Here is a 140,711-nt window from a genome sequence, read left to right on the forward strand (position 1 = left end):
CATCCATCAGGTTGTGTAACAAGTTGTCTTGTGGCATAATGTGTTTTAAATCGGGGTTAGATAGCGGAGGAGGGACCACTGTTATCTTACTATCGTGACATTGGTCACTCTTCCAGACAAAACACCGTTGCCCGTTGGGAAGTGGGGACAGTTCTCCCTTAAATACAAGGTCATACTGTTTGGGTGTGGGGGGAGCAGTGGGGGCGGGGCAGGGGGATTTTCATCTTCGTCCAAAGCACTCAACGCTGGATCTCTTCCAAGAGAGGAAACGAGACTAAATAGATCATTTGTTTTATTCTGTTTGGGCATTTCGTGCGTTTCTCTCCACTGTGGCTTATGGACACAAAGCCAAACTCCGGGACTGGCTGGAGCTGGCTAAAGTCCAGGTCACTTTTTGAAAATCTTTTTAAGGGAATACACAATCCGCGGATCCTATCCTCAGACAGGATGAAGGCGAGCCATGCCGTCTGAGGGGCAGGATGAAGTTCTGCGGTGCGTGTGAGCCTGAAGGAAGAGGCAGGTAGGAGGGTCATCGGGAATTCTCAAATAAGACCCAGGCGGAGACAGGAAGGAAATACACTTTCCAGGCACGCGTGTATGAGAAAGACCCTTCAAAGAGGGTCAGATGTGAGAAGCATGGCGGGGCATGGGCACCAACGGAGGTGGGGCTGGGCTGCTTGGGGCAGCCCCTGACGATGGGTGTCAAAGTGCCTGGTCACTTGAATGTCACGGAAAGCTTAGGCCATTGCTTCTGTACCCGCCGGCTGGCCCCGGGAAGGCCCGCCGAGCCCGGCCGCGCACACGCTGCAACGGGCGTAGTTGGTATTCCCCGCGTAGCCTCGCGGCAGAATGGGTCTTTGTCTTGACTCACTTCCCTTTGGGACACACTCATTGGCAGTCCCATCCGATGGCCGTGGGGAGAGAAAGGCACAGTCGCGGTTGGGCTTAGTTGGGCAGATTAGTTGACACCGCATCCTGTCTGATTGCAGAACAGACAAGTCACGTACAGTATTGCTGAGAACGTTCCCTCGACGGTACTGGGTAGAACGGGGGGTGCACGGCAGTCGTGAAAACGTAAACAAAAGAGGTTAAGTCCCAAAGACGTCTGACTATCCTTTATAGCTGAAGAATCCGGACCCTAATTACGCCCTAATTGGGAAAATAAAACATGTGCCCCCTAAAAATAAATTAAATAAATAAAAGTGTTGGGTCCGTGAAAACAAGAGACCGGAATCCTTTAAAATAGCAGTGGTGCATCCCTTCAAGATCCTAGAGCAACGTCACTCAAAATTTTAAACTGCAAAAAATTAACCAAAGGGTTTGAGATTCACCTCAATATATCAATGTCAACCTTCCGGTTGGGATATCATGTAATAGTTTTTGCAAGACGTTACTATTAGGGAAAACTGGCCAAAGTACACCAGGAGCCTCTCTGTGTTATTTCTTACAACCGCCTGAGAACCTACAACTATCCCAATAAGATTTTCAGTTAAAAAAAATTGATTCAGGTGGAAATGGGTGCAGGGAACCAGGCAGGCTTTCCTAACCCGGTTCTACCCACACTTTCTGGTTCTCATTTCTCTCTCCATCCACTAGTTCCCTGAACGACTCCCTTGTATCTGGAAGAGGCTCCTCCTCCCAGCATCTCAGACACCTCTGGGTTTTGGGGCTTTGGCTTCCCCCTCCACTTCATTCCTGCCAGGTCCAGCCGCACACACACACACACACACACACACACACACACACACACACCCCAGGCTAGAGGAAACCCTAACACTGTCCCCACAGCAACACTTACCATGTCAAGAGTCACCCGGCCCTTGTTCACCCACCAGTCAACAAAGATTTATGGAGCAACTACTGTGTGCCCTGTTGGCTCTCAGCACTAGGGACGGAGTGAGTTGAAAACCAAGGTGAACCGGTTTCTCTTCCCCGTTTTCTGCAAGTGCATTTTCTAAATGAGGAAGGGTGGAAGAGAATAAAAAAAGAAAAAAATCCAACTGATGAAGAAAGCCGTAAGTTGGAGAAAGTTGGATGTGACTTCCGCTCAAGTGGTCAGGGAAGGTTTCCTAGAGAAGCTGATGTTGCAGCTGTGCCCTCCCTGACTGCAGGGAGGAGTCTTAGGATGTGGGGGGCGCGGGGTAAGGAGGGGAGCACCGGGTAAGGAGGGGAGCACCTTAGGCAGCGTGAACAGCAAGGAAGAAGCATTTATATCCTGCCCTGTGATGAAAAATGAATATTAGGCACGAGTGTAAAATAACGAAATAGGTTTTCTTCTTTGCAGACCGTGCTTCCCTTTTATTTGAAGAGCGACCCTCCAGAGCAGGCTTCCCCACAGGAGAGGCTGTGAATACCCTCCCGCTGGCCCAGATTTTACACTTTTCAAAGCGACTCCTTCACCCCAACACACGCGCTCCCGGTCTAGCACGGCCGCCTACACACCAGCTGCAGGTCAGCCGAGGTGCTCTAGGCCCGGATGCCACTATCTTCACCTGCTGCTGGCAGGTGGGCGCGGGCCTGCTGCAGGGGGCTCTGGCCCGGGGCACCCTCAGAGGTCGTTAAAGTCGCGCCCCACACACCCAAGTGGACCAAGGGGGGGCTGCCCAGAGGAGATGGGGTGACGGAGCCCAGAGCCCCAGGGTGACACTGCCCGCCCCGGGTCTGCGCCTCCCGCGCCCAAGGTCCCAGCAGCTGCAGGAACCCACGGTAGGGCGGTGGCGGTGTTCTCAGGACCCTGCGGGTGCCGCGCTGTCACCGCAGCCACCAACCCAGATTTCTAGATTCCCTACGGCGACCCGCCAACCCTATGAAGCGTCTCCAGGGGTGCGGTCGCCCCTCCCCGGCCACCACCCGCGCCGTTATCCCCTCCCCCGGGCCGCTGGGGCGCCTCCCCGGGCCCCCCTCCCCCCGCATCTCCCCCGGGGGGCAGCCAGGACCACCGGGCAGCATCCCAAGGCCGCGCCGCGAGCCCCGGGGTCCCTCCCGGCTGGGTTCCTCCTGGGGGCGGGGTCCCTGGGGGGGTCCTCCAGGCTGGGTGCCCACCCCGCGGCGCGGTCCCTCCCGCTGGGTCCCCTCCTCCCGGGGGTGGTGTCCCTCCAGGCTGGGTCCCTCCAGGCTGGGTGCCCCCCTCCCCAGGGGGGTCCCTCCAGGCTGGATCTCCCCCCACTGGGTCCCCCTTCACGGGGTCCCTCAGGCTGGGTCCCCCCCTCCAGGGTGGGTCCCCCCACAGGGTCCCCCCAGGCTGGGTCCCCCCCTCTCCTAGGGGGGTCTCTCCAGGCTGGGGTCCCCCCCTCCCAGGGGGTCCCCAGGCTGGGGTCCCTCTCCCGGTGGGGTCCCTCCAGGCGGGGTTCCCCCTCCCCAGTGGGGTCCCTCCAGGCTGGATCTTCCCCAGCTGGGTCCCCCCGCTACGGGGTCCCTCCAGGCTGGGTCCGCCCCCCTCCCCCCGCGGGGTCCCTCCAGGCCCTCCCACACCCGGACCCTTGGGGGGTCCTTCCATGCTGGGTTCCCCCCCTCCGCGGGGTCCGTCCAAGCTGGGTCCCTCCCCCCCACCCCCGGGGTCCCTCCAGGCTGGGTCCCTTCCCCCCCCTGCGGGGTCTGTCCAGGCTGGGTCCCTCCCGCCACGGCGGGGTTCCTCCAGGCTGGATCCCCCCCTCCGTGGGGTCCCTCCAGGCTGGGTTCCCCCCGGCGGTGTCCATCCAGGCTGGGTCCCTCTCCCTATCCGGTGGGGTCCCTCCAGGCGGGGTCTCCCCCCCTCCCCTGCAGGGTCCATCCAGGCTGGGTCCCCCTCCCTCCCAGGGGGGTCCTCCCAGGCCGAGTCCCCTGCCTCCTTCCCAGGGGGGTCCCCCCAGGCCGGTCTCCCCCCCTAGGGGTCCCCCCAGGCCGGGTCCCTCCTCCTTCCCAGGGAGGTCCCCCCAGTCCGGTCTCCACCCCCCCCTCCCAGGGGGTCCCTCCAGGCCGGGTCCCTCCCCCCCTCCCAGGGGGTCCCCCAGGCCCCGACCCCCGCGGCCACGTGCGTCTCGGCCCGTCCGCCCGCGCGTCCCCGGCGCCCCCCGCGGCGCGGAGTCCCTGGGGGCGGGAGGGGGCGGGAGGGGGCGCGGGGCGCGGGGCGCGGGGCGGCGGCGGGCGCAGCCACACAAAGGAGGCGGCGGGAAGGCGGGGCGGGGCGGGCCGGGCCGGGGGCGGGGCGGCGGGCGGCGATAAAGCCCCGGCGCGGCGGCCCTGCTGGCGCTGAGGACGGCGGCTGCTCGGCGGCTCGGCTGCTCGGCTGCGCGGCCAGTGCGGGCGCCGCCGCCCCCCGCTCCCGCCCCCGCCCCCGCCCCGACCTGCCGCCGCCGCCGCCGCCGCGGGATCCAGCCGGGCTGGTGAGCGGGGACCCGGGGGCGGGAGGGCGCGGCCGCGGGGCTCCGCGCTCCGGGCGACCTTGGGCTGCGGGTGCGGGTGCGGGTGCGGGTGCGGGTGCGGGTGCGGGCCCGGGCGGCCACGTCGAGGCGGAGCAACTTTCTGAGCCCTCGGGCCGCCCTGCTGGGGCCGGAGCTCGGGGCCGGGGAGCGCGAGCGGGGACCGGGGCCGCCCGGGAGGTGCGCCCCAGGGCACGCGGGAGCCGCGGGGGATGCTCGGGCGCCCGACCTGGGTGCGCGCCGCCGCCGGGGACCCCGCGGTCCGCACCTGGCGGGCCGGGGCCGCAGGGAGGGCACGAGGACCCCGGTGGCGGCTGCGTGAGGCTCCGCGCTCCAGCCCGGGCTGTGCGGGACGCGCCGAGGTCTCGGTGCCTTCAGCGAAGGAAAAACGATCTTCCCGCGAGTCTCCGGAGAGATGGCACCGGCTGCCGCGCCTTGCGCTGGCCCCTTTGCAGGGGACCCTCGTGCCCGAGCCTGCACCTAGGACGAGGGCAGGCTGGCGGCCCCTTTGAAGCCAGGAGGCAGCGCGCCCCTCCGAGCCCTTCAGGGGCGGTTGACCTGATGATTCTGCACTTCGCAGATTTTAGACCCAAAGTTGAACGGAGATGACCTGGAGAGGCGTGGGCATTGCCACTTTGCCCACCTGGAGCGCGCTTCAGAGACCCAGGACACTTCCAGCGCTGCCTGCACGTCCACACCAGTCATTATCGCTGTTTGCAGCATTTCAGCAAAAATCCTCTCCAGCTATGCAGATGAAGGTGCAGCCTAAACAATCCAGGGACCTTTTCAACCACCCCCCCCACCCACCACCATGCAATTTTGATTTTAGACCAAAATGGTGTTGGGAAACCTGGTAGTGTATGGCAGTGACTGAAAGTCGTAAAGGTGTCATCCGTCCCTTGATTCTAAACAAAAATGAATCTATGCAGAAAATCCCGGCCCCCTATGAACTTCACATATTTTAGTGTGATTTTATTTTATTTATTTATTTTTTTTTTTTTATTTATGATAGTCACAGAGAGATAGAGAGAGGCAGAGACACAGGCAGAGGGAGAAGCAGGCTCCATGCACCGGGAGCCCGATGTGGGATTCGATCCCGGGTCTCCAGGATCGCGCCCTGGGCCAAAGGCAGGCGCCAAACCGCTGCGCCACCCAGGGATCCCTTTACTGTGATTTTAAAAGAACAAAAATGACTCAGTCTCCAAAGGACATCAGTTCTTAAGTTCTGCACACGGGTACAGACTAGATACCAGGGAGACATGGAGGTACTAGGGTTGGAAATGGGCCACGTCCCACCGACCCCTCCGCACGGCCATCCTCTGCCAGCCAGTCATTCTCCTTCAGGGACTCTGGCTCCTGGGCTTTTGCTCCCCGCTCTGGTCCCGAAGGCCACATGGGGGTCTATTCCCATTTCCTTGACCATCTCAAATCCAGTGACCTCCACCCACTCCAGCAACCAAGTCCCCTAACTCCATGCAGGTCTTGCCCTGGCTCAGAGAGGCTCATCTTCTGAAATCAGAAACGCCAGCGTCTCGGCCACCAGCTCCTGCCTTCCAGGCTGCAAACTGGTGCTCCCCCTGCAGCTCTTCCTCAGCGCGGGAGACCTCTTCCCCGCCCTCCTTCCTGTTTGACAGGTGACTTCAAGGCCCACTCCACTTGGACAGGAGGGACCACTGAGTTGAAGTCTTTCCAGGTCCTCCCCTGTTTCCCTCCTACAGACTTTTCCAAATTTACCCCCTCCTCCCAGACCCCTTCTTCAGCACCTACCGTGTCCAGGCGCTTTGAGTGGCCCCGAAGTGTAGTAAGTATAGCAGATCCTTGCTATCTTGGAACTGTCGTTCTTGTGGGAGGACACAGGCAAACAGCAAAACATAATTGTGCCATGGTAACATGAATAGGGTAGAATGATAGGAGAAAAATCAAACTGGGGCAGGGAACTTAGGGAAGATTAGAAAGAAGACCTCCCTTTGGCACTGCCTAGTGTCTCCCCGAGAACGCTTCCCTAATTTAACTCTTTTTAGAATGCCCTAATCTCCCTTTCCCCTGCATCCCCACCTCCTTTTCGGTGACCACCGTGTCTCTATGGGCTTCTCAAATGAGTTAACATTTCCCCTCGTTCTCTGCTGTCTTCTCCGCTCCCCGTGAGCTGGCCAGAGGCTCCCCAAAGTAGAAGGCCCCACAATTCCTGCACAGTGATCCTGCAGATTCTCTCTAGACTTCCCTGTGGCGCTGGGCATTTCCTTCCTTTCTGATCCTTTCTCCCTCTTTCCTAGCTGCCATGTCCCCCTGGTTTTCCCTCTGCCCCCATTGCCTCTCCAGTACCCCCGGGGGCTACCCAGGGTTCTGGCCTGATCCCCGTTCTGCTCTGTGAAGAGTCACTGGGTGAAGCACATTCCCCAAGCCTCAACTGCCCCCAGTACAAGGTGAGTCCCAGATTGGTGGCTCCAAGCGAGTACCTACAGTCTAGGGGGCTTATCCATCCATGCCTTGTAGGTGGAAAACCTGCAGGGAGGCCAGGACTGACTGGTTTGAGTTCTCACCGTCCACCCCATACCCATTTCATCATTGGCCAGGGTTGGCCGCTCTCTTTGTTTGTTTTCTTTGGTGGCGGCTCTACCAGTCGTGAGGGTGTTAGAGAGCAGAAAGCCTCCCGTGAGGCTCGACCCTCCAGGCCTCCCCGCACGCAGCCCCAAGTCCTGCTGCCTCCACAGGCTGTGAAATCACGGCCCCCTGCCGCAGTCACTGCGGCCCTGCCCTGCCTCAGAGGCCGGGACCAGCCAAGTGGTAGCCAGTGTGCCATTTCCGGTTGACGGATGTGTTGTTGGCCTGAAAAAGTATGCAAAAGTGAATACTAGAAATATCAAAATATCGCTTGGATTTATAACTTCTCTTAAAAATCAGGAGACCTGGAAGATGATGGCCCCGTTCCCACGTGGCAGCACGTGGCTGGTGTGGAGTTTCCAGCGCCCAGGGTGCTGGCTTCCTGCTTCTCCCTGGACCTGTGGTCCTGTTTCCAGAAGCTTCTCGGCCCTCATGGGCTTCTGAGTTAGCACCCCTGGGCCGGGGGGCCATCAGAGGCCCGTGAATCCCTGGTGCCTGCCTGGCCTTGCAGCCCTCTCGGCCGTCTCCCCAGGGGTACGGGGACCTTCCTCGGGGGGCAGATCCACGTCAGCTCCTGTCTCTCCGCCTCCCTCTTGCCTCTGGGGCAAACCCTTAGGAGTGTGTGCCCAGGGCCTCAGCGTGCTCTGACCTGCGAGGACAGCGGTGGTCGCATAGTCCCCGGGTGACCTCCGCCTGTGTGGAGCAGTGTCTGCCGCTCGCCACATCTCCGCAGACCTCCCCAGCCTCCAGGGTGGAGTCCACGGTAGGGAGGCCACAGCTGCCGAGGCTGGGTCGCTCCTCAGGTCACTGTGTGGATCCCCAGGTTACTGTGTGGACCCCAGGGTCACTGTGTGGACCCCCAGGTCACTGTGTGGACCTCCAGGTCACTGGGCGGACCCCCAGGTCACTGTGTGGACACCCAGGTCACTGTGTGGACCTCCAGGTCACTAGGCGGACCCCCAGGTCACTGTGTGGACCCCAGGTCACTGGGCGGACCCCAGGGTCACTGGGCAGACCCCCAGGTCACTGTGTGGACCCCAGGTCACTGGGAGGACCCCCAGGTCACTGTGTGGACCCCAGGATCACTGTGTGGACCCCAAGTCGCTGTGCGGACCCCCAGGTCACTATGTGGATCCCAGGGTCACTGTGGGCCCCAGGTCACTGTGTGGACCTCCAGGTCACCGGGTGGATCCCCAGGTCACTGTGGACCCCTAGGTCACTGGGAGGACCCCAAGGTCACTGTGTGGACCCCCAGATCACTGGGCAGACCCCAAGGTCACCAGGTGGACCCCCAGGTCACTGCGGACGCGGGAGGGCGGGCGTCCTCCACGTTCAGCCGGGCACCTTGCGGCAGTGGTGCGGCTCGTGGGCCAGCGGCCCGGCGTCCTGCCCGCACAGTCCACCGCCCTGCGCCCCTGCCCGCCTCCTGCCCCGGCCGCGGTGCCGGGCCCCTGCCTAGAACTCTTCCTCTGTCACTGCCCCGTGTCTGGCTGGCGTCGCCCCCCTGCAAGGCTCGGGTCCAGCGTCGTCCGTCGCGAAGGTTCCCCGAGGTCCCGAGCCGTGCCCCACGTGGGCTCGCGTGCACACCTGTGGTGCATCACCCGAGGCGTTTCATGGGTATCTGAATGGAACCACCGCACTTATGGTTTTTTTAAGTTTATCACACACTTGATGAAAGTGTGCTTGACCTGTGGGCTTGGAGGCTTGGAGGGGAGCTTCCCACCCCCAGGACCGCCACTCCTGTTCTGGTACTTCTAAGCAGATATCTATCTTCACGGTAAAAAAATAAATAAAATTAAATTAAAAAGTAAAAATATTTTGGATCAGTCATGCCTTTTGAGATAGAACGTTACTTAGAAAAAAGCCAAAGTCTGACCCAGAAGTACTCCTGTCCCTATGTTCTTCGTTAGCCTCATCTGAACCTCTTTTGGCTTGGTTCTGTCTTCCCTAGATCCACTGGCTGGGCCAGACTCCGTACGCTGTGCCTTTGTCAAGGTAGGAGAGCTCTCTCTGGCTTACTTCTGTGAACCTTTCCAGTGATAGTGATATGTACCCTCTTGCTGGCTTTTAAAAATAATTTTTTTAAATTTATTTTTTGCCTTGGTCGTTTTTTAACTAATATCTTTAGTCAAATTTGATGGAAAGAGCCCTAGGATGGACGAGAGTCTGGGCTGATTTGTATAGTTAATCATCTAGAACTTATTTTTTTTTTTTGTCTGCACAATGGGTCTGATGAAATCAATGATGTCATTAAAAAAAAAAAAAAAAAAACGCGACCTGAGATACCTGGGTGACTCCGTTGGTTAAGCGTCTGACTCTTGATTGCAGCTCAGGTCCTGATCTCAGGGTTGTGAGATCGAACCCCGTGTTGGGCTCTGCGCGCGGTGAGGAGTCTGCTTGTCCTTCTCTCTTTCCTTCTCTCTCTCTCTCATAAATTAATTAATTAATTAATTAATTAATAAAAATTTAAGCAAAACAAAATAACCTATAACATCTTGACTTATTTTCCTTCTTGGTCCAGCTTTCTCATAAAGATCAGATCTAGATGAAATTTTTTCTTAAATGCATTATTTATCTACATGAAACCCTTAATCCCTCCCTTCGTCTCTCCTTTAAATCTATGAAATCATCCAGCTTGGCTCTTTAGTTCTCAGAAATAGCATTGAGGGCCAACATGAAGATTTAGTCTGTATCCCCACTTAAAGGCATTTATAAAAATGTTAAAGACATCGGGTCCCCTGTATTTGACCCTCTTTGTAAATGACCATCTCCGCCTATGAATGTGCCTGTCTTCTCTTTCCCAAACCATCGTTCCTCACAAGCGGATTGCATGTCTGATCTGAAAATCAATGTTGGGTTAAAGAAAAAAAATATCCTTAGATGTGGAGTAGAGTCAAATAAACTACATTTTTAGGTTAGTTTTTTATCTGTAAGTTCACAGTTTATCCCAGAACGCTGAAAGAGTAGTATGATTTAATTTCTCTTTTGAGAAATGCTGCCTCTCACCCAACAGGGCAAGTCTGTTTACACAATGATTCTCCCCTTCTTCTGCTGTTAGGTTTCTAGGTCTGGATGTAAGCCCAGTCCAGAGAAGTTGGCGTTCTTTCTGGGGCTCTTTTTTGTGCACGGGGACGTACACCGAGTCTAAGCAGTTCTCTCTGCAACTCCATCCCTGCATTTTGACAAACATGTCCCCTGTTTCATCCTTGAATTCCTTCAGAGGTTGGGGTGGATGCCCCAGTTCAAGATCAGCCCAAGAACACCGCACACTCTTGCTTCAGGTTGGCCTCAGACTTTGCCCTTTGCTTCGGGAGGGATAATTCAAGAGCTGGAACCCACCATGCCTTTCTATTTTTATTAGTTAATTCTCGGGAGAAAGATAATGTGAAGGAGATTTTAATATAAAAGGGGGAAAAATCCTATGAAGAGGCAGAAAGGATTTCTTGTTGCAATGGCAAATCTTGGTAAATGTACTTTGTTTTATTTTTGTAATGCCCTCCCCCACTTGCTGCAGTGAGACTCTGGTAACCTGGGGAATTTCTCCTAAGAGCATACCAAAAATAGTATCAGCGCTTTCTCCCCCCCTCCCCACTTTTCCTTTCTATTTAGTGCCAACTAATATAGCTACAGAGAAAATAACCACTTGTTTCTGCCTGAGTTTTCATGGACCAAATCTTGAAAGTGGGTGTGGGTATATGAGAGCGTTTAACACCAAATATGAAGCCCACTTGGAAGTGACTAAGGTGACTGCGAATGAAAATAGACTTTTCTTCCTTTCTTTTGAGAAAATGCTATTTAAATAATGGCCGAGCTTGCTGCTTCTACTAAATTTATTTTTCATTCTTGAAATGAGGAATCCACTTGGGAAGAAACCATCTTGAGGATTTGGTCACTGTTCAGATTACATGAGCTATTAACTGGTGCCTCATCTTCCGTTTACAAGGGCAGAAAACCCAAATCACGGTTGAGTGACGCAAAAAGATGGGGTGCCAGGGGGAACCTCGTGACGTGCACTGCAGACCCTGAGATGGTGGGATTGCCTCTGGCCCTGGAGGGGGCTGAAACCAGAGACTTGGGCCTGTAGGGCCCGCATCTCTTTGCAGGTGGTCTCCATCCTCTCAGGGGCCAGGCCGCAGGTAGCTTCAGGCTTACCTCCCAATGACCCAAGAGCAAGGAGGAACTGGCTTCCTGCCAGTTCCAGTTGGAAAAGTCCTAGGATGGGACTCAGACTGGTGCATTTTTGTGTCATGTGCTCTTCCCTGGACCAGTGGCTGTGGTGAGGGGAATGGGATACTGTGATTGGCCGGAGGCCGAGTCACATGTCCAAACCTGTGGTCTGGTGGGGCGGGGAAAGAGTACTGAGAGGGGCCTGCTGGACAGGTTACCCCAACTGCCCGTGTTTTCAGTTGCTTTCAGTTGCCAGCAGCTCTCTGTTGTCCCCTGGAGCCTTCTCCCCGCGTGTAGGACAGATGGTCATACCATCCACCCGCTCAGTTGGGAAAGAGGAGCGCACAGCCGCCGAAGCTTCTGTGGTCATACAGACCACCTGGATGTGTCAGTGCCAGAGCCTGAAGCCAGGTGTGTAAATGCGCAGACTGTGAGCTGGTACCGTGAATTTTCAGAGATTTATATCTCATCAATATTCATGACTTTCCAAAAAATAAGTTCTTGTCAAACCACGTGCCTCCTTCCCAAAGACCACCTCCTCACTCGGCGGCTCAATATCCTTCAGTAACAACAAAGCTCACGAGGTGGAAGGAGGCTAATATTTTTGCATTCTTTTGGAGGGAATATTTTTAAGCCTGTTGCTCCCCAAGCCCAACACTCCCTGCCCAGTTTATTCTTTAGACACTTGTTTTTGTTCTGTTTTTTTTTTTTTCTTCTTTCTGGGACTCAAACTCTAAAATCAGTACTGACCTTTGGGTTGAAAAGGTAGGGTGCGGGATCCCTGGGTGGTGCAGCGGTTTGGCGCCTGCCTTTGGCCCAGGGCGTGATCCTGGAGACCCGGGATCGAATCCCACGTCGGGCTCCCGGTGCATGGAGCCTGCTTCTCCCTCTGCCTGTGTCTCTGCCTCTCTCTCTCTCTGTGTGTGACTCTCGTAAATAAATAAAAATTAAAAAAAAAATTAAAAAAAAAAGTAGGGTGCATTTACCCAGAGTTGGAGGGAATAACTAACTAACTTAACTAACTAACTTAGGCCGAGCTGGACACAAGTCAGCATAACCAAACAACAAGTGTGACGTGACTTTGAAAAGATGAGTAATTGAGGGGACACCCGGGAGGCTGAGTTGGTTGAGTGACGACTCCTGATTTCAGCTGGGGTCATGGTCTTGGGGTCCTGGGATCAAGCCCCACATGGGGCTCTGTGCACGGTGTAGAGTCTGCCTGAGGATGCTCTCTCCCTCCCCGCGGCCCCCACCTGTTTTCTCTCTCTCTCTCTCTCTCAAATAAATAAATAAATCTTTGAAAAAAATACCAAAGCAAACTTCACAAATGTGTGGAGACTTAGAACACTGTTTGAGATTTAACTTTTGCTTTAATAGTTTTTATTTTTTGAGAGGAAGAGCATGTGCCCAGGGCTGCTCCATCCCCAGCACGTTAGGCTCGATCTCATGACCCTGAGATCGTGACCTGAGCTGAAATCAAGAATCGGGCACTTAACCAATGGAGCCTCCCAGGGACCCCTTATAGCTCTTTTTTTTTTTTAATAGTTGCCTTTTTTCAAAATTTGTCCTGTCTAAATGGTGTGCACCCCCCTCCCGCCCCCCCTTGCACGGTGAGGTTCTCAGAGTAGCCCTGGACGCCGACGGACTGCTCGGCGAGCTGCTGCCGGCCGCGGCTCGAGGGCCGGAGGTTACTAGACTTCTCGGAGCCTCGGCTTCTTTCCTCGTGGGTTGGGCGGGAAGGGAACCGGGTCTTTTGCTTGGGAGGATGAGGCGGAGTGTACACTTGAGGTGCTGAGCCAGGGGCTAGAGTGGGGCCGAGTCCGGGCCGACGTGACCGCGGGGTTCTGCTTGTCGCTGTCCTCGGGACTCGTGATTGCGTTTGTGTCTTTGTTGTGGTAAATAAGTGACTTGCTCTGCGTGTTCGCGGGCCTGGTTCCACTGTAGCGCTGTCGGCGGGCAGGACGCCTGTCCCTTCCGCGGGCTTCCAGGCCCCCCGGGGCGGCTCGGAGCGAAGGGTGGCCGGTGCGCGGAATAAGCTCCCGTCTCCGCTGTGTGACCAGGCGGCCTTTCTCGGGCAGCTGATTTATTTATTTTTTTAAAGATTTTATGCATTTATTCACGAGAGACCCAGAGAGAGAGGCAGAGACCCAGGCAGAGGGAGAAGCGGGCTCCCTGCGGGGACCCGATGCGGGACTCGATCCCAGGACCCCGGGGTCACGCCCTGAGCCTAAGGCAGGTGCCTCAACCGCTGAGCCCCCCAGGCGTCCCGGGTGGTTTTTTATGTGTTAGTTTTGAAGAATTAATAAATGTCTCTGCAGCAGAAAAAAAATCTATTTGGTTTAATATTTTGGTCTTTGCGAGTGTGGTCGCCAGAGTCTCCTCATCTTGTTCTGGCTTTTGGGGCTGTGAGAATGTCCCGTGTCCCATGAGGGCCGTTAATATCCAAGCACGCAGAAATAATCATTTCAGACACACACGACTCTGCTGTCAACAGACGGTCGAGTAATGATGATTTGGGCCCCTCGGTACACGGCAGAGTTCCCCACCTGCTGGCGCAGCCTCGGCGGACTTCCCCAGATAGGAAGCGGTGTTTTCTGCCGCCATTAATAGGAGGTTTTAGGATTTTACTGGCAAGCAGGTGTTTGGGGTTTTATTGAGCTCTCCGCGTGTGCCCGCACTGGCCCTGTGGCCGGACGGCGGGCGAGGGGCCGCCAGGGACACTGACCTGTGCGATGACGCGATGACCAGAGGAGCTTCCTCTCCCTAAAGGTGGGGATTGTCACCCTTTGAAACTAATGTACTGATAGACTCATATCATCTTACGCCAAACATGTGTTCATCTCTTGATGACAGTTAATTAAAATAGCAATTTGGAGGACTGGCCAGCGGTGCCGGGTGTTCACAGCCTTCCTGTCCTCGTGCAGCGCGGTGGTGACTCAGGAATGTAACGGGGAATGGATTCAGCAAGTCCTGGACGCAGAGTTGTTGCTATGCGTGTGGGTTACTCAGTAGCTTTAAAATTTCTTTTGGGTCAGAGAAGCATTTATTTTTTTACACGTACAATGGCAAAAATCTTGCTTCTTATCTTACTCTCTACCTTGTGTTGTCATTCCGGGTGTCTCGTCTGCCCCGTCAGGAACCCTCGAGGATTGTGTGTGTGTGCGTGTGTGCATGCGTGTACGCGCATCTTACCCTCCTGGGTCCTTTCCACGGTACCTGATGCAAAGGAGCCCGAAAAGAAGAAAGGAAATGAAAGAGCGTGGATCACCAGTATGTCGAGGAGTGTCAGGCACATTTTATTCATCACCTTATTGAATCTCAGCCATCCTGGGAAGGTAGAGATTGGTGCTAGCTGGCAGGCGAGGAAGCGGAGGCCAGGCTGTGCAGAGCACCCTGCGGGGGCCCCCACCCCGGGGAAGCCCCTCCAGGTCTGTGTGCCTCCGCCGCCACCTCGCTCATTCGGAAACACGGCCTGCGTGGGGCGGCGGGTGGAGCAGCAGGGCAGGGCCGCGCTGCGGGGCGCGGAGAACTGGGGACTCCGAGAACCCTGGGCTTAAACCCCAGCTCTCCAGTTAGTACTTTTATGCCCACAAAAGACTTTCCTCTCTGGGCTTCATTTCCGAAGCTGGAGAATGGAGCTGATGAGGATGCTGCGTTCCCCGTAGACACAGCAGCATCGGCCCCGTGGCGCAGCAGGGAGAAGGCCAGTAGTGACTTAAATCACGTGGCAGGGTCAGGGCTGAGGCAGGTTGGGAAGTCGGGTCACTGCTCCTGTTACTTGTCACCTCTCCCATCGCTGAGTCCAGACACAGCCGCCAGAACTGCCATCACCTGTCACCCACCCTTGATTAGCCCCCAGAGCGCCCCGCTGACGTGGGGACTGTCACCATCCATCCCCGCCGAGCCATTGATTCGTTCTCCTTTTCTCTGTGCTGTTCATTTCCTTCTTCTTGAAAAGAGTTACTCCCAGAGAGCAAGGACATTCCCCAAGATGTACCTCTCACCACACCTGCGCCCACACGGGACTTCAGAGTGGCAGCCCTCTTGTGTCTGGGTGCATTTGGCTTACGAGCTACTTTTTCCACCAGGTGCTCAGAGGCACACGGCGGTATCCACAAAATAAGCTGCCTTGGAGGATCTTCTGTATTTCCACCGAAAGGGCGAATCTGTGATTCTTTAACAGTTCCAGATGGGCACTATCCCGAATCTGTGACACTTTAATGGTTCAAGAACCCTGGGACACTGTCGTGGGCAGAAGCAGTAAGGGGGTACATTTTCTATAGAGGATTTCAATGCAATAGTCAGATGCCTCCCAGTCGCTTAGCCTGTTATTACCATCACATACCATGGTGATAAGCTCTTCTTCCCCTGGAGCAGCTCCATCATCCTGACTGACCCCAGAACTGCACTGAGCCCGTCAGAGTCCACCACCCAAGCGAGTGCTTTGAACGAGATGTCCCAGAGGCCAGACTGGAGGGGTTAGTGTGGATGGAATCGCCGCGAAGGCTGCACAGAAGCCCTCTCCCCTCCCTCTTTCTGGGAAGGGCTCCAGGAGAGCAGTGTGTGCCCCTGACCCCAAAAGCAGCCACGGTGCCAGCGGTCGTGGGCTGTGGAAGCCCTTGACATGCATTGCCCCTCCTTCCCTGCATCCTCTTGATAGCCTTGAAAGGCTGGCGGCTTACGGTCATTCTGTGGATGAGGGCAAGTGATGGATAGTCTCCAGGTCTCACTGTCCTTCTGCATGAAATAAAGGTGGGGATGCCCAGCTTTCCAGGAGGCTAGGAGGCTCAGCGGTGCTGATGCCAAAGCCCTTTACATATGGAAGTTTCTTAAATATCAGCTACCCCTGATGGTTGTGTGTGGGAGAGCTAAGTCTGTGCACGTTGTGCAACGTCAAGTCACTAATAAACACAAATGTCTTGATGACCCTCGTGGGTGAGGCAGTCCTTTTTTTTTTTTTTTTCCTTTGGCGCATTACTCTCCACAAAACCCTTTGGCTCTAAATTTTGTAGATTGCTACAAAATCTACAGGGTTTAGGGTTTGTAGTAGTGACGATAAGAGTTAGCCCTGTAGTCTCTCAGGTGCTCTCCGTGGGTAAATACAAGGAGGCAAGTCCTTCATGGAGGGGACAGCAATTCTCTTAAAAAAAAAGAAAAAGAAAAAGCTTTTAGTGGGCAACTTTGAAAAGATGTAAGACACTACAACTTGTCCTTTCATTGAACGCTCACGAGTACAAGAACACAAAACTGCATGAAGGCTTGATCTCTTCTGGGACAGGCGTGCAAGGCAAAAATGGTTGCCAAAGTGATGCCTTAATAAGTCATTAATAGGCACCAAAATGTATAATTTTTCTCTGTGCAAAAAAAAACACCTTTTTAAAAAGATTTTATTTATTTATTCATGCGAGACACAGAGAGAGGCAGAGACCCAGGCAGAGGGAGAAGCAGGCTCCATGCAGGGAGCCCGATGCGGGACTCGATCCCAGGACCCCGGGGTCATGCCCTGGGGCTGAAGGCAGATGCTCAACTGCTGGGCCCCCCAGGCTTCCCAAAAAAAATGTTTTCTAATTTGAAAACTGTGTATGGGAATGCAAAATGAAAAATTTCCCCAGAATTGTTCCTCAGGGAGATTGGGGATCCTATATATCAGGGTCTTTTCAAAGTCTTCCATTTACAGAGGTCATGATAAGTTCATTAGTCAGAGTTCGCCAAAACCCCTCGTTGGATGAAACTCATGAGTGAGTCTTGAGAACGAAGAGAGAGAGAAGGGCGCGCAAGCCTGCCCTCCCCTTAATCGAGGTTTATTCTGAATGTTCGCTGAGGTTGCACCATACGAAAGGGCTTACAAAAAAAGGGGGGCACAGAATTGGAATACGGATTTAGTAATTATTCCTGAGGTCATGACTTCAGAATTTCCCAATTTTGAATGCCGTGCTCTTTAAGGTAATACTGATCACTGTAATAAATAAGCCCGAATGTGAACCATGGCACGAACTTCCACTTGAATAATACCCAAAAATGGGCACGAATGTCCCACATCTGGTGATTCAGGGAACCGGCCTCTTTCCATCTTTTGGCTCCGCTAATTTAGCAGGCAGCCCCCAAGGCCACGGTGCGTGTCAGCGTCAAGCTAGCGGACGCAGAAGGGTGACGGAGGATTGCGTACGGCGGCTCCTGATGGGCCAGGTCCGAGGGGGCGTACGTCGCTCCTGTCCCCATTTCACCGAGTACGTTCCCGGGTCATGGACGCTCTGCTGTCCGCGTACCGCAGCGGCTCAGAAGTGTAGCCCCAACTCGTGTTTGGAGAGGAGAGGACGGGTTTGCCGAGGAGGCAGCTACTCTCCATCGGGCGAAGTTTTGCAGAGACTATTGAGGCTCACATTAAGAAGCCAAGCATCAGGGGTACCCCGGGGCCATCGTGAAGGGCAAGGCCGCTGTCCCGGTGGCCCGTGAAGGGCTTCTCGGGGCCTAGGACAGATTTTTCAGTGACAGTGCGGCACACGGATTTGCAAAGTGCCGTATCGCAGGCAACTTGGGTGGAAAGGAGATGATGTGCTTGATGTGCTCGGCGAAGCCGTTGGACACCTCAGAGCGATGACAGGCCCCGAGACGATGTCGGGAAACCTCCGAGTTAAAGTGCTTCATGGGAGGGGAGGACAGAAAGGAAAGTGACCCCTTCTGAGTCACAGCGTATGCTGCTTCCCAGGCTCGTGGAGGGCAGGAATGGGACGTGCCGCGCATCTTCCCGCTGCGGAGGGGGCTGCCGTCAAGGGGAGGTGGCCATCGACGAGCACACGGGCGAAGTGGGACCCGATCAATGAAAGACTTTCACCCTGCAAGACGGGGCGGCGGGGGGGGCTTTGTGGGGCGAGAGAGGATCATCGGGGACCCCGGGAACGGCACGTGGGAACGAGAGAGAAGGCGGGAGCTGGGGAATGGGGTCCGTGTCGACGCTGAGCTCTGACTGAGGAAACCAGGGGACCCAGGCGCCCTGGGTGGAGAGGCCTCTGGCCGCGGTGGCCTGCAGGCCTCGCCGTGTGGTGGGGCGGATGGCTCGGTCCCCTGCACCTCTGTTCCCGCAGCTGCATCCAGAGGCGCTCGCGTGACCCCCGGTGAGCCGACGTGCTCACCGGCTGGGGACGCGGGGGGCGCTCTCCGGACGGCCGTCCCGCAGCCCGTCTCCAGCGGGTGCTGTCAGCGCGCGGCTGGTGGCGCCAGGCCTGGGGCACGTGCCCTTCTGGAACGCGACCTCTCCCCGGAGCGGGCTCACCCCGCAGCCCGAGCTCGCCCGTCGGCACCTCAGAGCGCAGGCCACACGCAGGTAAGGGGGACTCTGGTCACGTCATGGATTTTAGTCCTGGTTCCTCTGCGCTGGACGCCGGCAAGTGAAAGGCTGGTCTTGGGAGGAAGCGCTGCGTGGTGCGTGCAGCTCGTCGCGTCGGGGCCGGGGACCAGGTCTCCTGTCATCCTCCCGGGGACCTCCTGAGGGGTGGGGGGGGAGAGGAGGGTCGCCCTTGATTTTACAGCTGAAGAGACCGAGTCGAGGGCACTTGTGCTCCTTTGCCCGGGCCTGCGCCGCAGTTGTGTTGACGGGGGCGCAGGTTCCTTCTGTGACCAGCCGAGCCCCGGGAGCCGCTGGCGGGGAGCGCGGCAGGAGAAGTAGAGGCTAAGGCAAGGACCTCGGTGCCCCGGAGCAGAGGCCGCGTCCGAGCCCTGCGTCCGTCCGAGCCATCGCTCCGGCCCGTCTCTGAGCTTGGCAGAACTTCGCCTGCCAGACACGCGGGGCGGTATAGACGCGTCGTCCCTCCGAGTACTCCTTGGGGGCTTTGTGTGTTTACCTGTGTCTGCCCCGAGACGTGGGCCGTGGGCCGGCAGCAGGCAGCGCAGGAACGGCCTGTCCTAAAGGCGTCAACTATTTCCTCTTACCCTCCCGCCTCTGTTCCCTCTTCCTCCCCGGGAAGCGTTTCTAGATCCTGTGCCGATAGATACGCGTGTATTTGTTTCGGAAGACGCCCGCCTCCTGTGATTTCCCCCCAGAAGTTAAAATGAGGGGACCAGGGACCACTTGCTCCAACACCCATTCCCGGCCTCTTGTGTGTGACCGTTTCACTTGCTGTAATAAACGCAGAAAACCCGGATGGGGTGGGCCTCATGGGCCTCTGCAGAGGCCACGCCTGGGGACGCCCGCGTGGGGGCCCTACACGCGCTCCCCTCCGTCTGCACGCGGCTCGCTGCCGCCCCGGGGCGTTTCGTCCGGGCTGCAGGGGCTCGAACCAGTCGGCCTAAGAGCGTTTGTTTTCTCGGGGTAACACAGCCCTGCTAGAGGCACCGGGTGAAAAGTCGCTCAGAGCGTTAAAGCCCTCAGTCATCAATCCGTGGCCGGAAAATTTCGAAGTGGCTGGGGCTTGAGCGAAGCAAAGTGGCTTGAATGTGTAGGCGCTTTAAGACAGCACTTGATTGCACGTTTTAAAATAGGGAATGCAAATTGAAATTCCTCCCGGGTGCTTTAAATCATGCATTATATGTGCAGTATTTTCAATTAGCCGCAGAAAAAATATGTTCCGTGTGGCTCTATTTTTACAGCTGGGAATTGCTCTGAGAACACAATTGACTATTTCATACATGTGAGATTTATTTAAATGACTCACGGGGCATTTGCAGTTTAACCAATAATTGAAAATATTGTTGCAGTGTGGCAGGTAGAACTAGGATGTCATTTCGCATGCCCGAAGAGGCGCCCCAAGCTCGGCGGCGTTCCATGCGTCAGAGGGCCGGGCAGTGGACAGGCAGCGAGCGCCGTACCGAGACTCAGTCCTTCCCTTTGCATTCCTGGGCTACACCCCCCCCCCGGAAAGACTGAGGATGCTTGGCCGACTGGGGGCTCTCTGGGCGGTGCTCCCACGAGAGACCCCCAACGTGAAGATGTGGTCTTGTTTCTCTCGTTTCTCTCTCCTAGTCTCACGCACTGGACATGACAAAAGATCAGGTCAGGTGTGGGGAAGCGCGTCCTACCCCAGCTCTTCTCTTGCCTCCCCGCCCCCTTTGCCGGCCATTTCACAGCAGACATCACCTCAAGTACTGATGCAGGAAGCTGGGGTGGCTCTCGGGATGGACCAACCGGCCTCTCCGCGGCCGTTCATGACTGTTACTGGGAAGTTGGAATGTGCGCTCCACCGTGATGACGTTGTAGATGGCGGTGAGGTGATTACTGAAATGCGTTACTGCTCAGTGCGACTCAGACAGAGGGTGGGTTAATTAGGTATTTTGTGGACAGCATTAAAGTCCTAACCACCAATTTCTAATTTTTCTCTGCATCAGTGGTTCTCAGCCAGAGTGGTCCTTCCTCCTACCCCAGGGACGTTGGTTAAGGTCTCTGGATATTTGTCAACGTCTCCAGACATTTGGTTGTTGCAATTGGTGGTTGGGTGGGGGGGCGGGTGCTACTAGCATCTAGTGGGTAGAGGCCAGCGGTGCTGCTACACGTCCTACAATACACAGGATAGTCCCTCCAACAAGGAATTATCCAGCAAAAAATGTCTGTAGTGCCCACGTTATGAAGCCTCGCTCTAGAATTTCTTTAAAAAAAAAAAAAAGACTTCCCCAAATATTTTAGAATACAACCTGCCTTAACATCTTGTGAGCCACCTCAGTGTCCCATGTGCCATGTTGGATGCACGGGAAGAGTGGCAAACAGGGCACACAGGGGCCTCCCCTCACTCACAGGCATGAAGAGAGGGGGAGAGGCAGGTGTTCCAGGCAGGGGGCCGTGGGCATGGAGGCCCAAGGCTGGAAAGAACCTGGCCTCTCCTGTGACCTGCCAGGAGACACGTGTGTCTCTGGAAGGAAGCCAAGTCCAGACAAAGCAGGTCAACTCACGGGATGTGGGAGGGAATTTTATTTCATTGTAAGAGTCAGGGACACCTGGTCTTGGTGCCAAGGGTCATGGTCAGCCTTCCTGGTCAGCAGGGTCACTGGGACAGTGCACACAATGGATCGGGTGTCAGACACGTTCTACTCCAGAAATGCTGGTGACTTGACTCTGAGGACAAAGGAGAGACAGAGTAGACTGTCCAGGAACTGTGTCAGAGGGAGAATGGTGGCAGCATTGTTGGTGGTTCGGGTGAGGTCCCCCCTGGGAAGGGGGACCCGCCATACTTTCAGCTTAGATTTCTGGATGGTTGGGGTACACCACCTGGGCTGTAGAACCTGGAAGAATGGCAGGTTTAGGGATGAATATGTCCTTTTTCCTCGCATCTTAGAATTTCTATGAAGATGGCTGAAGGGACTCCTATATATCTTACTCCTTAATTTTTCTTTTTTTAGAGGAAACTGTTTGAGTCAGCTCTGCTTGCTGAAATGTAAGGTATTTCTCCTCTATTACCTCTGCTCTCGGCTTGCCACCATAATAGGCTTTCTGCTATAGCTCAGAATTATTTCTAAATGGCTTCTTTGGGAAATCATCAAGCATTTTCTGTATTAGATATATTTTTTAATCTAAGCAAGTAAAACAGAGATGAGAGTCGGCTCACAGTCAGACTTGCACCATTGAGGCCCTCAACCACTAGGGCAGGTCTCATCTGGCTTCACTGCACTAAAATTTTTAAAAATGGTTTTAATCTAATCCCACCCTATTTCATGTTTAGCTGGGAGGAAAACACTTTTTCTTATTCATGAGCCTGGCAGTCTTGGAAAGAGCACAAGGAAAGTCACCAGAGTCTGAGCCCATTTACAAAGTCACCCAGTGACCATCCATCATTTCCTGACCCCATCACCAGGGCCGTTTTTGGAGGCTGCATGGACCCTGGCTGCTGCCCCCTAGAGCATGAGGCCACCTTCCCTGAGGACTTGTGACCAGCTGTCAAGCCCTGATAAAGTCACATACTAGACCTTTGAATTCCTCCTACAGCAAAGAAATGAAGGAAATGGCCCGTGACTGAAAAAAAAGACAAGTAAATAGAAAAGTCAGTTTTTAAAATTCGTCTTGATTTTTAGAAATTGGAATTTGGGGGTATTTTGCAATTGAGGGAACTATGAAGATAGGTTGGTGTGTGGGCCTTGAGATGCTGAGGAGAGATCCAAGGACTCCTGAGCCACCATGACGATGGTAGTAAGTGGCAGTAATGGCAGAACTGGCTTTGGTCGAGCTCTTAGTATCTTCAAGAACTGTCCAAAGAGCCTGAGATGTGTTACCCATTGTTATTCTTCACAACAGCCCATAAGACAAGACTGCTATTATATGTACCCATTTCGCAGATGAAGAAACTGAGGCACCATGCTGCGAAGTCCTTGTCAAAAGTCATATAGTAATGGAGCTGGGCTTTGAACTTGGTTGGTTTGTCTCAGGAGCCTGCAGAGGCCAAGAAGACTAATCAGGGAGTTATGAAAAGGCATAAGTATGCAAAAACATATTTTCAGTATCCTTTTTTAGAATATTGAGGGTTTTTTTTAGCATGCTTGCAGGATCGGGAACAATTAAAGTAAATTTTAAAAAGATCTGTCTTTAGGTGCATTTGTTTGACAGAAATTTTTAATTAAGGATTTGAGTCTTACTTTTTTTTTTCTACTTTGTATTTTGAGATAGTTGTAGATTCGTATGCAATTATAAAAAAAACGATGCAGTGGGATCCCATGCACCCTTTCCCTATTTCTCCTACTAGTAACACGTGCATAACTATACACGACGATGAATACCGCAGCTGGGAAGTTGACATTGGTACAAGTCCTCCATCTTACTCAGGTTCCTACAGGCACTCACTGGTGCGTGTGCATTTACTTGTCTGCAGTCTTAGCGTGTGCAGATTTGTGTGCCCCCCACCACAGGGGAGGTAGCATCAAGAGAACCTGCTCCATCATAAGGACCCCGTGTGTCTCCCACCCTCCCTGGCGCCTGGTAACCACTAATAATGTGGTTTATAATTTTATAGACCTTTGTAATTTTGTCATTTTAAGAATATTTTGTAAATGGAATCCTATGGCATGTAACCTTTGGGAATCGACTTTTTTCACTTAGCCTAATTCCCCTGAGATCCATCCAAATTGCTGAGTGTACCAGTAGTTCATTCCTCGTAACCGCTGAGTGGTGTCCCATGGCGTGGTTGTGCGGTTGTGCTGCAGTTTCTTAACCATCCACATGGGCTGTTTCCGGTTTGCGGCTATTACAAATAAGGCTGCTATGAACATTGGTGTAGAGGATTTTGTGTGAACACGAGTTTTCATAAATGTGCAGGATTGCTGGATTATATGATTGAATGCACGTTAGCTTTGTGAGAAACTGCCAAACCACTTTCCAGAGTTGGCTGTGTCGTTTTACATACCCACCAGGGTGAGTTAGCCTGTCTCTCTGCCTCTTCTCCAGCACGTGGCGTGATCACTAGCTTTTATGTTGGCCCTTCTGATAGCTGTGTAGTGATGGTCCGTTGTGGTTTTAATCTGCATTTCCCTAGTGGCAAATGACGTTGAACACCTTTTCGGGAGATTGCTTGCCAACTGTAGATTCTTTTCAATGAAATGTTTGTCAGTGTCTTCGTCCATTTTCTGATGGGAGCGTTTGATTTTTCTTTTAATGTATTATCTGAGTTCTTTATATATCATAGATACTAGTCCTTGGTCAGATATGCAGTTTGCAAATACTTTCTCCCAGGGTGTTGCTTGTCCTTTCGTCCTCTTTGCAGAGCAGATATTTTTTAATTTTGATGAGGTCTGGTTTATCAGTTTTTCCTTTTCTGAGTCTTGCTTTTAGTATCAAGTCTAAGAACAAAGAAGGTTTTGACTCCTGCCTCTGCTGATGCAGCAGCCTGATTGTTGAAAAGAAGGCAGTGGGACAGGGTGGACATCAGTTCTCCCAGCTCCCGTCTGCTTTGGCCTCTGGCGGCTGTCATGTGAGCTGGTTGTCACAGGGTAGATGTTGTCTTGGAAACACCATAAGATGATGATGGTGTGAAAAGAACAGTATTCCCAGAATCTCAGTTTCCAGAACCATTTACGACACCTCCTAACACAAGATGTTTTTGCACATGAGGTCTTCCGTCTGGAGTAGTCCTTCCCGCCCCCTCTCTGTCCCCCTTTGTCCCATCATATCCAGCTCGGCCTCAGTGTTCTCCCCCCACCCCCGCTGCAGCCCCCCTCGGAGCTGTGCCTCAGCCCTGCTGATGCTTGGAGCCGACAGCCCCTTGCTGTTGCACAGGCCTCTCCTGGGCCCTCGAGGGTGTTGAGCAGGGTTTCTGGCCTCTGCCTTCTAGAAGCCAGTAGAGCCCCCCACACCCTGTGGTGACAGCCAAAAATGTCTGCAGATGTTCCCTGGGGGACACACCTGCCCAGGTGGGGCCCCTTGGCTCCAGGCCCTCAGCTCTGGGAGAGTAGGTGCTGAGTGTGTCTTGCCCGTGCGTCGGGTCTGACCTCGGCACTGTGCCCGTCACGCTGGTGTCCGTTAACGTTTGTGAAAAGCAAGTGGACAAATGGCAGCTGCCGTCAGTCCTTCACGAGGCGGCCGGGGGACTCCCACCCTGACATCGAAGAGCCGAGCTGTGGGTTCTGCGCCCTGGAACCTGGAGTCGTGTCTCTGCAGGCGGCTCCGGGCTGCCTGTCCTCCCCGGCTAAGCCCAGGGTGCCCGAGTCCTCCGGGCCTGTCCCATTGAAGCCCACGTCCCCTGGCGGCCAGCGTGGGGCCCTGCAGCCACCGGCTCCCGGCCTCCTCCGGAGAGAAAGGGGGTCCTGCGGGGGCGCTGGGGGGCGGTGCGGGGCCTGCTGGACACCCGAGTCCGCCTTCCCCCGCTGGGTCCCTCTCCCTCGGGCTGGGCCCTGGTCCCTTTCCCCGGGGAAGGGAGGGAAACAGGATTTGGGCTCAATTTTGCTGAGCAAAGCTCATAACCAGATGCAGTTAGTTCAGCAAGTTCCCAGGGGGCGAGCCCAGCGGCCACAGGAGGATCGAGGGGGTGAGTGTTGGCGCCGTGTCTCTGACCTGGTAGGCCTGTCCCCCGAGTCTGAATGCTGGAGCCTGCCCGGGCCTAGCGAACAAGGCTGCAGTGGGGGCGGGGGAAGCCAGGCAGCAGTTGGGGTGACAGGGCCTGCTCCCCGCTGCCACCGCCTCCAGGGAGGCTGGGGCTCCTCCTCTCCCTCCTCTCCCTGTGGGCATCGGGGCCTGGTGGAAGGTCCTTCCCGGGGCTCCTGGCTGCAGCTCGGTGTAACCCCGGCGCCCCACTCCCCGGCCGCAGAACTTCTCTACCACAGGCTGGAGGTGAACGGGATTCCACGAGGGGGGCTGACAGCCCAAAGCTTTCCTTACTGGTGACACGCCTCCCCGCTGAGATTCCGGAAGGGAAGCTGCGGATTCCCTCTTCTCCCACATGGAAAAGGCTTGGATCGAGAACCCTAGGGAGAGCCACCATGGTGTCAGGGCCGGAAACAGTCTTGGACTTCAGACTGAAGCCTGGATTCTAAATGAAGGAGAGTCAGGGTGTCCCGGAGCCAGCCAGCGTGGGGGAGAGTGGGAAGGTGCGCTTCCTTGTGCTCAGGCAAGGCTCTCGCCCTTGTGTGGGGCGTTGTCTTGCTCATGTAGGATATTTAGCAACATCCTTGACCTCAACCCACAGGATGCCGGTAGCACCTCCTCCCAGTTATGACCACCCAGAGTGTCTCCAGACATTGCCAAATGTCCCCTGGGGGGCAGTGTCACCGCCCTCCCCGCTGAAAACCACTGCATTGAGGTAACAGATATTCTGTGCAACTCTTGTGCCTCATAAAGCTGTGGACACTTGTTTACTCCTAGTACTTGCTAATTGAGGCACAGGACAGAGAGGTAGAAGGAAGGTGGTGTTTCTTCCCCTTTTCCTCGGTTGACCCTTTAAACCCCATCACAGGAAGCAGCATGACATATTGGCCAAGAGTGTCAGTTTTCAGACGTGTCTTCACTGCGTACGACCTGTGCAGGCTCTTTAATTTTGGGGGGCTCTGGTCTTTTCCCCTGGAAAGTGTAAATACTAACGCCTCCTTAAGTTGAAGAGTCAGCGAGACGTTGAGGGCACAAAACTCTAGGTACGGTGTCTGGCGTGTAGTAGGCATTCAACGAAGGATGATGCTTTTTCTTGAGTACCTGAGGATGTACTCCACGAGTTCGTCTTCTTGTTGTTGTTGTTGTCATTGTTGTTGTTTTAGAGAGGGAGGGAGCGGGGGAGAGGAGGTCAGAGGATGAGGGAGAGAGACAAGATTGACCAGGCCTCGCCGTCCAGTGTGGAACATGACTCAGGGCTCGGTCTCATGACCCATGACCCTTAAGATCCTGACGGAGCTGAAATCAAGAGCTGGACGCTTAACTGGCTGAGCCACCCGGGCGCCCCTGTATCCACAAGTTTTAAGCAAATTGGAATTTTTTTTTTTTTTAATTAACACTAACAGGGACGCCTGAGAGGCTCAGTCGGTTAACTGTCTGCCTTCGGCTCAGGCCATGACCCCAGGGTCTTGTGCTTCTCTCTCTCCCTCTGCCCCTCCCCCACTACCCCTTCTCTTTCATACAAATAAATGAAATCTCTTAAAAAAAATTAAAAAATAAATCAGCACCAGCAGTTGCTGCTGCTACTTGAAATAGTGATCAGAACAGTTAATAACCATTGAAATACAATGTGTTTCATCCAGACTGAGTTCCTGGTATATGCCAGGGACTATGGTAAATGCAGGGAATAAAAAAAATTTGTAAACCATAATCCCTGCCTTTAAATATCTAATAGGTAGATTTAGCCATATAAGTGTGCCGAATCATGTTCATTGAAATAAAGCCATCAGTTATGAAAAAACTCGCCATGAAATGGTCTGTGGGTTGGAATGGGGTGTGACATGCATCTGCGGGTGTATAAATGGGTCCCACTACAAACCACGAGAGACTCCCAACTCTGGGAAACACACAAAGGGCTGCAGTAGGGGAGGTGGGTGGGGAGATGGGGTGACTGGGTGACGGGCACTGAGGAGGGCACGTGATGGGATGAACACTGGGTGTTATGCTATATGTCGGCAAATTGAATTTAAATTTTTAAAAAATTGTTGAATCCTGCAAAGTAAATAAATAAATAAAGGGATCCCACTCTATCTCTCAACTCTTTCTCCTTCTCCAACAACTACCATTTTTGTACTCAGGCTTGTACGACCCTGTGATTTAACCACTGTTCTTGTGCTCGGGAGTCTTTTCTGCCCCCCCCCCCCCCCATGATACATCTCACCTGACCTAAGTTCCAGCTGATGTTGTTTTATAAATGAAAAGGGACACTCGTTTTAAAGCGATGTGTTCACTGTAGAAATTTTGAAAAATATAGAATAGTATAAAGAATGATAAACTCCTCTCTTTCCCCATCAGAATGATTACATAGATAATCTCTGGATATCCATCATCTTTTTTTCTGTGCTGTGTATTATTTTCACACGGTTGATTATACCGTAGTTTTCCTTTTTCAATTAGGATATGTCCAGAATATGTTACCATATCTTTACATTTTCTTCCAATAGAGTTTCTCAGCAGCTGGATGATGCCATGTGGGGTGGATGTCGTGAACTGACCCTTCTACTCTCCTAGACTTAGTCCCCGAGCCAAGGAGAAAGTGTGAATGATTCACCGAGGAAGCGCTCTGGGGTGAAGCAGGGACTTGAGTGGTGGAAGTGGGGGTTAGAAAGGAAGCAGCCAGTTAGGGAGCGATACCAGTGAGGTCCCGCAGCCCAGTCCCATGGGGAGCCCTGGGGAGTTGACTCCTCCTTCAAGTGGTCTCTGCCACCGAAGGCAAAGGAACTGAGCTCTGCCACTCTTAGACCAGGAGTTAGTGGCTGTCGGCCTCCAGAGGGACAAAGGACGCTGTATGTGAGCTCCCAGCCACGTAAGGCCCACTAAGAAAATGGGCTCCAACTCCCAGCAGGGTTGGGAAGGTAACAGGCACACATATTAGCAAGAAGATACACAAAGCTGGTAAAATGACCCCTTCATTGGAAATTTAGGTTTGCAGTGATCATCGTTACTGCAATCATTTACGGCAAAGAATATCGCGACAATTCTGCTATTAGAAATAACTCCACAGGGATCCCTGGGTGGCGCAGCGGTTTGGCGCCTGCCTTTGGCCCAGGGCGCAATCCTGGAGACCCGGGATCGAATCCCACGGCGGGCTACCGGTGCATGGAGCCTGCTTCTCCCTCTGCCTGTGTCTCTGCCTCTCTCTCTCTCTGTGACTATCATAAATAAATAAAAAAATTAAAAAAAAAAAAAAAAAAAAGAAATAACTCCACAGTGAACGTTTTAGGCCCAAATCTGTTTATTACCTTAGGATTGATTAATAGAGAGGGGGTAACCGTTCTGACAGGTATATACATGTTTAAGGTTAGGCGTACCCCAAATCGCCTTTCAGAAAGCTGTTTTGTTTTATCAATTTACTCTTCCAACATGTACTGGTCATTTTTGACCAGCAACAACCTAGGGAGAGCATCGATTTCTCACTTACGAAATGAGGACCTGTGAACAACATTGGAATTATTCTAAGGGGTCAGAAAAGTCATGTTCATGGTCCAGCTCTGAGAACAGACTGAATAAGTAATACCTCACAATATGATTTTTTTAAATGTATCCAGATGTTATTACAGATAAAAAAAAAGATTTTACACTTTATTGAACTGTTTACGAATTCATAGTAGCTTTTTTTTTTCATAGTAGCTTTTGTCACATATCTTTACAAGTATTTTTTTTTTTATCTTTACAAGTATTAAAAGCATATTTAGTTGGGAAGTATCTGTAACGTTTACGTCTAAAGGAGGTGCTACCTTGTTTTAAAGCTCGAGAGCCACTGGTCACCAGCACTGTAACATCTTAGGTCATCTCTTGGCTGCCACTGAGGGTGTCACCCATTTGAGCTATTGCGTCTTAAAAATTTCTCAGTAAGAAATTTCTACCAAACTCGATCCCACAAATAAAACAGATTTAGTGACTTAAGGCAGCAGACAGAAAAACGTTAGACATTTCTTTGGAACACACCCCCTTCAACTATCACCGGGGAAGCCCTCCATTCTCTTACAGAGACATGGAATACACTAGCATTGTCTTACTGCGCCTTAAAATAACCTGAGGAGGTTGTCAGGATACAGACAGGGCTAAATCACGGTGGAAATACTGTGTTTGACCCATTTTCTTAGCTTGATCGTTGAGACTTTTTAAATAGCTGTTGAAAGAAAAATCAGCCTATTTCAGGTCTTGCACATTGAGGAAGACAAGGGGAGGGGAGCTAACATTCGTTGGGTACTGCTCTGAGCTGGGTGCTGTGCTAGTTACCGTCTTTCTCTCGTGCTTATGGAAATCCCATCACCGGTATTGGAATTTGATTTCAACTAGAGCGTAGATGAGAAAGCGGAGGTTGGTAAAAAGATCGTAACTTGCCTTGGATCTCTTGGCTAGTGAGATGGTAAAATTGGAATTTGAACCTTAGATGAATTCCCCCTGACACTGAGAGGAAAATAGAATAAATGTCCCATAATCCTATATTCTAAAAGACAGACAACTAACAAAGCCCCAGTTGTCTTCTTCCTCCTGGCCTTCCCCTTTTACAGAGATTTCGGAACGAATGATGTGTGGATGAAAGGCCCTTGGCTGTCAGAGTGTACTTGACCAAATGTCTCTTCAAAGGAACCGTTTAAATATCTTCCCATGTATTTCAGTGGCTGAAAATTTCGTGCCTGTTTTTAGGTTCCTTTTGGTTAAATTAATGCATGTCATAGATCAATCATGTACTTTGAAGTCTGATAAAAATTTAAGAGGAAAAAAAAAAATCCAAGAGGTCTCTCACCCTCTCTCAGTAACCTGAAAAAACATTTTAAAACCACCAGGCTACGGTCACTTTGATCAGCTGGCATTTCCTGTTTCTTCTATTAAGTTGTAAAGATGCTGACTCATTCTGCCACCACTCTGCAGGCTTCCCAGGGGTATCAGGATGCACTTCGGTTTTGCTTGTTCATCTAATTTTCCATCTTAAGAGCACATGTTAGATATTAGGAAAATGAAGACAGGTTTCGGTGGACTCCATTTCAGTAACGTCCGCAGAGATACCAGAGTCGTCTCTGCATTTATAGGACCATGTGTGAGGCTTAATGTCAATTATTTGTGCATAACCAGCACCGTCACTTTGCAGATACAGTCTTCATCACCGTGGATCAACTCCTGACGTCTCTAGAATGCCTCTTGCCAAACATCCTTAAGTGTCCGACCTTGGCCTGTTGGCAGTGTCGGAGGGCGGTATTTGGGCCTGACTGCTGGGCGACGGCCACCTGAACGGCTCTCCCTGGCAGCCCAGCACTTTCCCTTCATGCTTGTTTCTCTGGGGAAAACGGGCAGAAGAGGCCGCGATTCCATATAATCCCATGTGCGGAGTTTCCCTCCGCCTCCTGTAGCTGCTGTGGAAGTAATGTTCAGTCTAAAGGCAGAGCAATATGGGGCCGAGTCTACAGACACAGAGACCAGGAGGGTATCTGCACTTTCCCGGTTCTAGAAAAATGTGTGAGCTTTCACTGAGGCGAGGGGCTGGTTGTCACCCCTTCCCACCTGTGATAAACCTGGGACCCTGCCTTGCCATGCTGGATTCACTCTAGGTGCTCTCATTATTTGGTTCTCACAAGCCTTCAGGATGGGTTTGATCCGGGAGACTAACCACCTTCGCATGAGGATGATCCATTTTGATTATCCCAGGCAGCTCTGAATGCCCAGCTGCTCCCCCCATCTTTTCCTCGCGCGGCGTCCCGCCTTGGGCTCTGTGTCCAGGTAAGCAGTCTCTCTTCCACAGTTTGAACTTTAACATTTGGATGTCAGTGTGGTCGGTGGACTTTGGATTTTTGATTTTCCACATTGCTCAGGACTCCCACAGTTAATTCGGAGTTTACTGGGTGAGGATACTCTGGTTGTCTCTAAATAAGGTCTCCCACGAAGAAGAACCAGAGCTCCTTAGGGAAGTGGCCGATTCTAGCTCGGGCCAGAAGGGTGCAGAATGAGCCCGGAATATCTTATCAAAGCAGAAGACAAGGAAGCTGTTGAGACTACGAGGTCATATGAGAGCTCAACCTGAAGAGGCTCGTTTTGAGCATCAGAAAAAAATAATGAAATTTCTGCAGATCGATACCATTAAAATGTGTTGGAAAACATAAGTTCATAATTATACTAAATGAACAAACACACGAAACCTCTCTGGTCAGCTCTGAGATGCGGGGTAACCAACTCATCATTTTAAGAACAATCTTAGGTACCGAATCAAGCATTCATCCTGCCTTTTGCTGTACAAGCTGAACTTCAGGATAACGGAATTAGTTGGTTATGGAAAATGTCTTTTTATGGAAGTGTTCCAGCTAGTAAAGTTAGAATGACAATAGCATCCTCTGGCAACCCTAATAAAACAATGCGCTTAGGCAGTGATCATGAACAGCCTCTCACATCACAAAAAAGAGACACATACGGCCACTTTCTCCCACTTCCAGCACCTGCTACAACACCTCTATAAGACATTCCTTAAAAAAAAAAAAAAAAAAAGAGAGAGAGAGAGAGAGAGAGAGAAATCTAAATCTGATCGGGCTCTAGAGCAGTAGAGGCAAACCTTCCGTAAAGAGCCAGGTAGTGAGTAGATGTGTCTGGCTTTGCTGGCCACGCAGCCTCTGTTGCAACAGCTTGCTCTGGGGGCTCAGTGCAATCGTAGCCAAGACCAAAGTGTGGCCAGATCGGGCCCGGGGGTTTGCAGACCCCTGCTCTAGGTTTGACCTCGAGCTCACGGCAAGTACAGAAGACAGAGGAGTCTGTTGAGCAGCAGTTAGCAAAATCCAGACCGTGGGACGCTCCACAAGGCAACCTGGTTTCTCCAACAACAACAACAACAACAACAACAACAAAAACTCGAAGGAAAAAGTCACAAAGAAAGCAAGACTTTTTAAAAGGCAAGAGACTTATCAGCCAATTGCAATATGTATGTGGAGCTTTTTTATTTTTTAAGATCCTGATTCAAATAAACTATTAACAATTTTTGAACCCTGACAATTAACAATTAACAATTTTTGAAGCCAATTGCAATATGTATGTGGAGCTTTTTTATTTTTTAAGATCCTGATTCAAATAAACTATTAACAATTTTTGAACCCTGGCTAGATATTAACATAGTAGAGTTACTAATTCTTGAGTGGGATAATGATACTGCGTGTGTGTGTGTGTGTGTGTATTCACACATACACATATATTCTTGAGTATATGCTGAAGATATTTTGAATTATATGATGTCTCCAGTTTGCTGCAAGACAGTTGCTGATTTTAAAAGAAATAAAACAAGCCAGGAGTTGATCACTACCTTATAAAGGATGTTAGGTCCTGGGGATTTGTTATTTTTCATACATTGGAAATCTTCCGTGACATTAAGATTTTGACACACACATTTTTACGAAATATGTCACTTGACACGTATTTCAAAGAATGAGAATAGACACTCCTGGGTCCTCCTAAAACAGATGTGAATCATCTGGCTCAGAGTTAGAGCCAGAAGAGTCTTCCAGTGTTTCCCCAAAACTGTTTACGTACATCTTATTTGTTATGCTAAATAGAACTGACAGAGATATCCTGTTATTTATCATTTGAGCTGACAGATATGATTTCATTTATCTTTTGCTCACGTATTGTATGTAAAATGTATTTCATAGAAAATTAAAAAAAAACACTATTAAGCTTCATCTTTTCATGAAAGCATCTTTTCATGAAAATAAGCTTCATCTTTTGTGACCCACAAGCGCTTTCACAGCCTGGGGGGTGATGTAAGTGGAGCCACGAGGCAGCGGGGGCGGGGGCGGGGGGGGTGCCCAGCCCCCCCGTGGTGGTTGCCCGGCAAGCTGTGTGCCCTAGGAATGAGGACCCAGGGCTACCAGGGTCGTTTGTCCTGAGAATAACTCTAAATCTAGATTGCATGTGACATCTTCTAACTTGGAGTTGCTTAAAATACTTTTAGGGCTGCCTTTTATTCCAAACCGAGCCCTTAAGCAGCCGGGTGAGCCCCGTGAGTCAGCCTCTGATTTGGTGACTCCCAGTGACCCGGCCCTAAATAAGACCCCAGGGCCCACTCGGGTTCTAAAGTCCCGTGGCCCTGCTCTCCATGAGCTTCCAGAAACAGACTGGAAAAGCTAAATGAAATGTAAAGAGAGGAAATGCTGTGGAAATTCAGAGAAGGGGGTAAGAAGACCCAGCTGGGACAACACAGGCCGTGCATGGAGTGGGGGGAGCACTGCTGTCGCCAGGGGGGTAAGGGAGAGAAGCGAGGACATAAGCACAGGGAAGACCAGGGCCTAGACCCTTTAGGAGGAAAGTCGGCAGATTCACAAACCGCCGGCCCCTTCCACGAGCCGCCCTCGGAGGACTTCTCAGGCCGATGTAGTGTTCTGAACAGTCGGGGCAACATAGGCAGCAAACGGGGAAGAACGACACGGAAGTTCAGCAGAGGGTTTGAGACCGTGAGCCACGGGTCCGAGCACGACCTGTGTGGATGTGGTGGTTGGAGGGATGGCCCCCGTGGGTGGCGTGTTTCTGTAACGTCCAAAGCCGGGAAGGGAGGTGTTGCTAAGTGTAAGGCTGCGCTCCCCGTCTGGCCTTGGTAAAACCCCCAGCTCGTTCTTTTCCTTCACCCCACTGAATCTCATTTGAAGCTCAGCGCAGTACACACTTACTTCCAGACACCCGCACACGGGGAAGGAGCGGTTTTGGGGTACGAGACACCAGAAGTATGTGGGGAAAGAGAATCCCACACTTGGAAGTTAGGCCTGTGGTCATGGCTTTATTTATAGGTTTGCAGTCTCCCTCCAGTGATGGCCTAACCCAGACTCTTCTTGGTTTGTGTGTGTGTGTGTTTACTGTTATGAAAAGATTATTCAAGAAATGGAGCCATTTAAACAGATTTACGATCTTCCGTACAGGCGGTGCAATACATTTGGGCAATAGCTTTATTCCTTCTCTCTTATGTGAAAGTTCCAAGTGTAATTTCTCCTAAAAATAAACAGGAGGTTACTATGTTCTTCCCCTAACGAGAATCTGCTTGTTGTCGAGAGTAAGCATTTTCGGGCCTGATTAACTCCAGCAGTTATTTCATGTAAAAGACTGTCTACTTGGACATGAATATGTATCAGTGAGGAATTTTATAAGCCAGAGTAATTTATGGATCAGCACCCGCTCTCCTGGCTCCTGAACTCTGGAGAGGAGTGAAAGCTCAGCCGCAGACGCGTACATAAGCCAGGTGAGCTTGAACGAGGGAGCGTTTCGCCTCGGACCGTGGGGCCAAGAAGAAGTCATGCCCAGAACATCAATCAAAAATAGCTCCGGTTCCAAGCCCTGCACAGCTCCGACACCGTCCCAACATGCTGTTACGAAACTGCGCATAGGCACCTCTCAGAAATGTCCCAAATGCACGAAACCAAGAAAAACACCCATGGCAGCCTTCCGCCTGCTTCATAATGAAACTGTTCTTTTAGCAAAAAAAAAAAGCCATAACCAAGCAAAACCCTGCTAAACAAGATGGTTATTTATTTGGGAGGGCTGTGTCTGCTGACTCCGAAACATCGGAGCGGAGAGATTTTTCTCTTACTGATCCTTCCTACCTGTTTTACCGTTGTCTCCGTGAATCTGTATAGCATTGGGCCGAGTCATCTTTAAGCTATCAGAGACAGAACCCATTTGATGTCCTGTGTGAATGTGCGGGTTCAAATATTTCTTCAAACCGTTAGTAATCCAGGAGGATCTCTTTGGGAGGCTTGGGGAGTAGAGATTAGGTGTCCTGGAGGTGGTGTCAGAACAGGCTCCCACGCGGGAGTCGACGATCCAGGCTGATGAGGTTGGTGCAAGTGACCAGATTCAACCGTTGGTAGAAAAGATCGTACAGCTGGGTTTATACTTGTAATATGCTTGGGGGTATATTAAGTCCCAAAGAGATTTATTTCTAGAGAGAAGGGACGGAGGGAGGACAGGGGGACACAGCGTCTTAATTTTTAGATGAAATGAGTAAGGCCTCCGTAGTCAGCTTTGGGAAGCTCTCCAGCGTCCAACAGGCTGAACGAAACTCAGGGGATTGCCATGGTATGAGAGCCAGTCCAGGGTGCCAAAGCCGAAACAGGCCACGCTGGCCATAGGAAAGCCCCAAGTAGGAGCGTATGTAGGTCACTTACATGTTTTGAATTTAGACAGGCTGTCGTAACACAATTATTTTACAGTTAAGCCTCGGAGAAGCTCTGTGTGTTCTAAATTCTTAAAAATGCAATTGTTTCACCATATAGGAGACGATTGCAACATCCCCTTGAATGATGGGCATTAGTGCTCACCTTGTGGCCTGAGGGGCGGGGAGCGGGGGTGCAGGTGGGGCACTTTGATGACCGTCCTCTCCCCAGCCCAGCGAATCTCACTCCCTTTGGAAAGTGTCTGGAGCTCACCACAAGGCTCAGAACCAAACACAATCACTTTTTTTTTTTTTTAAGATTTTATTTATTTATTCATGAGAGACACACACACACAGAGAGAGAGAGAGAGAGAGGCAGAGACACAGGCAGAGGGAGAAGCAGGCCCCATGCAGGGACCCCAGGATCATGCCCCAGGCCAAAGGCAGACACTCAACCGCTGAGCCACCCTGGCATCCCCACAATCACTTTTTTAAAGTCACACTCAACAAACATTATTTTGATGCAGGAAAAAAAATAATCGGCAAAAACAGTGTATTAGGCATCAGGTCTAATCCCACCTGTATTTACTCAACATCTATCATGACCCGGAGCGGGAAGCGGAGCGGGATGCATCGAAGGGGAGGCAAGGAAAACCCCAAACACCCGATTTTGCCTAATTTCTCTAGAACGCATAGACCTCCTTTCCCTGCACTCCAGCTCCCCCGTTTCCTAAAAGGCTCCCCTCTTTCTCATTCCTTGCAGACATTCCCAATCTCCCACATGTTCAGGGCACGTGACAGGAGGACAGATGGGCCCCTCTGGACACTAGTGCTTAGCAGAGGTTTGCGTCCGCAGGGGAGGAGCCAAGTTAGCCACATGCCCAACTCGGCTCTTGTTTTCCCACCTGCCTCTTTCAAGTTCTTACTTAAAGGAAATATTTGCTTTTCCGTAAGTGCACGTGACTTTCCCACCTCTTCCTTGTCACAGCCAAAGGAAGCTCAGTAAGGGGGAATCAGGAAAGAAAGCGGACTTCAGACAAATCACTGTGATCGAGAATATCCGTGCAAACGGTGCCGTTCTCACAATGGACAAACCTGCCCATCGTTCTGCCCTATTGTAGATGTGGGGGTATCATTTATTTTAATCAACAGTCCCCTTAATTAAGAAAGTAATATGCGTGTGTGTGGTCAAAAAAATAACAGTTGAGGACCTGTGGTTATAAGGTAATCCTAGCGACCCGACGGATTCGCTTTCTTTTTTTCTTTTTTTTTCTTTAAAGCCCTCCTGTCGTTTCTTGGGACCCCTAGAAGGAAACCCAGGAGCCGTACATACGGGGGTCTCTGGGCCTCAGGGACCTGGGCCTTCCTCCTCTCGCGTCCTCTCCCAACTCCCATCTCGGGGGCCACGTACCATGCGGGGGTGCAGGGTGCACGGAGCAGGGCTTCGCTCTCATTCGGGACGTGTTGCACGTGTTCTCCAGCCAGAGGTGTCTTCCCTGACCTGACCCCCCCCCCGCGGTGTCCCTGCCTCAGCCCCGCTCACAGGCACAGGGCCCTGACCCCTCTCTGAGGTTACTGTATTGCCTGCTGGCTTACTTGGGGGAATGTAAGGTCCAGGGAGGCAGGGGGCTTGTGCAGCCATCCCTAGTGCGATGCCCAGCATGTCCACGAGGGCCCAGCACCCACCAGCTCCCGGGCAGTAATCGCTTCGGTTAAGTGAAGGGCAGTTAAAAGATTGAATGGTGCCTGGCACCGAGTTGGGAGCCTACCAGTCGGAGGCTCCCGTCCTCCCCCTCCGCCCAGCCCCCTGACAAAAAATGGCGAAAAATGGATTTAACCCAGACTGTTCCATCTTAAATAAATTAACGAGGTGCTCAGTTATACGGGGTGCAATAACCCATACCTACTTGACTATAATGTAGTTCCCTCCAAAAGTGTTCATCTAAGAATCCACATGTATATATTTTTTTTAATTTTCCAGGTTGTCCTTGCCGAAAGGAACCATGAATTGGCATTTCTCCTTCTTCCTCGTGGCCACAGTGACCTTGCCCTCCGTGTGCTCCCAGTTCAACCCGCTGTCCCTGGAGGAGCTAGGCTCCAACACAGGAATCCAGGTTTTCAACCAGATTGTCCGATCCCGGCCTCATGACAACGTGGTGGTGTCCCCCCATGGGATCGCGTCCGTCCTGGGGATGCTCCAGCTGGGAGCCGACGGCAGGACCAAGAAGCAGCTCACCACGGTGATGAGATACGGCGTGAACGGTGCGTGTCCTCTGAGCTCCGGCTGGTGGGGCGGCGAGGGGGCCTGCACCTGTGGGGTTCGGGGGTACCACCCTGGCAGCTAGGGTCTCCTCCCCAGGACCCTGTGACGCTTCTGGAAGCTTCTGTCCTGTCGCCACGGGACTTCGGTCACTTGACCTCCCCACCCTCCCCTGGTTACTCATCTCTAAAGAGAAAGCTTCCCGCCTGCCCCACGTCCCTGGTGCGTCATGGTTGTGAATGTCCTTTGAGAGCCCGTGAGCCGGGTGAGCTGGGCAGGTGGCTGGGTGTGGCCAGGGAGGGCAGCGTGGGGAGCCTTGTTGGGATGGCACCGTCCCGTGTCCTGACTGTGCTGGTGACCTCATGAATCTATGTGGGTGAGAAAAATCAGAGGGCTCTGAGGGGCTCAGCGGTGGAGCATCGGCCTTCAGCTCAGGGCGTGACCCTGGGGTCCAGGGATCGAGTCCCGCATCGGGCTCCCCACAGGGAGCCTGCTTCTCCCTCTGCCTGGGTCTCTGCCTCTCTCTGTGTGTCTCAGGAATAAATAAATAAGATCTTTAAAAATAAAAAAGAAAAGAAAACTCACACACACACGCATGCACACACACACACACACACACACACACCTGTAAACCCGGGCAGTGTGCATGAGCTCTGCGACCTGACCCAGGGGCAATCTCCAGGCTGTGACACTGAGCTGCAGTCCTACAAGGTATTACCACTGGGGGGAAACCGAGTGAAAGGCACATGGAACCACCCTGGATATTGTTTTGCAACTTCTTGTGAATCTATCACTATATCAGAATAAAAAACTAAAAAAGTATTTTTTTTTTGAAGTAAGGCCCAATGGAAAAGATTTGAATCATTTCAGATTATCTATGGAAACTTTTTTTTTCTAAGCTTTAAAAAAAAAAAAAAGATGTTAGTTATTGCTTTGAGAGAGAGAGGGAGAGACAGCAGGAGCAGGAGGAGAGGGAGCAGCAGACTCCCCACTGAGTGGGGATCCGGACCTGGGGCTCGACCCGAGGACCCCGGGATCATGACCTGAGCCCAAGGCAGCCGCTTCAGCACCCGAGCGCGTGCAGGCGCCCCATTGGCACGGCCCGCAGGGTGTCTGTCTGCAGGCACAGGTGCCTCGGGCTGCGGTCGGACACCCCCCTCCGCCCCCAGGCCCACTGACCTCATGCGCAGGCACCGTGTGAGGGAGCAGAGCGGCCCTCACTGTCCTCGGTGCCACCGCCGCGCCTGCGCTGGGAGCAAGTCACTGTGTCCAATGTTGGCCGCCGTGGTGGCGAACCAGGGAGGCGCCCTCCCCGTGCCCTCGCGCACCTGTTGGCCTCACAAAGTCCTGGGTGTCCTGACTGCAGGATGCCTTCGGCTGCGAGGGGGCGGCCAGGCAGGGGTCCCGGTCGCCCGGGCCTGGTGCTGTGCCCTCGCCGGCTGCATCGAGTGCGGCCCCTGGGCTGCCCCCCCACCCCGGGACCCAGAGCACCCTGCCGGTAACTCGGCCTGCAGGTTTGCACGTCCGCGGTCGGCCCCTGCGCAGCCCTGGGAGCGCGCCACCCTGTCCGGGCACCAACACCTGCAAACACCCTGGGGAGCTGCGGCTTCTGGACAAATCGCTGCCGGAGCCTCCCGCCTGTCACAGGGCGCCGACCCCCCGCCACCCCGACCCTGCCGGTGGGTGTGGCCCGAGTGGCCACTGCTGTGGCCCTGGTCCTGAGCCACACTCTCTTTAAGCTGCCCTCCTGCGGGGCTGACCCTGATGCTCCTGCTGGCTCCCCCACCTTCCTTCTCCTGCAGCACCAGCAGGGATGTTCTAGAAGGGGCTCCAGTCAGGGGACAGACCCCTGCAGAGCTGCCTGCAGGCTCCTCCAGGCCCTAGCTCCGCCTAGGCCTCAGAGCTCTGGTTAGGAACACGCTCACGAGGACAGAGGCCAAGTGCTCAGGTCAGGGACGCGCTCATGAGGACAGAGGCCAAGTGCTCAGGGTAGAGACGTGCTCACGAGGACAGAGGCCAAGTGCTCAGGATAGAGACGTGCTCACGAGGACAGAAGCCAAGTGCTCAGGTCAGGGACGCGCTCACGAGGGCAGAGACCGATCGCTCAGGTCAGGGATGTGCTCACGAGGACAGAAGCCAAGTGCTCAGGTCAGGGACGCGCTCACGAGGGCAGAGACTGATCGCTCAGGTCAGGGATGTGCTCACGAGGACAGAAGCCAAGTGCTCAGGTCAGGGACATGCTCACAAGGATGGAGACAGAGTGCTCAGGGTAGAGACGTGCTCATGAGGACAGAGGCCAAGTGCTCAGGTTAGGGACGCGCTCACGAGGGCAGAGGCCAAGTACTCAGGTCAGGGACGTGCTCACAAGGATGGAGGCAGAGTGCTCAGGTCAGGGATGTGCTCACGAGGACAGAGGCCGATCGCTCAGGTCAGGGATGTGCTCACGAGGACAGAGGCCGATCGCTCAGGTCGGGGATGTGCTCACAAGGACAGAGGCCAATCGCTCAGGTCAGGGATGTGCTCACGAGGACAGAGGCCAAGTGCTCAGGTCAGGGATGTGCTCACAAGGATGGAGGCAAAGCACTCAGGGTAGAGACGTGCTCACAAGGACAGAGGCCAAGTGCTCAGGGTAGAGACATGCTCACAAGGACAGAGACCGAGTGCTCAGGTCAGGGACGCGCTCACGAGGGCAGAGGCCCGGCGGTGCTGGACCAGTGAGGAGGGTCTGCACCCGCTTTCCTGGTGGGGGACCAGCCGTGTGGCCAGAAGCCTCACATGCTGGCTTTTGTCCTCCACCCTGCACTTGCCCACCTGGGCCTGCTCCCGGAACAGCACCACAGGTAGGCGGTACGAGGGCCCCTCCTCCAGCCCCGGCCCTCACCCTGGCCCTATTCAGTGGGTCTGCAGACAGTGGGGGACAGGTCAGCTCTCTGGAGCTGTCGCGGCGGCACTGCAGGCTGTTAGGACAGTGTCCTTTTCAAAGGACCCCAAGAGTCTGTTGCTCGAGCTCCCTGTAGAAACACGTTTCATTCTTGTAATTCATTTTCCTCTTTTCCATATTCTGAAAGCAAACAGAGCGTGTACGAATGGCTCCCATAAAATAAAGCTTACATTGCCATAAAATTAATCCCCGTGCTTTTCGAGCTTGATATTAGGTAAGAATCACACTGTCCCTGGATGGTGGCACGTAGCAATGTTTTATGGTCTTTTAAATGTCTATTTTATCCATTTTTTTTTTCCGAAATAGAAGAAAAAGAAATCACATTGTTAAATCTTTGGCAGGAAAAGAGCGCTAAAGATCATTAAGAGAGAAAAAGAGAACAAATTAGGAGGATTCCTTGGATTGATTCCCCATGGCTACGTAAGGAAGAGCTGGCCAGTCTCCCTGGAGATCTCCCAGAGGATGAGGCCTATGTGGGGAAGGTGCTGAGGTGCCTCGAATATGCAGTTAGGGTGCCAGAAGCGCCACTGATTTTCAAGAACTATTAATAATTTGACTTGATTTGGGGGACGCCTGGGGGGCTCAGCGGCTGAGCATCTGCCTTGGGCTCAGGGTGTGATCCTGGAGACCCGGATTCGAGTCCTGCATCGGGCTCCTTGCAGGGAGCCTGCTTCTCTCTCTGCCTGTATCTCTTTGCCTCTCTGTGTCTCTAATAAATAAATAAATAAAATCTTAAAAAAAAAAAAAACAATAATAATTTCACTTACTATTACCACCCCCACCTTTTTCTTGACACCAGGCCACTGAGGAAGCAGAAGACGTGGTCTCTCGCTACTCAGGCCTATCTTGTTTGTACTGTTATTATTTGCCATACTGAGGAAAGAGGATTAAAAAAAAACAAAAAAAAGGGCTTTTCTGAATTGCTGCATTTTTCCATTTCTCCTGTAGGAGTCGGTAAGGTGTTAAAGAAGATCAACAAGGCCATCGGCTCCAAGAAGAATAAAGACCTTGTGACCGTGGCCAACGCGGTGTTCGTGAAGAACGGCTTTAAGATGGAAGTGCCTTTCGTTACCAGGAACAAAGACGTGTTCCAGTGTGAAGTCCAGAACGTGAGCTTCGAGGATCCGGCCTCTGCCTGCGACTCCATCAACGTGTGGGTCAGGAACGAAACCAGGGGTGAGTGGCCCTGTTCCCCGGAGCGGTCCGCGGACCCACTGGCCGCTCTGCCTTCCCCCTCGGCAGGATCCGTGACTCAGTCTCCCTTCTGTCCCCGTGGCACGGGCAGCGGAGCGGAGCACAGCCCCCGCCCCCCACCCCCGCTCGTCCCCGCAGCCCCTGCCCGTCCTGAAGGTGCAGCCGCTGGGCATCGGTGCGTGTCCCTCCCTGCCTGCGCCACGCGGGATTGAGCCCTCTCCTTGCTTTGCATCCGTCTTGCTGTCACCTCGGGGGCCTCCTCTGTGGCCACGACTGGCGTGCAGTCGGCCTTCCGCTGCCCCTTCCGTCCGGCGCCTGCTCGCACTTCTCCTCTCATCAGACGGAGGGACGGCCGAGGGGGGTTGTGAACCGGAGGGCTGGGCTGGGAATGCGCCGCAGTAGCGATGGGTCCAGAACATTAGAGGGGCGTTAAGGCTGCAGCTAGAGACGGGGGGACCTTTTCTCATGGGAGGTAGAGTCAAGGCCACAGGAAGGGACCCAGAGACTCAACTGGGACCCAAGGATAGAATGCAAGGAAACCGGCTCTTCGGGTCGTTTCTCAAAGCCCGGTTCCGCGGGCGCCTGCATCAGAATTACCCAGGGCGTTTGTTTCTGGTGCCGGTCACCGGCCCCCGACCTCCTGCATCAGAACCCGTGAGCGAGGGGCCTAGCATTCTGCATTAAAACGAGTGTGCCCCCAAGCTGCCTCCACCGTCAGACTTGCATGCCCAAGCGTCCGAGAGCATATGACAGACCAGGGAGGCCCCGGGCCAGGAGTGCTCCGGAGGGCGGAGGAGAGCCAGAGTGGTTTTGGGGAATCCACGGCGCTCCTGCTCCCCGGGATCCTGGACGCTGCAGCCCAGGCTCCCTTCCCCAAACCACAGGGGGATCAGGAGACCTGCAGATGTGAGGGGCGGCGTGGCTCTTCCCGGGCCTAGAGGCCTAAGGACCACGGGCCGCCGGACTCAGAGCTGGAGGGCTGCATGGCTGTGGCGGTCAGTGCCCCCGCCAGCCGTCCTGCCGCGCCGGCTGGGGAGAGCAGGCCACACCGGAGCGCCACTTGACACTGTTCAAACCATGTGGACACACATTGACTCAATTGCTCACCGAACTTGGGGAGGGGAGTGTGGCTAAGCCCGGGCAGTGCTTCTCAGCCCTGCAGACCCCTCCCTCCTTATAAACAAAGATTTTTACTATTCACTCTACCATTCTGGAATGAAACTCACAGCTCACGTAACCTTACGTGCAAGTACACAACATTTTCATTCTTATTGTTTTTTAATTTTTTAATGTTTAAAGGTTATTTGAGATTGAGAGAGAGAGAAAGAGAGAGAGAGAGAGAGAGCATGAACTGGAGGAGGGGCAAAGACACAAGCAGACTCCCTGCCGAGTTGGGGACACCAACCCAGGGCTCGACCCCAGGCCTTTAGATCATGACCTGACCTAAAGGCAGACGCTTAATCGACTGAGCCCCCCAGGCGCCCCACAAATACACAGCATTTAAAAAAATTAATTAATGAAATGCTGAAGTGTAATACAAGGAAAAACAAAGCTAATTTACGAATGTGGTTCCGTGGGTAAACCCTTGGGTACAGCGGCGCCTGAGTACGTGACAAAACAGTCATATTCCTAGAATAATTGTGAATTGACAGCTACGACAACAGGCTGAACAGGCATGCCCTGCCAGTGACGTGAAAACCACAAGCTGCCTTCCTGTCCTTCTGAAGCAGTTTTCTCTAAAACGGTGCAAAATACTTGGCAAATCCAGGAACAAAGTTAAGAGGAGTCTCCACTCAGTTTGCATGGCAGTCGCATGTGTAGAAGATTCCGTGTACATTAAGAACACGCCCCCGAACACATAACTTGGTGTTTCCATGGGAAAAAAGGCTGAGGTTCTGGGCGCAGAGGATGATGAGCTGCTTCTGGCTGGTGCGAATATCCAGTGGGGCGTGGGAAGCGTCTGCAGCCCGCAGGACGGGTCCTTAGTACGTGGGACTGTTTGGAACGTGGTGAGACAAGGGGCATCTCTGGCCACCTGCCACTCAACTAAACCCTCTTACCTGTTTTCACATCACCCCCGGGGGTGAGAAGCCCTTCCCCACCTGGTAGGGCCCAGGAGGACCCTGGTGATCCAGCAGTCCGCATCTGGAAGATGGCCCAGCCCGTCCCGGGGAGATGACCACTCCTTCCCAGCTGTGCAAGCGGGGCAAGTTCTTAACCTCCCTGTGCCCCAGAGTCCTCCTCTGTAAAAATGCAGATGCGATGGTGATGCCTACTAAGATGGTTTGAACGACATTAAGGTTTGGGGGCCCCCCGGGGGCTCAGCTGTTGAGCGTCTGCCTTCGGCTCAGGTCGTGATCCCAGGGTCCTGGGATCGAGTCCCGCATCGGGCTCCCTGCATGGAGCCTGCTTCTCCTTCTGCCCGTGTCTCTGCCTCTCTCTGTGTCTCTCATGGATAAATAAATACAATCTTTAAAAAAAAAAAAAAATTAAGCTTTTAATGGGGAGGTAACTGATGTGCATAAAGCATTCAGCCAAGTGCCTCGCACTTACCGAATATTCAACAGGCACCAGCTGTTTTTATACCTGTGAGTCCACAGTGATGCTTCAGAGAACCCCTCCCTGACCCATGAACCAGATCAGATCCCCCCCTCAATGGCCCTCACATCTTTGAGAACTTCTGCTTCGAGGTATTTATCACTATTACATACGGTTTCCCGCGTCCTCGTGCCGGTCTCCAGCTCTCTGGACTCCATGGCTTTCTGAGGGGAGGCTTCATTTTTTATTTGTTCGTTTTCTCACCTAGAAGATGGTCATTGGCACATGATAGGTAGGTACCCAAGATGGGTGGTGGCTAGTGGATGGGTGGGTGGATGCGTGGGCGAGTGGCTGGGTGGATGAGGGGGTGGCTGAACGGCTGGGTGGATGCATGTTGACTTGCATGCGTGTTCTTGGCGGCGGGTCCTCCGCGTGCCTCCTTGCTTCTCAACCATCCATTCCTTACCTTTTCACCGTTTCTTGTTATTTCTTCATGCCCCCTAATTGTACCTTAGTCCTACCCATGTCAGTCAGAGGCTTTAGTTAGCACAACAAAGAAAGGGCTGGAGAGATTTCTTTAGACACTTATTGAGCACCAACTGTGTGCTGAACATAGAGATAGGCTTGATTTTTAGAAAAGCGAACAGCAGGGTCTTGGCCCTTGTGCGGTTCGTGGTCCAGCTGCGGGGAGAGAGACACGTCAGACTCGGCTAGAACAAAATACCGCGGGCAAATGGTGGTGCTGAGTGTTGAGCTTCATGGAAAGTCCTGGGAGTTTGGGAGGAGGTGTCTTTTATAGGTAGAGAGCGGAGCTATGCCGTACAGGCGCATGGGGGTTGGACTGGGTGATGCTCCCAGCAAAGGCCGGGCACAACCTTCAGTGCGGGGAGCCAACCCTAAGGAGTTTGCTCCGGCGGGAGCACCGAGTTCTAACTTCCCTCCCGCAGGACAGAGGCTGCCCTTGCATGGAAGGGTGGCCTCTCGTAGCTTGGGGTATTTGCCTTCAGATGCTGACTGTGGTGGGATCGATGCCCCTTGTGCAAGTAAGGAGCGGTGAGGAAGCTTTTACAGAGGGCCCCCACCTCTGGGTGCGCCCCCCACCACGACTTATGCAAACATTTGTTTATCGGACATCCGAATCTTCTTGAACTTACCGAATATTCAACAGGCATGAGCCAGTTTTTGTTTTTTTTGTTTTTTTTTGTGAAATGTAATTTTATTAATTAATAGAAGGGCATGTCTTACCAGACACATTGTCCCCAAATCATCTAAGAGGACTTTAGGGCTCTCCCAGCTGAATTGGATAATCTTGCTTCTTCCAGAAACAATATTGAGTTTACTCTGACCATTTAAAGAATTACAATCTGCATTTGAATTACGACTCTACATGGTGTTTTGTTGTCTTTTTTTTTTCTTTTTCTTTTTCTTTTTCTTTTTTTTTTTTTTTTAATGCTGAGGCCAAAAGCTACAGGAAACTAATTTTTAGTTTTAAACTGATTTTAAATTAATTAGTAAGCTAATTTTAAATTGCTTTGGGTGTTAGTGATCCTTCATAAACACACACACACACACACACACACACGCAGCCGAATCTTCAAAGACCGAGCAAAAGGAGCCTTACGGAAAACCCGAACCCTCAAGCACAGATAGCGTTGGAGGAAGATCGCCGTGGCCCCAAAGAACGTTCTGAGACTAGAACAGTTGTTAGCTCCTTCCCTCCTGGCACAAACAAGATGGAGCGTCCTTGACATTCTGTGGAGCAAATTTTCCTTCAACATCAGGAGGCCTTCAAGGACAGACTCCGTTTTTTTTTAATCTCTATAATGTCACCACCTAGCTCAGCACCTGACCCATAAACGTAGACACTAATTTTGAATTCCAGCCCCCTCTTAGGTAGCTGTGGGGCCTCGTGGTCCCAGGGGTTCCAGGCGAGTGCCCAACACCTCTATCTATCTGTGTCTATTTATCTGTGATAAAATTGCACAGGCCGAAGGGCTTCATTTTTGGCTGGGATTAAAGCCACCCAGGGGTTGAAACAACAACTGCATATCTTGTTTTCTGATGGCAAATTCTCCTTGGCAGTTGCACGTGTCAGTTATTAGCAAAGATAGGAAAATCCATCATTAATTAAATGTAGCTTCTTTAGATGAGTAAAATTTTCTAAGACATGGGGTTCATAGGGAATTAGTCATAAAAGAATTGCTTTTTAAAAAAAAAATTATTTGAGGGGATCCCCGGGTGGCGCAGCGGTTCGGCGCCTGCCTTTGGCCCAGGGCGCGATCCTGGAGACCCGGGATCGAATCCCACGTCAGGCTCCCGGTGCATGGAGCCTGCTTCTCCCTCTGCCTGTGTCTCTGCCTCTCTCTCTCTCTCTCTGTGACTATCATAAATTAAAAATAAAAATAAAAATAAAAATAAAAATAAATTATTTGAGAGAGCAAGCACAAGCCTGTGGGGGGTGCGGGATAGAGGCAGAGGGAGAAGCAGACCCGCCACTGAGCAGGGAGCCCCATGCGGGACTTGATCCCAGGACCCGGGATCATGACCTGAGCCGAAGGGGGACGCTCAACTGACTGCGCCACCCGGGAGCCCCAGTTATAAAAGAATTCCTTGATGAAAATTGTGGTAACCCCCAAACAGAGGATCTCTAAGCTCTTTTCAGATTCTCTGATTTTAGCTTCAATTTTTTAGCTTTCATTTTTTAGTGAGGTAGGGGGAGGACTGAGAAAGTTCCAGAAGGGTAAACAGTTCCTTTTTAAAGGCTTTTTAAAAATTCCGTTAATTTGTGACTGTCCGTGCTCCATCACTGCCCTTTTTGCCCTCAAACAGACCGCCGATCCTGAGCTCTCCTTGCTTGTTCTGTGACTTCCCAGGCATGATCGACAACCTGCTGTCCCCAAATCTCATCGATGGTGCGCTCACCAGACTGGTCCTGGTCAATGCCGTGTATTTTAAGGGATTGTGGAAATCACGGTTCCAACCTGAGAACACAAAGAAACGCACGTTTGTGGCAGCCGACGGGAAATCCTACCAGGTGCCCATGCTAGCTCAGCTCTCTGTGTTCCGCTGCGGTAAGTGTTCGCTTGGCGATGCCCCAGATCGCTTGGTCCAAGAGCAGATCTGACTTTTATATTTTAAAAAGGGCAGGGGACAGGCGGGCAGGATCTTTTTTTTTTTTTTTTTTTTTTTTAAGTTCATGGTAAAGTTTCTTACCACTTACCAAGGTAATGTATTAATACATGACATACGGGCTTTTAGGTTGGAAATTCAAAGATAGAGGACAGTTCACAAGATACGAAGTGTAAGCAGGCACTCGGCACATAGTGTATCGTCACGTCACCTTGGCTTCCTTACTTTACCAAATTGAAAAATACAAGTAAAAATTAGATTTATTTTCCACTTGCCAGTCTCACAGATACTAGATTGGCAAAGCCCAGTCGTGGCTCTGGGGGTTGGGGGGGCACATGGGTGCCCCGATCACCGCAGGTAGAAGTTGCTGCGGGACGGGGGGCTTCCTGGAGCCTCGACGGCAATCCCACACCAGGGAACCTAAACCCTGAAGATCATCTTACCCCAGCAAGTAAGCAAAAGCCAGAAACTCACATATAGTGGAACGTATGTGATAAAGAGACTTAGATTCAAGTCAGTAGGAATATACTGTCAGTGACACAATATACGGTTGATTCCAGAAAACAAGTGGTAGGACAGCAGGTGCCGATTCATCTCGTTCACGTAAAACACGTGCTACACACTCATCTGTCTGTAGAGACGTGTCCTGGAGGATGTTCAGTGAAACGTGAACGCTGGTGGCATCCATCTCAAATGATTATTTTTCTCTAATTTGAATCTGCAAATTTTTAAAACAAAGCACGAGTCAGTTTTACGACCGAGGAAACAGTGACCGACCCCTGCTGTCATCGCCACAGCACTGACGAACGGAGTCTGACGATTATTTTTCGAGCCTAGTTTCGTTGAAGCACTTGCTGTCCAACCTAAGTTGATCTTTTCCCTCTGAAAGTTAGCGGTTGTGTCTCCAGTCTGAGCCTGAACACGTGGGACCCGAGTATCACCTCTGCACGGTCGGTCTGTGCGTCCAGCCCTGCGCCGTGTTTTGCCGGCCGCGTGATTCTCTAAGTTAAGGGATGGCTCGGGTGAGGGGTGCCCCAGACAAAGCCACTGTCCTTCTTGCTTACCATTCACCAGGCTGCTAGGTAAAATTTTGTCATTCACTCAAATGTTTTGTTTTGAAGAGAATACGTATTTGAAAGCCCTGCGGAAAGACAGTGTGCTCAGCAACTGACAATAATAAAAGGCTCTTTTTGCCCCAAAGTCATTCCCTCTTTCCAGAGGTGGGCCGAGCCTCCGCTCCCAGCTGGCATTGCCAGGAAGACTTCGCTGGGACGCTGGCACGGCCACCAGCTCCTAGGTGAAGCAAAGCCATTTATTTCAGGCCAATCTTCATACACATTCTCTGTTCTAATTAAAAAAAAAAAGAAAAGAAAAAAGAATCCACACACAAAACACCTAAAAGTGAAGGGCCTCAATTTTATGTTTCTCTTGCTGAAAAATGAATGTCAGGAGTTAAAGATACAGACGCCAGGATCCCGTAGACCTTCCTGTGAGACCTCACTGTTTGTTTTCACGGGAAAGGAACAGGTTTCCTTGACTACGTGGCTCGTTCCTGGGGAGGGAGCTGCCTCCCTGGGTATCTCTCCGTCAGGACCGCCCGTCCCCGCGTGTGCCTTACGGTCACGGCTGTGCCTTCTTGCTCGGGGACCTTGCTACCAGCGGCAGCAGGCTGGGTGTCCTCCCCTCACCCCGTGGCCTCCGCCCTCTGCTCCCGGCGCGAGCCCCCCGAGGCTGCATCGGGGCTCCCGTGGCCGTGGGGTGAGCTGGCCGGTGACCGGGATGCGGGGGGACCGGGTGTGGGACGCGGCCTCCGGGTCCCTGCAGGAAGGTGTCCGCTGGCTGGGTCAGCAGGTGCGCCACGAGCGCTCGCTGTCGGCTCCCAGCCCGCGTCGGGTGACATCTGTCGCCCAGGGTGCTGCAGTCCGTCCTCAGGGGCCTCTGCTCTCCCGCTCTGGAAGCACGCCCGTCGTGACGCTCCTTTTCCGTGAGCCGCTCCGTGTCCCGTGTCTTCCTGCGGCCCGACTGGCCTGCCCTGAATTCAGCCCTCGGCCCTCCCCGTCCCCGTGGGCCGTGGGGCTCCCTGTGCCGCCTCTGCAGCCCCCGTCCCCGCGTCCTGGGCCTCACCACGTGCCCTGTCCCTGCGGAAACTCGGCTGCCATCCCACATGTCGGTCCCCTGACCATCCCCCCAAGATGCTGCCGAGATCTCGGAACAGCAGTAGGAAGAGAGGGTGGAAGGCGGAACAAGGGGGGAGCCCTTCCAACTGCCATAAGGTAGAAGCACTTTGAGGAAAGATGTTCTTCTAATTTAAAAAAAAAAAAAAAAGGCCCTTGAAATCTTTATTTTTTTTTAAAGATTTATTTATTTATTCATGATAGTCACACAGAGAGAGAGAGAGGCAGAGACACAGGCAGAGGGAGAAGCAGGCTCCATGCCAGGAGCCCGACGCGGGACTCGATCCCGGGTCTCCAGGATCGCGCCCTGGGCCAAAGGCAGGCGCCAAACTGCTGAACCACCCAGGGATCCCCTCTTGAAATCTTTATATTATTTTTGTAAAGATTTATTTGAGAGAGAGCGAGAGAGCGTGAGCGGGAGCGTGAGCAGGGAGTCAGGGGCAGAGGGAGAGGGAGAGGCCTGACGCAGGGCTCGATCCCAGGACCCCGGAATCCTGACCTGAGCCAAAGGCAGATGCTGAACTGACTGAGCCCCCCCCCCCCAGGTGCCCCTGAAATCTTTTTTGCAGACGTATATCCCGGGCTCATTGCAAAATCTACAAATAAGCCATCGTAATGAGGCAGAAAGTAAATGTTGTCCTGTGCTCCCGTTTCCCGGGGTAAGAACCCTTACTTAGCAGCAGGTCTCTTCCCGGAGACCTGTCGTGTGGACACACAAAATACGGCTCTGGGGCCTTTGTGCACACGCAGGGTCACGCTGTGACCGCCCTTCCTTAACGTGCTTTATGCATTAGACAGCCCGTCGTGGAAAACTTCCTGTCGATTCACGTGGATTTACTTGATCCCTTCATCTCTGTAATATTCCATGGTCCAAATGTAGTCAAGTATCCTGTGGATATTGTCATATTATTATGTAATATATGTAATCATATATAATAAAATACATAATATAAATATAAAACATAAATAATGAAACAAAAATATATAAGAACATATGTAATATGCTATTATTAATATTATTACATATTTTTTAAGATTTTTATTTATTTATTAATGAGAGACAGAGAGAGAGGCAGAGGGAGAAGCAGGCTCCATGCAGGGAGCCTGACGGACTCGATCCCGGGTCTCCAGGATCAGGCCCTGGGCCGAAGGTGGCGCTAAACCGCGGAGCCACCCGGGCGTCCCGATAATATTATATTATTATACATATCATTACCTTTCTCACGCCGTGAGCACTTCGTGAGCACTCTTGTATGTAAATCTGTAGAAACTGAGTCAGAATTTATAAAGGCACCTCCCTTGGATAGGAGTGGCTGAGTCAAAAACCGTTACAATTTTTTTTTTTTATGTTTATGGCCATGAATTCAGACATTAAAGACTTTGCTTTGAAAAAAGACCACAGAGAATCCCAAGCATACATACGCGCGTGTGTGTACCTATGTAAATAGATACACGAATATCCTGCATTTTTCCGGCCTCCACTCCCCCGGGTGCTACTCCTGCCTCCCCACGTCACCTGCCTGCGTGGCTGTCCCTGAAGTCTTAGTTCCGCAGACGAAATGTATTCCCGTCCTCACGCATCTGGTTCTCCCGCCACGTTCCGTGTCCCCAGCGGCGGCCCCTCTGCTCGCCCAGCTGATTCCCCCGCACCTTCCCCCCATCAGCTGTCCCCAAGCCCGCTGTGCCCCAGCTGGAATGCGGACCCGTCACGACGCGGCGCGGTAGGTCTGCTGCTTGTTTCCAGGCCCCATTCCAGTCCCTTCCAAAGTACAACCGAAAACAGTTCCCCGAGAGCTCAGGAAACCCCTAGAGCCACCTGTAGTAGAGGGTAACTGGAGGGATCCTCACCTGTAGGGTTTTCCCGATATTCAACGTTTAAAATACTCTCTCGGTGCACGAGGCCAAGAGGGGTCGTTAACATTCAGGGAGTCTCGCTACCTCCTCCCCCGCGGGACTTAGGAAGGATCCGAGTACCCTGGGGGCCTTCCAGAACACCTGGGGCATCCCCCAAGTACCGCTTACAGCAGGTGCTAAATCTTCTCCATGTTTTTGGCACTTGGTTCTTTGCCTGTTCTCAGTAAAGTTTTGTTGATCCCCCTTCGTCTAAGAGGAGACCCTTCTCCTCCGCGTCCCCCTCTCTCGCGTGAGTGAACCTGCTCCCTTCACATCTTTCTCTGCTCCAGCATCAATGAAGAGCCCTTGGGTGGCTTCCCAGGTGCTGACACGTGGAGAGCCTGGCGGGACGTGGTGAGGGAAAGGCAGGCTCCCTGCCCCGACCCGAGGCTCCGAGTCCCCCGGCCGGCTTGAGCCCTTCCGCCCGGGAGCCGGGCCCGCTGCAGCAGGCGGGCTTCCTCTCGCTGGACTGAGGCTGCGTCTCACCTGCCCGAGCCCCGAGCTGAGTGACCGAGCGCCCCAGGAGACAAGTATCTTACGAAGCTCCTTCCATCCGTAGAGGGACGCCCTTCCTATGTTCAAGCCCCCGTGCTGAGCACTGTGCTGCACGTCCGGTCCCCTTGAATCTCCAGGGAAGCCCTCCGGGCCACGCACCACCAGCCCATCTTGCAGATAAAGGAAACCAAGCCTTGGAGTCCAGCAACTTGCCCAGTACCTGGAACCGGTGGGTCAGAAGAGGCGGGATTTGAACCCAGATCCTAGAACTCCAGATCCCATGTGTTTACCCTCGGCCCTGGTCCTCTGTGAGATGGTGCTGAGACATCTCGCCCTTTAGCGATCAGGTCCGGAGAGGAGGGCGGTTGTTTGGTCCCTCGCTCCCAGGCAGCCGGCACAGATAAGCACGGACAGAGTCTGCACACAGGTGTCCCGGCCCACGTTTGCCATCAGCCCCTGTGATCAGAAGTGGGAGCACCTGGGTGGCTCAGTCGGGTCAGCGTCTGGCTCTTGGTTTTGGCTCAGGTCATGGTCTTATGGTTGTGGGATCGAGCCCCACGTTGGGCTCTGGGCTTGGCACAGAGTCTCCGTGAGATTTTCTCTCTCCCTCTCTCTCTCTCTCTCAAGTAAATAAAATCTTTAAAAAAGGAAAAAGCACAAATGGGGCCACGGAAAAACGCATCATTGAGTAAATGTGAGTGACTGGGTGCAAAATAGTGGTTATTCGTGTTACTGGTCAGCTAATGGTGTCACCAGTGGAGGCCAGACTCTCCGCAGGAGCCGGATGCTGCCCCCCCCCCAGCCCCCGTGGAAGACACACCCGGCTCCTATGTTCTCATTATCCACGACCCCAGTTCTTCCAGAAGTGGCCAACGGCTGCCGCCCCCCGGTCCTTATTCCACGGCCCGAAGCAATCCGTAAGCCACCACTTCCCAAACCGCGCTGCCCGAGTGGGGGCCCCCGGGAGACGGAAGGGCTCAGCCGCAAGGGGTGTTTCTCTGACTCCCCCACTGATTTCCCAGGTTCTGCTGATACCGTCGTGTCCCACAAAGTAGACGGAAGCTTCCCGGGTCCCGTCCTTGCTTCTTAGGCAGCCCCCAGCCAGAACCGGCCTTGAGCAGCAGGGCCGGGCCGGGCCGTGTGGGGTGGCCGCGTGGGGTGGCCACGTGGGGTGGCCGCGGGTAGTCGCAGCCCACGGCCTTCCCGAAGGACGGCCTCCCACGTCAGCCGCGGCTCACAGGCCCGAGCGGCCTGGCTACTCTGTATCATATTTGCTCGCTGCTGACAAAGGCGGGAGCTCGGGGGAGCCTCGGGGTCCCCCCCCAGAGCCGGCTCACTGAAGTGCCCGGGTCACCACGGTGACTGGCCGGCGCCTTCCCCCAAGAAGACACGGGAACCGTGAGAGAAGCTCGCCCTCCCCTCTTGAGCGTGGTCCCCTAGGTCTGGGGCGGGGCAGCCGAGGGGGGCCCTGCAGGCACCTGCCCTGCCTCTGCCCCGATGCCCCCGATGCCCCCGATGCCCCCGGGGCCGCCGCCCAGGGCCTGCGCCTCCATCCTCCAGCGGGCGGGAGGTCAAGCGCGGGTCGCTGGCTGCGGCATCCTGCGGCGTCCCCGGATGGTGCTCCCTCCGCACTGATGGCCGGCTGGTGTCGGGCCTGCCGTGAGGGTCGCGGGCCAACTCCCCGGGCGCCCCCCCCTGCACCAGGGCGCGCGCCCCAACTCCCCCCAGCCCGGCCTGCGTGGAGTGGGGCTGCGGATACCGGGCGGGGTAGGACAGTCCCGTCCAGTCGCCGGCAAGGGGGACAGCGGGCGCTCAGCCTTGGCGCTGGTGCGGGTTAGGGACTTGCGGGGAGCCTGCCTCCACGTGTCACGCCGCCCTGTCTTCTCTGGATGACCCACGTTTTGAGAAGTGCTGGGTCTAAATTGTCCCCAGGTTGCTATTAGCAAGTGCCAATAGCAGGAGGTCTCCAGAAGCCACGGGGACAGTTACCAGATTGGGCAAGGAGAGTGGGACTGGGCCGGTGGAGGGCGGGGGGCTCGGTGCGTGCAGACACCCGAGTCGGCCCAGGGCCTCCCGGCTCAGCCCCCCGCGCGCCTTGGCAAGTCCACGTCTCTAACTGGGGCCTCCCGGCCGGAGACGGAACGGCTTGTGCCACCTCATGGGGCCCGGCGGCTCGCGGGGCCCTAAACCCCAAGACTGCCCCCCTCCCTGCGCGGGCTGAGCGCACCCCGGCGGGGGCAGTGGTGCCCCTTCCTGGGCCCCCAGGGTCAGGCTCAGCGTCTGCGGGATTCTGCTCCGCGAGGTCAGGTCATTTTAGTGGCACCCGAGGGCGTTTTGCGAAGGCGGGTGTCAGTGGAAGGGAGAGGACGCTCCACCAAGGAAGGACGCGGCGTCTTTATCTCTGTCCTTCCAAGGAAACTATTCGGAAAAGGGAGTCGCCCTCTGCCCCGGAAGCTGCCCCCGTGCCCAGAGACACTCGGGCCGCTTCCAGAATCGCCAGGGACACCCTGAACCTGCCTCTGATCTCTCTAGGGTCCACGAGCACCCCCAACGATCTCTGGTACAACTTCATTGAGCTCCCCTACCACGGCGAGAGCATCAGCATGCTGATCGCGCTGCCCACCGAGAGCTCCACCCCGCTGTCGGCCCTCATCCCGCACATCAGCACCAAGACCATAGACAGCTGGATGAGCGCCATGGTGCCCAAGAGGGTGCAGGTCATCTTGCCCAAGTAAGTGCTCCCCGCCCCTGACGGGAAAACCACGGGAGTGCTCAGCGCCCGGTAACGGACAACGTGAGGCTAAGGAATGGCACATCCTAGCTCCCAAAGCCTGATCGACTTTGCAGAAATTGTGCAGTGGGAATACAAGGTTCTGCCTTTGTAGAAGCTTCCTCCCCGCCCCCCCCATGCATCTCATGTGCAGCGTTAAGGATAATGGGAGAGGAGGGACGCAGGCAGCCTGACCTCTGAGTCTCCAAGACCTCAAGGTCCTTGTACCATTTTGAGGGATTTTCACACATCTGGTTTTGTTCAAAAGACTGAAAAACGCACATATAACGACACAGTACAGGTTAGGAGTGTTTCCAGTGGTTTGATTAGGAGAGTCATGTCCGTCTTCTTAAGTATTAGCTGGAAGTTCCTGAAGACCAAGGTCCAAAATCTACATAGTAAGGAAATACTTGAAACCATCTAGGCAGAGGTCTTACACTAGCGTCATACTATGGCAGTTCTTTATTACACCCTAAATGTGCAATATTGGTGGAATTTGAACTGTTATGACTCGAAACCAAGGGGCAGGGACACCTGGGGGGCTCAGTGGCTGAGCATCTGCCTTCAGCCCAGGGCGTGGCCCCGGGGTCCTGGGATCGAGTCCCACATCGGGCTCCCTGCATGGAGCCTGCTTCTCCCTCTGCCTGTGTGTCTGCCTCTCTGTCTCTGTGTTTCTCGTGAATAAATAAATAAGATCTTTAAAAACAAACAAACAAACAAACAAACAAACAAAAAACAAAGGGCAAGTAATCCCAGATTCTGCTTGAATTCCTAAATTTCTGAATACTTTACCCAGATCTGTGAAATGGGCAGTGAACATCCCCTGTCTGTGATCATGCTACCCAATGCCCAGAGCTTTCAACCAGCCACGTCTTGGGGGCGGGGGTGGGGGGGGGAGATACCTTCCAGTTCTAATAGCTTTCAATTCTCCAGTCGCTGAATATAATCAGAGGAGTGCACACACACATAACAAGGATTAGGAATCCTCCCAAGACTTTCTTTCATTGTGGAAATGAGCCTTCACGTAGGCAGCACATGATATAAATGAGTAACGTGGTAGGTGTGCAGATAGGAGGACATGACAGGTAAAGCACAATTATAATGGTAAATGATCATTAGAGCCCATCTGCGATGGAAATCTGCTCACCTACCCTTAATGCTCTTCCGCCAAATGGGAGAAAACCTGGTGAAACATCCTCTGACGATAAGTTCGACGGCTGGCATTTACGTCAGTAGGGCCGTCAGGCCAGATCACAGGAATCCAAGAAACTCTCGTGACCCCCAAATAGAATGCACTGTCACCGATGCCTGAGGTTTGTTCCTATCTTGATAGTAAAATGCTTTAAAAATCCCGACGAGAATGAGCAGGAATGTGTCTCCTCCCTTGACCATCCCTGATACCAACAAGGATCATTTTTACGGCAGCCATGATGACAGCCATTTGGTTGGAAATGGGGGAAATCTGTAGACATCCCACTCAATATTCCAGGTATTGCCCCCTCAGCGTAAAGGAAAGTGCTCCTGCAGATCTCCCTGAGAACTGGAATGGGGGAGGGAGGGTGGTTGCACCTGAGGGTCAGGCTACCCTTGTTCAGGGTTGCTGGGTTCCTGCTCATTTTGCCAGCTAAGTGTCTGAGAGATGTGTTGCTCTCTACTTAGATCTTGGAACTACAGCTTAGGATATCATTTAGATTGGTATTCAGAGCGCACTTAAAAAAGAAATCGGTTTATCAACATTCCCCCACCCGGGCTGATTATATCATTTTACATCTTTTATGGTACAATTATTTCCCCCCTTATTTTCTCCTTTCCTGCCAGGTTCACAGCCGTAGCACAAACAGACCTGAAGGAGCCACTGAAAGCTCTCGGCATCACAGAGATGTTTGATCCATCAAAAGCAAATTTTGCAAAAATAACAAGTAGGTTCAATTTAAAACTCATTCTTTAACTTGAGGACTGTGTTGCAAGCTGGGTCTCTGATTTTTTTTTTTTTTCAGAAAGCAAAGGTCAGGGGCGCCTGGGTGGCTCAGTCCATTAAGCATCCAACTCTTGATTTTTGGCTCAGGTCATGAACTCAGAGTTGTGAGATCGAGCCCCGTGTTGGGCTCCAGGCCGGTGCAGAGTCTAAGGATTCTCTCTCCCTTTCCTCCTCCCCCTGCGCAAATTCTCTCTCTCTCTCTCTCTTTCTAAAATAAATAAATCAAAATAAATAAATAAATAAATAAATAAATAAATAAATAAATAAATCTTTAAAATTTAAGAAAAAGAAAGAAAAGATCCAAATTAGGAGTATGCTGCCCTAAAACTCTCCAAGATTTAATCTGATTTATCACCAAATGCTGCTGTTCATCGTCAGTCCTTTAAATCAGCAGAAATCATTCATCCCTACGTTTCACACGCACGTTTCACATGAGGCCCAAGTGACTCTACAGATAAAGACCTTCGTGTATCGTCTTTATTACCTAAAAATTTAGCTCTTACTTAGATGTCAGTCTTTCTTTATCAGACACAAATTATTCCCCTGTTTGAAAAAAATCAAGATTTTTAAACTCTCAGACACTTGCTTCCATCAAACCGTAACAGGCAAGCAGTATGTCCGGATACGTGTTTCGGCGTTTAATGCCCATTATCCCTAAATAATATAAATTCATAGGGGTCTGATTAGAACCGTTCTTTGCCAAAGCATCTAAGACGAAGCTAGCATCGTATCGCTTCGTTTGCCAACATATGTACCTTCCCCTGGAGTGATGTTCAATCGTCAGTTCTTGGTCCTTCTCGGTTGGAGCACGGCAGCCTCCTTCCAGAGAAAAGTTATGGCTTAGACGTTATTTGTGCTCCTTTTGTGTTCCTCCCCTCGGGAAGTTCATCACTAACCTGGGAGGCCTGCAGGTGAGCACTTGTGCACCCATCCCAGGGCCACACCTGACCTCCCTGGCGGACGTGCAGCTGAAGGGATGTTCTGACGCTCTTTGGTCCTTGGACGACCAAACTCATCCCCATGCCAGCAACGTGAGCATCCCCTGGGGGCTTGTTTGAAGGGGACAGTCTTGAGTGTCACCCAGACAGACCAAATCGGAATCGCGTTAGCAGGACTCCTCAGCTCAGGGAAGTTGAAGAGCATCGTTTCAACCTGCGCTTTCCCCTCCTGGGTTCTCTTCTGTGGCCCGTGTTCCGCACAGTGGCTCTGGGGAGTTTGCAGGTGCTTGGGCGGGCGACCAGGTGCCTGAGATTCTCCTGGGGTCTGATGTTTAACCTGCCGGTACCTACGGCCTGCAGACATCCCCCTCGTTCCCCATCGTCCGAGCTGGAGCCCCGCGCCGGTGCAGACAGTTGAAAACCAAGTGACAAGGAAGGCGCTTTTTCCCTCTTCCTCCAGATCTTCGTCCCATCAAGGCCAACGTTAACTTCCGTTTGCATTTTCCTCTAATGCTATAGCCAGTGAGAATTGCTGGGGTGAGAAGGCTGTGCTGGGGAGGAAAGGGAGTTCACTAGAAGGTTCCTGAGGCACAATTGCCGTTCTGAGTCTGGTTCTGAACCTTCCTCACACTCCTCTCACTAATCCAGCCACGTGCCGAGTAGCTTTTGTTGTGAGGAGCCAGCACGTCCTCTCCCAATAACCAGCCACATGATCTGAGGGCGGATTTCTTAACACTCCGGCCCTCAGCTTACCCGTCCACAGGTGCCATCTGAAATCCTCTCCGGACGTGACGTTCTGTGAGTGACAAATAATATTGTCTCTTGCTGCTTCTTGGAAAACAGGCTTCCTTTTTAAAGCTCTGCTCTTCTTATTTCTCTATGCAATTCTCAGGGGTCAGAGTTGAATTGCTAGAGGCCCAAACGCTTTCAGGGCGGGTGTTGCCCTCCTCGGAAGTGGTATCACAGTTCGCTTAGCAGAGACTGAAATTCACGGCAGGTGACAGTCACCCTCCAGCCTTCAATCACCAGACTGTAAGAGGTCGCTTCTCCTGACACCTTTCAAGAACCGGAAATTGCCATGGATTGGAAGTTACCTTCCTTCCCCAGCCCAACAGATGGCCCGCCTATCACATAAATGCTGTGTCTGGTTTCTTTTCTGGAAACAGGGTCAGAAAACCTGCACGTGTCTCACATCTTGCAGAAAGCAAAAATCGAAGTCAGCGAAGACGGAACCAAAGCTTCAGCAGCAACAAGTAAGATCGGACTTGGGAGTCAGGGGCAGGGACAGGGGCTGGGGCAGGGGCCAGAGGCTGACAGGGGCCAGGGGGCTGGGGCAGGGGACAGGGGGCAGGGACAGGGGCTGGAGCAGGGGCCAGGGGCTGACAGGGGCCAGGGGGCTGGGGCAGGGGCCAGGGGTGAGGCTCTCCCATCCCTCAGCAAATGTAATGAACCACCACCCCCCACCCCGGGCATGTGGGCTCCCCCCCAGGTGATGGTGGAGGTGAATGTAGACAGTGAGGACCCACCTCCTGGAGGCTCTGACTGTTTCCTTCAGTAGAGCCCTCAGTGTGTGCCTTTCCCCAGGACGTTCCCCCAGACAAGAGTGGACAGTGTTTTCCTATAAAGCGCTAAGCCCATGGGCATGGCTGCGTCCCAGGAAAGCTTTATTTCTTTTTTCTTTTTTTTTTTTTAAAGATTTTATTTGTTTATTCATGAGAGACACAGAGAGAGAGGCAAAGACACAGGCAGAGGGAGAAGCAGGCTCCCTGCAGGGAGCCCAATGGGGGACTCAATCCCCAGACCCCAGGGTCAGGCCCTGGGCAGAAGGCAGATGCTCAACCCCTGAGCCCCCGGGGCCCTGAGAAGCTTTATTTCTAAAAGTGGGATCTGACCATCAGACCAGCCCCGGGGACACTGGTGGCTGAGCCCTACTCTGGAAGCTTCGAGCCCGCTCTAGAGTTGAAGCGGGCAGCGGGTGTAGCCGCCGGGGGTGGACAGCACGGGCCCTGCAGCTCCCTGGGTGAGCAGAACACCCCGTCTGCTCTCTCCTGTGCTTTACATAAGGGAGGAGAAAACAGACCTGGGTGTAGGCTGCCGCCTGCGCCCCTAATTGCCCACCTGACGCCGGGGGAGGAGGTCCGGCGGCCCAGCCGGGGTTGTAAGCGGGTCACATATTTCTGGTCATTAAGGGGCACCGCTTCTGCTCCAAATAGACACTTTATTGCCTTTCTAGAATAAACATTTAATTTGTAACGCTTTAAAATAGCGCTACACACAAAGGCCTCCACTAAGAGTCCTTAGGATTTTTAAGACGCCTTTCGTCTTCTTTCTGGGTAATTCTAAGTCAGAGCCGAATTTCCAGTTACTGACCTATTTTGCCCATCGGGGTAACTACGGGGCCTGGTGCAGTTGGCGGGGCGCTCAGGGGACACTTAGCGAGAACGTGAAGACGGTGGCCCCAAGCCCAGTGGGCTTCTCCCGAGCGTGACCGCTGGGTCACGGGCAGGGCTCTGCGGGGGGCGGGCGGGCCCGAGCTGCAGGAGTCCCCTCTGGGATGGAGGGCGCCCCCCCAGCCCTCCCCACGGCCCCCGAGGTCGCCCTGCCTGTGTGCTCGCCGCTGTGTGCCCGGCTGCCCCGTCTTGGGGACCCTCGGGCCCTCGAGCAGACTTAAGTATCTTGGGGCTTGGGGTGTCAGTGCAGGGCCCTCGGGGCACAGTCCCGCCGAGGCCCACCGACCTAATGGGGTTTCAGCTCGGCCGGGGAGCCTCACCGCAGCACAGGGCCCTGTCCCAGGCTCGGGAAGGGGGACCGCCTGGCCGAGCGGAGGAAGCGTGTTGGGCCCCGGGGCCCTCGGAACTCTGCGTGGGGCCGTCTGCACACAGGCTGGAACAGCGGCCCGGGCCCGAGACCCAGGGGAAGAGGCCTCCGGGCGCAGAGGCACAGGGGAGGCGGTTGACAGGCGGGCGCAGGACGGATGTGGCGAGGCCCGCGGGCCGGGCCCCAGCACGGTGGGTGGTGAGCGTGCAGCACAGCTTCAGGGGCGCCCCGGGGCTCAGCGGCCGAGCAGGGCCCTCGGCCCAGGGCGGGACCCCGGGTCCGGATCGAGTCCCGCGTGGGGTCCTGCAGGGAGCCTGCCTCTCCCTCGGCCTGGGTCTCTGCCTCTCCCTGGGTGTCTCATGGATAAATACATGAAATCTTAAAAAAAAAAAAAAAAAAAGAACAGCAAATAGTAACAGTGAGCGTGCAGCGGGTGTTCCAGTGACAAGCACCTTTCCAGGAGAATGTAATAGGCTTCCTGTCCTTTAACGGCCATAAACCCCTCCGAGCGAGGACACTCATTAGAGAGGTTGGTGGCCGCGTGGACCGGGCGGGAGCAGCCCCACGCCGGCCGGCCGCGGCCTCCACCGGGTGTACAACACGTTTTCTTTCCCCCGTAGCCGCGATTCTCATCGCAAGGTCGTCACCTCCCTGGTTCATAGTGGACCGGCCTTTCCTGTTTTTCATCCGACACAATCCCACAGGTAAGGGTCCCTCCCTCCCGGTGTTCGCAGGCCCAGGCCGTGGAGCCAGGCTGTGGACCCAAGCCAGCCCCAGCCCCGCTTCTCTTCCCTCAACGGTCGCCAACACTGAGGAATAGAAGCCCCCCCCCCCCCCCCCCCGAGGAGAGAAGAAGAAGCCCGCAGCTCTGTTTCTGGAGTGTAATAGAATCTTCTAAACACTGATTTTAGGTTTATTGGTCCTGTTGGGTTTTGGCGTAGATAGCAAGCTCCGCAGCCCTGGTGGGGATTTTTGACAGCTACTGATTTTTTTGTCCACATTTTTGTAAATGCAGCAGTTAAATTTTATAAGAAGCTACATGTCCTCAACCTCCGTAAGCCCCCGCTATTGTCACGGCCCGAGAACTGTTAATTCGATGGGTCTTGGCTCTGTAAGTCATAGGTTTGAGGTTGGCTCTGCCCTTTTAGCTTCATCTCTAAAACGCAAATAACAGTAGTTTCTAGCTCGTGGCCCAATCCTGGGGAGTAAGGAAGGTTGTCCTTGTGGAAGGAGGTTGGCTTCACGTTGGTCCAGAGTAGAGACTCCCACATTTCAGCATCTACCCTTTTTTAAATCAGTAGCACAACCTGGTTCGTCATCCTTTTGTCCCGTGGCATCTGTGACGTCGCCGCAGTCCAGTTCAGGAGCCTCAGGCCACATGTGGCTATTTGACTGTAACTCTTAATTAATGAAAAATGAAATATAATTTGAAATTCAGTTTCTTAGGCCATGTTTTTGGGGCTCAAGGGCCATGTGGGGGTAGTGGCTACTGTGTCAGACAATGGGAATACGGACCATTTCCATCACTGCAGAAGGTTTTCTTGGACCGCGGTGCTTGAGAACAGTAGGTTGGTTCATCGCAGCCCAGGGACTGTCCCTGAAACACGCCTTCTAGCTTATTCTAGGAATGTTTTTCATGGAGTTATGCCTTGCTTTAACCCTGCAGGTGCCGTCTTGTTCATGGGGCAGATCTACAAACCCTGAAGAGTGTGAGAGAGAAACCAGGCAGAGCAAAGGCTCCTTTGGGGCGAAAACAAGACTCTTTTCCTGCATCTTTCACAGTTCAGTTAAATATTTTTGTACATTACTCTCTTTTTTCAGAACTAGTTCTTAGGAACAGAGACTGAGTGACGCAGGCATTTCGGTTCTGGGAGATTTATCAAAGGGAAAAAGGGGCGGCCGGCTGGAGCACTGTACTGACAAATGAAAAGAAAGGCTTCAAAAAGGTCTAAAAAAAATCCTTTAAACTACTGAGCTAACCCTCTTGAGTATTTACTGTCCAGTTCAGGAGTTTTGTTTTGTTTTGTTTACATGTGTGGCATTTCAGAAGAGATTTAATCAGTGTGATAGGAGGGGGAAAAATGAAAAAAAAAAAAAAACCCACCTGCAACAACACATTTTATGGTAGCTTCTACTTTTTTATGAAAAGAATATTATTGGCCGTTTTAATTCTTTCGTTTTGGTCCCATCCAAAGTCTTGATAGTAAGCATTATTTTGGGGGTAGAAATAGTGAAATCTCTAGCCTCTTTGTGTGTTTTTGTTGTTGTTGTTTTATATAATGCATGTATTCACTAAAATAAAGTTTAAAAAACTAATGTCTTGCTAGACAAGGTTTGCTGTTGTGCAGTGTGCCTGTCACTACTGGTCTGTACTCTTTGGATTTGCATTTTTGTATTTTGTACAAAGTAAAAATAAAGTGTTATGAGTAGTAAAAAAAAAAAAAAAATCCTTTCCCTGTGATTGAAAATACGACGGAAGAAACGGAGCCCTTTAGAAATACTGAAACTTCGGGATGCCTGGGAGGCTCAGTGGTTGAGCATCTGCCTTTGGCCCAGGTCATGATCCCGGGGTCCTGGGATCGAGTCCCACGTCGGGCTCCCTGCATGGAGCCTGCTTCTCCCTCTACCTGTGTCTCTGCCTCTCTCTGTGTCTCTCATGAATAAATACATCTTTAAAAATAAATAACTAAAAAATAAATAAAAATACTGAAACTTCTACTAACCTTTGCACGTGGGCAAGTCAACCCAAAGGCCCTGGCCTCTCCCTGTCATGCAGGCCACCCAGCTCGTCCCCTGCTGCAGCCCCAGCTTGCAGGCCACCCAGCTCGTCCCCTGCTGCAGCCCCAGCTTGCAGGCCACCACCCAGGCGCAGAGGTGTAGCTACCGTGCAGTCCCAGCCACGTCCCGGCAGTGGCTCCCCCAGGCCAGGGCTCTGGGTGTTCCCAGCAAAGAGCAGGGTTTTCAGCAAAATGAGGGCACTGGGTCCTGAGACACTTTGAACACAGAGTGACCAGTGCATGTTTCGCTCTTGGTGATCGGCTGGAGTGTCTGTTTCCTGATAGGACAAGATTTTTCGTTTTGTTTTTGGAGAACTCCTCACGATTTTAAGGTCACCATTTTTTATTTGCCCGATTTGTGGTCATCGCTTCTGCTTTACTCATTTCCTAAAGGTCTGAGTCATCTTAATCAGAATGGTTTAAAATATGTATCAAAACTTGGGGCGCCCGGGCAGCCCAGTCGGTGAAGCATCTGCCCTCCCACGGGGTCCTGGGGTCAGCCCCGCATCAGGCTCCCTGCTTCTCCATCTCCCTCTGCCTGCCGCTCCCCCTGCCTGTGCTCTTCCACTCTCTCTGCCAAATAAATCTTTTTTAAAAAGTATCAGAACTTGGGGGATCCCTTGGTGGTTCAGCAGTTGAGCATCTGCCTTCTGCCCAGGGCGAGACCCCGGGGTCCTGGGATCGAGTCTCACATTGGGCTCCCTGCATGGAGCCTGCTTCTCCCTCTGCCTATGTCTCTGCCTCTCTCTCTCTCTCTCTCTCTCTGTGTGTGTCTCTCATGGATAAATAAAATCTTTTAAAAATAAAGTATCAGAATTTAAAAACTTCTTTTAAAGACCTATGAGCTCTACTCATTCATCACTCTTTATACATTAACATTAAAACTTCACACTCAACACTCCAACAATTTGTCATTTGTGATTCTTATCTGTCAAGCGGGCTGTGCTTTGCTGTTCCAACTGTTCAAGGATGGGTACTTTGGTTAGCCAGGAGAGAAAGGAAAGTGGTGTGAGGGGCCTGGGGGCGGTAATCGCTTTCCTTAATTAAGAGTAAGTGCCAAAGTGTATTTTGAAGGGTTGACACAGACTACTTGTGCTCTAGCAAACATGCTGGTGTAGTCATTAAGGCCTTCTACAGCCAGCGTCGCTCATTTTCTGGTTTTCTGGTCCGATTCTATTTGGTCGCTCTGAACAGTCTTAGAAATAGTGTTAGCAGTGATCCAAGAATTATACACTCTGTTTCTTCATCTGGGTACCTCCTGGGTACTGAGCACTAGGGGGTATGGAGATAAATGTGTCCTTTCCCCCAAATAAGGTAATCATGGAAGGGAAACAGTGAATCCCAGTTTGGCCAAATACCTGCCTGGTATAAGTGTACCTCCGAGGTGGGCGAGCAGGACCAAGAGGGAAGCCTAGAGTGGCTACAGCCCTGAGACTAGACCCCTGAGCTCTTGGCTCCAGCAGTTCCCATTCCAGAAAGGACCAGGACAGTTTGCTTTGCTTTCTTTTTTTTTTTTTTCCAAGTAGGTTCCATGCCCAACGTGGAGCCCAGCGCAGCGCTCCTCCCTCTGCTTTCACTTGATCTTCCCAGCTCATCTTTAGCCCAGAAAGGGTAAGGGGTAAGGGTAAGAAATACCGGGCAGCACCCAGATCCTGACCCGGCCCTGTTGGCCTCCAGAACTTGTTTATAATCAATCTCTGGACCAGGGGAAAGTTCTTTCCAAAGTATTACCTTTATATAATTCAACTTTTATTTTTTGATACACTTCAGTCGATGAGTCTATAGACCTTGTCCTCCAAAAGATGAAATTTAGAAAAACTCCTTTACTTGAGGGAAACAAATTTAAGATATGGAGACACCCACAAAAAATTGCAGACCTGTCATAAAAGATCACATTTGCTGTGGTATTGTGATTTTTTTTAAAAAAAGATTTTATTTGAGAAAGACAGAGAGAGTATGGGGGTGGGAGGACGCAGAGGGAAAGGGACAAGCAGACTCTCCACACGGGCTGGGGGGCTCCATCCCAAGACCTTGAGACTGTGACCTGAGCCGAAGTCGGACGCTCAAACGACTGAGCCACCCAGGCACCCGGAGGTTGTGATCTATAATAAGAGATACGTACGTATTTGGTTTTCCTCCCCATCTCTGGCACAGAGCTCCCCAAACCCTAGAGATCTAGGAAGGGATGGTCAGCTCTAGAGGTCTCTTCTGTTATGTTAATGATGAGACTTTTTGGCCAAACTAGGCAGGCCTCGGAGGAGGCTGGGGGAGACTGGGTGAGGCTGGGTCTGAGGAGCTCTTGAAGTTAGGAGGCATCTACCCAATTCCAAGCCCTACACAAACGCGCCTATTTCCCCAGGAGGCCCCCCCAGGATCTGGACCGCAGCCAGGGCTGGATCTGGGGCCGCCGCCCGCATCTTCCAGTGAGAGACACCTGGGGCTCCTGATTGCTACGGAAGGGAGGCTGGTTGCTAGGAGACCCAACTGTGTGCTTTGGAAGCTGGAACTTTCAGCTCCACCCCGCTGACCTCTGGGCAGGGGAGAAGGCGGAGGTTAAATCAAGGCAGCGTGTGGCCAAATGATTTAATCAACTGCGTCGTGGTCGTAATGACGCCTCCATAGGAACCCGAAGGACAGGTTCCAGAGCTTCTGGGCGAGCATCTGGGCGAGCGAGCACCCGGGCCGGTGTGAGTGCTGCAGGAGGGAGGGCATGGAGCTCCTCAGCCTCTCCGGGACCTTGCCCTCCGCCTCTCCTACACCTGGCTGGTCCCCGACTTACGTGCTCTTATAAACCAGCCACGTAGCGGATAAGATGTTCCTCCGAGTTCTGTGAGTCCCTCTAGCAAGTTAATAGAACCCAAGGACGGGTCGTGGGAACCTCTGGGTTACGGCCAAGGGATCAGAAGCACAGGTGACACCCCGGGTGCCCAGTGGCATGTGAAGTGGCAGAGGAGGAGCCTGTGGGCCTGAGCACTTACCCCGCGAGAGGTGATCCCCCTCTTAGTAGATGGTGTTGGCGTCGACTGTAGGGTGTCCAGCTGGTGCCCGAGTATTGGTGAGGGGGCGGGGGCTCCACACACCGAAACTGGGCGTCAGAGTCTGTATGTGCGGTGTAGGCGGACATTCGAGCAATGTATCATATAGATCAGATGTCACGTTGGGTTTGGGTGGGAAACAGGCTGCAGTTTTCCTAAAGTAACGAAATGGTGGACCCATGGAGCTGAGGCCCACGGGCAGCGGAGTCACCCCCCTGACACTCAGTGAGGACTTTCCGTTGTGCCCGAGACTCGATGGGAAAACAGAGGAGGCCCTGACCCAGATAACTCGAAAGCTCTATGTCTTGTTGGTCTGTGAGGCTTTGTCACAAAAGGGAGATGACAAGTAACTGGGAAAAAATGCCAGTCCCCAGACACAGGGAGTGACTTTTGTACCAGGAACCGGTTTTCTCAGAGTGAGAGCCCGAAGGCGCCCCGAGCTCCGCGAAGAGGTCTGGAGACCGAGCGGCCGAGCAGGGAGGGCCGGCTCTGGGCCCGCGGGGAGCAGGCCCCCTCCTGGGGCTGGCCCGGCCCGAGAGGCGCGGCCCGATTGCCCAAGCGGCGACGACGTCGTGTCCACGGCCTCTCCTGGCCGGACAGACCCCGCGTCCTACCTACCGTCCTCAGGCCCCGAGAGCGGGCGGCAGCACTGCCTCTAACCCCACCTCTCCCGAGCCGCCTGCCCCCTGGCCTCTCCCAGACCTTGGGGAAGAAAGGCTGCGGGTGCGAGTCCCGCGGAGCCGCGCTCGGCCCCACCGTCGGGCTCGCTCCTGCAGCCCCTGAACACGCGCACCCGGTGGAAGCCCGTTTTCCAGCCCCTGCGAGCCGGGCCTCCCTCGCCGCGGGGCCGGGTAGCCGAGGATGATGAGCTGATTTTATTTTCCTGTGTTTGTCTTGTTAACCGATCGCCCACCGACGACTACCTCTGGCCTGACTGACCCGGCGCCCTGCTGCGTAGACGCCGAGCGATGACCTACACAGAGAACGTGTCTGCACAAAGCCAGGCCACCGCTCTGCTTAGAAATATTCTTCTCCAGCGTTCGGTGACCTCGTTACTCATCTCCTCTGCAAAACCCATTTGAACACACTCACTAGCTCATTTGATGATTTTAATACAGGATGGACAAATAAGGGAGTTCTTCCTCGTTTGAAGGGGGAACACGTTAATGTTTTTAATTTCCTTAATTGCTTTTCTCCCAGAAACTTTTCTGGGGACTGTTAGTCTTCCGTTGCCAGTGGGCACCAACAGGCAGCCAGACGCCTGACCGAGGACGAGTGTTAGTGGAAAGCAGCCACTACCAACGCCGAACCTGTGTCCTTTTTCAGGAGCCTGTGTGCTTGGGGTCACCATTTGGGACTGTGTCAGTTTTCTCCTGGGGGAAGAAAAACTTGTTAGTTTGCAAGATGAGATTTAATCTAATAGTCATTCCTGGTATTCTAGAGAAAACCGTGGCTTCCGAGGGCCCTGACAGCCAGCCAAAGTTGAAAGCCTCAGCTCTGGGTCCTAGGAGACGATGTGGAGGGGATTTACAAAATGAGGTTTCGAGAGATGACATGGGTCAACTGAAGAGAGGAGAACACCAAGTGGGCTTAGGGACGCAGATGTTACCTGCATGCTGCCAGCTGGGCCTCCTCTGCGGGCACCCCCCAGCTGTGAGCTGGTTCCCCCAAGTGGGAAAAATGTCCACATCTTATGCATCAAGATGCGTCAAGATGCATAGTAAGATTCCCTTGACTCTGCAGGGCATCTGTTCCCGTCACAGAAAAGGGGAAGAAAAGAGCAGCAAGAAGAGGCCAATTAGGGACGCCCGGGTAGCTCAGCAGTTGAGCATCTGCCTCCGGCTCAGGGCGTGATCCCAGGGTCCTGAGATCGAGTCCTGCATTGGGCTCCTCACACAAGAGCCTGCTTCTCCTCTGCCTGTGTCTCTGTGTCTCTCAGGAATCGATAAATACAATCTTCAAAAAGAAAAAAGAATGTGAAAAGTTAGACATGACTTTAAATCATCATCAGACCTTTAACCTTACAAAAACAAAACAAAACTGAGTTTCAAACGGATGGCACGGGGACACCTAGGAGGCTCAGTGGTTTAGTGCCTGTGTTGTGTTGTGACCCCGGGGTCCTGGGATCAAGTTCCCCATCGGGCTCCCTCTGCCTGTGTCTCTGCCTCTCTGGTTTCCCATGAATAAGTAAACTTTTTTTTTTTAATTTTTTTTATTATTATTTATTTATGATAGTTACAGAGAGAGAGAGAGAGAGAGGCAGAGACACAGGCAGAGGGAGAAGCAGGCTCCATGCCCCGGGAGCCCGATGTGGGATTTGATCCCGGGTCTCCAGGATCGCGCCCTGGGCCAAAGGCAGGCGCCGAACCGCTGCACCACCCAGGGATCCCTTTTTTTTTTTTTTTTTTTTAATTTTAACTTTTTTTAAAAGAGGGGAGCAATAGAAGTCTTTAAATGCTTTATCTATGGCAATGCTACAACTGTCCCCCTTTTCAGTAAATCTAAAGAGCTCAAGCATCCATACGTTGGCATCATAGGTGAACTGTTCACGGGTCAAACCCTTCACGTCCTAAGGGACAAGGTGAGCTAGCTTCTGTGACCACGTTCATAGGCTACCAGAGCTCTCAGAGGCCTCATAAAGTCGGTTTTCACTGCAATCTTTTGCCTTATACGTCTCCTCCCCATATAGGGAGAACCCATGTTCCCACAAAGGCACTTGGCTCCCTACTTACCTAGGGAGCGGGATTACCACACCACCTGCTGGCCAGGATCTAGAACATGTGAACATCCACAGAAAACAGCCCTGATCTGTTCCATTCTTACTTGGGAGCGTCTAGTAAGGGTTCCCTTCCTCGTAACCACGTAAAACACTTTGAGAATACGGCCCCCTGCTTTATATACGCATTTCGTGAAAATGGTATGGACTGAAAAGAAAGGGCCCGTGTAACAGAGTCATGCATTTCCAGCTCGATTTTATACTTTGGGCCCAGGGAACGAGCGAGTGGGAAGTGGTGGGAAAGGATGTCAGAATGTCAAAGCAATGACTTTAAGGCCAGCTGTGGTGCCAGGCCAAGCTCAAGTACTCGCGCTACTGGATTCTCCAACTTCCTTATGGTCATAACGACCGTCTTCTCTATGTCAGCCAGACATTAGTCAAAAAGACTGTCCTCCACAGGGTCACTGGATGCTCTTGGTCACATGCTACTTTGACAACGTCCTCACACCCACGTTCCTCTTGCCCATGCACTGAACGTACACGGTATTTATTGGCCCTTATGTGGCAAATTAAAATTATCTAGAGGTTGGCTCCAACTTTCAAGCAATTTCATATGGAACTGCAGAAGTTTGTGTTTTATTTTCTACGTTCCAGCCCATCATAGTTTAGTGAGTGTTTTTTTAAGATTTCATTTATTTATTCATGAGAGACAGACAGAGAGAGAGAGAGAGAGAGAGAGAGAGAGAGAGAGAGGCAGAGACACAGGCAGAGGGAGAAGCAGGCTCCATGCAGGGAGCCCGACGCAGGACCTGATCCCGGGACTCGAGGATCAGGATCACCCCATGAGCCAGAGGCAGACACTCAACCAGTGAGTCACGCAGGCCCCTAGTGGGTGCTTTTTAAAAGTACAACTTAAATTCAGAGACTTTCCTTAGAAATGTATTGAAATCACATTCTTCATAAAGGATCCAGATCTACTTGCAAAGTAGCTTTTATGAACTTCAGCTAGATTTGTCACACACGTAAGTCTAGAAGCATTCATGGTTCCGAAGCTTGAAAACTGAAGGGCAAGGATGATTCCCCTCCAGCCTTGTAGGATAAGGTCCTGCAAAATGCCCTGAACAGGAGAAATTTGGGATCACGTTATCAGCACTACTTGTAGAGGAAAGGAAGGACTGAGTTTGCAACTGAATTTTCCAAAGATCTTTTGTTTTGTTTTGTTTTATTTTTTTTATTGGAGTTCAATTTGCCAACATATAGCATAACACCCAGTGCTCATCCCGCCAAGTGCCCCCCTCAGTGCCCATCACCCAGTCACCCCAACCCCCCCACCTACCTCCCCTTCCACTACCTCCTGTTTGCCAGAGTTAGGAGTCTCTCATGTTCTGTCTCCCTCACTGATATTTTCACTCATTTTCTCTCCTTTCCCTTTATTCCCTTTCACTAATTTTTATATTCCCCAAATGAATGAGACCATATAATGTTTGTCCTTTTCCGATTGACTTATTTCACTCAGCATAATACCTCCCAGGTCCATCCACGTTGAAGCAAATGGTGGGTATTTGTCATTTCTAATGGCTGAGGAATATAGACCACAGCTTCTTTATCCATCATCTTTCGATGGACACCGAGGCTCCTTCCACAGTTTGGCTACTGTGGACATTGCTGCTAGAAACATCGGGGTGCAGGTGTCCCGGCGTTTGACTGCATCTGTATCTTTGGGGTCAATCCCCAGCAGTGCAATTGCTGGGTCGTAGGGCAGGTCTATTTTTAACTCTTTGAGGAACCTCCACACAGTTTTCCAGAGTGGCTGCACCAGTTCACATTCCCACCAACAGTGCAGGAGGGTTCCCTTTTCTCCGCATCCTCTCCAACATTTGTGGTTTCCTGCCTTGATAATTTTCCCCATTCTCACTGGTGTGAGGTGGGATCTCATTGTGGTTTTGATTTGTATTTCCCTGATGGCAAGTGATGCGGAGCATTTTCTCATGTGCATGTTGGCCATGTCTATGTCTTCCTCTGTGGGATTTCTGTTCATGTCTTTTGCCCATTTCGTGATTGGATTGTTTTCCAAAGACCTTTTGGAAAAAAAAAAAATGTTTACCTAAAATAAAATTAGAATAATACTTCTCTAGTTAAACCTGACATTTTACATGTAGTGGATGAGTAAGTGGTTGGAGGACATTTACTATCTTGTGCTTCTCAGAAATTTCCCACGATCTCTCTTCTCTGGCATCCAGGAGAGGCTTACAAAGCATAAAGCATGTTCACTTGTGGATGACACACCCAAGGATGGCGTTTTTTACTACTGGGTTTGGCCCTCTATCCCCATGTTCGAGTGTTAGGAGTTAACTTTCAAAACAAAGGTGAAATCATTTAACCCACCCCACCAATCCGGCCAATTAGGTAGTCCTCAAACCTCCCCCTCTAAATTCAGACTCTGCTTTACCTGTAGATAGTTCAAAGCCCCCTTACATAGGACACAACATTCACTCCCCTGAGCAGCCTCACGGAAGGGGATCCAAAGGCCCTTCATCTTCCTTTTAGAAGATTTTATGGCAAGCTTTTTGCCTCCTTGCAGCCGAGAAAGCAAGACAGGTCACCAGCAGCTCTATGGGAGCCAAGAGAACTCACCCAGGGAGTCCTATTCATGCCACACCTGCTCAAACGGGGATGGCCTGATCCAGAAACGCGGCCTCAGTGTGTGCCACCAGGATCTCCATCAGTAAAAGGATGCAGGCTTCAGTAAGTTGGATTAAGTGTACCTCCCTGAATGGGTCATCCAAGATGCCTACCTTAATGCCAGCTCTTTGAACATAAAAATATTTCAATTTTTAAAAAGGGAGGGGTGGCACCGCGGTGGCTCAGTGGTTGAGCGTCTGTCTTCAGCTCAGGTTGTGATCCCAGGATCCTGGGATAGAGCCCGCATCAGGCTCCCCCCACCCCCTAGGGAGCCTGCTTCTCCCTCTGCCTGTGTCTCTGCTTTCCTGTGTCTCTCATGAATAAATAAATTGAAAGATTTTTATGGGGGATCCCTGGGTGGCTCAGCGGTTTAGCGCCTGCCTTTGGCCCGGGGCGCGATCCTAGAGTCCTGGGATCGAGTCCCACGTCGGGCTCCCTGCATGGAGCCTGCTTCTCCCTCCTCCTGTGTCTCTGTCTCTGTCTCTCTCTAATGAATGAATAAATAAATAAATAAATAAATACATAAATAAATAAATCAATCTTAAAAAAAAAAAAGATTTTTATGGCAAAAGTGTTGTCAGTTTTAATATTTCTATTCTCAATTACCAAGTCCCATTTTTCTTGTTAACTCCTGGGAGTGACTACTGACAAACTGAAACTAAAGATTATTACTCTTGCCCAAAAATGAAAAAGCAAGGAAGGAATTTGCAGTTGGAGGATTACTGAACTCAACCAAGACATGCTCTTAAGATTTGTCCTCTAGAAACACAATGTGTCTTAGTAAAATACTTAGTGTGTGGTACACAGTAGCTATGATTATGATTATGGAATACTAAATTGATAAATACATACTTTATTTTTCCATTAACATTGATGAATGTAAACTTTTTCAGTTAGCTGCTTCTCCCTTGGTTTTTTTTTAAAGTATAAAGTTCACCTTGTATCTGTTTTACAGAAACTGAGTAACAGTGAGATGAACTGGTACACAGACTTTTAAACCTAGACAGAATTTAGGGATCATTTAAATACCTGCCTGTGATAAACTGTACTTTTACATTTCTAAAGGTGAAGTTATTATTTTAGCTAAAAATCATATTAGAGACAAAGTTCACCAACCCGAGTATGTCAAGTTAAACTACAATGAAATCTACAGTGAAAGAGGGACTTCTGGGCAGCCTGGGTGGCTCAGCGGTTTAGCGCCACCTTCAGCCCAGGGCGTGATCCCGGAGACCCGGGATCGAGTCCCGCGTCGGGCTCCCTGAATGGAGCCTGCTTCTCCCTCTGCCTGTGTCTCTGCCTCTCTCTCTCTCTGTGTCTCTCATGAATAAATAAATAAAAATCTTTTTTAAAAAAGTGACTTTTTAATTGGTATTAAAGTTCACATAAAATATATATTTGAATTATGGTGATACCTCAAAGCTAGCTAGGAATAAAACTGTACAGGTTATATAAAATAATAAAATCAAGGACCTTATAAAAAATTTACTGGAAAAACATCAAAAAGACTTTGACAAGACAAAAATGAAAAAAAATCAATCATGTGATAAATATTTGTTTAATTTTAGGAACTCATTACTAGAAATAAGACATTTCTTTACAATATGAAAAATGCCAAACTTTGAACATCTTTGACATTTATCTCATTCTCTGGCTCACGAATTTCGGGTTCCCACAATTTTGGCAGGTTAGCTGGCAGTGATAGTCTTTTCAGCTCTTAAATTCTCTTTGGGCTTGGAATAGTCCCAGGGCCGTCTATTTTCAGTGAATCCATAGAGTTTCCTAAGTGCCACTCGAGCTGCTTCCTCTTCTGCAACAAGGACCGTTTCCCCAGGTCCTTCTGCAATCAACTTTTTATCACTAGAAAAAAAAAAAACAAGAGTAGTCTAAAATTACCCGTGATCATAAGACACAGTCCACAAATCAGTTATGGTTTTTAAAACTTATTTTGGCAATAACATCTACCAGAAGTAACACAAGAGCTTTGGATATAGTATCTTTTTAATATTAACCAGTTTTGTTGCAAATTCATTACATACAGTAGTTAGAAAAGAAGTATTGACATTTCCATAGAGATATAAACTCCCTAGGTCCAGTATTTTTCAAATCAAAAACTCAAGGCACATCTAAGTAACTATGGGTTTTTTGTATTGTGCTATTGGTGAAAATTTAAAGAATATACAAAAATCTTGCTATAAAAAACTTGAAACTATTATAAATATTCATGAAAAATATAGCTACAGTATTTTTAATTCATTTGAATCTGTGATGTGAGGGAAAATTTTATGGAAAAAAATTGTGCCTTTCTGGTTTCTCATCTAAACTTTAAAACAAATGAGAAATCAGTTCTATATTTTAAATTAAGAGCTTTAGATCTGTAAAACTTGGTAAGATTTAAGACATTATTTTATACACTATAATCCACTCTAATTTAGTCCCAAAAGATACTGAGGTAGCACAGTGAACACTTAAAGAAAAATGAGCAAAACTACACAGGTAGAGAAAAACAACGTGGAAGGAATTTGCTAAGAAACATTTGCTATGGCAGTAATTTGAAATGAAACAAAGAGGGATTCCTGGGTGGCTCAGCGGTTTTACCGCCTGCCTTCGGCCCAGAGCGTGGTCTTGGGAGTCCCAGTCCCTGCATGGAGCCTGCTTCTCCCTCTGCCTGTGTCTCTCATGAATAAATAAATAAAATCTTAAAAAGAAAAAAAAAGATCATATAGATTAAACTTTACAACAATAATTATACACATACATATTTGTAATAGTACGGAATAGAGAAAATCATCTAAGTGAATTTCAAGAACAAAATGTTGATCATTTAAAAATTGATCATTTTTAAAAATACTTTTAGGCAAAATCTAGGAAAAACCTAAATAACCCTGCTAGCCAAAGACAACCACTGATAGGAATAGGGCAAACTCTGTCGTTTAAAAATAAGAGATCATTCTTCAAAATTTCCATGTGTCACTAAAAACCCTTTAAACACATCACCTGTCCTAGCTGTACTATATTCTATCATGGGCATTTATCATTTTTTTCTTACTGGATACCAAAGTTATCTCTAATTTTTTGTCTATTTTAAAAAACGCTATTAGTTCAACAACTGTTTATTGACTACCATGTCCTAATAACTGTTCTAGGTATGGAGTATAAAGAGTGACAACAAATGAACATCTTTGTTTACACATTGTGATGCATCCTGGAGAGACACACCTGAAGTGCGAATACCAATCAAAGGACACGAAAAATTCAAAGACTTGGCGTTCTGTCCAAATTACTGACATAAATACTGTACCACTCTTCTTCTACTAGGAGTATATGAACTGCTAATAAAGGATGGTTTAAGACTTACAAAGCTGGTAAGCAAAAGAGGAACTCATCACTTTGCTTTGCATTTCAATTAAAACTAAGGTTTAAACTTTTTACAACACTGTCCATTTTCTCCATTGTGATGTCTTCCATAAAATCCTACATCATATAAGGATCAGAAAACTACTTACCTAAATTTTAATCTAGGTCTCTTAATATTCAGTCAGGCAAGCCAACTGTTTACTAACAAAACTAAAACATTCTCAACATGGGCTGATTTATGTATTTTGATGGACAACTAAGCCCTTCCTTTTCCAGTCCTAGGCTCAGCTGAAGCTATTACAGGTGTGGAGTGGGGTAAATCTCTAACACTTATGAATCACAACTTTTATTTTTCTACAGAAATATTTAGATTAACATGAAATTCTTATTTTGTTGAAATGAATGAAATTCTACAATGCAGAGTTGGTCAACAGCTACTATGAGCAAACCACAGATTACTTACTTTCCCCTAAGACTGACCAACAGGAAAGGAAGTGGTAAATAGATAATCAGAGGACTGAGTTTAAATCTGTTAATACAATTAGAGCTAATATTAAGCAACTGTGAAAAGTCAGTTTTTAAGGCTTCCAATCAATGTTATGAAGTTAAGATTACAATTTTACTAACCAGTATAAGCCAACAAAAAACACAGGCAGAGCTGTGGTGCTTCCAGACTGCCTGGTAAGTCTAGATTCCGGAGCTGAAATATTCCTTTTCTTCAGTTCTTCTACCAGTAGCCCCATGGGATTTATTACCTTCCAAATCTCAAAGAGTTCTTTTCCAGTCATCTGAGTAATTAAGAAGTCCTGCATATAAAATACAATTTATACTTTAAAAGCAATATAAAGAAAAAAAGGACCATAAATGTACGCTTTTAACAGAATTGTAAGACTTATTGGGAACTGAAAAAGACAAAACGTACTGTTCTTTTTTATGTCCATATAGTTTTCCATGGAAGTTTTATTACAAAAATCATAGTTGTCGCAGACAACACGACACTCTGACCAGAGTACTCAAAAGACTCTACCAAAAAACTGCTAGAACTGATACACGAATTCAGTAAGGTCTCAGGATATGAAATCCATGTCCAGAAATCTGCTGCTGCATTGTTACGCACCCATAATGAAGCAGTAAGCGAAATCAAGGAATAGATCCCATTTACAACTGCACCAAAACCCTAAGATATCTAGAAATAAACTGAGCCACAGAGGTAATAAAGATCTGTACTCTGAAAAATATGCAACACTTACAATGACAAAAAGAGATGGGAAAACAATCTATGTTCATGGTATGGAAGAACAAGTATTGTTAAGATGTCCATACTACCCAAAGCAATCTACACACTCAGTGCAATCCCCATCAAAATACCAGCAGCATTTTTCAGAGTTAGAACAAACAATCTTAGCCAAAGCAGTTTTGAAAAAGAAAAGCAAAGCTGGAGACGTCACAATTCTGGGCTTCAAGTTATGTCACGAAGCTGCAGTGATCAAGACCGTATGGGACGGGGGACCTGGCTGGCAGGGTCAGTTAGGCATCCAACTCTTCATTTCAGCTCAGGTCATGACCTCAGGGTGTTAAGATCAACCCCAGCGTCAGGCTCTGTGGTGGGGATGGAGCCTGCTTCCTCTTCCTCTCTTTCTGCCCCTCCCCACACCTCAAAATGAAATAAAGATAAAATAATTTGAAAAATAATAATAAATAGGCCCTCAACTCTATGGCCAACTAATACTCGACAAAGCAAGAAAGAATATCCAATGGAAGAAAAGACCATTTCTTCAACAAATGGTGTTGGGAAAATTGGACAGCAACATATGAAAGAATGAAACTCTACCCTTTCTTACACCATACGCAAAAATAAATTCAAAATGGATGAAAGACTTAAACGTGAGATTGGAAACCATCAAAACCTTAGAGGAGAACACAGGCAGCCACCTCTGTGACCTCGGCCACAGCTGGTAATAAAAAATATTTATCATCTGAAACCAACATAACGATATACGTTAATTACACTGGAAACAAAAAAATCTTAATTTACAAGTTCTCAGTAGGGGATTTTGAATCTTTTAATGCACAGATACAGAGTTACCTTACGAGAGACATACGGTTACTTACATCTATGTATAAATCCCTGGCTTATTTGCAATACAGAATAACCAACTGTAAGGTGAAGGAAAAACAATCTGAATGCCTAAGATGTTAGTAGGAACACAAAAAGAAATCTAGGGCAGCCCCAGTGGCCCAGCAGTTTAGCGCCGCCTTCAGCCCAGGGTGTGATACTGGGGACCGGGGATCGAGTCCCGTATCGGGCTCCCCCCATGGAGCCTGCTTCTCCCTCTGCCTGTGTCTGTGTCTCTGCCTCTCTCTCTCCCGCTCTCTCATGAATAAATAAATCTTTAAAAAAAAAAAAAAAAGTCTGGATTTTTCTGGCCATCACCTATGCCTCCTATTTGTTCCCTACAGGTTTCTGGTCTTACTAGTACATTATTAGAACTTTCAGTAGGATTGTAGGTTGAATATTCTAATCCTATTTCCCTAGAAAAGGAGATAGCGTAAAGAAATGATGTTTCTAAAACGCACATGACGGACACCTGGGTGGCTCAGGAGTTGAGCCCCTGCCTTGGCTCAGGTCGTGATCCTGGAGACCTGGGATTAAGTCTCATATTGGGCTCCCCACAGGGAGCCTGCATCTCCCTCTGCCGGTGTCTCTGTCTCTCTCTGTGTCTCCCACGAATAAATACATAAAATCTTTAAAAAAATAAAAATTAAAAATAAATAAAAAATAAAATGCAAGTGAGGTGATGCAGTTGGTTAGGACTGACTCTTGGTTTCGGCTCAGTCGTAATCTCATGGTGGTGAGATCGAGCTCCACACCGCGCTTCAGGTTCAGTACAGAATCTGTGTAGGGCTCCCTCCTTCTTCCTCTGCCCACCCCCCAGCATGCATGTGTGCACGCTCTAATAAATCTTTAAAAAAAAAAAAAAACACCTTTAGGTCTTTCTCAGAATTTGGTAGGAAGAAAAGCCCACATGTCACCTTCTAAGATCACATTAACAAAGAAACAGCAAAACTTTTCCTTCTGCTCATCTAATGCATTGTAAGCATTACCTACCCTGATGAAAAGAGCAGTCCTCTCAGGGCCACTGCTCTGCAGCAGGGCTCCAATTACTGCAAAGAAAGTCTGCTGTAAAACAGGCGGGGGAACTGGAAATTCTGCACTCAGGGTCAACTGCTCCACAGCCAAGTTTCTGGCCACATGACACACTACTTCCTCACCGGTGAGAAAGTCAACAAGACTTTTAATGCCTTCAGTGGGTAAGTCTGGGTACGCATCCTCAAGAAACTGTGTGAGGCAAGTTTTCGAAAAAGATGTCCCTTGTTCAGAGAGTTCTTGATTATCTTTAAGATTCAGAAGGACAGCTTCTTTTTCTATCCCAAGGTTTTGGCGCTTGGCCTCCTCGCTTTTAATATAGCAGCTATTAACAAATGCAGTTTTGAGAAGATCTAAGGAAAAGGTTTCCTGTAACCGAGGTCCAAATGCTTGTATTTCAGCATGGTAATCCCAGTTGGGCTTCTCTGAACTGAAAAGTAAAACAGAAGACAGTGAGAGATGGTAAAGAAAACAAGATGTTACAATGACGCAAAACCTTTGTGTTGCAATTTTACTGATTAAGGAAATTAAAACGACGGAGTTTCATTTTAACACCACGCTTTGATTTTCTGAAAGTTAAAATTCAAGTCAGATGATTCCTTGTGGTTCTTTGCTATATTACATGGATTCATTTTCCCCTTGGGCCAACGGCCACATTAAAGAAGTTCTTCAACATCAGAAACTAAGCCGTTAGTTACCCTACCTTTCAGATTCTTTATTTCTGCTATTACCATGGAATTATGCTTTATACCTAGGTATGAAATAGGAGTTATAATTTCACAGGTTCACACTATTAACCAAAGTATTCTACAGTTATCTCTTAAGTATTAAAAAAATATTTAGGGATCCCTGGGTGGCGCAGCGGTTTAGCGCCTGCCTTTGGCCCAGGGCGCGATCCTGGAGACCCGGGATCAAATCCCACGTCGGGCTCCCGGTGCATGGAGCCTGCTTCTCCCTCTGCCTGTGTCTCTGCCTCTCTCTCTCTCTCTCTCTCTCTGTGACTATCGTAAAATAAAAAATAAATAAAAATTTAAAAAAATGTTTAAAAAAAAATATTTAAAAGATTCTACTTATTCACAAGAGACCCAGAGAGAGGGGCAGAGACACAGGCAGGCAAGAAGCAGGCTCCCTGCAGAGCCCCAGGCAGGACTCAATCCCAGGACCCCAGGATCATGACCTGAGCTGAAAGCAGATGCTTAGCCACCCAGGTGCCCCTAAAAACACTCATTTAAATCAGTGTCTAGGGATCCCTGAGTGATGCAGCGGTTTGGCACCTGCCTTTGGCCCAGGGCCTGATCCTGGAGACCCGGGATCGAATCCCACGTCGGGCTCCCTGCATGGAGCCTGCTTCTCTGTCTCTCTCTCTCTCTCTCTGTGACTATCATAAATAAATTAAAAAAAAAGAAATTAAAAAAAAAAATCAGTGTCTAGGGCAGCCCTGGTGGCTCAGCGGTTTAGTGGCACCTGCAGCCCGGGGCATGATCCTGGAGACCCTGGATCGAGTCCTGCGTGGGGCTCCCTGCACGGAGCCTGCTTCTCCCTCTGCCTGTGTCTCTGCCTCTATGAATAAATAAATAAAATCTTAAATAAATAAATAAATAAATCAGTGCCTAAATAATCTAGAAGCATTGCAAGTACGTTAAAAGTGCATAATCATTCCCCAATAATGCCTAAAGGTTTTTAAAAAAAAAAAAAAAACAATAAAATCCGAATAAAACGTTCAGGTAAAAACGGACAGTAAAACACGGAGACCTCGGTCGGGAGCCATAGGACGCATATGTGAGCCGTACGGATCCTTAAGCTTTTTTGCGACCATAAAGGCCTTAACACGACCCACCGCACAAGGATCCAAGAAATGTGAACACAGACACAGCCTCGTGCCTATTAGGACGACTTCGCGTTGCTTCGAAGGGCTCAGAACTCGAGCAGGCGAGTATACTCCCTCCTGATAAACGCACCCACGGGTTCGACTCCTGCGGGGGCGGGGCGGGGCATCGAGGCGGCCACCAGGACCTCAGGCTGCGACTCCCCAGGGGCGCGGACTTCACAGCTGGTCGCTGCTCACCGGCTGCAGCCGCAGGAGCAGGGACGCCGGGACCCCACGCCCGGAGGCGGCGCGGGAAGGCCCCGAGGTCGGAGGTCGGAGGTCGGAGGTCGGCGGGAGCCGGCAGGGGCCTTCCCCTCGGCGCCCGGGGGCTCCTGGGTAAGCGCCCGCCTGCGGCCCGGGGCGTGACCCGGTCCCGGGGGCGGGGAGCCTGCTGCTCCCCCTCATGGGGACAGAAATAAACTCTTTAAAAAATAAAATAAAATAAAATAAGGATGTTTTTCTCTGCGGGAGTCCTGGAACAGGATTAAGCAGAAACACGCTTGTTTACGCCGCCGCCCCCCCCCCCCCCCCCCCGGCTCCTACCGGCGCGCGGGCGGCGGCGGGCTCCGGAGCAGGCGCCAGCGCTCTAACTCCTTCTGGAAGCGGAAGGCGGCGCGGAAGCCCTTCTTCACGCCCCGAACCGGCGGGACGAGCGTGGGGGCGGCCGGGGCCAGGAGGCAGCGAGGCCCCCGTACCAGCAGCCTCCCCAGGCCGGAGGCCATCGCAGGGCTCCGTTAAAAATAAAAGGAAGTTTTTAAAAAGGGCAATGGAGGGCGGAAGGAAAGCAGCCGGAGCGGTGTCGCGGGAGCACACGTCCCCCTCCCCCCCCCCGGAACTGGGCGGGGCCAGCGCGAAGGACGGGGAGGGGCCAGCGCGAAGGGCGGGGCGGGGCCAGCGCGAAGGGCGGGGCGGGGCCAGCGCGAAGGGCGGGGCGGGGCCAGCGCGAAGGGCGGGGCGGGGCCAGCGCGAAGGGCGGGGAGGGGCCAGCGCGAAGGGCGGGGAGGGGCCAGCGCGAAGGGCGGGGCGGGGCCAGCGCGAAGGGCGGGGAGGGGCCAGCGCGAAGGGCGGGGCGGGGCCAGCGCGAAGGGCGGGGCGGGGCCAGCGCGAAGGGGCGGGGCGGGGCCAGCGCGAAGGGCGGGGCGGGGCCAGCGCGAAGGGCGGGGCGGGGCCAACACGAAGGGGCGGGGCGGGGCCAGCGCGAAGGGCGGGGCGGCCGTTGGGCCTGACTGCGCAGGTGCGAGCTCTGCGCCCCGGCCACCGAGGCTCCGCCCCGGGGCGAGCCCTGCGGGGGAGCTCGGCGCGCAGTGCGCGCGGGGTGTTGCTTGGACCTTTCCTTCCTCATTAGCACAGAAACCTGTTTCACTCTCGATTTTAAGAAAACAAAGGCTCAAAATAAAAAAATAATAAAAAAGGAAAACACTGTTTGTGGACATATAGTTTCAAGTGCCGCAGACGCTGCAGGAGCAGGTACCCAGCGGGTCTCCAGGAGCCACAGACCCAGGGCTGCTGGTTTAACCGAGGTGCAAACTCCTGACAGCACAAACTTTAAAGCACGCAGAAAGAGGACTGGGAAACAATACACCAAAATGAGAACAGTGGAATAAGCCCTTTTCCCCCCCTTTATCTTGCACTCTTGATGGAGACTTTCTTACCAAACTGCTGATGTAAATGTCTCCATCTAATACTCACAAGGGGAGGCCCGCCCTGAGTGGCACGACCACCTGGGCTCCAGGCGGCACCTGGCTGGGCCCCTGTGCTTGGAGGCATCGCTGCCCCCACTCACCCAGGTTGGGCTCCTGGCTAGAATCTCTAATGTGAGGGGCACTTGGGTGGCTCAGGGCATGATCCCAGGGTCCTAGGATGGAGCCCAGTATCCGGCTCCCTGCTCAGCAGGAAGTCTCCTTCTCCTGCTGCTGCCGCTGCTTGTACTCTCTTGCTCTCTCTGTCAAATAAATAAAATCTTAAAAAAGAAAAGAAAAAAAAATCGCTAATGTTAGGCTCTAACAAAGATTCTCCCCTTGATCAAACTTGAATCAGGCTCCCAATTCAGTCCAGAAAGGATTCCCCTACCCTCAGTATCTGATTACCCTTAATCTCCAATCAAATTCATCACCAACCACCATCCCCAGGTATTAGGTGATCATTCCGGCCTGCCTCCTGGAAAATCCTGTCAAGTTGGTTTAGCTAGAATCCTGCCCCCTACCTTACCTTTGATGTTTCTACTTAGTTCAAGGTTCATTGACAACTCCCAGCCCCCATGGCTATAAATTTCCCCTGGTCCATGCTGTATTTGGAATTGAGCTCAGTTGTATACAGAGGTCTCTTTTCCCTTATTGCAATAGTTCCTGAATAAAATGTTTTTTTAAATTATTTTTAAAAGATTTTGTGTATTTATTTTTGAGAGAGAGAGAGAGCAGCATGGCGGGATGGGGGGGGGGCGTAGGGGGGGTGCAGAGGGAGAAGTAGACTCCCTACTCTCCACTGAGCAGGGAGCCTGAAGCAAGACTCCATCCCCTGACTCTGGGATCATGACCTGAGCCCAAGGCAGACACTTAATGCTTAATGGCCCGAGCCACCCAGGTGCCCTGAAATCTGTTTTTAACTATTGTGTAGCTCTTGTTTTTCTTTGATAGATGATACAACTCAATTTAAGTCTCATAGCTTAACCTTTCAAAAGGGAAAATCTGAGTGGTTCACCCTAGCCTATAAAAGGCTTCTCCCTTTGGGGAGGAAGAGAGGAAATAGGGGGTTGGCACACAACATAAAACAAGCTGATGGATTTCTGGGTGAAGCAAATTCTCTAAGAAGGTACAAGAGAAGATCATGATTAGTATTTGTGTTTCAATGATCTATACTACATGTGAAAAAAAGAATATCCATTGAACATTAATCAAATAAATAGAAGAAAGCACAGGGGACTGTTATTTCTGTAATAGTCCATTTATTGGGGGAAATAACCTAATAACGTAGTTGAAGCAAATAATGTTATGTTAAAATGAGGTGTCTCTGTATTGAGAGTTTCTCAGTAAATACAACAATGAGAACATTGTCTACGAAACCAAAAATGTAGGGTCTCAGGGAGTTTTTACCACTAACTAACTCACAAAGCTGAGGAATTAACCAGTTTTTAAAATTAGTTCATGAATTTGTTTATTTATTCAGTAAACCAGGTGCTAAGGGGATTTCTCAGTTCTATGACCCAGGCCCAGAAAACAGGGTCTGGGTCATTTACATCCCCTTGTTTATGTCCCTTCCGATCCGGAGCTTCTGTGCTCAGTATAGGCCTCTCTGCTCCTCAGTTGTGCATACAAAACTCCCGCACCTCATTGTCTGCTAATACCTCCACCTGGACATCTGCCGCACGTCGAGCTTCATACCTCCAAAAGTGAACTGCCTGTCTTCTTGCCCAAACATCTCCCCCCGTTTGGTAAAAGGGCCACTCCATTCCTCCAGTTGGTCATCCCACAGATCCCGACTCCTCTTTCTTTCATACCCCATATCCAATAAAGCTCATTGGCTCCACCATCCAGAAATGTCTCTAGACTCTGCTGCCCTCACACCACCTGCACTCTGTGCTAAGCCATCATCACCTCTCAACTGCTTTATCTTATTAGCCTTCCAACTGACACCCATGACTTAAGACTGAAGGCAGATTAAAGCAGTTTCCTGTACTCAAAGTCCTCCACTGGCTTCCCGTGTCACTTAAAGTAAAAGCCAAAGTCATTACCGTGGCCTCAGGACTCAACATGTCCTGTCTGGTGACCCTTCTTCCTCATCTCTCTGTACTCTTCACTCACTCTGCTCCAGCTACACCGGCTGCCCTGCCTTCCCTAGACAGCCCCGGGCAGGTTCTCACCTCAGGGCTTTAGCACTTGCTGTTTCCTTCTCCAGGAGAGGACGTCTTCCATATTTCTACGGGGTTTATTCCCTATTCTCCCTGTTGGCTCAAATGTCAGCTTCCCCATGAGGCCTTCCCTCAGGCTGCATCCTCTGGAAGCAGATGCTGAGGCAGAGGTTGGCGTGCTGAATAGTTATTATGGATTCACAGCTGTGAAGAGAGGCAGATGTAACAGGATTAGGCAGGAGAAGTCAGCTGCAATACAGGCCCCACAAGGCGTCATCCAACCTGGCAGAGAGCTCTGTCAGCGGGTCCTGCGCTATAGGGACGTGGCCAGGCTTCTGTATCCTGCTCTCATGTAGTTACGGAATTTGGGTGCCCCATGCAGGGCGTGGCTGAGCCATGGTGGCTCTCAGCCTTGAAGGGGTCTGCAAGCTCTAGACTGTGTGCTGACCACCTCCCTTCCTTTTTTTTTTTTTTTTTAAAGATTTTATTTATTTATTCATGAGATACACAGAGAGAGGGAGAGAGAGACAGATACACAGGCAGAGAGAAAAGCAGGCTCCATGCAGGGAGCCCGACGTGGGACTTGATCCCGGGACTCCAGAATCATGTCCTGAGCTGAAGGCAGGCGCCAAACCGCTGAGCCACCTGGGGGTCCCAAGACCACCTCCCTTCTATGAAGGCGAAATTGTACGGTGTATCTTGGAATCTTCCATGTCGCCCCATTTAAAGTTGCAATGCCCTCTATCATCTCTATCACCCTCCACAGTTTTATTTTTTTCGCTGCACTTAACACCTTCTAATATACGATGTAATTTAGTTATTTATTTTATTACGTGGTTCTTTCATTGGAATATACATTCTAATGGTAGCGCAATTTTTGTGTCTTTGGAGCACAGCTGCATTTAGAATGGTGCCCGGCTCATAGCAGGCACTCAATGAATTTTGTTACTTGAAATATTTGTTACGTGAAAGCAGCCGTTCAGTAGCCTGTCTAGTCATCACATGTGAAAGCCTTGCAAGAGCCCTGTCTTATTCGTCTTGTCAGCATATGGTGCTTAGTAGGTGTGCAACACGTTTAATAAGTGAATACATCTATGAACGACAGTTACATGAAACACAGATGTAATCTAAAATCCATTAGCTATATTAGACAATAATGAGAAACAGGTAACATTAATTCTTAAAATATCTAACACAATATATCTAAATTCTATCATTTCAACATGTAATCGATATGACAATTATTATTGAAATATCTTATTTTAAAAAAAATTTTGTTTTGCACTGAGTCTTTAAAATTCAGTGTGTATTTTGCACTTATACCGTAACTCAGTTTTGGATTGGTCACGTTTTAAGTTCTGGATAACGGGATCCCTGGGTGGTGCAGTGGTTTGGCGCCTGCCTTTGGCCCAGGGTCTGAACCTGGAGACCCGGGATCGAATCCCACGTTGGGCTCCCGGTTCATGGAGCTGCTTCTCCCTTTGCGTGTGTCTCTGCCCCTCTCTCTCTCTGTCTCTGTGTGAGTATCATAAATGAATAAAAATTTTAAAAAAAAGTTCTGGATAGCCCCCTCTGCAGCATAGCTGTACTGGAATCCTGCGATTCGCAAGGCAGAATAATACAGTATGTGGAAGGGGGGTGTGGGTTGGAGAGGGGAGGTCTCCGACGTCAGTGATTTTCTGGGCCCTCATCATGACCCTTCAACTTAGTAGCTTTGGATGCTCTGTGGCCCCAGAGGCACCAGCCACAGCCACAGATGAGCATGTTGGGTCGGTTGCTCATCAGCAGGAGGAGGCCTATCGCGGGATGCGTGGGGCGTTGGTGGTCGGAAGGACTTGTTGTGGGGTTTGGGTTGGTATTAGATGATTTCAGAGACAGTTGAAGGAAGGCCTCTGCTCTGGACTGGACTGGAAGCTGTCAGGAGACGGGATCATTCATTTTGTCCGGAGGGAGAAAGATTGGGCAGAGGGTCCGGGTGTCATTGGCCAGGAGGCAGGGGTCACTCTTGTCAGCTCTTGGTCGTGTTTGTGGCTTGAGCAAGTCCGTGTTTCGGGGGTTCACGTGGGGCCGCGGGGGGCGCCGTGGGAGGCCTCCGGGCTGCAGAGGCCCGGCCCGGGCAGCTCCCGGGGCACCGGGGCACCGGCGCCGCTTTCCTTCCTCTAGCGGCTGCTCCGCCTTAACCAAGCAAGTGCTGTGACCTCGCCTCCCTCGGGGGGATCCGGGAGCGCTGGTCTCTCCCTCTCCAAAGCCGTCGTCGGCAGCAAGGAAGGCAACCGCGGGAGGGATGGAGCCAGGCCGCCTCCGGGCTGCACCACGCGGTGCTCCCTCCTCCGACCAGGGGCCGCACCTGCCGAGCAGCGGCCCCGCCGGCTCCCGAAGGCTCCCGAAGGCTCCCGAAGGCTCCCGAAGGCTCCCGAAGGCTCCCGAAGGCTCCGGCCGGCCGGGCCGACTCCCCGAGGCTCCCCCGGCTCGTCCCGCCCCGAGCCGGCGCCGTCAGCCCCGCCCCTGGGGCCCTCCCGCCCCGCCCCGCCCCGCCCCTGGGGCCCTCCCGCCCGCCCCGCCCCCGCGGGATTTTGGCTGCGCCGCTTCTCCGGGCAATACGGGCGCGGGCGGCAGCGCTCGGGGAACTACGGCGGCGCCCCCGCGGCCCGGCCCCGCGGCCCCGGCGCGTCCCCGCCCGCCCGCCGTCAGCTGATGGGCCCCGCGGGAGGCCGCCGCCGCCGCCGCCGCGAACATGGCGGCCGAGATCCACTCCAGGCCGCAGAGCAGCCGCCCCGCGCTGCTGAGCAAGATCGAGGGGCACCAGGACGCCGTCACGGCCGCGCTGCTCATCCCCAAGGAGGACGGCGTCATCACCGCCAGCGAGGACAGGTGGGGCCGGCGGGGAGGGGGCGGGGAGGGGGGAGGGGGGAGGGTGAAGGGGGGAGGGATCACGGCCCGGGATCCCTGCCCCTGCCAGCCGGGACCCCCCCCCCCCATCCCGGATCCCTGCCCCTGCCAGCCCGGACCCCCCCATCCCGGGATCCCTGCCCCTGCCAGCCCGGACCCCCCCATCCCGGGATCCCTGCCCCTGCCAGCCCGGACCCCCCCATCCCGGGATCCCTGCCCCTGCCAGCCCGGACCCCCCCCCCACCCATCCCGGGATCCCTGCCCCTGCCAGCTGGGACCCCTCCCCAGCCCGGATCCCTGCCCCTGCCAGCCCGGACCCCCCCCCAGCCCGGATCCCTGCCCCTGCCAGCCCAGACCCCCCCCCAGCCCGGGATCCCTGCCCCTGCCAGCCCGGACCCCCCCCCCACCCATCCCGGGATCCCTGCCCCTGCCAGCCCGGACCCCCCCCCCACCCATCCCGGGATCCCTGCCCCTGCCAGCCCGGACCCCCCCATCCCGGGATCCCTGCCCCTGCCAGCCCGGACCCCCCCATCCCGGGATCCCTGCCCCTGCCAGCCCGGACCCCCCCCCACCCATCCCGGGATCCCTGCCCCTGCCAGCTGGGACCCCTCCCCAGCCCGGATCCCTGCCCCTGCCAGCCCGGACCCCCCCCCAGCCCGGATCCCTGCCCCTGCCAGCCCAGACCCCCCCCCAGCCCGGGATCCCTGCCCCTGCCAGCCCGGACCCCCCCCCACCCATCCCGGGATCCCTGCCCCTGCCAGCCCGGACCCCCCCCCACCCATCCCGGGATCCCTGCCCCTGCCAGCCCGGACCCCCCCCCAGCCCGGATCCCTGCCCCTGCCAGCCCGGACCCCCCCCCAGCCCGGGATCCCTGCCCCTGCCAGCCCGGACCCCCCCCCACCCATCCCGGGATCCCTGCCCCTGCCAGCCCGGACCCCCCCATCCCGGGATCCCTGCCCTTGCCAGCCCGGACCCCCCCCCCCACCCATCCCGGGATCCCTGCCCCTGCCAGCTGGGACCCCTCCCCAGCCCGGATCCCTGCCCCTGCCAGCCCGGACCCCCCCCCAGCCCGGATCCCTGCCCCTGCCAGCCCAGACCCCCCCCCAGCCCGGGATCCCTGCCCCTGCCAGCCCGGACCCCCCCCCCACCCATCCCGGGATCCCTGCCCCTGCCAGCCCGGACCCCCCCCCACCCATCCCGGGATCCCTGCCCTTGCCAGCCCGGACCCCCCCCCCACCCATCCCGGGATCCCTGCCCCTGCCAGCTGGGACCCCCCCCCAGCCCGGATCCCTGCCCCTGCCAGCCCGGACCCCCCCCCAGCCCGGATCCCTGCCCCTGCCAGCCCAGACCCCCCCCCAGCCCGGGATCCCTGCCCCTGCCAGCCCGGACCCCCCCCCACCCATCCCGGGATCCCTGCCCCTGCCAGCCCGGACCCCCCCCCACCCATCCCGGGATCCCTGCCCTTGCCAGCCCGGACCCCCCCCCACCCATCCCGGGATCCCTGCCCCTGCCAGCTGGGACCCCCCCCCAGCCCGGATCCCTGCCCCTGCCAGCCCGGACCCCCCCCCAGCCCGGATCCCTGCCCCTGCCAGCCCAGACCCCCCCCCAGCCCGGGATCCCTGCCCCTGCCAGCCGGGACCCCCCCACCCAGCCCGGGATCTCTGCCCCTGCCAGCCGGGACCCCCCACCCATCCCGGATCCCTGCCCCTTCCATCCGGGAGCCCTGCCCAGCGCCTCTGCAGCCAGTAACCAGCCGCCCCCAGCCTGGGATCCTGGAGGCCCCCCCATTCCAGCGGGGACTCCCTCTGCCGGCCGCCCCCGGGGGGGGGGGGGTGCGTCCCCTTGAGCCCCTCCAGGCAGTGCCCCCCACAGCCCGGCCTAGCCTGGGATCCCTGTCCTGCCCTCCTTTGTGGGGCTCTGCTTGCTCCTCGAAAGCTTTGCGACCTCTGGGGCGGGAGGAGGGCTTCAGGGCCCTTGGCTGTGGTCGGTTCCAAGCCTCGGAGCCTGGAGCCAGGAGCCTGGTGGCAGGTCGCCGCCGCGGGTCGGGTGCCAGGGATTCCCTTGTCTCCGCAGACCTCCAGGAGCTTCCATCCCTTTCTTCTGCTTTATGCTGCCTTGACAACTCTTTTTGCACAACACGGGGTCCCTAGATCAGTTTTTTTTTTCTTTACAGCTGCAAGAACCACCTGAACTCTTACTTATCACATAGTTGTTGTTTTCCTAAAGGGGACTTATGTTTTATAAGGTTTGCTTTTTCTTTGAAAGAAAACATTATTTTCCACCATTAATGGAAAACCAGTATCACTTGCCCCAAAGAATTCAACTCAGCTAAAGCACATAGCTGTGCGCCTAAAGTCATCTCCTTCTTGTGCTAAGACAACTTGCCCACCACACTTTGGGAATCACTGATCTGATCCGATTCTCTCACTTCATCCAAGAGGAAGGACACGGAGGCCCTTGGAGAGTCACAGAGATGCTGGTGAAGCCGGAACGCAACCCAGGCTCCAGCTCTTTGGTCTGCCCAGGGCTGTGTGATTGGATTGAAGAGAAATTATTTGCTTTAAAACTTTGGTGTTTTTAAAGCCCTGAATGTTTAAAAGGTTTGTGGCTTTACGGTGGGAATTTGGAGGAAATGACTGATGTTTGCCAGTGAAATTGGGTTTCCTCCCACAATGAGTGCTCTTAAACGGTGAACTCCAAAAGTCCTAAGGCCTTCTGGAAGGCGGCAGGTACTTGCCGTGTCCCCTTAGAGCGGACGGCACTGTCCCGCCGTTTGTAGGCATAGAGCTTCTGAAGTACCGTTGAGGGCCTGTCCTGATTGGGAACCGAGAACCTGAAGCCCCCGGTGCCTCGTCAACTTTGTGTTTTGCTTTTTGAGTCCATTGTTTTATGAGCAGGCAGTGGCCTCTCCAGCTCATTTGCAGGGAGCTGACCTCAAAGGAGGAAAGGAGCTATTGCGAGGACCTAGCTGCTGCTTTGCAGAAGCAGCAAGGAAAAGAGACAAGAAGGGAAGGTGGAAAAAAGGCAAAAGGGCGAAGGACACCATAATGATATTTGCACATCATGAACTTGGATGCAGACAGCATTTTATAAAACTTAGCTATCTCATGCAGCAAAATATCGTATTCCTGACTCACGATGTCGGGTGAATTGCCGAATGTTTGCGATTACTGGCCAGGAGCAGTGCTGATAAATGTTTTATGGAAAGTGATTACTTAGCTGCTCGGGGACTGGAATGTTCCGGGGGAGCCTCAGATCAGCCTAGTTTTCCCCGGAGCCCAGCAGGGCCCTTGCCGATGACGGGACCAGGTGAGGGGTGAAGCCTTGTGTTTGTAATTTGTGTTTCACGCCCCTGGAGCTTCCTTGAAGGCAGGATGCTTTTTAGCAGGTGCCTTAGTTCATGAGATTTATGGAAGCCCGTGGCTATGGGTTTTTTGTCGTTGGATATGGTGGTGTATCTTTAACATTGTCATGAATATGTGCCGTACTCTTTAGTCATTCATTCATTCATTCATACCTTCATGCACTCATTCATTCATATATTTAGAGATACTGTACCTATTGAGTGCCAGGCTTAGGGAATACAACAGGGATCAAAAGTTATAGCACTTGCCCTCCTGACTTCTGATTCATAGATATTTATGGCTCTTGACCTGATGGAACCAGCATATTAAGGAAGCAGAACTCTGACCACCCTTATTCATCAGACAGGCATTTATTAGACACTGTGTGCTGGACCTGTGGGGTAGAAAGACAAGTGATGCCAAAATCTGTTTCCGAAGGGCTGGACAGACTGGTGACATGATGGCTCTGTGCTGTCAGCTTCCAGGGCGTTGGGGAGACACAGAGGGGAGCATGTCCTTGAGGGCCAGGGTTTAAGGACAGCCCCAGGAGATGTCCCTGGACAGAGCAGTGGGCTGTGGGAAGGAGAGGGGCACATCCCTGTCCCAGGCAGGTGGAGAGAGCAAGGGGCAGTAAGGGAGCACGGTTACTTGTAGGTGACCAGAGCAAAGGGTATCTGAGTGGCCGCAGCAGGACAGAGTCCTGAGAGCTGGAAGGCCTCGTCTGGTTGTGGAAGGGCCTTCCTCGTACGCCAGTGTGGGCTGTTTGACTTCAGTAAGAAACCATCAGAGATTTCAAAGCAAGTGACAGGACCCGAGTTTGTACTTTGGAAATAACAGTGGCTAAACCTTTTAAAAGTCCCTTCTCTCAAAAAATAAAAATAAATGAATTAATGAAATAAAATAAAAGTCCGTGCTCCCTACTGGTGCAGAGTTGGACCTCTGTATGGGGCTGCATCCCTCTCACGTTCCCCGCGAGGTGGGGAGTACAGGCACCTCCCTTGTCGTAGCTCCAAGATTCAGTGTGTTGTAAAAGCCGAAGGTGGGCTTGTTCTGCTGGTTGATTCGTAAACTGGGCCTGAAAACTCCTTGGTGGTAAAACCTGACCTGAAGAGATGGGACCGTGTGTAGTCTTTATCCCGTGCGGTGTGTCTGTCCGTCTTCCCGCAGAAGCAGCTCTCCTGGGCCCCCAGAGTGTTACGGGACAGACGGTGGGTGTGTGCCTCCCTCCGATGGCAGTGGGCCTTTGACAGTCTAGGAGACCAAGGCACAAAGATGCTGAAGTCACTGCCCAAGGCCTAGTAGCTAGTAAGTGATTGGGTTGAGATTTGAACCCAGGTGCGACTAGGGGGCCCTATTGCGCATTTGGAGAAACTGAATCCAGTCGGTATCCATCAGCGATTGACTGTTCTGGCAGCGGGTGTGACGTGCTAGGATTCCACCTTTGGCTATAATGCAGCGATCCTTCCTTCCTTTTAGGTTTTTGGTTTTTTTGTTTTTGAAGTTTGTACCTTTTCTAATATAACTTGTGCTGTAATGCTCAGAACGGCAACTTTTAAATTTAAAGTAGGCTCCTGCTAAAGTTAATTCACTTGGTAAAAGTTAAAAGCAGTGAGAACTGGCGTGAGAGCATTTTGAGAGGAAAAGTGAGATGTGAGGGTTGCCTAAAGTTATTGCCCATTTTTCTAAACTAGGCCTGTGGTTCTCAACAAGGGGTGATTTTGCCCCCACAGCGAGATGTGGCAGTCTCTGGGGACATTCTGGTTGGCAGGACTATAGGGGGGATTGCTGGCATCTAGAGGGTGGAGGCCAGAGATGCTGCCCAGCATCATGTAAGGTACGGGACAGGACCTCACAACCACAACTAGCAGCTCCAGATGTCAGTAGCACCGTGGTTGAGACAGCCGGGGTTAGGCTCAGTGTACTTACTTCTCTGGTCTCCCCAGACAGCGGTTCTCAAACCTGAGCATGTATGAGAATCAGATGGAGATTGTGATTGAGCGAGGCTGGGATGGGACCCCAGCGTTTGCATGTCTTCCAGGTTCCCAGTGATGTCGATGTTGATGCTGCTGGTTCAAAGTGACCCCACTTTGAGAACCGCTCTTCTACACGAGTGTTGTGGGCCCGGTGTTTGCCTTGCAGGCCCACGAGGAGCAAATACTTTGTCCTCTGTCCTCTTCTGTGTCCTTTTCCGGGATATATTTGCCTGGAGTCAGTTACCTGTACCCGTCTATTTCCCATTAAAACCAAACCGTGTGGGACACGTCTGAATACACACCGTCCCCTCGGGGAGTGTTAACCCGCTGCAGAATGCCCAGCCTAAGCCCCTCGCACCAGGAGTCACTAGTAATGCTTTGGGTGCCGAGCTTTGGGGTCTGAGCAGAAACCGTCGGAGTTCCTGCCCCGGAGGGGTCAGCAGAAGGTGGCACTGCTCCCCTGTGTGCCTGCCTGTCCATTCTGTTAAGGGCCTCATTACCGCACTCTTGTTACCCTACACCTGAATGTGTGTTTTTAACTTAAGTTTGCAGTTGCCTGAACTTGGGAACTGGCATTTTTGAACATGCCAAGTATGCTGCATTTGTAAAGCTTAAGAAAAAAATATTCTCTCCAGTCAGGACGCCTGGGGGGCTCAGCGGTGGAGCCTCTGCCTTCCGCTCAGGGCGTGACCTGGGGGGTCCAGGGATGGAGCTCTGCATCGGGCTCCCTGCAGGGAGCCTGCTTCTCCCTCTGCCTCTGGCTCCGTGCCTCTCATGAATAAATAAATAAATCTTTAAAAAAATATCGTCGAATCAATAAAGTAGGACTCTCTCTAGCCAGGAAACTGTAAAAAGAAAAGTACCAAACCTGGGTGGTAAGTTGTAGAATTTGAACTACAGTAACCATTTTCCTGATAGAGGAAACAGAAAGTGAGACTCAGCTTTCTGAACAGAAGTGAAATGTGCTGAGACCTTGAGAACCCATTCCCAGGACACATTGCCCTTTGATTTTTTTTTTTTTTTTTTTTTTTTTGCTGTGGACTGCACCATACTTTTAGAATCAGTTGAAGCATAGAATTTTTAAAAGAAAAAACGTCATGATAAAGCCACTGCGTGTTACACTATATGCTGGCAAATTGAATTTAAATAAAAGATTAATTAAGTTATTTATAATTTTTTAAAAAATATTTTATTTATTTATTCATGAGAGACCTAGAGAGAGAGAGAGAGAGAGAGAGGCAGAGACACAGGCAGAGGGAGAAGCAGGCTCCATGCAGGGAGCCCGACGTGGGACTCGATCCGGATCTCCAGGATCACGCCCTGGGCCGAAGGCAGCGCTGAGCCACGTGGGCTGCCCAAAATAAAATATTTAAATAAGAAAAAAGAAATAAGGCTCCATCCTGCCATCTTCATTTTTGGCAAACAGTTTGAGGATGAGCGTGCTTATGCTTTTGCCCTGATGCAAAACTGGAGGCCACCATTGATTTCCGCCAGAAACTCACTTGTCTGGCCTAAGTCAAACAAAGGCAGATCTCATGTGTTTTGAAATATTGTAGGATGTTGCACTTAGGCTGGTAAACAGTAGCAGTCATAGAAATCCAACTTTTAAAGTGTGGCATCTGCTTTTCTTGCCGTTGTTATAAACCAGCTTTTTATCCTGATACACTTGTTTCCTTTCAGATGTTTCTAAGCACATTAAGGTAGTTTGAGGGAAAAATTATATATTTTTAGCTGCTCACGCGGAAGTCATTTTGAATAAACAACCTGAGTTTTTAAAGTGTTACGCTTAGGAGAAAACCTGGCATAGCTGGAAGTTGTTGGCTTACACATTAAACTGGGGTGTTCACTGCCGTGTTTTTGTCATCACGCGGTGCTGAAAAGTGGACTCTGTTAGAAAACAAAACGGAGAAAGGAGAAGGAGGAAGGATTTTTTTCCTCTTGTTAGAGTGGCCCTTCGTCGTGAGGATCGTTTTCTTTTTATGGCACGGTCGAGAGCCAGTTCTGGATCCAGAAGGCCCGAGTTTGAGTCCCAGCCGTGTGACCTCAGGAAAGGTTGCTTGGTCTTTCTGTGCCATAGCTTTCTTATCTGTGACATGGGGACAGTGCCTACATCAGGGTTTTGTGAGAATTAGGATAATTAATATGCAAAGTGCACTGAACAGTGCCCAGCACAGGGAAAGCAGTTTGCACGTGTTGTCTGTTATTATTTCCTATGTAATTATTTTAATCTCATCAAAAGCTAAAGATGTTTGCTTGCTCTGTGTGCATGTGGAAATAAAAAAAAATTTTTTTCTGTATGAAGTAGGACAGTAACCATTTGGGGATCACTTAGAAACCTAAGTTCTGGTAACTGTCTTTGAGTCGTGCCTTCTCATCATTTCTGTATCGGTCACTTACAAGTCACATCAGTCGTGGGTTTTCCCTCATAACACCTGTGCCCTGCTGTGTTCAGGCCACCCCTCGGCCCACGGATTCCCTAGGAGCACCGCTGACGTTAGCTCATGCTCGTGGCCACGATTTATTGCAGTGAAAGGATACAAACAGCATTGGTGGAAGGAAAGGCACAGAGGCCGCAGGAGATCAGCGTGAGCTCCTGTGCATCTTTGCCCCGTGGAGAGACCCACAGGAGGGGCTCCATCCCTCCGCATTGAGTTATGCCCCCTCGGGTACAGCTCTGTCGACCAGGAGGCTCAGTAGAGACTCTGTACCCACCGCTTTTATTGGGGGCTGGCCGGGTAGGTGCCCTCTGCCTGGCGCTTGCCGAAATTCCAGACTCCCAGAAGGAAGCAGATGTGCGCTGGTCTCAATGTTGCTAGCTTGGGTGAATCAACAGACAGACCTGGAAGGAAGAAAGAAGTGTGGAACAGCTCTTCCTCACTGCCTCAAACTGTACTTTTTTTGGATTTGGTTTAACCCTGCGTTTTAAGACATCTAGGCTATGGATAGAGCTTGAACCTTTTCTCTTGGTGACATAAGAAAGTGTTGCATGGACCCTATGTTGACTGCATCCTGCCCTGATCGCTCCTGCTGCTCGAGGTTCTGATGGCCGTCAGCCTTCTTGGTAGCACAGAGGTGGCAAAAAAATCATTCCGATGCTAACAGTGCACAGATGGCAGCAGGAATGGTTCCTCAACTGAAAAAGAACACATCTGCAGGTAGGAAAGTAGCCATCTGGCTTCTGGAGACGCAGTCCAGGAGCTGGTGGGGATGCCACATAAGTGGCCTTCCTCTTGGGATAAACATCTGCTTGTGACAACAGCAGGAGTTCGAGAGGCACCAGCGCGGGCCGTTGGAGCTGTTCACAGTTCCTTCCCTGGACGGTAGCAGGAGATGGGAATATACATTTGTTCTCAGCCAATCTAATTTTCCTTGGTGAAAAGAGGCTGGTTTCCCTGCCTACCCGTTTAGTTGGTTCAGTAAAAATCTAGTGTTTTCCCCCCTTTGTTACCAAAGGAGAAAGGCTTCTTTCTGTTACAGGAATGAAGAGGGCAGAGTTCAGGAGACTTGGCTGAAAGGAAACTGCTCTTTATTTGATAAAAGCAGATTGCACTGATGGCCATATCCTTTTCTTTCTCTTTTAGGCTAACATCCTAATGTTAGAGAAAGCTCTGGAGGCGACCAGAATCACACACTGTGTCTGGAGCCCCCGGAAGTAGTTAGAGTAGGAAAAAATATCCTTTGCTGAAGGTAACGGAAATGTTTGGTGATTTATCAAGCGAAATAGTATCAGCAGCCCTAAGAGTGACTTTCCTCAAACTTAACTATTGTAAGAGTTTAACAGAAGCAGGCCTTGGGCTTAATTTGAAACATATCTTCTCCTCTGTATTCTGTGTTCAATTGGTTAGTTGAGCAATCCTGGCATAATGTAACAGTTTATAATGTAAAAATGGTTGAGTTGCTTTCATTTAGCTGTTTGGGGATCATTAGGGTGTTTTTGAGAAATTTAAAAAGGGGTACCTGGGTGGCCCAGTCAGTTGGACGTCCAACTCTTGATGTTAGCTCAGGTCTTGATTTCAAGATAGTGAGTTTAAGCCATGCACTAGGCTCCACACTGAGTGTGGAACCTGCTTTAAAAGAAAAAAAAAAAAAAAAAAAGATCTGGTTTTAGAAATGCTGATGTGTCAGGCGAGACAGAATTTGGCCTTGTGATTTTACCGCAGCACTGGTGTGCGCTTTGAATCTTTTTACCAAAGTGTGGGCGTGATTTTCAGGGTATTCGTATTGGAAAATAAAATGTCTTGAATCCAGATGTGTGTCCTCATGCAGTTTTAGGTTTAAAAATGATATTAATCAGCACTCCCACAAGATGCCCTGCTTTGAGAGCCAGCGCTTTTCACCAGAAGGACCATGCTTGGAATCTGTCTTCTTTCCTCCTCTTTCTAGCTTAAGCAGATGAGGCTTTATAGACTTGGTGATTTCCTAAAGTACATTTTTAAGTTGCTTTTAATCAGCTCTTTGAGGGGAGTCAAAGGGACTCGAAGAAATGAAAGGAGCTCCTCCATCTATTCTGACCATCAGGCATGTCTTTGAGAAGAGCACAGACTAGTTTCCCTGGAACACATACTTCATTCTTAACCAGACCTGTGGTTTTTAGCCTGCTTTTCATATATCTACTGTAGTAAGCTAAGAACATGCAGAATTTTGATCCTTGATAGGATGAAAAACATTGAATAATAATTAAGAGTAATAACTTCGTTTATGCTTTACAGTAACTTCTTTAGTTTCTTGGGATTCAATTTAGCATCTGCGCAGGGATGCCTGCGGGGCCCAGTCAGTAGAGCATCTGCCTTCGGCTCAAGTCATGATCTCAGGGTCCTGGGATCGAGCCCCACGTTGAGCCCCATGCTCAGAGAGAGTCCACTTCTCCCTCTCCCTCTGCCTCTGCCCTGGCTTGTCCTCTCTCGCGCATGGGCATGCCGTCTCTCTCTTTTGCTCACTTTCTCTCTGAAATAAAATCTTTAAAAAAAAAAAAAAATTAACATCTGTGCAAAGCGAGAATCCTCTATTTCGGTTCAAAGTGAAGTGAACTTATTTGTTTATTCAGTACTTTTAAATCCTTGACACTCAGTAAGTGCCAAATGCTATCTTTTTTTTTTTTAAATCTTATTTATTTATTCAAGAGAGAGAGAGAGAAAGAGAAAGAGAGAGAGGCAGAGACACAGGCAGAGGGAGAAGCAGGCTCCATGCAGGGAGCCCGATGTGGGACTCGATCCCGGGTCTCCAGGATCATGCCCTGGTCAGAAGGCAGGCGCTAAACCGTTGACCCACCCAGGGATCCCCCTATTTTTTATTTTAAGGGCAGAATCAAAGATACTCTATTTCTTGAACAGATAGCATTGTATCATTTAGTTTCTGCTATGAGACAAACCAGGTAAGATTCAGTGCTTAAAACAGCAAGTACAGTTGACCCTTGAACAGCATGGCTTTGGACTGTGCAGGCCCACTTATATGTGGATTTTATATGGCATGGTACTATAAATGGATTCTCTCTTCCTGATGATTTTCTTAACAACTTTTTCTCTTCTCTGGTTTATTGTAAAAATAAATGTCCATCAACTGATGACTAGATAAAGAAGGGGTAAACTATATGTACAATGGAATATTACTCAGCCACCAAAAAGAATGAAATTTAGCCATTTGCACCAACGTGGATGGAGCTAGAGAGAAACACAAATGCTGTATGATTTCACTCGTGGGAAATTTAAGAAACAAAACAGAGACACATACGGGAAGAAAAAAAAAAAGAGAGAGAGAGGGAAGCAAACCATAAGAGACTCTTGACCATAGAGAACAAACTGAGGGTTGATGGAAGGTCGTGGGGCGGGGGGTAGGTGGGCGCCAGGCACTAGGGAGGCACAGCGGGGTGTTGTGTGCATGTGCTGAATCCCTGAATTCTGCTCCTGAAAGCAGTATTACCCTCCTTGTTAACCAGAATTTAAATAAAAATTTGAAACGAAAAACATACCAAATATGTGTTAATCGAGAGAGATTTTGTTGTACTCATTGTTTCTGTTTAGCACAGAAGTCAGGGTTTCTTTGAACTAAATGAGAGCTTTGAAGTTAGACCTCGACTTGTGCATAGTCTGGATTTTTTTGGAGGGAAAAAGTAATTTACTTTTTCATGCTTCCTTTTTGTTTAGGGGTTAACTCCTTTGGAGGGTAAAATGTGGAATTTTCTGAAAAGCGTTTTTTCTTTTTTAAATTGTTTTACTTAGGGGATCCCTAGGTGGCTCAGCAGTTTAGCACCTGCCTTCAGCCCAGGGTGTGATCCTGGAGTACCAGGGTCGAATCCCACACCGGGCGCCTTGCATGAAGCCTGCTTCTCCCTCTGCCTGTGTCTCTGCTTCTCTTTCTGTCTGTGTCTTTCATGAATAAATAAATAAAATCTTAAAAAAAGAAAAGACAAATTTAATTAAAAAAAATAAATTGTTTTACTTATTATTTACCACGTAAAGCTGCTTTGTTTTGAATTATTTTGTAATGTTTTGAAATGTGAATTTTTATTATCCTCATAAAAGAGCAATAAAATTGGACAAAACAATTCAACAAACTGATGTTTTGTTTGATCCTAGAACCTTGACTCTCCTTACATTTGCCTCCCTGCGTATAAAAGGGAGGCCTTGGCTGACGTCTTGTCATGAGGATGTGGCTCACATTCTCCACCAACAGTAGCCTTTCTCGTATCCTGGAGTATTTTCTAGAACACAGGAAGTAGCTCTGTCTGCCACTACGGTTCACTGCTGTGAACTCATAAGAACTCAGGCAGGGACACGTTTTTTAAGAGGCACGGAGTATTTATCGCCTTGTGTCTTTCAGGCCTGGTGGCCCTGGTGCCTCTTGGTGTCGTCTGTTTCCTGCCCTCCTGCTTCTGATTCCTTCACTGGCTCTGTCCCCTGCTGACATGCTCAAGGTTCTGTCCATCCAGCACCTCGACCCTGGTGTCCCGGTCCTTGGGTCTGCGTCTCCCTGTGAGCTCTGGGTGTCCTGGGCCCTGTGCACTAACCCCAGGGATGCTCAGATCTCCCACCAGCCTTGATGGGTCCCCCTACTTGACATCGCCTCTGACTCTGGTGCCCACACTTGCGCTGGAGCTTCCGCCTGAGGCCTGCCCTCCTCCCCCACCTGCTTGCTCTTGCCCGAATGAGGGAGCACAGGCGTCCGTAGGGAGCGGACGGGCTTCGCCCCAGCCAGCTGCCTGGACGTCAGACGTTCATCCCTGAGTGCTCAGGGCTCACGAGGACTCGTTCAACTGTTGGCTCATTCTGCTCCTTGAGTTGGGGGCTGGGGATGGAGTCTCTGGGCTCGAGGAACCCCCCCCCCCAACCGCCACCCCCAAGTTGCTGAAGGCCTTGGTGGCTCCACAGCTATGATCCTTCTCTCCTACCTGGCTTGGCCCAGTTATAGAAGTGAAGTTACATCATTTTACGTTATACTTTAAAAAAATTAACATTTCATAAACGTTTTCTCATGGGTTCACGATCTCTGTGAGGATTTTTAATGACTGTGAAGCATACTAATTCAGTAGCTTATCATGAACTCATGATTTTCAGAACGATTTGTAATGACTGCGTAAGCTATGGAATTAATAGGCCATTAACCCATTTCGTTATTTCACCTTTCCCCCCAGTTTTTACTCCTTTGAGTAATGTAATGCTCATAGGAACTTTTTTGTAATGCGTTAATTCCTTTTTTTTTTTTTTCCTGTTAAATAATTTCTTCAGAATCGGTTGCCAAGTATGGAGTTCCTCAATCACTTGGTTGCTGTTATTACTAGTAGTGTAGCAGCAGCAGCAGCAGTATGAGGCAGGAAACATTTTTCTCAGTATATGGGACAAATTTTTGCCAAAGAGTTCTGATTCCCAGTGCTGACAGAAAATTACAAGAACCCTAGAAATGGCTTTTCATTCTTCTTTTCAGTTGTTCATTTGCTTAGCCCTGCACAGCAATATGTTTTAAACACTTGAAATATTAAAAAAAAAAAAAATACAATCCAGCTTTGGCTTCTTGTTTTCCAGAAAATAAACGGATCATCCACCTTGCTGAAGAACGATAGGCAACAGGGCACCTGGGGGGCTCAGTCAGTGAAGCATCTGCCTTCTGCTCAGGCCATGACTTCAGGGTCCTGAGATTGAGCCCCACGTCCGGCTCTCTACTCAGTGTGGAGCCCGCTTATGCTCTCTTGCTCTCTCTCTGTATCAAATAAATAAAATGTTTTTTTTCAAATAAATAAAATTTTTATAAAAAAAAATGATAGACAAGTAAAATGATGGTAGTGGTGGGCATCCCGTGTAGTGATGCATAAATATTACCATGCTTCTCTAACTAGGAGGGCAGAGGAGGTTGCTGTAGGGAATAGTAGCTTGGAGAACTCTGAAAATGTTTTATTTAGGCTCTGAAAGAAATGACACATTTCCTCTCTAAGTACCTCCTGGAAAAATATCAAACTATTGTTTTAAAACAACTTAAAATTAGAGCCTGGCAAAGGTGAACGTGTTTCTGATGTTTCGGTTTTAAGGAAAGACTTTTTATCAGATTGACACGGTCTTGGAATCTCAAAAACAACTCATCCACTAAAAAAAAAAAAAAAAAAAAAAATGGTAGATTGAGCAGCAAGCAAAGCATAGAATGAGTTTAGGTGAGTGGGTGTGAACTTGTCAAAATATTAAAGGAAAAGTTAAGCTGTTATATTTTAATTTAACTTGGTAGAGAAAGCAGCTTAGACGTTCAGCTAGGCAGAAAATATTGTGGTTCTGTAGAAATGAAACCATCTGATCTTGACGCTTGGTGATTGCATGGTCTATTAATAACGTGCTAGAGTTTTTAAAAGTTTTCTCCTGCAAATGTTACTAAACGGTATTCTTGTATTGCTTTCAACTTATCAAATAGATCTTACTTCCAATTTACTGAATAGTAAATTTTCTTGGTCTCTCAAATTTGTTGACTTTTTCTTAATAAGCAGCGCAACTTAAGCCCTTTTTTTTTTTTAAATTTTTATTTATTTATGATAGTCACAGAGAGAGAGAGAGAGAGAGGCAGAGACACAGGCGGAGGGAGAAGCAGGCTCCATGCACCAGGAGCCTGATGTGGGATTCGATCCCGGGTCTCCAGGATCGCACCCTGGGCCAAAGGCAGGCGCCAAACCCTTAAGCCCTTTTTTAAACAACCATTTACTCCCCAGTCGAGACCCAGTCTAAACACAACACAAAACAAATTCTTATATTACCTTAATAGAAATTTTACAACGTATGTTTAATATGTAGGTTCTTGGCACTACCGGAGTGTTAAGGGTTAAACTTGCCATCATTTTGACTTAATCTTGGAAATGGGAGATTGTAGCATTATCGTGGAAGGAACGGAAGGAGCATGAAAAGAGGCGGGATGGAATTTCAGATGTGAAGACGAAGAGGTAGAGAGCTCACTATCAAGGTCAAGATTGAGCCTGTTTGGGAATTTTGGAACCCGCAGCCCAAGCAAGGATGGTCTCGGCCAGCCTGGACGTAATCGATTTTCAGATGAAACATCCTGCGCGATCATTTAAGTCTCCCCGGTTTCCTAGTGCGTCAGCCGGGTGCAGACCCAACTCGAGTACTAACGTTTGTCCCCCAAAGGGCCTAGCACTGTGTTCCCAAAATGCTGGTGCCTGGAGAGTTTCCATTTTGCCCTTGGGCTATTTTAAATATCGTTCGGAACTTCATGAAATTGCAATTAGACTTTCCAAGGTTAGACGATTGGATGGCAGACAGAACCTCTGGGGTGTTCCCTCTCACCGCCAACTTCCCTGTTAGTGAGTGTTCTCCTCTTACCCGAGGGAAGAGCGTGTGCCACTGAGTCCTTCTTCGAGCTGTGGGTCCATGAGGACATGGAATTACAGGGACGCCTGGGGGGCTCAGAGGTTCAGCGTCTGCCTCTGGCTCAGGTCGTGACCTTGGGGTCCTGGGATCGAGTCCCGCCTCGGGCTCCCCGCAGGGAGCCTGCTTCTCCCTCTGCCTGTGTCTCTGCCTCTCTCCCTGTGTCTCGCATGAATAAATAGGTAAATACATCTCTCCTTTTTTTTAAAAAAAGGAATGGAATTACAAACTATAAAAATTAAAGGTCTTTTCCTACATGGCTGTATTCTGATCTCCCTCCCCCTCTCTTCTAATTTGGGATGTGAACTTAGACTTTTAGAACTCCCTGTCACAGTACAGGTCCCTCAGAAGAAAGTCCGATTATCTTGCCGTGAGAAGCTCATGACGGAGGATCTGTTATGGTGCCCAACTGAAGAAACTGTGCTTGGTGTCCTTGTGCATTAGTACCTGCTTGACTGCCAGCAGCAGAGGTACCTCGGGCTGATTTAAGCTTCTGAGAGTGTTTCTGGTAAGGTTGCCGAGGTGTCCAGCTCACACAACTCCAGGCCAGGGAAATAGCTCAGTCTCGGGCATGAGGGATGCTCTTCCGCTTGCCTCTGCCTCTTGTAATAGGGGGACTTCATTCTTTCTCTTTATTTGATGTGCAACATTCTGCAGTCCGAGTTGCAAAGCCTGTGACCAAAAACAGCCATTTCAGCCGTTGGGAGATTCTGATCTATTTTTCGCTCTCCTTATTTCTGATTTCCCAAGGGAGGAGCTGATTGATCGAGCGAGGATTAGATGCTCATTTCTGGTCCAGCCAGTTGTGATCAGGGGTGGGAAGTGTACAAAGTTGTCCAGGGTTGCATTGTGACCCGTCACCAGTGGCTCGTTGAACACGTGGCTTCTCCTACTCTGTGGCCTGTATCCAGGTCACGTACAAAGTGGTGATTTGCCCACTGTGTTGCTAGGTTCTCTTTGATTTATTTGGATGAATGAAGGTCAGCATCTAGTCTGTCTTTATTGCGACCTAATTATACACAGTAACCTGTACGGACCTTGGTTGTAGTTGGGCAAGTCCTGGCAAATGTGTGGACTCGTGAAGCCAACTCCCCGGAGCCTTGCCAGGCCCCCGAAAGCTCCTGCACATTCCTTCCCGTTCTGTCTTCCTCCCCCAGGAGCAACACTAGTCTGATTTTTACCCTCACAGACTAGTGACCCGTGTCTCCAAAGTCAAACCAGATGGAGACACAGAGAGTCCACATTTGGTCTTGGGTATTTTGGTTTCAGGGGCAGACATTTGGTCAGTGCAGACTCTGGGCAGCGTCTATGTCGCTGTTAGAGAGAGTGGCAGGACCGCAACAGAGGTCGCTGCAGGGGCCGTGGGTGGGCCGTGGGTAGTGGGGGCCCTCCCAGCCAAGGTAGCCGGGCCTGCGCGGCTGCTCCCTGGGGTGCCGAGGAGGAGGCCGGGGGTGCTGGGCGGGGCTGCGCCGGGAGGAGGCCTGGTGGTGCTCGCCCTTCTGACCCCATAAGCCCGGATATCACTTCGGCTATTTAGGTCATTTGTCATTGTCCTGCCCGTGTGCAGGATCTCCTTGTCTCCCTGTGTGGGTTCTGATGAAAGGAGAGGCCCGGAGACCTGGTGTGGGGCGGCGTCCCCCGGGGCAGGACGGCCGGTGGTGGGCACCGTTCTCCAGAAGCATCATCTTCCCACAGAGGTCTTCTGCTCCCCTCACTGGGCTCCAACAGCAAGCAACCAAGTTGCACAGCTGGCTTTTCACTAAGAAGAGCAGCAGTTTTCTTTGTACATCCTTCTACAATGAGATTTACCGTATCATCAGGATCATTTGGAATCCTGACTCCTGGCTCCCACGAACCTGCCATACGTGGCCCATAGACCTAGCTGGATGGGGGTGTGTGGTGTGCGCACCACGGATAACGTCCCGGGTGCTGCTCTCCTGGGTGCTGCTCTGTTTATCTCATTTGTCTGATTAATGAACGTTACAGGGTTAGTTGGGAAATAGGATTAAAAATAAAGTAAATGATCACTTTTCCCTGGAATACAGATAAGATCAAATTGCTAACGGCTGCTCTTCCATCCTCTTCTTTTCTCCCCAGAACCATCCGAGTATGGCTGAAAAGAGACAGCGGTCAGTACTGGCCCAGCATCTATCACACGATGGCCTGTGAGTAGCTGAACTGTTCGCTGGGCAGAAGTGTGTCCAGTGCCTTTGATGATTCAAATTTCAAAATGCCTGGGTATAAAGTGCCCCTAGAGGGACGCCCGGGTGGCGCAGTCAGCAAAGCCTTAGTCATTTGATTTTGGCCCAGGCCATGATCTCAGGGTTGTGAGATCGAGCCCGGCTTTTGGCTCCACGCTCAGTGGGCTGTCTGCTTGAGGTTCTCCCTCCGTCCCCCTCCGCCCCTCCTCTCTCTCAAATAAATAAAATAGATTTTATTTATTTAATCAGGAGATACACAGAGAGAGAGGCAGACTCCCTGCGGGGAGCCCGAGGTGGGACTCGATCCCGGGACCCTGGGGTCACGCCCTGAGCCGAAGGCAGACACTCAACCCCTGGGCCCCCCCGGGTGTCCCCAGATAAATAATATCTTTAAAAAAAAAAGTGCTACTAGATTTCAAAGTGAGTTTCTTAGTTGCCCAACACTCGGCCGGCTGTGCTCAACGGCAGGAAAGCTCCTTTTCTTGTGCAGAGGAAGTCGGGTCGGCCTGTGCCATCTGCCCTCGGTCTGCCGTCTGCTGGCCTGACTGCAACTGGCTCAATTGAGCAAAACAAAACAAAACAAAAGGCGGAGTGGGGGAGGGGCGCGCCGTCGCGGGTTCCGTGTTCTGATTTTGGCAGCCGCGCCCGTGACTGCGCTTGGCAGCGGCCGTCCTGACACCGGAGCAGCCCGGGCGGCCCGTGCCCTCCTCGCCAGCCCTCTGCCCAGCCTTGTCATAACCTCCTGGGTGCGGTGCGCGATTGGGTCCACGGTGTGGCCCGTTGCCCACGGAGAATGTTCTCAGTGGTTGCATGTGTTCACAGAAATAAACCTGGAAGCTAAAGCTTTTGCTGAGAATTTGCAAGAGTCCTGAGATGCAGTGACGGAAAATCCCGCCTCACGTCCAGGCGCCGGGGGCCGCCTGCCATCCTTCCCGCCACCCCTCTTCATCCTTTCTGGAGAAGGGAGCCGGGGGGGCGGGGGGGGGGGGTCAGGCCCACCCTGGGCGCGTCCTGCCCTCCCAGCTGCTTATTCCCTCCCCGTGTGGCCCTCACTGAAAACTTGTCCTCAGTTAAGGGTGCCCGTGATCAGAGGCCCCGGAAGAGGACAGGGCTCCGGGCCGCTGCTGCTCTGCTGCTCTGCTGCTCCCGGAGGGCACTGTCAGGGCTTGGCCGGGCTCACTCCGCAGCAGCGCCCCGAGTCCCAAACACGGAGCAGCCAGTTCTCCAGCAGATCCCGCGGGGCGGGGGGTGGCCCCTGAGCGCCCCTTCCCTTGGCCGGCTCGGGACCCTGCCACCGTGTTCGGGACGAACTGGAAGGCGATGGGAGTCGGGGCTTTCCCCCGCCCCTGGCAGCGGGCCACCTGCTCCCTCGGTCGTGGTGACCGAGCCGTGGGGGTGAAGGCTCAGTGGGATGCGGGCGCGGGGCCACCCCTGCGGGCGGCAGTGGCCGAGGAGGCCGCCTGGAAGCTGCCCCGAGCCCGGGGTGCAGCGGCAGGGCACCCTGCTTGCAGCCGGCCAGGCGCATGTCAGACTGCGGGGCCGGGGACACGGCCGCTGCCGGGGACAGCGCGAAGGCCGCCCGCCCCCAGCCCCCAGCCCCCCGCCCCCCGCTTCGGCCGCGGCCTCCCAGGCTCGAGTCCTCAGCGCCGACTGTGCTCCCTGCAGTGCAGGCCGAGTTGGATTTTGGCCCCTATTTACTCCACCGCCGCCTCCTCGGTGTGTCTCTATCCCAGGTGCTTGGTGGGGCCTCGTCAGCTGCGCCCCCAACTCTAGCAGCGCAGGTGCGCCCCCTCCCTTGGCTTCCAGGCCTCACGCACCTGGCTCTGGCTCTGTCATGTCCCTTCCCAGCTCTGTGTAAAGGTCCCTCCCGGGAGCAGCTCCCAGAAGGCCAGAAACGACTGGAAAGAACGGGCACGGCGGCGCCGCGTGTGGCCGCCACCCACCTGTTAGCTCCCAGACCTACTCAGCTTGTTGCTTCCAGACGCTGCTCCCAGCCCGGCTGGGCCTGCGCCACTGGGGAGCGCGGCCTGCACCCGAACCGGCGACCTCGGGGCCGTGACTGCTTTCCATGACTTGGGGCCGAAGGCTGGACTCAGAAGATGACAGGTGCCCCGCTGGTTCTAAGAACTATCTGCACATTTTCCAGTTGAGGATATTTTAGTCGCCGTCCACCGGTTTGGACCTTTTCTTGTGACCTGACGCAGTGATCACCAAGCCAAGCCCTACGCCATCCCGTTGCTTCATGACTTTGCCTCACGTAACAAAAATTACTTTCAGAATCTGCTTCAGCTGAGGAAAAATGGTAACTTGTGCCTGCGTTTTTGGGGTTACCGTTTTATGAAATCACACCGCTGTGCAAGGCAGGTGATTTTTTTCACGACTTGTAAATGAGGAAACTGATGGCAGGGGAGTAAGTCACTGGCATGGGGTGAAGTGCCGATCCGCGCCCGTCGGACTCCGGAACGGGGCTGCCCACCACCGCCCCGGGGTGGGTACTGACTTTTCCTGCCAAGGGCCAGCCTGTGAAGATCTAGACGTCGTGGGCCAACCGGTCCCGGTGGCAACCACTCGGCTCTGCCCCCGTCGGGGCGTGAAAGCAACCTGGAGCTATACGTAAATGAAGGAGCCTGGCTGTATTCCAGAGAAACAAAAGTACCTCTATATCCAAAACTAGAGTTTTAACCGTATGATTTTGGGTGGTGATGATGCCTTTTTAAAAGGCCACTGGTTTGCAAGATGATTTGTGTTTTGTGTGTTTATAAAACTATGTGAATATCCAAACTTTTTTTTTTTTTTAATTAATACCACTTATCTCACTCGAAGCTTCCTTTCTAGGAAAAAAGCCAGGACATCTTTAGATACAGACCAAATAGATTAGAGAGGCTTTTTTTTTTAATGTAAGAATTCTCTAGCGTCGTAAAAGTACGTCAACAGGTTGTAAATTTTGCACAAGAGGATTTTACATATTTATGTATAGTGACTAGGTTGGGCATAAACAGAATTGAAAAGAAGCTTAAAACTAAAGCGTTAAGATTTTGTACCAACCTAAAAGTAAAAAAAAAAAAAAAAAAAGCAACAATGAACCAGAAACCATCCATGCATGTTTGATTTGCCAAAGGTAATTTGATGGTAGTCATTGAAGGGTGCTTTAGATGAAGAAGATACATGTAGTTCTGCGGTTAGAATTCTTAAATTCAATCTTCTTTCTGAGAAAGAGAGAGAATCTTTTTTTTTTTTTTTTTTTTTAATTTATGTATGATAGTCACAGAGAGAGAGAGAGGCAGAGACACAGGCAGAGGGAGAAGCAGGCTCCATGCACCGGGAGCCTGATGTGGGATTCGATCCCGGGTCTCCAGGACTGCGCCCCGGGCCAAAGGCAGGCGCCAAACTGCTGCGCCACCCAGGGATCCCAAAGAGAGAGAATCTTAACCAGGCTCCACACACCCAGCTTGGAGCCTGACATGGGGCTCGATCTCCTGACCCTGAGATCATGACCTGAGCTGAACTCAAGAGTCGAATGCTTACCTGACTGAGCCACCAGGCGCCCCATCACTGTTTGGTGTGCGAGACGAGGGGTGCAGGCCTCAGTGGCACGTGATTGTGTGGCGTGCAGACAGCTGCAGCTCCTACCTGCCGGCGGGGCCGTTCTCGGAACGCACCAGAAAAGAGCCTCTTTCCACGATCTCATCATGCAGCCAGCGGTGTCTTGGCCTTCGGGTGCAGCCCAGTGTTAGAGTTTACTTTCGTCCCTCGGTGGAAAATACCAGCCCCTTGTAGAGAGAAAACTTTATTCTCAAAAGGCAAGGTCCTAAGATTTTTTTTTCTTTTACTTTTTTATAAGAAGTGTTACCTCAGAGTAAACTGAGGTTTGTGTGCCTCGTGGTGTGAACCACCTCACTGCGGTTCTCTCATGGTCCGTTAACCTTCTTTAGGGCTGAATCGAACCCAAGCATTTTTTCTTCCACATGTTCCATGTTCCAAAGCACTTGAATCCTGATTTTTAGCAGAAGGAAATGATTTAGAGTTTCTCCTTTCTGAAACTCATTCTCTGGCCCACGGTTTCTGGAAGACGGACATGTGGAACCTGGAAGGGGGTATGGACGTGAGCACAGCGGTGCTATCCCGGGCACGTTACCCTGCTGTGGATAAAGAAGCATGGACACATCTCACAGCTGCACTTACCACAAACTGAGATTGAATGCGTCATTCGAAACAGAACCTCTCTTGACCCTTGGGAGAGAAAACATAGTCCCAAAGTGGCTTTTCTGGCTTGGTCACGCGAGCAGGGGATGGGGATTCTGGTACGGGGAACCCCTTTCCACAGACTCCAGCTACTCTGCTACCTGCTACGGGGGAAGGGCTGGGGGGCAGGATGGTCTGCTGGGCCTGGGCAACAGACCCCTCACGCCCCGCACTGGCCCCCCGCTCTGCAGTCTACGGGCAGGAGTTGCAAGCAGAGGAAACTTCCTGCTGGCTCGCTTCAAAGTCCTAAAAATAATGTAGAAGATTTTTTTGAATTGGAATTTTGAGCTAAAATAACAGAACGAACTTCAATGGCATTTTCCATGTACATCATCATTTTCTATAAAACCTTCTTGATCTCGTTCTTAAACCTAAAGTGGATAACTCTTTAATAATGTACTTTGAACGATGACTCAGAAGGCTCAGCTTGGCTTCTAACGTGGTCTTTGTCTTTCCGCAGCTCCCTGCTCTGCCATGGCTTACCATCACGACAGCAGGCGGGTGTTCGTGGGCCAGGATAACGGCGCCGTAATGGTAGGTGCCTCTCGCCGTGTTTCCGTTGTATTGACCACCCGGTGCTCACGCCTGTTGGACAGTTTAAGAACGGCGAACCCCTGGTCGTTGGCATAAACCCTGGTTAATTCAGTAGGGCTGTTAGGCCTCCATGTGGATTAATTTTAATTTGCTTACTTTAAACCCAGCCGTGGAGCTGGGAATGCTTTCAGGCTTGATGGTTTGGTGCTCGGGCTAGCCTACGAAGCACAGCCTTCACACAGAGACTGTGTGGGGTGTAGCAGCCCCATCCTCAGCCCACGAGGGGGCTGGGGCCCGAGGGCACGGCGGGAAGCCCAGGTGCTGCCTGTGTGTGGGTAAGCGCGAGTGAGCGCCGACGGGGAGGGGAGCAAGGCCAGGGAGCATCATCCAACCAGCAGCTCCTGGAGCTCTTGGAGGCAGCGCTCCTCAAACTACCCCTGGTGAAGGACCAGATATTTAAAAATCTCAATTTGTTACAGATTGGTAGGAATTTTTGTGAGTCTAATTGTGTGGGTGTGTGTTTACGATGTATATTTTCTTAATGGAGATGTGATTCATACAAGATTCACCATTTTAAGGTCATGCGATGTACTGGTTTTGTAATATATGCACAAGATTCTACAGCCATTAACATTACCTAATTCCAGAACATTATCACTCCCCCCGCCCCATAAGCTCATACCCATTAGCAGTCAGCCTTCACTCCCTCTTCTCCCAACTCCTGGCAATTATTTATTTTTTTTTATTTTAAGATTTTATTTATTTATTCATGAGAGACACACAGAGAGAGGCAGAGACACAGGCAGAGGGAGAAGCAGGCTCCACGCTGGGAGCCTGACATGGGACTCGATCCCGGGACCCCGGGGTCACACCCTGGGTTGAAGGTGGCGCTAAACCGCCGAGCCACCCGGACTACCCACTCCTGGCAATTATGAACCTGCTTTCAGAGTCCAGAGATTTGCCTGTTTTAGACATTTTATGTGAACAGAATCACATAACATGTGTTGCCTTTTATGTCTGGCGTCTTTCACTGAGCAGGACATTTCCAAGGTTCATCCCTGTGGTAGCTTGAATTAGCAGCTCGTTGCTCTCTGCGATGGAGTGGTTTTCTGTTAAATGGACAGGGTAGCCCCTCACGACCCTTTGTGCTCCTGTGAGGCTGGTCGTCAGGTGCCGCCGTCTTTCCTGAAGTTAGTGATCCGAGTCCTCTTGCTGTTCTTCATTGCTCCAGCTAAATGTACCTTAATTTCATCCATTTTTTCTGAGAACCAGTTTTGGTTTCATTGGTCTTTTTCTTTTTTTTTTCCCCTGGTCTGTGTGTATTTATTTCACCTCTAGTTTTATTATTTTCTTCCTTCTATTTGCTTTGGGTTTAGCTTGCTGGATTGATGCTTTTGATATTACATTGTTGAATGAGAAAGTCCATGGATTCATAACAATATGAAATTGCTCTCGAGGTTTCTGAACACTCACTGCTAATTTCTCCACTTCTCTCATCAGGACCAGCCATCTGCAGACCAACTGAGTAGTCCTGCTTTACAGAATAGAAACAGTAAGAGTAAGACTTAGCCAGCAGGGTCCCATAGGTGTGAGGTGATGTCGCGAATAGGGCCACGCGGAGTGCAGGAATTGTTGGCGGGTGTGCACGCCCTCCTCGAGGCAGAGCGCTGGAGAGGGTTGAGCAGGCTCACCAATGTGCCCAGTCCTAGAGGGTGGCGAGGAGCTACCCGGGGCGGGATGGGTGGCGGAGGACCTCCAGACTGCAGAGGAGGACGGCAGTGAGGCACCTGGCAGCGTTGCACACCCGCAGCCGGGGAGGCGGCCGGAGCGGGTCCCAGACGCCTTTCTTCAGCGCTGCGTGTTGAGCAGAGTGCGCACTGCGGAGAGCGGAGGCGATCCTGCTGGGCCGGTTGGGGCAGGATGCTTGTGGTCTGTGGGAAGTTCAGATGATACATAAATAAAGAAGCGTCCCATTGCAAGCTATAGTGAGTGCTGCAGAGACACCAAGAGGGCGGTGAGTGACAGCATCCGGCGGTTTGCGGCCCCACCCCACAGGATTATCAGGGAGGCTGCTCCCAGGATGGGACATTTCAGCTGAGACCTGGAGGGCGGGGAGGAGCCAAACAGAGCCAGAGTAGGTTTTCCAGAAGTGAATGTCCACTTGAAGGCTTGAGGTGGGGAGATCTCTGTGTTTGAGGCCGTGACAGAGGCTGGATGGCGTTGAGTGCCCGGCTGGGGCTGAGGGCCGATGGGAGGAGGGGGCTGAGGCCAGGTCACGCCGGGCCTGGCAGGTGTGGGTAATGTGTTAGGGTCAGTCGTGGGCACCGGGGGAAGCTCTTACAGGGCTCTCAGCAGGCGTGTGACATGATACAATTTAGGCCTTTGCAAGATCCCTGTGGCCTTGCTCGCTGGAGAAGAGGTCATGGGGTGGGGCAGGAGTAGAAGCTGGTGGCCCAGCTGTTGTGGCGGCCTGGATGAAAGGGGAGAGTGGGCAAAAGTGGATGGAGTTGAGGTGCATCTGGGAGAGGTTGGGCATGAGGAGGGGAGGAAGAAGAGGACGTCAGGTGACAGCCAGGTCTCTGGCTTGAGTAACTGGGTGCACAGTGCTGTCCTTTACCGAGAAGAGAAAGACTTGGGGATGTGGGGGGAAGGAGCCTTTGGGAGGAAGGGGGACAGTAGGGAAGCAGTCAGCCGGCTGTACAGTTGAGAGACCAGGGGAGCTGGTGGCCGTGGGGGTCAGCATTGGCTATGCAGGCCCAGAGCTGGGCCCCTGGGCGGGGGGACGTTAGCATGTTGGGCGTTTGTTAGGCCATACGGATGGCTGTGTTCACCTGGGGGAGAGAGTGAGAGAGGCGAGGGCCCAGGTCTGGGTCCTAAATAACAACATTCAGACGTGGGGTTAGTGGGGACGTCCACTGGGGAAGAAGGGGGGGTCGTGATCCTTCTGTGTGTAGTAGTAAGAAGCTCCAACTGTATTCTGTAAGCAAGTTTCTCAGACACACACTGTCCTGCACGTCATTTAGGGAACTGAATGCAATACGTGCTCTCTGATTCCACCCCAGGTTCCCAGCTCCTGAATCCCTAGGTGAGGGGGTCTGGGATTCAGTAGTTTAGCAAGTCTTCCAGGTGAATGTTGGCTCACAACCTTGGGGACTCCCCAGGTGGGATCTGAAACCAGCCCCCATGCTCGGAGGGCAGGGAGACACTGCAGAAAGAGACCGTTCCAGAGGGCTGGGTGGCAGGGTTAATAAGCAAGGGAGCTTCCATGCAAGGCTGGTCTTGAGTGACGGCAAGAGGAGTAGACCTCTGCCCCCACCCACCAGGAGCCTTAGGTGGGCTCAGCCACCTACAGCTTCCAGGTGGCCCCAGCACCACTCACTGTCAGGGCCAATGGCTTGGAACAGCCTCTGGGCGAGGAGCCTCTGGCTGCCATTGCCAGGGCCCAGCTTGTGGGTCAGCTGGTGGTCGTGTGAACCTCAGGGTCAGGTGCATCAGGGGAGCCATTGAGGAGCAGTAAGTGGGGGAGGAGAGAATCGCTGGGGTTCTGTTTTGTGAGCTTAGTGTGCTAATTTGAGGTGTTTGGGGGGACAAGGCTGAAATGGAGGCGTCCCAGTGCCGGGTCTGTGCCACTGCAACGCTGGGGTGGTGTTGGCTTTGAGAGCCCTCTGGGCAACAGACTTGATGTCTAGTTGTTGTGGGTGTTTTATAGAGAGCAGGGTTAAGATGGCTTCCAGAGTTTTATTGTTATTTATTTTTAATTTATTTTTAAGATTTTATTTATTTCTGAGACACCGAGAGAGAGAGAGAGAGGCAGAGACACAGGCAGAGGGAGAAGCAGGCTCCCTGCGGGGAGCCCGATGGGAGACTCAATCCTGAGACCCCAGGGTCACACCCTGAGCCGAAGGCAGACACTCGACCACTGGGCCACCCGGGCATCCCCATGCCATCCGTTTGAAACTCAGTTTTGTTTTGTTTTTGACCCACTTATTCCATGGAGCTTCACGTGAGGGTAACAGTGTCAGGTGCAGTAGAAGATGACGTCAGGCCTGGAAAATGGCCTTGAGGATGGCAGGGAGCGCTGGTAGTAAGCGAAGAAGGCCCTTTCCGAGCCTGCGGTGGGGCGCCAGGTGGGCTGATGGTTAGAGAAGGGGCCGAAGGAGAAAAGAGTTTTGCGAAAAGAGTTTTGTTTTTTTTCTTGTTTCTGAAATTAAACGATAAGAAGCTTTGAGTGTGTTTAAGGGCCGGGAATCAAAAAGCCATGGAAAGGACAGGTGCTCTGCCCATCAGCCTGGGGCCGCTGCAAATACCGTCGTCGTCGTCGTAATTGCACATGTTCTTGTTTTTCTCCTTCTGAAAATGTCATAGGAGTATGATGGTCATGTGCAGACACACATAACCAGAAGCCATGAAGCACAAAGAGTCTCTCCAGGGGTGGCAGTGGTTGCCCATTTCTCTAGGGACCCTCCTTGTGGCTCCCGGTGCAAGGGTGGACTCTGTGATTACAGGACAGCGTCTAAAGGACAGTCACACAAACGCTCTTCAGTGCGAAGAGCCAATGTAAATCCAGTTTATCGTTCATTAGCAGTTGATCTACTGATTTTCCGCCAATACAGAGTAGTATTTATACAGTGATATATGTACTAATACGTTCATACTGGGGATATGTGCACGTGTGTATATATCCTCAGTGTGTGCGGATGCTGTATATATTTTTATACACACACACACACAAATACATACTGATACATTTTTTGTACTTTGTAATACCAACACAGTGAGCAAGTGCCTGTGTGTGTGTGTGTGTGTGTGTTTTAAAAATTCATTACTTCCATAGCTAGTTGTGGATTTTACGGTTTTGAAAATTAAGTTCCTGTTTTTTAAACCACTAACTTTTTCTTATTGCATGTGTTTACTTTTAGGAATTTCACGTTTCTGAAGATTTTAATAAAATGAACTTTATCAAGACCTACCCAGGTAATTATAACACACAGACATACTTGCATACACGTGCATGAGATAGATACACACACAACTACAGCATGGTCCCTTATGATCAAAATTAGGTTTTCACATAACTTTTTAGATGTGTTTCCCCCAGTTGAGTAGGATGCTGTTAACTCATTAGAGTTATTTACCATCTTTTTCCTGCTTATCAGTGTTTAAATTTTTGCATCCTGTTCTATTGAGCGTGTTATCTGATTTAATTTAACCATTCTGTTTTCGAGCAAACGTACTGCTTCCATTTTTTGATAATACACACTAACATAGGTGATAACATATATGTATCCGTGAGGGTATATTTCATATATACACACGTGTGTGTGTCCTTGACTACTGCTCTGACTCTAATCCTGTAACCGTGGTTACTTCTATTTAAGACAGATTCCTAAAAATGGAATAACTGGGTCAAAAATTAAAAAGTTTTTTACTGCTCTAGATTTGTTTTGTAAACTTCTTCCCAGCATTAGTGTAAAGTTTTATAATCCCATGAGTGGTGGTTGAGAGTGTTCTCAAGATCAGAAGTTTCTCTCTCTAGCCTCTGACTCTGTTCATCAGACTGGGCACTTATTAGATACCTGCTGTTTGCCAGGTCCTGTAGTAGATGAAGGAGACTAGACGGTCACTGGCCTAGTGTGGCTCCCAATCAACCTGGAAATGCAGACATCTTAGGAGTTAGGTAATAGAATACCTTCCTCATTCTCAGCTATTATTTTGGAATACAGAACTTTATAAATACTTTTTCTTTATAAATAATAGGTTACACACAAATTATTCCAGAAACAAAAAGTTTACACTATTTTTTTTAACTTCAGAAAATTATTTACAATGCCAGTGTCATTTAAGATTGATTGGTTTTAGAGAGAATGATATGGAAGGGGGGGGGGTGCAGAGGGAGAGAAGCAGGCTTCCCACTTCCCCACTGAGTGAGCTTGGAGCCCAGCGTGGGCTCCATGTCTGAGATCATGACCTGAGCCGAGACCAAGAGTCGGTGATTTAGCCGACTGAGCCACCCAGGTGCCGCTACAATGCTAGTGTTTTCTAGAAGGTCAAAATACTAAAGTGGTAGACAATAAAATAATGTTGCTCCTTTAAGAAAAGACTACCACTTTCCATATGGAACTTGATAATAAGAGCAAAGTAGACATTTTCTCTTGAGGACAGCAAAAAGGGAAAGAAGGTCTGGCCTTCGATTGGTTATTGGAATCCCTCTTGAGCATCAGTGTTGAGTGGTCTGTGCTTCTGATTGTCTACCAAGCAGGGAGACTGGGGTGGGGGCTGGGGGGACCCAGGGAAGCCTGCAGTCGTGAGCTGGGTGGTGCAGGTACTGGGAAAGCTGCTCACAGAGCACGGGAGCTCACAGACCATGGGAGGATTGTTCAGACCATGAGCCTCCAGGCCGAGCAGCCTGAGGAGGTGCGCCCCGGTTCTGAGTCGGAAGGCCCCGTTTCTTTGTGAAGAGCACAGACTTCCTTTTCTGTTCCTGCAGCTCATCAGAACCGGGTGTCTGCGATTATCTTCAGCCTGGCGGCAGAGTGGGTGATAAGCACCGGCCACGACAAGTGTGTCAGCTGGATGTGCACCCGCAGTGGAAACATGCTCGGGAGGCACTTCTTCACTTCCTGGGCCTCGTGTTTACAGTATCCTTTGAAGGGCTGGACCTTCTCCTGCCCAGCACCTCCTCCTCTCAGTAATTAGCTTGGAGCATGACCGTGTTGTCCATAGAGATCCAAAGGCTGAGTGATTGCTGTGTATTTCACATGGAATCCAAGACTTGTATCTGCTTTTCTTTGGTATAAAATGGGTATTTTAAAAATAATAATGAGATGAATTGCTGTTCTTATTGAGAGGTCCTGTCCATTTATAACACAGAATCTTGGGAACCTAAACCTCATTAATGCAAACCTCCCACCCTCTCATTCCTTTGCATTTCAAGGTGATAGAAAGGACTTTTTTGTTCAATAAAGAGAGACAAAAAGGAATCAATCTTTTATTTGGTTATTTGCAGACCCTGAAAGAGAATATAATAAGGATTGCGATCCTGAAGTTCATAAACGGTCTTAAAGGAATTTTATAGATTGTGTGAACGTGGAGAGGGTTCATAATCCTTTCAATATTCTGAAAGTGCCTCAAGATTACTGCTTTCACAATTTTTCACCACTGTATGGAATTTGTCTCATGTAGAATTTGCCCTTGCTTTGGGCTGCCCGTGGTAGCTGCGTATCTTAGTGACAGCAGGAGCAAGGCTGTCAGCAAGACAAACACCCCACAGTCGTTTCTTTTTAGAGTTAGATGTCTAGCATAGTAAATTCTTTTTTTTTTTCCCCATCGAAAACCTCTATAAAAAAGGTTTGCTACATATGGATACATGGCATGAGATGTTTACAGTGAACGTTAAAGCAGTACCATACACTTTACAACCAAGTAAGAGAGAAATACTCAGATATATCATGGGCTAAATAAATGTTCCTGTGATGTGCTGGCTCTTCATATGGATCGATAAAAAGTGTCACAGAAGCACAGAGGCATGGCCCAGCCTGTGATGCTCCTTTGACCTGTGTTTTGGAATTAAAGCAGTGCTTACCCTGATGTGTTTAAACTGCGGATTGGCTGCAAATGTCTATGGCCATTAAGTGGCCGAGAAAGTAATCAGCTGTTACTAATAGTATATTTTTTAAATTTAAATTTACCACTACCCCAAATAACTGCCTTTGGGATGATTAAACTCTCCAGGGCAATTTAAAATAAACCATGCTTTTCACTTAAAGCAGTTTTATCCACGCCAAAAGAAAGATGGGTGTTCATGTCTATCAGTTTTACATTATTTCCAGAGATAGTTCATAAATACCCATTTTTTTTCCAGTTCTGTCTCGCCATTTCAATACTGAGTAGTTTACTTTTTTTTAGAGTTTACTATAATTTGATTATAATCACTTGTTTCCCTGCCTGTCTTTGCTGTCAGCTCTTTTTTACTGCTAACTCCTAGGGTATTGATTGGAGTAGTCATAGGTACTTGAATTCTTGTCGAATGAATGAAAATTAACTTTCCCAAGAAAATTTCCAGCTTGAAAAGCTTATTTTCTTGAATATTTACATATTGCCTAAATTTCAGTTGGGTACTTCCTGTCCTGTGTTAGATTTGTGCTTAATTCTTTAAAATGCACATTTTTCTCTTTTAAAGCTTTTCGATGGATTGTGTTGTATATCCTTGACTGCTTCTCCACAGATACGATTTTGATACTCAGTATGCTTTTGTTGGTGATTATTCTGGACAGATCACCCTGCTGAAGCTGGAACAGAATACCTGCTCAGTCATTACAACCCTCAAAGGCCATGAAGGTAGGGCATGTGATGACCTAATGTGAGCATCCAGACCTAGTTCTCAGCTCTGAAGACTGCCAGTTTCAGTGTGATTAGCCAGACGTGGAGCCGAGAGCTAGAACCTGAAAGCTAACTGAAAGGGGGGTGTGGGACCTCGGGTTTTGTGTCATCAAAATCCCTTCCAGATTGCTTTTGTGGACAAATACTTCCTATTTTGCTTGCCTTTTTAATTTATTTTTAGAAGAGCTTTGAAATTTTTTTTGGAAATGGTGATATTTTTAGAAGAATTTTTTTTTGAAGATTTTATGTATTTATTTGAGGGAAAGAAAGCAAGCATGAGTAGGGGACAGAGGGAGGAGCAGGCTCCCTGCTGAGCGGGGAGCCCAATGTGGGACTTGATCCCAGACCCCGGGATCACAACCGGAGCTGAAGGCAGGCTCTTAACCAATCAGCCGGCCAGGCAGCACCAAGATTTTTTTTTTTTTTTTAATTTGTCAGTATCTGAGATACTGTATAAGACCTGCTAGAGCAGTCAATTAGGAGAAATGTCTGGGCTGCTTCTGCCTCTGCTTGGTGAGTCTGAAGGGAAAGAATGGGTGGAATTTTATTATTTTTACAGTGCAGTGAGTTGGCCAGGTTCCATGGAAGGGTTTGAAAACCCCATTGGCTGTAAGGGGGGGTAACGAGTTAGAAGCTTTGACACTGTCTGGTTTACACTGAAGATTCAGGGATTTGTTCAAAGACTTGATGATGAACTTATTTATGAAAATAGTGTTTTAAGTGTAACCAGTGAAACAAGTACTCGGTGTTTTCTAGCTAAGCTATTTGGGTGAAACTGAGTGTGTCAGATCATGGACCTTGTACAGCAAAAGAAAGGAGAAGAATAGAAGTCAGAATGAGCTTGGGCAGGAAAGCACAGCCCCTAAGGAAACCACTTGTGTTTATGACTAATGGTCTCATGATCCCCAGGCTCCCACGTAGTCTGTGTTGCTAAGGACAGACTGGCTTCTGGTAACTGGTTGGTGGCGTTTATAGGACCACGTTGATCTGCTGGCGGGCCTCTAGCTGAAGCCTATGGGGCCCAGGATTAAATTTATGCATAATTGTTGCTTGAGGCCAGTTTTGCAGAACACTTCATTTTTCACTTAACGTTAAGTTTCCATTAGAAGCTAGTCCCTGTTGTTTGCTTGGGAATATGACGTCATCAGTCTTCTCTGTAGCCATGAAAATGCAAACAACTTGTGCGACTGGGTCACTTTTATGAAGTGTATCAATCATTTTTCCTAGGCAAGCAGTAATCTGTAGAACCCTAAGTGAGAAATCTGTAGAAGGCAAGACTTCCGGGGTGTGTGTCCAGGTGTGGGGCTATACTTACCTGTCCCCCTCTCCTCGTAGGTAGCATCGCTTGCCTCTGGTGGGACCCCATTCAGCGGCTGCTCTTCTCTGGAGCCTCTGACAACAGCATCATCATGTGGGACATCGGCGGCCGCAAAGGCCGCACGCTCCTGCTGCAGGGCCACCAGTGCGTGACCATGGCTGTGACCGTTTGCAGGGCTGGGGGCAGGATCTGAGCCTGCGGGAGGTGGGGCGGCGTTCGCACTCTACTGCTGCTCTCTCAAACCCCGTCTGGCAAGACGGCCGTTTGCTGGGGCTTGCTCAGGCCCTTCCAGCTGCTTTCCTGTTTGTCCTGGGTGTCTGCTGTCGTAGCAGAGAGAGAGCCACGTTCACCTTCCTTCTTAGTCCAAAGAGCACTTGCCACCTGTCTCTCCCGAGGAACCACCCTGTTGAAATACCTGCTTAGGACACGGGGGGTTGGGTTGGGGGTGCAGGTGAGGACCTTGACTGAGAGGAGGGTTGCCTGAATGCCTGACTTGCTCTTTTATTCTAAAACCGGGGGGGGGGGGGGGGGGGGGGGTTGACGCGGTCACCTAAACTGTGACGGTGTGATACCCAGGCCTTTACCTTCCCGTTTTGAGAGGACAAGGACACATGGGCCTCTGCTTTGCTCCCTGCTGGTCAGGCTGTTGCTGTGCAGCTGAGCAGAACCTGGCTGTAAAGTAGCCAAGGAAAGAGTCTACACGCGAGTCTGCAGGGCGGTGGGTGAATGTTGTGGACCTGAGGAGGAGCGGAGCTCAGTGATGGGCCCTGAGAGCCGTGGCCGCCGTCCTGGGTGGGGCCTGCAGTTCTGAGGGACTGATGTGAAAGTAGAGTTTCTGTGCTGTAGAGTAAGTCACAGGACTCTGGCTAACGTTCACGCTAGAAGCCGTAGTACGTCCCCAGTTGCCAGTGATGAAATGCCAGCCGCTGGTTCCAGCACGGGGAGGGACCCAGCATCCGTGCTTTCCACATTGAGACGAGTGACCGCTGTGTGTCGTTTGCAGCGACAGGGTGCAGGCCCTGTGTTACCTTCAGCTCACGAGGCAGCTGGTCTCCTGTTCCTCGGATGGAGGGATCGCCGTGTGGAACATGGACGTTAGCAGAGAGGAGGTAAGAGAACGAGCAGGCACGGCTGACGGGGGGCCCCTGCCCTCGTGCCCCCCGGTGTCGTCTGACAGCGTCCTGCAGGTCCCGGCGCGGCGCATCCCCTCCCCATCTCAGGGTTTCCGCAGTGACAGGCGTCGCCTGCAGACCCAGCTGACAGAGACACCCGAGCCCGGGGATGTGACTGCAGCATCCCTGTCCCCGATGCCTGGAGGCCTGCTGTGACCGGTGCCGGGGACCAGCCCGGAGCCTGACGTTCTCCTGGGAAACGCTGTCTCTGCTCTCCGCTATGTTGTCCACGGAGTGCACGTCGCTGTGGTGTTCTTTTCAGGAGACCTGAGTTCTCATTTGTTTGGGCCACGAAGAGTCGTGAGACCCTGTTGGGAGGAGGGTCACCGTTTCTCACAGGGTCTGTTCCCTCCCCCCATAAACTAGACTCATTCAGCCACATAACTTCCAAAGCTGCTTCTGGGTCTTGAGACCCATCTGATTGTCTACACAACCTCCCCGCCTCCTCTTACATTGGGGAATAACCGACACGTATCATTATATGAGCTTCAGGTGTAAGCAGAGCGATCCGGCATTTGTATATATTGTGGGATGTGATCACCACAGTGAGCCTGGTCAGCACCCAGCACCCAGCACCCAGCACCCAGCACCACACATCGTTACAGAACTTCGTTTCTTGTGACGAGAACTTTTCAGACTTACTCTCTTAGCAACTTTGAAAAACACCGGGCAGCCTGCCTTAGCCCCCTACTGTGTGTCACGTCCCCAGGGCTGACTTACCTTGTAAGTGGAAGTTCGTGCCTTTTGGCCCCCTTCACCCCTTCCCCACCTCCAACTGTCTTCTGTAGCAACTGCAGTCTGTTCCCTTACCTGGGGGCAACTCGGTCTTTTTTTCTATTTTAAATAATGCTGCAGCGACCGTTCTTGATCTCGTCATTGTGTGCATGTTCAGTTATTTATTTCAGACAAATTTCTGAAAATAGACCTTCTGGGACAAGGAGATGTACATTCTTACTGCTTTTTATAGGTGTTGTCCGGTGACTTCCAGGCAGGATTTCCATTCTCACGTCTGCCAGCACGGCTATTATCGGTCTTTTCCAGCCTGTGATGTAAATAGCAGAAGAGACTTCTTGTTGACTCAAAAGAGAGTTCAGAGTCTGGGAGACCGAGGACTCTCAGTCTAACCGCAGGCAATTACTGAGCCCCTGGACGCAGGCACGCAGGCATCGTCAAGGGCTTACGATACCACATGGCGCTGTGCACTGTGCTGGGCGACGTGATGGGAGTTGTGCGGAGGGGAGGCCGGCTCTGTGCCCCGTAGAAGCAGCCGCCCGGTGTGGGTGCGACATTCCCACCAGACTGTGCACCTGTCTGTTTTGCGTCACCTCCGATTCCTTGGGAGTCTCGTTTTCACTCAATAAACCTGCGTCTTCACCATATCACAGAAGACCTAGTCAAGGGGTCTGATCTGTTAAAAAAAAACTAGCGGCATTACTCATTTCCAGACTTTATGGCCCCCATGCTCTATACACAGGGGTGTTGCCTGCTTCTTATAGGCTTGTAATCTCAGGGAGGAAATTGACGACCCCATAAAGTCCATAATATGGGGAAGTGGTGACTGCTGGCTTTTGTAGTGACCCAGTGAGATGAGTTAGGTAGAGGAGCTCTTGACTACCTGTGTGCTGGCAAAGTATCTTGGTACAGCTTAAGGTGACTCGTATTAAATACCTACAACATTGGCTTGATATTAATCATAAACGCTTTCCTTACAAAGACTCATTTTAACTGTTTTACAGCAGCTGCTGGTTATAGGCATTGAGGACGGCTAGTGTACTGTTCGGTTCCCCCGACTCTGGGCCTGTTTGTTTGTGGTTGTTGAGGACAGAGGCTGTGTTCCCTGGCTCCCGTGGGACGGTGACCCCTGGGGCCAGTGCTGCCGGTGGTTCTCCTGAGGGCTTACCCACGTGGATTTCAGTCCACGATTCTCATCCTTGGTAAATTCCTTTAGGAAAAAAAGTTAAAAGATAAAAGCAACATTCCCACCTTCAAGGTTACGTGACGGTGGAGTTTATCTGTACATCTAGGGAAAGAAAAGACAGCCCTGTCACTCAGGATGCCTCCTGTGCAGGCGAGCCAGCTTTCGATCGTCTGTGGAAGGTCACCCCAGGTCATGTCACACTGGCTGGTAACACATCACGCTCTAATAGCTTCCCTCTCCATAGTTGACCGTGTCGGTGGGGGAGCAAATTATGTCAAAGAGATGCATTATTGGGGCACCTGGCTTTTAGCCCAGATCGTGATCTCAGGATCTTAGGTCGAGCCCCAGATCGGGCTCCACGCTCAGTGCAGAGTCTGCCTGAGAGTCTCTCTGCCCCCTGCCCCCACCACACACTCTCTCTCCCCCAAATAAAGAAGTAAATCTTTTTTAAAAATGCATTATTTTTAGTAGTAGTGATTTTTTTTAACCAGTGGAGTATAGTGTGAAGGCCAACAGCCTATGATCCATAAGGCCCTGGCCCTGAGTGAGGGTTTGCGCCATGTGTAGGACTTCCCTGGGCAAAGGCATACGGAGTGCGTCCCAGATCTGTTAGCCTCACCTGCTTGCTTGGAATTTCTTTCTGACTTACCTGGAAATACTGATTGGGGCAGGTTGGAAGTACATTTGCCTCCCTGCTCCTTTCTGGAAGTAGGCATGAGATATAGATGAGCATAATAATCAGTAATAATTCATAATTAATTATGAATCCTCTTTAACAGAGGACATTATTTTCAACGGCTGGATAGTGGGTGTATAGCGGTGTAGACTAGTGTGTATGGTCTGCCTTAGTACAGCGGGGATTATTGCAGCAATTGGTAACAGCGGTGCAGGGGGATTATTCTTGCCACGTCATCTTTGTGCCCATTGGGCAGATGGAACAGTATGTAGAAGAGAGCGGAACAGTCAGGAAGCCTGGGTAACGTTCTCTTTTGCTCTCCTTAGGAAAGAAATTGTTTTTCTCTGTACAGAACAAGCACATAACAGGATGGTTCTGACAACTTGGAGCACAGCACTTCGTCCTGTTAAAAGAAACAAAATGATGGGTATTTCTTACACTAAATCAGAAAGCCTGTTCATTTCTGATGTTTTTTGTTTGTCATGTTGTCAAATCACTTCATGTGCACGTTTCCTCCCTTGAGCCCCTGTCCCCTCCAGCTCAGCAAAGCAATATTGTCTTCTGAGCCCCAAGACGGAGTGGAGCCCCTGAGGGAGCCCCTGCTGGGCCTGGCGCCCAGATCCATGCGCAGGGATGCTCAGGTGTTGCCACATGGGGCGGGGCGGACAGGCACGGGCATCGGCTCCCAGATTGGCCAGTGTGGCCTAGGGCGCTGCTGGGGCACCAGCCCCTCGGGGCATGGCCTGCACTCACCACCCTCCCTCCACGGGGTGGCCCTGAGGCCATCTGGCCCCGTTGGCTTGCTGGGGTCCCGGCTTCCCTCCCTGCGGAGTCGGTGCTCCCAAACCCCGTCCCCTGCTGTGGTGGTGGCACCGGGTAACAGCTTCCTCGTGCCGCCTCCGCCTGCACTGCCCCCCAGCCTCCCTTCTCTCCCAGGTGCCTCTCCTGGGCCTCAGCCCACCACATGCAATTTGGGAGTGCTCACTCCCGCCCCCACCAAGAAACCCCTTTGTAGTGGCCATCAGGTGTAGCAGTGTTTCTAGTGACATCTAAAATCAGAAGTAGGAACCCCAAAAGTTCTGATGCAATAGGAAGCAAAAGAAGGAAGCAGAGTCACCTGCCCTTGAAGCCCCTGGCAGTTCCCGTTTGAGCCTGGGAAGCCCTCTGTCTCCACCTCTGTGCAGAGGGCCGGTGTGATGGGGTGTCTTTGGCTCTCCCAGCATTGTCTCCTCTTACCATGTGTATTTTTCTTGAATGTTCAACTTTACGATCAAGAAAAGATTGTTTCTTCAGTCTTTGGTTTAATTGACAGAAATACATATTTTCTGTTGTTATTGCACATATATAGTAAGTGATTGAGGTTAAATAATAGATTTGAACAGCTTTATCTTGTAATCGAGTACAAGAGTACAATTTTTTGTTTTTTTTTTTAAAGATTTCACTTATTAATTTGAGAGAGAGAGCGCACGTGTGCACATGAGTCAGGGGAGGGTCAGGGAGCCGCACATTGGGGCTCCATCCCAGGACCCTGAGATCGTGACCTGAGCAAAGGCAGATCCTTAACCGACTGAGCCCCTCAGGGGCCCCTGATCGGGTACAATTTGTAATGGTTTGTTTGGAGAAATATTTTCTAAGTTCTTGTTAAAGTAATGCCGAGACTTTAATCATCGTGTTTCAATAAAAATTCATTGAGAACCTAGTCCGTGACAGGCCATCTGTATACAAGGATGGGCAAGAGCAGTGTGTAACAGGTTAGTGGCAGAAAGGAAGAGTGCATGAAGGGTGATGGCATGGAGAGGGGCTGGGGGTACTGTGCGCACACAGGATGGGGGGCCGCTCATAGGAGCTGGGAGGTGGCAAGTCTGTGTGATGGGGGATGCACACAGAAGAGCTCTCCTGTTGGTCACCCTGTGACCCCACCAGACATCCCAAGTGCTAGTTCACCAGGTTCTGTAAGAAACGGGCTCTCGCCCAACTGGCCTAGGTGCTCAACAACTCTGGCATAGAAAAGAACCACATGAAGAGAGCCCTGAGCAGTTCACAGTGAAGACCGAATCACTCCTTCCTATCTCTAGATTAAAATTCGAGCAGTCCGGTCAACCTTGCTAAAATGATGGAGATCACCGAACACACGTAACACTGAATATGGCGACAGCTATAACGAGGAATTTTTTAAAAAATGCTAACAACCAACAAGGTCTAAAACCATTGCATTAACCCTGAGAAATCCTAGGAACCCAGGAGATGCTCTAACGGTGGCTTTGGCTTTCCCCTCCCCCAGGCTCCTCAGTGGCTGGAGAGTGATTCTTGCCAGAAGTGCGAGCAGCCCTTTTTCTGGAACATAAAGCAGATGTGGGACACAAAGACGCTGGGGTTGAGACAAGTGAGTAGCCAACGCTGAACGGTCACTGTGTTGATCATGTATCTTATGTGTGGTGTTAATCTGTCATTTTGTTTGGAATTACACTTTTTCGTACAAGTGCTACGAATGCTGGCATTTTGACGTCACGGTCTCTGTGTGACTAACATGAGTGGGGCCTTCCCGGGGCCTGTGAGATGGTTGTCTGTGTGTCCCATCGCCTGTCTGGTGTTGGGAAAGCAGGGATGTGTGTGCAACACTGAGAGCCTGTTTGTAAATGCACAAAAGATCCTTCATCTAGGGGTATTGCTCGTCGGAGGCACTGTTCATGCGCCACACACAGAATGACAGTGAAGCAGCTCATATGATTGTGAGCCTTACGCTGTCATCGTTTGTTAAAAAATGTGACAGTTTGGCCCTCGCTGGAACACTCCCAACACTAAGAACCTTAATTATCCGTAAAGCGAACCTGGAACACTTTTATTAAGCAGGTTTCTGGTACTTTTTTTTTCTTTTTTTTTTTGGATTAAAGAAACATGTCCCAAATAGCCTGTAGATTTCAAAGATGCCCTTATCACTAGGTGCTCATATAATTCTAAAGTCCTACAAAAAAACAGATTTCTACAGCAACCTCGAAGGTCGCCCAGTAGGCTGACTGTGAACTGGTGCAGGTGAGTGAAGAAAGAATGCTGATTTTATGTCTTTGCACCTGTAGGAGGGACTGGCCTAACGTTTGTGTATTAAATAAACCTTCTTTACTTGTACCCACAAAGCCGCCGTACCACAAGGTCTAACGTGAGGCTGGCAGGCTGCGCAGGCGTGATCTTAGCACCCCTGTGGCGTTCTGATGCCCCCTCGTAGGCCTGCTCCCCACAGTGCCTGCCCTGTGGGACCTGGTGCGTTGTAGCTGATGGGGGACATGGTCCCTGCCTCTACAGGAAACGTGAGGAAACTAGTTTCCATCTTATGAATTAAGTACTAGAAGAGAGGAAAGGTATGGGTCACTACACTTTTTAAAGAACATGACAAACTTAACTAACCAGACTATTCTGAATGCTCTTGAAGCTTATTACCAGAATTTCAGTTTGAAAGATTAAAAGAAATAGTGAAATACATGATTATGGATCAGTGTCTCGTGAGAACATATTACATTATTTCAAAACTTTTCTCCGACATGGGAATAGATTTTTTTCCCCCGAAACCTGTACTCATTTGAGCGCTTAAATGAACTTGAAACTGGTTTTAATAGTGCTGCCTGTTGACATCTACATGGATAATATGAATGAATAAAAAGTAGCATTTGACCAGTGAAACCAAGGATACTTGGAAATCCTTGACAGGTATTGATCCCGTCTCCCTTTTGTGTTGATGGGTATGCCAGACGGGGTAGTCACAACTCAGGGCGGATCTTGCCCACCCCGTGCCCCCACCCTGAGGGGAAATCGGAGCATCGAGGTGCAAGCTCCCCTCCCTTCCCTCCTTCCGCCCATGCTGAAGCACCACTGCAGGAAGTGCGGGCAGGCGGTGTGTGGGAGGTGCAGCAGCAAGCGCTCCAGCTACCCCGTCATGGGCTTCGAGTTCCAGGTCCGCGTGTGCGACTCCTGCTACGACTCCATCAAGGACGAGGAGTGAGTGTTGGCGGGCCCTGCTCCTACCGTGCACCTGCGGGGGGAGGAGCCGGGGAAGTGACGCGATTGTGTGTCTGCCACGTGCTGGGCTCTGGGGCAGGAATTCCGCCCCCGCCCTGTGACCTCAGAGGAGGTGCTCCCAGCCCCAGTGAGGCCTGGGGCTGCGCAGAGCAGGAGAGCAGCCCGGCGGCCCCCGGGAGCACTCAGGTGTGGCCCCGGGAGCACTCAGGTGTCCTGCGGGGATGAGCCCAAGCGGCCACGGTGGCAGAGCCGGTTCGCCCCAGTGCACCAGCCTCTGCACACGCGCATAGAAAGTTTAATTTTCTTTTCCTTCCCTTCGAATCCTCTTCGAAAGTGCTAGAGTGGCAAACCTTGGCAGAGGCCGAACTTGGAAAGCTCGCACAGCGCGACACGGTCCGGGCACACTGGGGCCCCGGGCCCGCCTCGCTCCCCCGGGCGGGGTCCCCGCAGCGCCCCGAGGCCCCTGCCCTGTGTCCGGGGTATAGCGGCCTCTCCACTGACACCACGGGGAGCAGTTACTCGGGGAGTTACGTCCAACCTTACGTAGAGCAGCCTGGCAGCTGGTCGTGCCTTCTGCCTTCTAATCATGAAGTTTCCCCAACTGTAGCCCCATTTTTAGAAGTAAATCTTAACACTGTCGCTGTTTCCTTTATGGTCAAGTGTTCCCTCGGCCCTGGAAACAGGGGAGCTCTCAGCCGTCTCTTTCCTCTTTTCTCTCTGTCAGCCGGACTTCTCTAGCGACCTTTCACGAAGGAAAGCATAACATCTCCCACATGTCCATGGACGTAGCCAGGGGACTGATGGTGACCTGTGGGACCGACCGCATCGTAAAGGTAACCTCCATTGTCCCGACGTGGCGGGGTGTAGGCCGCTCGTGACTGTGCTGCGAACGGCTGGCTGCTGCTGCAGTCTCAGCTTCTGATGGGCAGGCCTGCCAACCCCGCTCTTTTTTTTTTAAGGTTTTATTATTTATTTTTGAGAGAGAGAGGGTGAGAGAGAGGAGAAGGGGTGTGGGGGAGGGGCAGAGGGAGAAGCAGGCGCCCCCCTGAGCAGGGAGCCAGAGGTGGGGCTCCATCCCAGGGCCCTGGTTCCCAGCCTGACCCGAAGACAGGCCCTTAAGCGACAGAGCCACCCAGGAGGTCCTTACCTTCCTTTTTTTTTTTTTATTCATGAGAGACACACAGAGGGAGGCAGAGACGCAGGCAGAGGGAGAAGCAGGCTCCCTGCGGGACCCCGGGGTCACCACCTGAGCCAGGCGTCCCGCCTTCCCTTCTTACAAGCCGCCTGTCACGGTCTCCTGCGACCTGTGGCCGGCTGGAAACCTGAGCCCCGTGGGTCCGTGGCTGCCTACTCCAGGGCTTTCCTGCACCAGCTCTGCCTCAGAGCCCTGCATCCGCCCGGGGCTCCTGCCCCCCCGGCCCGTCTGGGCCGTAGCCAGGCCTCCCTGGTCCCCCTTCCCTGGCTGGTGTGGCTGCCATCCTGGACGGTTTGCTCGCTGTCAGAAATAACCACACATTTGTTGTCACTCAGTCCTCGGCCACCAGCACAGAAGCTAAAAGCCGGGGTTTTAACTGAGCACGGCTCTGGACTTGTGGAACCATGAGACCCTTGATTTTAAGGGGGGGCCTTTCCCAGCAGGCCTTTTAGTAGAGTCGGAATTAAATGTACGGCAGACGTTGCTACGTAACCTTCGGGTAAGCACCTGTCAGCTCTGCCCGCGCGTTGGTGCGCCAGGGCTTCCTCACTGTGTCGGACTGGAGAGGGTCTGTGGTGACGGAGGGACCGAGCGAGCCCGCGGGCCCCTGGTCAGGCCTAAGTCCGTCTGTTTTCGGGGTGAGCTGTGCCTCGGGCCCGTGGTGAGCTGCCCTCTGCGGCCTGTCCTTCCTCTGCAGATATGGGACATGACGCCCGTGGTGGGCTGCAGCCTGGCGGCCGGCTTCGCCCCTCGCTGACCCGGGAGCCGGGCGAGGTGTCCCCTGCCCGCGGCTGCCCGCTCGTCACCTGGACGGACGGTGGCCGCTGGAACAGAACACAACACGACGACATTTAAAACAAAACAATAAACGTGAGGTGTGTTGGGGGCATTTGTGGAACGACCCGTGGGGACGAGCATGGGACGAAGGCTCATCCGTGGCGGTTCCCGAGGCGAGGAGTGACCTGGGTGAGACGCCGCCGGCCGCGAGCTCCCGTGGGCTGACGGAGCCCTTTGCCCCTGCGGCTTGGTGAGGGAAGAACCGTTCCGAGGGCGTCGTGCTTTTCCCACTTTGCTGGAGCGTTCGGCCGGCGCCTTGCCCTGGGCCACCGCGGGAGGCCTCGCGCTCCTCCCGCGTGGGACCCTCCTGGCGCCGCGGGCCCCTCGCCAGCCGCCGTCCTGCCGCCACCCGCCCCTTCCCGCACGTGCCCCGAGGACGCCGTGTTCCCGGTGCCGTTGAGGGGGGAGCCGCCGCCTGACTCCGCTGCTGCTCGGGGGCCGGGTGGGCGGCGGGCGGCCCTGCGGGGGTGGCCACTTGTCACCACGCCCTCGGAAGAGCTAAACAGAACAAGTCGGGAGCTTCCAAACTCTGCTGACTCCTGGTTGTAAGGACCGTCCCGGCCGTGCGCGGACGGCAGCGGGTCACCTGGAGCGCTGGTCCCCGGCGGCCCGCACGGTCCTTCCCACCCTGCAAGCTGCCCCGTGGCAAACGGCATTTCTCGGGTTTTGGGCCGCTCGGTAGCAAGCGGGGAAGGCCGGGGGGGGGGCAGCGGCGGGCCGGGGAGCCTGCGCTCCGATGTGCCAAGACTTAGTTCCCGTGAACGCCGCTCCGGGCCCCCCCTAGGGCTGTGCGGCTGAGGGACACAGGCCGCCTGTCTCAACGACAGATTCTAAAGCAGGTAGCAGCGACGCTTTTGCGAGTCTTCCTAGTGGAAACTGAGAAAAACTCACTACTGCGTCACTGCCGAGGTCGTGGGAAGGCGGCGAGGCGGCTCCGCGCCGTAGCAGGAAGGGACTCAACCTGGTTTCCAACGACTGAGACGGACTGTCGGGCCGAAGACCGGTCGTTAAACGGAGACGTGCTCTGGTCAAGTGACACGCAATAAGGAAAGGAGGTCAGGCAGCTCGTATTCTAGAATGACCTGCATTAAAAATGGACTTGTTTTCAGAAATAAGACGGAAGGGTTTTGTCGCTCCGTGTGACCTCTGTGTTCTGTCACCTGAGGAGGGTGTTTCCTCTAAAACAAGACCGGTCTGTACAATCCTTGCAAAACGACTGATGCTAAGACAGGCTGGAAGGAGACGGGAGGAAGGGGACCTTCCGGGGCAGCTCCTGTTCAGCTGATGGTCCGGCCTGTACACAGGTGCTCCCCTGGGGATTTCACCAACGTCCTGAAGGGAAAATAGGGCAGGATCTGTTTCTTGCCTTTTGACGAGTACTGAACTGTGGTTTTGTTTGCCTTTAACTTCTGGAAAATGTGGTTTTATAATCTGTGGTAGACTGAGCACAATATCATGCCGTAGCTTTCTACTTTCTTTTATTTTAAAAAAATTCTTAATGAAGAACCCAGTATTCTGTAGGGAACATAAGGTCGTGAGAGCACCTCCTGATATTAGGGGTTAAGCTAATATAAACCAGAAGGGAAAGGCACAGGGAAGGAAGAATGGAGAGGGGTATCCAGAAAAGGCAAGTGTGTTTTCATGGACTTTTCTCCCTACCAGAGCCTGTTTGCACTTTGCTTTTTAAAAACACACACAGCAGGTTTGTCTTGTCTCTACTACACACCAGGGAGCAAATGGGGTAATATTTTTTATAGAGGTGGGCAAAAATTATTTTCTGAATTCTGCCGACTGGACACATAAGGAAAACCCAGCTAGACTTCTAGGTCCTGCCTTATTTTGTCTGCACTACTCTTAAACGGGTCCTTTAAAATAGCTCTTCAACTAACAGTTCACGGTTTTTCCATTCCTGAATACTCAACGCGGATTTCTATAGCTAGGGGTTAAGTACAGGATGTTAGAGAAGATCCTTGGGTTTTAGATCTAGTACAGATGCAATAAGGAAATGCAATCTTTCATTGGAGACATGTTCTAAAATTGCCTTTTTTTTTTTTTTTAGTGCAAATGATAGAAACACCCCCATGGCATTAGCTGGCCACAGGTTATTCAGTGCACTGTACACCTCTATTCACCACGTCCTACTTCTGGCCTGCTGCCTGCGGGATATGAACAAAAAATAGGGCTCTAGAATGTGGCACTTGGTTGAAACTGGCCTACCTGCATATATAATAAATTCCATAGTGACTCAGACCCGAGGCAATATTTTCTAAAATGAAGGTTTCGTTCATTTACTTCCTACTTCCGTTACTGGATCTGATGTCTTCTAAAATGTAAGGAACCAGTTACTATTAATGATAACCATCTGCTCATTATAAATGTGAGGCCTAACAAATAAGTAATACATGCTATATTTATTCAAGTGTCTATTGCTTAATTGTTAATTACGAGCAGGTCATTGAACACCTACTCTATTTTCTGCAGTTTACTGTACAGTAACTCTTTGAGTAAATCGATTAATTGTGCAACAAATTTATATTAGGATACAATTTAAAGTGTTTTACTCTATAGCCTTTTTGACGGGGGGAAGCAAAGGGCGGTGTTGATTAGTACATTTTGTCTTGTACGAGCTCTGTTTCTATAAGATGCGGTGCCCTGTGTATCCCAGAGAGTTAGAAAACTTTGTTCTTTGCTCCTGTTTGTGGGTTCAGTTTTTGTGGGTTTTTTTGAGAATATACATACACAATAAAATGTTCCTTGCTTGTTACTCTGTGGCTTAATTCAGCTTCTGTTACGTTTGATAGGACATAAGGCAGTCATAGAGCCACCAGCTGTGCCCGGGGCTCTGTCCGCATGATACTCCTCAGTCCTGGCAGCTCCCCTGCAGAGCATCATTGTCTCTGTTTTACAGATGAGAAAACCGAGACAATCCCGTCTGTCCGACTGTCTGACTCGAAAGCACTTGCCTTCTCCAATACCACCTGCTTTCACGCGCTAGCATGTAATGAGAGTTTCCTGTCGGGGTTAGGGGTCGAGTATTATTACCTCCTTGGAGGTTGGTGAAGCCTCGAAGCCCGATGGCTCTGGACGCCTAGGCTCGCTGAGTCCCACGGAGACTTGGGCGTCCGTGCCGTGTTCTCCACATCAGACGCTCAGTTCTGTGGATGAACACAGGGTGGTTCAGACCCAGGAGAACTAATTCCTCTGCTCAGCTGATAAGAAGTTGATTTCTTAGAACCCAGCATGGCAGTTTACTGTGTTTCCCCAAAGCGATCTCGCTTTATTTAATAAATGATATGTAATAAAATAACATATAATAAAGAATAAAAAGAAAGCGAAAATAAAAAGATAATACCAAAAAGTATTAAGATTAGTCTTAGGCCCTCTGTCCCACCACACAGAGAAAACACCGTTCAACTCGGGCCGAGGTCTTCGCAGTGTTTTTCTTAAATGTGTGCGCGCATCTGTAACAAACGCCCGTGGATACAGTTTTAAGGGGCTGTACTCCCCCCGCCCCCACCTGATGTATTTGGGGTTGCTGGCCCACATCAAAGAACAGAGCTCCGCAGGAGCATTTTCTTTTTTCTTTTTTTTTTTTTTAATTTTTTGTTTTTTTATTTATTTATGATAGTCACACACAGAGAGAGAGAGAATCAGAGACACAGGCAGAGGGAGAAGCAGGCTCCATGCACCGGGAGCCCGACGTGGGATTCGATCCCGGGTCTCCAGGATCGCGCCCTGGGCCAAAGGCAGGCGCCAAACCACTGCGCCACCCAGGGATCCCCGCAGGAGCATTTTCACTTAGGGATGCGACTCTGTGCTGTGGGACCTGCCCTGGGGGCCCTGAGGGTCAGTGAGGCCACATGACTGGCTTTGGCCAAAGAAGTGCAGGGGAAGCCGTCACTGGCAGGTGAGGGGCTTAGCCCCCGTGGGATTCCCACAGCCCCAGACACAGAAGATGCCCCGGAGCCCGACTACCCTGCCTGGGGAATCAGTAAGGCTTTGTAGTTTCAGCCCCCTGAGGTAGGGTGAGCATGTGTGTGTGCGCTGCGGCATCACCCAGCCTGCACCAGGTGATTTAATATTTAATTTATTAATTATTAAATTAATAATTTTAATTAAAAGTCTAAGAGTACTAAACTCAGTATGCCTTTGCCCACTCTTTTTTTTTAATATTTTATTTTATTTTATGAAAGACACAGAGAGAGAGGCAGAGACATAGGCAGAGGGAGAAGCAGGCTCTATGCAGGAAGCCCAATGTGGGACTCGATCCCCAGACTCCAGGATCATGCCCTGGACTGAAGGCAGATGCTCAACCACTGAGCCACCCAGGCGTCCCTTTGCCCACTCTTCCAATTATTTTCACAGGATAAATCTTAACATTACTAGGAATTACTAGGTCAAAGAATATGCATGTTTTGGGCACCTGGGTGGCTCAGCGGTTGAGCGTCTGCCTTTGGCTCTGGGTGTGACCCCGGAGTCCTGGGATCGAGTCCTGCATTGGGCCCCCTGCAGGGAACCTGCTTCTGCCTCTGCCTGCGACTCTGCCTCTCTCTCTGTCTCATAAATAAATAAATAATTTAAAAAAAAAAGAATATGCATATTTTAAGTTTTTTATTCTTACTGCTGATACCTTCACACCGTTGCGAGCACTTGAATTTTCTTACTTTGAACAGGGAATAAAAGGACATATCTTAATGCCTTAACATATGGAATTCCAGTTTATTATTTTATTTTATTTTTTTTTTCAGTTTATTATTTTAAATGAGAATTGTATCTCCCAACCTGACCACATATCTGATTTTTTTAAAGATTTATCTATTTATTTATTTTAGAGTGAGAGGGCACAAGCAGAAGGAGCAGAGGGAGAGGGAGAGAGAGTCTCAAGCAGAATCTGCACTGAGCATAGAGCCTGATGTGGGGCTTGATCGCACCAGCCTGAGATCACGGCCTGAACTGAAACCGAGCCGGCCGCTTAACCGGCTGCAGCACGAGGCGTCCCCAGACCACGTGTCTTTAGGACAGTCTAGGTAGAACCCAGGTCAGCACCGGAAGGCTCCTGAGCAGCCAAGGGCCCAGAGGGAGAAAGGCCGACTGGATGACTGATGCCATCGTGACAACCTGATGTGCTCATTGCCAAGGTTGCCGGACGGTCAGGTGACCCCTTTTCACTTGGAAAGTGGAAACACATGAGCAAGTTCTTGTTCTCGCCTTCCCTTTTGAGATTTCACCTAGCTTAGTGTTCATTTGTAAGAGGAAATGTTCTTAGGTGAGTGGTTCACGTGTGTGAGTCCCAGGCTTCCTTCCCTCCCCCCTTCAGCTCCTGAGTCTCTGGCTTAGGTCTCTCTCTCAGATCTCTCTCTTAGGTCTCTCTTAGGTCTCTCTCTCAGATCTCTCTCTTAGGTCTCTCTTAGGTCTCTATCTTAGATCTCTCAGGTCTCTCTTAGGTCTCTATCTTAGATCTCTCTCTTAGGTCTCTCTCTTAGGTCTCTCTCCTTGAACTGTGCAGCAATCTCTCCCTCGGGAAGCCCATTACCTGTCAGCACCTACGGTTTCTCAGGAAAGCGGAGAAGTGGGTTCCAGGACCACCGTCGGTGTGGTCACCTGCAGGGTAGAACGGGCCTAAAACTACTTGCTGGGTCAAACCCACACGGGAGACTGAAGGTTCCAGCCCAGTCTGTCTGACCTCGAAGCCCATGCTCCTTTATTTAAGTCCTGAGTGTGACGTTCTGGAGAAAGGGTAGTGGAAGTTTCTTTACAGCAGGAGCGCTGTGGCACGGTTCCCGCAGCCGGAGCTCCCGTGGACCGCGGCAGGCAGTGACGGCCCGTACCGGGCGGCAGCACGTGGAGCCTTCGCTGGTCTATCCAATGGGTCCCAGGTGCACGTGTGCTGAAAACACATGCAGGCTTGCAGACAAACCTTAGTACAAGCCTGTGGGCTCCACCGTCCGAATGTCCCCCAACATGGCCCCTTGGCACCACCGAGCTGCTCTTACCATGGTCCAGGTCAGTGTCATTCTGGATGATTCCATTAGCCTCCCCCTTTTTTTTTTTTTTTTAAGATTTTATTTATTAGAGAGCATGAGCAGGGGAGAGGGGCCAACGGGGAGGGAGAAGCAGGCCCCTGCTGAGCAGGGAGCCTGATGTGGGACTCGATTCCAGGACCCCGGGACCACGACCTGACCCTGCGTCCCAGATTCCATTAGCCTCCTAACCATCCCTGCTCTGCCCCTGCCCCTCGGGTCCTGTTCCCAGCACACCTGTGCACAAAACCCTCAGCTCATCCTGCTCACTAGAGGCCCACGCCCCCCACCCCCCGGGTCCGTGTTCTCCCTGCGTACTCCCGTCCGCCCTCACAGTTGTCGCTCTCCCCGTTCTAACTGCTCTCCGGAGTGACACGATCACTTTGAGCTCCGTGTCAGGCACATAGTAGGCGCTTAATAAATGATGCTCGTCTGTGCAGTTTGGGTCCTATGTGGGTCAACTCAAAAGAGCTCGTGTGGACGAGCGCAAGTGTGCGGTGTGGGTGGCTGTCCCTCCGCCACCACCCCTGCCCGTCCCATCCCACCCGTAGGCCGCTGTCCCGCTCCCAGGGGCTGAAAGGAGCGGCTGGAGGAGGCATAGGGAGGCCTCGGAGGCCGTGCACAGGAGCGACGTGAGGAAATGCCCAGGGCCTCCGGGACTCAGGCACTGGTTCCACAGGTCTGATCCAGACCCCGGGGCCCCGGTGAGACCCCAGGCTGCCCACGTGAGCCCTTCCCGAATTTCTGACCCTCAAATTTTGAACAAAATAAAAAAGCTGCTATCAGCTGCTAAGCTGCAGGGTGATTGGCCACAGGCGACAGCCACCTGCCAGTGGGCCACTGGACTCCGTGCCCACCTGGTATCCAAAGGGCGGACCTTGTGTGTCTATTCCTGAGACAAGAGACACAGAAGTGATGTGGACACAAGGCAGTGTCCTACCGGTGAGCTTCACGAGCAGGTTCCTCTCCCACAAGTGTGCGTGAAGAGCCTGTAGCCAAGGAGTCACGGTCCTCATGATTTTCTTCCGACTTCCTCCGTGGTTCTATCCACCACTGCCCACCCCCTGCCTCCTCTCCAAATTGTTCCTTGAGGTCTTCCCTCTGGCCACGTTGAATTTGGTTTGAACTGACCCAGCCTGGACTAAGCATATTAGATTCTTATATTGGCCACACTGAAAGGTATTCAGATTTTTCCATGTTTTTGCTCCTTATGTAAACACAAGTGGTGCAACATGATTAGGGCGTGGAAAGCTTAGAATTAACAGAATTTTCCATTCCCGAGCATTGATGACATAACTACACTGTATAGGATGCGTGTATTGAGTACCTATCACATATAGATACTAGTTTATAGATTCTTAAAAGAACATCAGCGAACAAAACAGAGATCTCCCCTCCTGTGGAATCCACGTTCTTGCAGAGGAAGCCGGACGATAAGCCATAAGCCTAATAAAAAGATAAATTCTGGGACGCCTGGGTGGCTCAGTGGTTGAGCACCTGCCTTGGGCTCAGGGTGTGACCCCGGGGTCCCGGGATCGAGTCCCGCATTGGGCTCCCCGCAGGGAGCCTGCTTCTCCCTCTGCCTGTGTCTCTGCCTCTCTCTTTGCCTCTCATGAATGAATAAATAAAATCTTTTTAAAAACGATAAATTCCACAATATGCTGGAAGGTGATGAGTGCTGTGGAGGAAAGAAGAAGCAGGTTACTGCACACACAGAAAGCACAGGGGCGAGGGGCAGTTTGACTCCATCCTGGAGTCATCAGGACGATGCACATTCAAAGAATTTGAAAGAGGTGAGAAATTTAGCTGAGTGAAAATCAAGAAAAGAGGTGCCGGGCAGAGACCATAGCTCTAGCCAAAATGCTGCAAGACAGGAGTGAGCCTCCTGTGTCTGAGGCAAAGCAAGGAGCCAGAGCGGCTGCTGCAGAGCGTGGGAGGCTGGAGCTGCAGCACGGGGAGAGCTCGGTGGGGGCTGCGTGTGCAGGGCCTGACGGCCTTGGCAAGGACTTGGCCTTTCCTCTTCTTAAGATTTTAGTTATTTATTCCTGAGGCACAGAGAGAGAGGCAGAGACGCAGGCCGAGGGAGAAGCAGGCTCCTGCGGGGACCCGCTGCTGGACTCGATCCCGGGACTCGGGGTGACGCCCTGGGCCGAGGCCTTGCTCCGCCAACAGCCCCAGGCGACCCTCCCTTCCTCTTCTTCCCCCCACGTTCATGGTGAGGGAGCAGCGGGCTGGCTGAGGCAGGGCACTAGCGGGGACCCCCTGCACCCCGCACCCCGCACCCCGCTGCCTGAAGCCTGGGGAGGGGAAAGCCAAGGGGCAGCTAACCGAGCTCACAGCCCGGAGTGTCCCTCCCTTTACCAACGCCTCCGTGATTCTCCAGGTGGGAGCCTTCTCCTTGAGGCCCCACCGCCGCCCCGACTGCCCAGTCCCCAGCCCGCCCCGGGCCAACGCGGGGCGCCTTGCCCGAGGGAGACCCCGTCCTGGCTGGACGGCAGCCCGGCCTCCGGGGCCTGGGTCTCCTGGGGCATGCGGCAGTCACTTCGGACACCTCCCTTGGCCTCGCCTCCCCGACCCCCAGGTGTGTCATCAGTGCCCCCCCCCCCACTGTCAGAAAATCCCCTGCCGCGTGCCCCCGAGTCGTCGGGCCAACTCTTGCTGCAGCCTCCGTGGCCTCCGCGGCCTCCGCGGCCTCCGCGGCCTCCGCACCTCACCGACATCCCCAAAGTACGTCACTCAGATCCGTGACTCACCTGGAGGTTCATCTCCTCTGTGCTGTGAGATGCGGATCGAATTTTATCTTTTTCCAGATGGTGAATCACTGTCCCCTCATCACCTATCGGAAAAGCCCGTCCTTGCCCCGTCCCTCCTGGAGGTGCCAGCTTTGTCGTGGACCTGCCAGGGCGCCGGGGCTCTTTCTAGAGCTTCTGTGACTTCGTGTACGTGGCCGTGTCGAGCAGGCCTGATCCCATGCTGAAGTGCTTTGTTTTTTTTAATTTCTGTTTTTTTAAAAGATTTTATTTTTTCATAAAAGACACACAGAGAGACGGAGAGGCAGAGACCCAGGCAGAGGGAGAAACAGGCTCCATGCGGGGAGCCCGACGCGGGACTCGATCCGGGCCTCCAGGATTAGGCCCTGGGCTGGAGGCTGCGCTAAGCCGCCGAGCCCCCTGGGCTGCCCTGAAGCGCTTCTTTTTAAATGTTTCCTGACTGTTCCTGCGTTTATCTTTCCATATAATCTTTACTCCTACTTGCCCTGCTCCCTAAACAATGTCTTGGTATTTTTACTGGAACTGATGCTTTTATACTGTTGAGTAATCGAGACCGTGTGCCCTTTTGTTTAGATCTACATCTTGTGTCTTTCAGGAAAATTTTGTTTTTTTCTCAAATGAGGTTTCCAACATTTCATGTTAAATTTATTCCCAAGTGATTTTTTTTTTTTTTTTTTTTTTTTTTTGTCTATTTTTGTTGCTGTGGTAAATAGACATCTGCCTACTATGGGATTTTTGAACTGATAATCCTACAAAGGTTATTGGGTTTTGTTTTGTGTTTGTTTTTTGTCTTTTGAAATTATATCCTGCTTCTTGACTGAATTCTTTGATTGCTTGAGTGCTGAGCGCTCTTACTATTTTGTGTTCCCCTCTTTGTCGCGAGAAACTATACTTCTCATAAAACCTGGATATCAGTGGCACAATGATCGCGAATTATTTGAAGACTTTTTCTGCCACATTTCAGCCACAATTTGTGAAAGTGCATAAATGAAAACGAGGAAGTGTACAGTGTGTTATCTCAAATCTTCATATTTAATTCTGATAAAAATTACCAAAGTCCTCATCATGCAGCTGAGTCAAATCGTGGCTGGTGTCTGGGAAGGTGAAGTGTATGTTTTCACATGGCACTGTCCAAATGCCTTAGAGAAACTTAAAAAATTACCCCCAAACATTAAGCAAATTACACGTGAGTGGATTTGAACCATTTAAAACTTTAGTAACATATTGGGGAGAGTGTAAGAAGGAGTCTTCGTGTATTTATTTTCTGATTTCCAAAAGCAGTAAGTAGACAAAAGTAGCTTTAAAAACAAATCTAATGTTTTTCGTGTTAAAATGCACTAACTAAGGATAGGACACAAAAAAGCACCTAGTTGTGTTGAAAAACGCAATTTAGGAAATTTCTCTCCAGTTGCAAGGATGTTTCTGGGTTCCTATCATTCCAATCGCCCTTTGATCACCTCTTTATTGACCTGCCTCCTAATGGATGCCGGGGAAGCTTCTACTTAGGTGCCTAAGCGCCGGAGTTGTTTATGTCTGTGCCCTGAGTCTCAGAACCGAGTCACAGCAGGATCCGGAGGGGCCCGTACATCTCAGAACACAGAAAACCACTGGAGACTTGGTGTCGGTGTTTGCGCTCAGGATCTGAGCAGCAAATACTGAAAGGATCATAAAAGGAAGAGTGTGCACCTCGTGGGAGGCTCACAGCCGTTGCCTCTCTTCTGGCGTCAGGGGCTTTGTTAGAGCCAATTCAACGAAAACATATGCCTCCTTATGTTTTTCTGGGTATCTCTGATGAAATGTAGGGAAAAGTGGGTTATTTCTTAGAGTCAATTGGTTATTTCAACAAAACCAAATAAAAACGTAGAGCGTTGAAGAACCGTTTGGAAGAGGCTCTAGATATGGGTTCATCTGTTTATTTAACTGTTCCTTTGAGTATCTTCCCCACGCTCCCCCTTCTGGCCCTGGGGGAGCAGGATGGTTCACCTGCACCGCCTGCCTGTTCTTTTCTAACCTCGGTGCCAAATTCTTCACCTGGGTTATTTGATTTAATCCTTTTAAGCATGTTCTGTAGAAACGGGTCCCCAAATTCCAGGTTTTCTGCTTCTAAAATGCACCCAAATTCTTCACCTGGGTTATTTGATTTAATCCTTTTAAGCATGCTCTGTAGAAACGGTCCCCAAATTCCAGGTTTTCTGCTTCTAAAATGCACCCTCTCACTGCCTTCCCACACAGTGATTACAGACCCGCGCGGGAGGCCAGCAGGAAGTGCTCAGGCCACCTTCAGGACACCCCGGGGCAGAAAGAGCACAGACTTTGGCCCTGGACTTATCTGGGTTTGAATTCCAAAGCAGCTGCTCACCTGCCAAGCTAACACTTGCAAGCTATTGCAAACATTCTGGGCGCCTGTTGCTTTCCTTACTTGGCAAATAAGTACAATTATATCATGAATATAAAGATGAAGGCACTTAAGGCTCAGTCTGTTAAGCGTCAGTCTGACTCTTGATTTCGGATCAGGTCATGACCCCAGCGTCTGGATCTCACGGTTGTGAGATGGAGCCCGGCTTCAGGCTCTGTGCTGGGCACAGAGGCTGCTTAAGATTCTCTTTAAAAAAAAAAAAAAAAAAAAAAAAAAAAAAAAGATTAAGGCATTTAAAGTAGGTGACCTAGTATCCGTAGTAGATAATAAATATCAGTACCTTCCTTCTCCCCCCTTCAATTAGAAGTGACAGAGATGAAGCAGGGATTGAACCTGCTTTGGAGAGGTTGATGGAGAAGAGGAGAACACTGTGTGGCATGTGCCCCCCCCGAGGCAAAGCTCACTTTGGGGTAGACTTGGGATGTGTGGCTTGATCCCATTTGGAGTTGCTGGTCCACAGCTTTTTTTTTTTTAAGATTTTATTTATTTATTAGTGATTAATTATTCATGATTATTCAGAGAGAGAAGCAGAGACACAGGCAGAAGGAGAAGCAGGCTCCCTGCGAGGATCCTGATGCAGGGCTCCATCCTAGGACCCCAGGACCCTGGGATCATGCCCTGGGCTGAAGGCAGACGCTCCACCCTGGAGCCAGCCCAGCGTCCCCTGGTTCACAGCCTTTTAGAAAGGCTGATAGCTGGCAGGGCCGTGCAGGTGTTCTCTGGCCCAGCCCCTCGGGGGCCCGTTGCCAGTTTAAGAAGGAACACAGAGGGCTTGAATGAGCAGCCCTGGGGCTGTGGGTGGGCCGCAGTCTCCCAGGGGGGCCGAGTGCTCCGAGGTCACGGGGAGAATCCCTGCAAGGGTCCCGGCTGGAGCTGCTGGCAGAGACCTCCTAAGGTCTAGAAAGGCAGGGCAGGTGCTAGGGGCTCTGGCCCCTGGGAACCTTTCTCCCTGGGATCTTCAGGTGATTCCCTTTGGCTTTAAACCTTCGTTGGACATCGGTTCCCTCGGCGTGTGTTGGCGCTGTGGCGGCGGCCCCTGGGCCGGAATCCCCCGGGGAGCTGGTGGCCGCAGACCCGTTCTGTGACCTCTGGGT

The 140,711-nt window shown here is 51.2% G+C and overlaps 3 protein-coding genes across 7 annotated transcripts; 2 read left to right on the forward strand and 1 right to left on the reverse strand.

Annotated features, from left to right (window-relative positions):
* Window positions 1-403: 403 nt before the first annotated feature.
* On the forward strand, window positions 404-62,900 carry SERPINE2 (serpin family E member 2). 5 transcript variants are annotated; one of them, XM_072742668.1, is made up of 10 exons: window positions 404-520; window positions 2,285-2,451; window positions 37,308-37,588; window positions 41,476-41,703; window positions 47,133-47,330; window positions 54,483-54,681; window positions 56,539-56,639; window positions 58,803-58,889; window positions 61,074-61,157; window positions 62,120-62,900. In XM_072742668.1, exons 3-10 carry the CDS (start codon window positions 37,330-37,332, stop codon window positions 62,155-62,157), a joined length of 1,194 nt encoding a protein of 397 aa, XP_072598769.1. In that variant the 5' UTR covers window positions 404-520; window positions 2,285-2,451; window positions 37,308-37,329; the 3' UTR covers window positions 62,158-62,900. The 5 variants fall into 5 exon arrangements, with proteins under 5 accessions (XP_072598769.1, XP_072598767.1, XP_072598768.1 ...); XM_072742666.1 differs by lacking the exon at window positions 2,285-2,451 and having other exon boundaries at window positions 431-520; XM_072742667.1 differs by lacking the exons at window positions 404-520; window positions 2,285-2,451 and adding an exon at window positions 4,229-4,361.
* A 10,302-nt stretch (window positions 62,901-73,202) lies between these two features.
* MRPL44 (mitochondrial ribosomal protein L44) lies at window positions 73,203-80,871 on the reverse strand. Its single transcript, XM_026002065.2, has 4 exons — window positions 80,576-80,871; window positions 78,127-78,595; window positions 75,645-75,823; window positions 73,203-73,520 (listed from the first exon to the last, which is right to left on the reverse strand). The coding sequence occupies exons 1-4, from the start codon at window positions 80,752-80,754 to the stop codon at window positions 73,349-73,351; spliced, it is 999 nt and encodes a 332-aa protein (XP_025857850.2). The 5' UTR covers window positions 80,755-80,871; the 3' UTR covers window positions 73,203-73,348.
* A 5,666-nt stretch (window positions 80,872-86,537) lies between these two features.
* WDFY1 (WD repeat and FYVE domain containing 1) lies at window positions 86,538-131,174 on the forward strand. Its single transcript, XM_072742177.1, has 12 exons — window positions 86,538-86,747; window positions 104,028-104,095; window positions 108,834-108,907; window positions 113,827-113,881; window positions 115,395-115,545; window positions 117,132-117,244; window positions 118,622-118,748; window positions 119,608-119,713; window positions 124,652-124,753; window positions 126,227-126,357; window positions 127,103-127,211; window positions 128,271-131,174. The coding sequence occupies exons 1-12, from the start codon at window positions 86,611-86,613 to the stop codon at window positions 128,328-128,330; spliced, it is 1,233 nt and encodes a 410-aa protein (XP_072598278.1). The 5' UTR covers window positions 86,538-86,610; the 3' UTR covers window positions 128,331-131,174.
* Window positions 131,175-140,711: the final 9,537 nt, after the last annotated feature.

The sequence above is a fragment of the Vulpes vulpes genome, chromosome 16, assembly GCF_048418805.1.
Source record: "Vulpes vulpes isolate BD-2025 chromosome 16, VulVul3, whole genome shotgun sequence".
Classification (NCBI taxonomy): Eukaryota; Metazoa; Chordata; class Mammalia; order Carnivora; family Canidae; genus Vulpes; species Vulpes vulpes.

Coding starts and splice junctions, on each gene's coding strand:
- MRPL44 (XM_026002065.2), bottom strand. CDS start 80,754: ATGGCCTCCGGCCTGGGGAGGCTGCTGGTACGGGGGCCTCGCTGCCTC. Junction 78,596..80,575: donor CCGCCGCCGCCCGCGCGCCG/GTAGGAGCCGGG, acceptor TTTACTTTTCAG/TTCAGAGAAGCCCAACTGGG. Junction 75,824..78,126: donor GGACTGCTCTTTTCATCAGG/GTAGGTAATGCT, acceptor TTTTATATGCAG/GACTTCTTAATTACTCAGAT.
- SERPINE2 (XM_072742666.1), top strand. CDS start 480: ATGAAGTTCTGCGGTGCGTGTGAGCCTGAAGGAAGAGGCAG. Junction 521..37,307: donor GAGCCTGAAGGAAGAGGCAG/GTAGGAGGGTCA, acceptor TTAATTTTCCAG/GTTGTCCTTGCCGAAAGGAA. Junction 37,589..41,475: donor GATGAGATACGGCGTGAACG/GTGCGTGTCCTC, acceptor TTTCTCCTGTAG/GAGTCGGTAAGGTGTTAAAG.
- WDFY1 (XM_072742177.1), top strand. CDS start 86,611: ATGGCGGCCGAGATCCACTCCAGGCCGCAGAGCAGCCGCCCCGCGCTG. Junction 108,908..113,826: donor AGGATAACGGCGCCGTAATG/GTAGGTGCCTCT, acceptor GTTTACTTTTAG/GAATTTCACGTTTCTGAAGA. Junction 117,245..118,621: donor AACCCTCAAAGGCCATGAAG/GTAGGGCATGTG, acceptor CTCTCCTCGTAG/GTAGCATCGCTTGCCTCTGG.